Source organism: Myotis nattereri, assembly GCF_964212035.1.
Source record: "Myotis nattereri genome assembly, chromosome: 1".
NCBI classification, from domain to species: domain Eukaryota; kingdom Metazoa; phylum Chordata; class Mammalia; order Chiroptera; family Vespertilionidae; genus Myotis; species Myotis nattereri.
Window position 1 is genome coordinate 26,951,955 of NC_138075.1, and position 122,067 is coordinate 27,074,021.

At 46.1% G+C, this 122,067-nt stretch overlaps 1 protein-coding gene across 4 annotated transcripts; it reads left to right on the plus strand.

Annotated features, from left to right (window-relative positions):
* The first annotated feature begins 19,028 nt into the window (after window positions 1-19,028).
* SLC8A3 (solute carrier family 8 member A3) lies at window positions 19,029-121,007 on the plus strand. 4 transcript variants are annotated; one of them, XM_081098993.1, is made up of 7 exons: window positions 19,029-20,938; window positions 102,309-102,415; window positions 109,466-109,483; window positions 113,889-114,013; window positions 114,516-114,615; window positions 116,367-116,642; window positions 118,931-120,997. In XM_081098993.1, exons 1-7 carry the CDS (start codon window positions 19,152-19,154, stop codon window positions 119,305-119,307), a joined length of 2,790 nt encoding a protein of 929 aa, XP_080955119.1. In that variant the 5' UTR covers window positions 19,029-19,151; the 3' UTR covers window positions 119,308-120,997. The 4 variants fall into 4 exon arrangements, with proteins under 4 accessions (XP_080955119.1, XP_080955116.1, XP_080955117.1 ...); XM_081098990.1 differs by lacking the exons at window positions 102,309-102,415; window positions 109,466-109,483 and adding an exon at window positions 104,863-104,966 and having other exon boundaries at window positions 118,931-121,007; XM_081098991.1 differs by lacking the exons at window positions 102,309-102,415; window positions 109,466-109,483 and adding an exon at window positions 104,863-104,966 and having other exon boundaries at window positions 116,370-116,642; window positions 118,931-121,007.
* Window positions 121,008-122,067: the final 1,060 nt, after the last annotated feature.

Genomic DNA, 122,067 nt, shown 5'->3' on the forward strand with positions numbered 1-122,067 from the left:
AAGTATTGCTAATGTCTGTTAAGTCCATTCCCCGCCCCCCCCCCCCACTCTATCCATCCTACTATAACCTGAGTACAGATTTGATGACTTCCTACATAATAATGACGATAATAACAATTATTATTATTAAAGCAGCCAGCATCTGTGTGTGTGTACCACCTGGCAGCTACTCTGTTGCAAAATGCTTCACAGTGATTTTCCCCATTCAATCCTCACCACACCTGTGTTAAGTAGTTGCTATTATACTATGAAAATAGTTTTCTGACATCTTCCCAACTTCAACCTCCCCCTCCAATTCATTTTCACGCCTGTTCCAGGATTCCTCTCCTAAAACGCCCTTCTAGGCTTGTCATTTTCCAGCAAAAAACAAACAAAAAAACCCCCCAAAACCCTTGAAGGGCCTCCCAATATTTGCAGCAGTGCCAACTGCTCGTATTCAAGGCCCTCCGTGGCGTGGTTCACCACTCCATGTCTGGTCTCATATTTCACATTTTCCGTGTGGGCACCTCGATAAACTTGGCCTTTTTCCTTCTGTGCTTTGTTCATGGTGTACCTTTCCCTGAGAACCTACCTGCTCGGTACTGCCCAATTCAAATGGTTCTTCCTGATGGGGAGGCTTCGTGCAAAAGCAGTTCCTCCCTCTGAATTTTGATAACACAGCATCTGTTTTCCACGTGGTCCTTATACCTATTGAGATGTGGGGGGGGGGGGAGGTTATTTGTTGTTGTTTTGTTGCTTGTGGCTCACCCCACCTCCTGGACCAAGTGCTTTTTCTTTCTCCTACTCCCTGTTGCAGTCATACCTGAAACACAGTGGGTATTCACTGGAAAATAAGGGAGTAAATAAATGAGTAGTAACCTGCCTCACTTTTAAAAAAAATCTTTATTGCTGAGATTACAAATGTTTTTCTTTTTCCCCCACATAGATCCCCTCCACCTGGTTCCCGCCCCACCCCAGGCCTTCGCCACCCTATTGTCTGTGTCCCTAGGTAATGCATACATGCATATCAGATCTTTATTTAATTTCTTCCTGCTCCACCATCCCCCTTCCCCCTGAGAATCGTCAGTCTGTTCATTTCCATGCCTCTGATTCTATTCCATTCACCACTTTATTCTGTTCATTAGATTTCTTATTCATTTGATTTTTAGATTCAATTGTTGATAGGTATGTATTTGTTGTCATTTTGTTGTTCATATTTTTTATCTTTTTTTCTTTTTCTTCCTCTTCTTAAAGAATACCCTTTAGCATTTCACATAATACTGGTTTGGTGTCGATGAACTCCTTTAGCTTTTTCTTGTCTGTGAAGCTCTTTATCTGACCTTCAGTTCTAAATGATATCTTTGCTGAGTAGTGTAATCTTGGTTATAGGTCCTTGCTATTCATCATTTTGAATATTTCTTGCCACTCCTTTCTGGCCTGCAAAGTTTCTGTTGAGAAATCAGCTAACAGTCATATGGACACTCCCTTGTAGGTACTAACTGCTTTTCTCTTGCTGCTTTTAAGATTCTCTCTTTGTCTTTAGCCCTTGGCATTTTAATTATAATGTGTCTTGGTGTGGTCCTCTTTGGGTTCCTCTTGTTTGGGATTCTCTGTGCTTCCTGAACTTGTACATCTATTTCTTTCACCAGGTAGGGGGAATTCTCTGTCATTATTTCTTCAAATAGGTTTTCAATATCTTGCTTTTTCTCTTCTTCTGGCACCCTTATAATTCAGATGTTGGTACGCTTGAAGTTGTCCCAGAGGCTCCTTATGCTATCTTCATATTTTTGGATTAGTTTTTCTTTTTGCTCTTCTGGTTGGGTATTTTTTGCTTCCTCATATTTCAAATCGTTGATTTGATTCTTGGGATCCTTTAGTCCAGTGGTTGCCAACCTTTCGGACCTCACAGACCAGCAGTGGTCTGTGGACCACCAGTTGGCAACTGCTGCTTGAATCTCTGTGTATTATTCTTTATTTCAGTCAGTGTATGCTTAATTTATGACTGGTCCTTTTCAATTTTTTTAGCATTCTCACTAAAACCCTTGAACGTCTCACTAAGTCCCTTGGAGGTTTCTAGAAGATTCTTGAGTAACCTTATAACCGCAGTTTTGAACTCTATATCCAGTAGTTTGCTTTCTTCCATTTCTTTCATTTGTGATGTGTTTCTTTGTCTCCACATTTTGGCTGCTTCCCTGTGTTTGTTTCTATGCATTGGGTAGCTGCTATGTCTCCTTGAGTTATAGAGTGGCCTTGTATAGTAGGTGTCCTATAGGGCCCAGTGGTTCAGCCTCCCCAGTCACCTGAGGTGGACACTCTAGGTGCACCCCTTTGTGGTCTGTGTGCACAGTCTTGTTGTAGTTGAGACTTGATTGCTGTTGGTGTCATTGGGAAGAATTGACCTCCAGGCCAATTGGCTGTGAGGACCAGCTGTGACTACAGTGCGAGAGCTGCTGTGCAGGAGACACCCCTATGGAGCAGGACTTGCTTCCGTGGGGCTTTGGTGCTCACTGAGTCTGCCCTTTGAGTGTGTTGCTTATGGATGTGTAGAGTTGTAATCTGGTATGATCTGACACTGACCACTAGGTACACTGGCTCTTGGGTCACCAGAGAGGTGTAAAGTCAGCCACTGCCTGGGGCCACCCAGAAGGAGCTACAGAGAGATCTGAATATTCCTCCTCTTTGTATTGGGTTTGGAAGTGCCCAGACGAGGCCCAGCTGTGAAGCAAGGCAGGCTGGTGCTGGTGCTGGGTCTTGGGCCTTTTATTGATAGGTTTGGGCTCTCTGTCCCAGCTGCAGCTTGTTTGACAGGTTTTAGCCTGAGCAGCCACTATAAGCAGCTTGGGTGGGGTTGTAAATTGGATGGGGTGGGGTCTCAGGGAATCACCAGGGTGAAGCAAACAGAAATGGCTGCCAGTCAGCCCTGAAACCAGGGAGGTCCCAGCATAGGACCAATGACCGCTGTGAGCACCTCTGGGAGAAAGCCGCCCCTGAGTTCCTGTCCCCCTACCAGACAGTCCAGTTTCTCCTCATATGTGTCTGGGTCTCCCATTGCCTCACCCTGCACTGGAGCTCAGCGGAAGCAGGACTTTGTAAGTTCAGTTTGTGGTGCCGGCCTTTTAAGAGAAGCAGCTGGGTCTCCAGCAGCCTCTATGTCACTGAGCCCTAATCCACACTGGTTTTTACAGCCCGTAGTTCTCACTGCCCATAGGGACTTCTCTTCCCAGCTCTGGGACCCTGGGCTGGGGGTCTGGTGTGCGTCTGGGACCCGTTGCTCCTCTGGGCGGCCTCTGCAGAGACGATCTCCCTCCCGATTATAAAAGCGGCACGCGTGGGTGCCCAGACCACCCTGTCCACACCTCTGAGCCTCCTACCAGTGTCAGTGTGCTTTCTTCTTTACTCCTCTAGTAGGCCTTCCACTCAGCCAGCTATCCAGCGGTTCTGGATGATGCTTGTTTTGTATTTTAGTTGTAATTTTGATGTGGTTGTGGGAGGCGGCGAGTACAGGTGTTTACCTACACCGCCATCTTGGTTCTCTTTCTCCTAACTCACTTTTGAAGCAGGTGAAACAAGGTTAAGAAAGGAGGGGATGTCTATGCCTTTTTTTTTTTTTTTTTAAAAAAAGGCTGGTGGTGGAGGTGGTAGAGTAAAAAAATCAAGCGAGGAACAGGCAACGAGGTGTCATGGAAACAGCGCTGAACTGGTGGTGAGAAGGTTATGTTTTAGTCCTTATCTCTCCTGACAATCATAGGCAAGACTCACTTATGCTCTCTGGGCCTTGCATGCCTTATCCATCAAAGAGGTTATGTTGGATGTGTTGACTTTTAAGCTACCTCCCTGGCTTGACAGTTCTGTATTGTGAGTCTTGTTCTACACCCTGTGGATTACCTCGGGCTAAGAATACTTTTAGCGCCAACAGTACCTTCTACCTGCAATTTGAAGCCCCCAGTTTATCTGTTGTCACATCGGATCTCTAGTGGTCAACATGGCCAGCCACCTTGACTGTCTGGATATCTGGCCAGTGAGGGACCCAGAGCTGGCTGAGTGCCCTGATGTCCCTAGGTTGGCACTTACATATGGAGTCACCTCCCACTGCAACACTCCAGGGCATTCCCAGAATGCCTAGTGGTGCTCTAGGCCCCCAAAGGCTCCAGCCAGTTCTGCCTCTACTCCTGAGCTTCTGCCATTCCTTTTCCATCCAGGAAGGATGCATTTAGAGCAGTGGTTCTCAACCTTCTGGCTCTTTAAATACAGTTCCTCATGTTGTGACCCAACCATAAAATTATTTTCGTTGCTTCTTCATAACTGTAATGTTGCTACTGTTATGAATCGTAATGTAAATATCTGATATGCAGGATGGTCTTAGGCAACCCCTGTGAAAGGGTCGTTCGACTGCCAAAGGGGTTGTGACCCACAGGTTGAGAACCGCTGATTTAGAGCCATATAGACTCTGTTGAGGGTCAGTGTGGAACCACTCTGCTCAATAGCTTTCCAGGGGCGCAGCCCACCGGCTGGAAGGGTCATCCTGAGCCAGTGCTTCCAGCCTCTCAGAAGGAATTAATCAGGGCGTCAACTTCCAGGAGAATCATTAGAAGAGTGGGGAGTGAGCACAGCAGCAAAGTCAGCGGTAGATCTGCTGAGAACCCCAGGCATCTGCTCCTACCCCCTCTTGTGAAAGGGGGGCCCAGAGAACCCTCATAGTTGATTGTACCAGAAAATGCCCTAGCCATGTCTCAGAGAGATGACTTTGACTGCTTGCCAGCATCCATTTGTTCTCCATTCAGGCAATGATATCAGTTAATTCTGTATTTCAACACCTAAAAATTAAGAGAAATTAAATGGCATTAAGATAAAGCAGGCTCCTGGAAAATGAGCTGAGGAAAAGGTATATAAAGGCAGCTAATTGCCAGCTTCCCCCTGATGGGTGGGTAACAGGGCAGAAGGATGTTGGCACTCTCTGTGTGGGTGACCCTAAGAGCTAGGGCCCAGGTGCTTCCCTCTGGGGAACAGGCAAGGGCAGGAGCAGTGCCCTCTCAGGCTGCTGTGGGTTCCTCACTCCCCTGACCCAACCTGATTTCCTTGTAGTGGCAGGAGGTGATTGCTCCTGGTCCTTGCTGACATGACCCTGCTTTAGGCCTGGTGGAAGGAGACCTCTAGCAGCCAGGGGACCAAAGTTTGACTCTGGCTCCATTATTTGTTGGCATGGAGACTTTGGCAATTAACTGAGCTACGGTTTCTTCATCTGTATGAATATCCTTACAAGAGGATTAAATGAGATCATGTGAGGGAGAAGGCCTTTGTAAACGGTTGGCACATAGTATTGCTTAATATTTATTGAATTAACGATGCACTATAAATGTGGGTTGTCATTATGCCACACATTGTGGAGAATAAGGGCCAATGAGAGGGCTATGGTGGTGGAAGGAATTGTGTTTAGAAACAGCCTCACAATTGCCACCCACAGACTATGTGGTCCTGTTGGTTTTCTGAATGAACAAAACTGCCTGCTGTCTGAGGTCTGGCTTTCACCATTGACCTCTCCCAGCAAGTTTGAAGCCTTTTCTCACAGGTGCATCTGTCCACACTTAATCCTGCAGACTTAACATTGATCCGTTCGACAAGTACCGACATTCACCCTGCCGGGCTCCACTCATATTGTGGTCAGCAAAAGGGACACGTTTCCTGCTATCATAGAGTTTATATTCTGTGATAAACCCGTGGACAGGTAAAAACAGTGATGATTTCAGCAAGTGATCTTTGCTCTAAAGAAAATGAAAAGTGGTGACAGTGTTGGGGAGCAGGGACAGGATCACCTTTAGATAAGGGGGGCGGAGCCTCTGAGAAAGGGGTGCCTGAGACCTGAATGAAACTTAAAAGGTGATGTACGGCGATCTTTCTGGTAAGGGTATTCCAAGCAGAGGGAACAGTAAATGCCAAGGTCCTAGGGCAGGTGCTTGCTTGGCGTGCTCTAGAAACTTAGAGAACTCCACCTCCATTGGAGTGACAGGAGTTAAGGGCCGTGGGTTAGGAGTCAGTAAAGGGGTGGGAGTTTCTGCAGGAGGAGAAGTTGCAAAGAATGGCGTGATCTATTTGATTTACATTTTAAAAAGACATTTTTGGCTGTTTTGTGGCAAGTAGACTGTATTGTAGTCTAGATGTGAGGTATAATATGAGTCTCCAGCAGCTAGAACAGAGTGGGTCACACATTTGGCACTCGTAAATCTGGGAGCACATCTAGGCAGAAATAATCCTCAAGGAACCTACAACTGTGACGGGCGCATAGCAAGTGCTCAACGAACAAATCTGTAGGCAGAATCAGGCTTTCTTGTAGTCACTCTAGGACTTGAGTTCATCTCAATATTTTGGAGCTTTTAAAAATACTTTCTAGTTCTGTCCAGGTGGCTTGGTTGGTTGGAACATCATCCTGTACACCAAAAGGGTGTGGGTGTGATTTTCCATGAGGGCACATAGCTAGGTTTCGGGTTCCATCCTCAGTTGGGGCGCCTATAGGAAGCAACTGATCGCTGTTTCTCTCTCACATCGATGTCTCTCTCACCAATAATAACATGTCCTAAGGTGAGGATTAAAAAATACTTTTTCTTTTTTTAGGTAGCAGTGTTTCATAGGGGCAGTACCTCCCATGAGTTCATTTTCTTCTCTGTGAAACTGCATTCTCCTTTGAAATAGACATGAGAAATCCACCTCCATGATGCTCTCAGCCAGTGTTCATGACTCCCAGAACCCACATTTAGATACTGATCTTGTGTACTTTTCTCTGCACTTCCCCACGGCAGAGACCAGACCTGCTTCATCACTGCATCTCCAGAGCTTATCATCGTCTGGACTATTGAATCAACAAATAGTTATGGTGATGAGACTGCAGAGCACTCTGGTGCCTTGCTTGAAGTCCAGGGCCTTCCTGCTGTCTCCCTGGAGCGCCCAGAATTCTTGCTGGCCTCATTGATCTCACAGTCACAGGACATTCCTGAAGCTAAACATGTATCTAAGCTCAATGGTTTTGTGTTGATTCCTTCAGCTTCCATTTCTTTGGGCCTGGAGATCCCTGAATCAGGAGGAACTTTACAAGCCCATTGCGATGATGAAGGTGCCTGATACAGTTTGGTCCTTGCTATGCCTCTTCATCCCTCTTTCACCATCATCTTCTGTTTTCAATTGGTCTCCAACATGTATTGATTCTACTTTTGAAAGAGCTCTTAAATCTACTCCTTCCTCAGCAGGCCTGCACTCCCTGCCTCTGCTTAGGTTCTGATCGCGTCTCTCTCAAAGGCCGTGAGAGACTCTGAACTAGTCTTCCTGCCTCCAAGTCTTGCCCTGCTTTCTTCACCTACCCAAGGTCCATGCTGTCATCACTCTACGTCTGCCATCCAAAGGAAAAACATTGATATTGTCCCTTCTCTGATTAAAAAACTTTCAGTGGTTCCTGATCATCTCCAAGATGATGCCCCAATTCCTTGGCTGGGCGTACAAGGCCTTTTTCTGACCTAACCTAGTCCTCACTTACCTTTGCAGCTTTTTTCAAATGCCTTGTCCTTCAGCCACCCTGCTCGTCCAGGCTGTCATTCTCTTTATCATGGGCTTTGTTACCGTTGTGTGAGATGCACTGGCTTCTACCCAGTTCACTCCTGTTCATTCTCCAGACCCAAGGTCTAAAGTTACCTGGTTCATGGACTGGCCCTGGCAATCTCAGGCAACCTCAGAGCTTTCTTCCTCTGAGCTTGTTGGCGCATTGCACATGCTTCCAAACCTAGTCCTTGTTTTGTTGTAATTGTTTGGTTTTCTGTCACTCTTCTCCAGTGAAGTGTGTTCCTAACCGGGAATTATTTTTTGTTCATCTTACTGAAATTTGAAAAACCTTGCTCATAGCATCCCTGACAGATGGGATGCTCCATTTGAACACTGCCAAGAGTGGGAAAAATTACTGGATGTTATGCCTTCTATTTTTGCATACTTTTATCAATGTATCTATTCATTCAATAAATAAATACGGAACACCTACTATATGCCAGGCACTGATATAGGCACTGGGGATACAGAAATACCAAACAGATACAAATTTCTCCCCTCTAGGAATTTTTATTGTAATTTTTTTGAGTGTGCAAAAAAATGAGTTGAGTGCAAATCAGAGTACATTTTTTCAGTGTAATTTAGTGAAAGTAAACCTGTGGCATATAGACTGGGTTTCATGCAAATGCATGCATGAATAAATAAATGAACAAAATGAATGAGCAAACAAAGAAGCCCTGAGGAAAAGTGTGGCCAAGTTAACCTAAGCCATCATCCCTGAAAGAAAAAAACAACTAGAAACATGTCTTGCTGAAAATGGATGAGTAGCATCATATTCCTGTGAAGATTAGGGAGCACTGGGTCTTTTACATTTCTTTGGTGAAAGTGTAAACCAAGCAGACATCAGGTTTAGGGAGAGACAAAGGGAAAATCCACTTATGTGAGTAGGGAGTTGATGCTGACTATCCTTGGCAAGGTATGAAAGTGAGAGTGCGGGAGGATGGGATGTTTGTTCAGTGCCTAGAAAGGCTTTGCGGGACCCATTTGTGAGTCAGCTCATGATACACCGAGAGTCCTTTTCCTGGTCCAAAGAAAGTCCCTAATGGTTGGAATCCCTGAGATGCAAATGTTGTATCATAGTCAGGCTATGTTCCTTGTCTTCTCTCCCAGGATTCTCCACTTTGGGTGTACTCAACTAGGAACTTTAAAAAAAAACCTAAATATCTAGGTTCTACTCCCAGAGAGTCTAAAACTTAGGTCTGGAGTTGGGTCCAGCTGTCTGTCTTTTTTAGAGCCCCAAAGTTATTCTAAAGCACAACCTCTCTAGCATGTGGCCCAACTGCTGGTAGTGCCTCCACCTTGGGGGATGACTTAAATGCAGATGTAGATCCAGCAGTGGGAGAAGTGGAACTTAAGTGGGCAAAGCCCTTCCTTTCCCATTTCTCTGGCCCACCCAGTCACTGTTTGTGACTCCCCAGATCTGTTAAGGACTTTGCAGAGGGCAAAATGCTCTGGCTTCCACAGGGCCTGGTAAAAGTAAACCTAAGAATCATAGAATCAACAAGGCTTTGAATCCTAGACTTTTAGAGGCAGAGGGGATATCAGAATTCAGGTCCAACCTCTGAGCCCTATCAGTAGATTTCCACTGAGTGTGAGCACTTTTTGTCTTCTACCTCCAAAATAAATATATAAATAAACAAAGCTTCCCTATATTGAGTTGAAATCCCCCCTGGGAATTTACATGAGTGTAGAAGATTTACATGTAAACAGGCAAGCTCAGGTCAGTGTGCCAAGTGCTTCAGTGATGAACAAAGTGCTGGAGGAACAGGGGTGTAAATGACTCATTTGGAAAGTGGAGGAGGAGGGCATTGTCAGGGAAGGCTTCCCAGGGCAGGTAGAAGGTTCTGGGACTCTAGGTTCTTGACCTCAGGGCTCCAGATTCGTATCCTTCTCTCCCACCAGACCCTTTGCCACCTGGGGTTGAAAAGCAGACTTTGGTAATAGACATACCAAGTTTCACAGCCCAGCGGTGTCCCTCACTCAGCTAGTGGACCTTTGGTGAATTATTTGTCTTTGAGTCCAAGACTCCTCATTTCTAAAATGTACAACATTCCCTGTCTTATTGTGGGGTCCTTAGGGATTAAATAACAGCTATAAAAGTGCCTAACGCAGTGCCGGCCATAGAGTAGGTACCCAATGAATAGATGTGATTTTTGCTGTCATTTTTAAAGTCCTTGGTTCATGTAGAACACAAGGAGAAGGAGGCCTTCTGGTGCCTGGACCATTCAGGGGGCTTCCACTGGGGTGGTAGTGCCTGGGAAAATGTCAGCAGGATTCCATGAACTTGTCATATGGTTTGGATGCCACAAGGGTTTGAGGGGTTTCAGGGAAGGCAAAATATGACAGTTGCATGAGATTGGAGAAGCAAGAACAGTCAAATACTGTACTGTGTACCGTGGCAAGATTCTGTGTCCTAAAGCAATGCTGCATTGCAGCCACTGACCACATGGTTGAAGGAGCTGTGTAGCAACCAACCTGAAAGCTCAGAGCAGCACGAGAAAAAGATATCACTTCCCATGACATCATTGTAATCCATTACTCCCGTAATTACTTGCTTGTCTCCGTCCCTTAGAAGACAAACTCTCTAAGGTTGGGGATATGGTATAGCTCATCCATGGCTGTACTCCCAATCACCAGCACAGTGCTTGGCCCCAAATAGGCATTCAAAGAGTAGTTGTTCAAAAAATGGACTCGATCCAAGGAGCTTTTGGTAAATCCCGAATGTAGGCTCTGCTTGACTTTCTTTTGGGCTCCCCTTTCCTACCACCCTCCCTTAACTCACTCTCCTATGCACTGAGGTCTCTTGGGGAGTCTCAGGTCTGTGCCTGGCCCTCACATTACTCAGGCCCAACTCCACTGTGTCCCATCCCTTCTTTGCCTTTTGGGAGACAGGCTGCCTGCAATCAAAGCATCTTTGTCTTTTTTTTAAAATTTTATTTTATTAAATCTTTATTGTTCAGATTATTACATTTGTTCCTCTTTTTTCCCCCCCATAGCTCCCCACCACCCAGTTCCCACCCCATCCTCTGCCCTTACCCCCCCCCCCCCACTGTCCTCATCCATAGGTGCACGAGTTTTGTCCAGTCTCTTCCCGCATCTCCCACACCCCTTTCCCCCCCAAGAATAGTGAGTCCATTCCCTTTCTATGTCCCTGATTCTATTATAATCACCAGTTCATTCTGTTCATCAGATTATTTATTCACTTGATTCTTAGATTCACTTGTTGATAGATGCATATTTGTTGTTCATAATTAGTATCTTTACCTTTTTCTTCTTCCTCTTCTTAAAGAATACCTTTCAGCATTTCATATAATGCTGGTTTGGTGGTGATGAACTCCTTTAGCTTTTCCTTATCTGTGAAGCTCTTTATCTGACCTTCAATTCTGAATGATAGCTTTGCTGGATAAAGTAATCTTGGTTGTAGGTTCTTGCTATTCATCACTTTGAATATTTCTTGCCACTCCCTTCTGGCCTGCAAAGTTTCTGTTGAGAAATCAGCTGACAGTCGTATGGGTATTCCCTTGTAGGTAACTGAGTTTCTTTCTCTTGCTGCTTTTAAGATTCTCTCTTTGTCTTTTGCTCTTGGCATTTTAATGATGATGTGTCTTGGTGTGGTCCTCTTTGGATTCCTTTTGTTTGGGGTTCTCTGTGCATCCTGGACTTGTACATCTATTTCTTTCACCAGGTAGGGGAAGTTTTCTGTCAGTATTTCTTCAAATAGGTTTTCAATATCTTGCTTTTTCTCTTCTTCTGGCACCCCTATAATTCGGATGTTGGTATGCTTGAAGTTGTCCCAGAGGCTCCTTACACTATCTTCATATTTTTGGATTCTTTTTTCTTTTTGCTTTTCTGGTTGGGTGTTTTTTGCTTCTTCGTATTTCAAATCTTTGACTTGATTCTTGGGACCCTCTTGTCTGCTGTTGGATTTCTGTATATTATTCTTTATTTCAATCACAATCAGTGTATGCTTATTTCTAGTTGGTCTTTTTTCATATCCTCCAGGGTCTCACTAAATTAATCAGCGGTTTCTAGAAAATTCTTGAAAAACCTTATAAGTTTGGTTTAAAACTCTATATCCAGTAGTTTGCTTTTCTCCATTTCTGTCATTTGTGACCTGTTTCTTTGTCTCCGCATTTTTTATGCTTTCCTGTGTTGGTAGAGTGGCTTTGTGTGCTAGGTGTCCTATAGGGCCCAGTGGCTCAGCCTCCCCAGTTACCTGAGGTGGACACACTTGGTGTACCCCTTTGTGGGCTTTGTGCACAGTCTTGTTATAGTTAAGCCTTGATTGTTGTAGGTATCACTGGGAGGAATTGACCTCCAGGCCAATTGGCAGTGAGAATCAGCTGTGTCTGCAGTGGGAGAACTTCTGTGCTGAAGACACCCTTCTGGGGCAAGACTTGCTTCAGTGGGGCTTTGGTGCTCACTGAGTCTGCCCCTTGAGTGTGTTCCTTATGGATCTGAGGAGTTGTAATCTGGATGGTCCCACTCTGACCACTGGGTACACTGGCTCTTGGATCTAAGGAGGTGCTAATTTAGCATCTGCCTGAGGCTCCCCAGCAGGAGCTATGAAGAGATCTGCAGATTTCCCTTCCTTGTTTGGGGTTTGGAGGTGCCCAGATGAGGCCCAGCTGTGAAGCAATGCAAGCTGCTGTGGGGCCTTGGGCCTTCTCTTGGAAGTTCTGGGTCTGTCTGGCCCAGCTGCAGTTTGTTAGGTAATTTTCAGATTGCAAAGGGCCAGGGCATTCATATGCAAAAGCCTCTGCCGCAGCTTTGGTGGGGTGGGGTCTCAGGGAATCAACAGGACGGAGCAAACAGCTATGGCTGATCCTCAGCCCTGCCCTAAGGGGCCCCATGTCTCAGTGTCCTGGTAATCACTGCAAGCACCTCTGAGAGAAAGCTGCCCTCGAGTTCCGAGTTCTGCCCGCTGCCGGACAGTCCAGTTTCTCCCTGTATGAGTCTGGGTCCCCAGAGACTTCCCGGAACTGGAGTTCAGAGTAGTTGGGGGCTTGTGACTCCCTCCCGATTCAAAAAGAAAGCAGAGTCCTCAGTTGCCAGCCCTTGCAGCGTGTGCCTCCGTACCTCTGCACTTTACTTCCGCAGCTCCTCTGAGTCTCAGTGTGCTTTTCTCTTTTCTTCTAGTTGTAGAATTTCCACTCAGCCAGGCTTCCTGTAGTTCTGGCTGATGTCCGTTTTGTCTTTTTGTTGTATTTTTGAAGTTGTTGTCGGAGGCAGCAATTTCCAGTGTTTACCTATGCTGCCATCTTGGTTTCTCCAAAGCATCTTTGTCTTAATGGAACTGTGGAGATCATCCAACCCAACATGAATTTTCTGGATGGGGAAGCTCATGCCCCGAGAGGTTCACAGACTCTTCAAAGTCTCACAGCTTGCTGAGGCATGGCTGGGAAGAAAGTCCCCCTGCCACCCCCCACTTTCAGATTTGGGGCTCTACCACTGCTCTAGGCCATCCTGGAGTATGTGGAGCCTCCACGCTTGTGGTGAGGCCTCCACATCCAGAAACACTCCCCCTGCCCTCTCCAGGGCCTTGCTCAAAGGGGGTCCCCAAACCCAAAGTACATACCCAGCACAGTGGTTAACACTGCGTGTTCTGGAGTCAGGCTTCCAGAATCAAATGCTTATTTTTCTACTTAATAACTGTGATCTTGGGCAAATTAATCTTTACGAGCTCATATTTGCTTGTCTGTAAAATAGGTATGATGATAATAGTACTTCCTTTACTATAAAGATTCAAAGAGATAATGCACAAAAATCAGCATCGTTATGTTTTCCTCCTTGGATGCAAGTTCCAGTGGTGACAGTCAGACCGCCTAAGCAGACTCTTGGAAGTGCAGGGGACTTAGTTCCTGTGTTTCTGGTGGGGGTGGAGGAGCATGCCACAGAGAGAGAGGGCTCTGCACTGACCCCCATGTCCTGCAGGCAGAGGAAGTGCCAAAGATGCAGTGCTCTTGGACTCCAGTGACACATTGGATCCAGTGCAGCCTGGCTGCACCTAAAATTTTAATGTAAATTGGCTGTGATGCCTGTGCAGGGGCCCAGATTTAGAAGCAGAGCAGGACGACTCTACACAGGCTGGTGACAGGCCCGGAGCAGTGTTGCCATTGGAGAAAGTGGAGGGCGTAGCAGAGGGAGAATTTTCTCAGTCTGGCCTGGTGGCACTGTTTTATTAATGATGTGGAAGAGCAGAGGAACAGTGACTTTAATTAAATTTGCCAGTGATATTAAAAGATGTCAAGAGCCACTGCTGAGGACACAGACACCTTGCAGATGGCCCCAGGGGGTGTTAGGAAAATAATCCAGGAAAGAGATGAGAGGCTGTGGGCTGAGCTGGGGCCTCCATGCAGCTGAGGAAGAGGAGTGTGACGTGGGGACAGAGGGTCATCATCTGCAGACCGTACATACACTAGGCCCGCCCTCTTCATCTGTATCTGTTCTATTTCCAAAGGATTTCTAACTGATCTTCCTGCTCTGGTCTTGTCCCTCTTACAGCCATGCCTAAACCCTTTAGCTGAATTGGTTTTTTCTGAACTACAAATCAGACCATGTCATTCTCCTGTTTAAAATCCTATCATTGGCTTTTCCCTGCCCTTAGGATACAATCCCATCTTCTCAGCCTGACATATACAACGCCACAAATTGAACCCTCCCCGCGTGTCCAGTCTTCTGAACACTCATCTTCTGCCCCTCCCGCTTCCCACAGGACTCCTTGCAATCCCACGCACACAGCAGGCTTCCCCATGTCTTTGTGCCTTTGCTTAGGCTGTTCTCTTTGACTCGAATACCCTTCCCACTTTTTTGTTGTTGTTGTTGTTGTTTGACTGAAGCTCACGTATGCTTGAAGACTCATTTCAGGGATCACCTCCTTCAGCATGCCTCCCTGACTCCCCAGGCTGGCTCCGTGCCCTCCTCATGTTCTCACAGCATTGCCTTCACTTATTATAGTAAAAGTGCCGGTTTGTGCAGCTCTCCATCCCTGCTGGATAGTACCCTGGAGGGCAAACCCAGTATCTTATTTTTCATTTTTCCCACCAGCCTCTAGTATCAGGCCTGCTTTTGTTCATTTTTGTCAACATGAACTGATGGGAGAATATTTGGGTGGGAGACTGCATTGGACAACTAGTGCCTTGGACAGCCGCAGCAAGCCTGGGGACTAGGCCAGTGTACCAAATGGCTAGTCTCTCCTGTTAGGGTGTGTGGGGCAGTCATATTTCTCCTAAGTCCACAGGGGACCGGAAGCTGATTGGGGGTCATGGACATTTTCTAACAAAGTGAGACATCTTAGTAAAATGGAGTGGTGAAAACCAGACCATTTCATGCCATCTCTGTGGGAGTTCTGACTCTCCCTTCCTTGCTTTATACTTGGAGGAAATGACTTAACTAAACCTCAGTTTCCTGAAACTAAAGTGGGATAGAAATAGTACTAACATCACGGGATTGTTATGAAGATGAACCGAGGAAGTACTTAGCATTATCCCACAATAGACAGTTTTAAGTGTTATTTGCTATTATTAATATCTTCATCATTTGGGGTGGTTCTCAGGGATCTCTAGCTGAGTCCTATTCCTGAGTATGCCTTAGGGCTGATGAAGAGCCTTCTAGAAACATTTGGGTTTCTAAGGATTGGGGTGGACCCCCAGCATGTTGGGATCTGTCTCAATTGGTGTCTGAAGCACAAAAAACATTACCATTGGCTTGGTCATCAGATGTGCCCTCTCCCTCCAAAACCTCAGGCAAAAACCATTTCCTGGCAGGGCTGGAAAGAACAACTGGGAATTTACAGGTGATTTTCTACCTTCAATTTCAAAAACTTGGTGCAGGCATTTACTAGCCTCCTCCTTGCCTTGTATTCTTTCATCCTTCCCTTCAACTCATCTGTTTTCATAGGGAAAAGTCTTTCTAAACTGGCCTCTGATTCTGACCACGTGATAGCTCATTTCCCATAGAAACCTGTTGCCACAGGTGTCCGTAAGACTGAGGAGAACAAAGACCGTGATCCTCCTTGATTCTCCTGGTGGATAAGAGAAGCAGGAGTCCTTGTCCCTGTTAATCAGGATAACTCCACTACCTCAATGTTCCGTGTCCTTTGACTGCAGAAGGCCAGCTTTCTTCCCTAACCTGTGGATAGCTTGCCTTCTTGGGGTTGGCTGGTCTACACAGCTGCCACCTCCTGTCACCTCGTTGGCTCTTGATCAAAGAGCTGCTCCAGCTGTGCCCACCTTCTGTCTCCTCCTGCATGGGGCTCATCAGAGGTGTGGGGTTTTCAGAGGTCAAGGCAGGGTGCCAAGATCTGTCTCTATCCATATCTCTCCAGGGTGGGTGATTGTTAAACCTGTGAAGGGGTCTCTGTGTACATCACAGATTATGAGAGCTTTTTCAATCTTTTGAATATGGATGCTGAACACCTTCAACCACTCTGCTCTTCCACAGTCATTCTTTTTTTAAAAAAATATATTTTATTGATTTTTCACAGAGAGGAAGTGAGAGGGATAGAGAGTTAGAAACATTGATGAGAGAGAATCATCGACCAGCTGCCTCCTGCACACCCCCTCCTGGGGATGTGCCAGAAACCAAGGTACATGCCCTTGACTGGAATCGAACCCGGGACTCTTCAGTCCCCAGGTGGACGCTCTATCCAGTGAGCCAAACTGGCTAGGGCTCCACAGTCATTCTTGTAACCTTTTCTCTTCAGAGTGAGGTCAAAGCCCCAAACACCTGCTCTGATGACCCCCAGGACCTGGACTAATGGGGAATGTGGGCCTCAGCACTTGGCTGCCATTCTGGGGAACAGGAAACCAAGCTAATCCACAGAGCCCTTTGGGAGGAAGGCCTTCAAGATTACAGCATGCACCAAGGCGTACTGTGTCCGAAGAGAACTTCTCTTTGCGTACAAGCCTTGGGAGTTTAAAGAGGTCCTATATAACCTCTAAAATCGAGTGAGAATTTGTCTATGGTATTTGTATATTCTGTTTCTAAAACAAATGGCTGTATTCAGATCATGAAATGGTTTTTAAAAAGGCCAATGTTGGAGTGGTATTAGTCTGCTCAGGGTGCCATAACAAAATACCATAGACCGGGTGGCTTAAACAACCAAAGTTAATTTTCTCACCGTTTTGGAGGCTGGGAGTCTAAGATCAAGGTGTTGGCCAATTTCGTTTCTGGCAAGAGCCGTCTTCCTGGCTTGCAGATGGCCACTTGCTATGTCTTCACATGATAGATCTCTCTCTCTCTCTCTCTCTCTCTCTCTCTCTCTCTCTCTCTCCCTCCCTTTTTTTATAAGGTCACCAATCTTATCAGAGTAGGACCCCACCCTGTGACCTCATTATACCTTAATTACCTCTTAAAAGCCCTATCTCACTATACATTCACATTGGGGCTTAAGGCTTCAACACATGAATGTGTGGGGGGTGGAGGGGATAGACACAATTCAGTTATAGCCCTGAGTAAGCTTCCTTAGTGACTACATAGATTTATTCCAAAAACATACATTTACTGAACACCCAACTATCTCACTATTAGGATACCATGATAAACAGAATAGACATAGTCTTTGCCTTTGTGTCATTCATAGTTTAGTAGGTGAGTTAGACATTAATCATATAACCTCACACAAAATAAAGGTAACTTCAAAGCTTTATAAATGCTGTGAAAGAAAAGTAAAGAATGTGACGAGAGAACACAACAGAGGGAGTTGACCATTTTGGGGGCGAGGGAAAGTTTTCTTGAGAAGGCAACTTAAGCTATGATCTGGATTGTTAAGAATGGGGATGCAAAGAAGAAAGAGTCATGTCAGGAATGCATGGATGATGTCATGTGCAAAGGTCCTGAGGTGGAAAATAACCTGATAGGAAGTTCATTGTTGCTGAAGTACAGTAAGAGGAAGAGTGGCAGGAGATAAAGGGGGAAAAGAAGGAAGTGATAGTGTAAGTTTTTGTTTCGTTTTTGCTTTTTAAAAACAGATTACTGTGGCTATATAAGGAAATGGACTAGAGAATGGCAAGAGTTGGAGTGGTGAATTCAGTTTGGTAATTGCTGCATAGATTCATCAGGTGAGGAGTAATGGTGTCTTGGGCTGTGACTGCGGTAATAGAGGTCAAGGAAGAGTTGATAGGATTTAGTGCTGGATTGGATAAGGGACGGGTCAGAGAGGAAGGCTTGCAGACTAGCAGGAGTAACTGGGTGGATGGAGGTGCTATTTTCTGAGATGGGAAACAGCAGAGGAGGAGGAGCAGGTCTGGATGCAAATGAGCATTTCTCTATTACTAGAAGTTCCCCACACGGTTGTAGCAGAAGTGGAAAAATTGGCAATTTTTTTAAAGCTATTGCATGGTTATTTGCATTCTCATTCTACCTGAATGAGGCAATGAATGGAAAGAGGAGTCTTAGTTTCAGTGGAGTTCCTTTCCATTCTTCTGAATTCATCTTTTAATAGCTTGAGGCCAGCAGATGAGGCTGCATTTCACCCCAAAATCTTGTCTCCAGTTAATAACACTTATTTGAGAGCCACTTGCATGTTTTATTAATAGTGATTTCTACCACGTGGCTCTTTCAGGGTTTGGTTTGGAATTTGAGTGGCTGACTGATCTTCATCTTCCTGTAACTGGAAACCAAAACTGTTTCATAAGCATGTTTTGCTGGAGGGCTAAGGGCTGCTGTGGACTGGGTCTTGGGCACAACTTACAAGGCCTTGGCTTAGCTACATTGCAGGTAGCACTCACTACAGAATCAACTCTCTTGATTTCCCAAGCAATCTCAGAATTACAGCTTGCCCGCAGAAGTTTTGCATCGAGGGCTCAATTGCACATAGACAAGGTGTTCTATTTTGGAGGTTAGCTCATGATAAGCTCAAGTCAATATGTGTTCTTGCAAACCTATGTTATGCAAGATTCTTGAGTATGATGACATTGAGGTGAAGAAGACTGAAAACCCTAGAAATAGTATAAGAGGGGATGAAAATTTAGGTCATCTTTGGCCTATTTTAAGTTGATTCTTTTTAAAAAATATTTTTATTGATTTAAGGGAGGAAAGGAGAGGGAGAGAGAGATAGAAGCTTCAATGATGAGAGAGAATCATTAATCGGCTGCCTCCTGCATGCCTCCTACTGATGATCAAGCCTGAAACTTGGGCATGTGCCCTGGGAATCGAACTGTGAACTCCTGGTTCATAGGTTGATTCTCAACCACTGAGCAACACCAGCTGGGATTAAGTTGATTCTTGAGAACTCTCACAGATAACAGTAGGGTTGGGAGACAGGACATGATGGCATCACTTACGTTTCCATTACCAGTATTTCCAGCTATTTTAAGCCATTCTACAACTGAGTCTCCACCAGATGGTCCTGAGGACAAAGCAGCTATTTGTGTCTCCCACTGATATGTATTTTTCCAAGTGAGAGACTGCCCCATATGTTAGGGCAATATGTTATTCAAGATGAAATACCAGTTTCTATTGGTGGGAATCTGCCATTGCCGTCTCCCTTTTCCTCATGCCTTTTCCTACCTCTTTGGTCTTTTCTAGGTCTCTGGCCTGTCAGGAGGACCGTTGGTGCTGCAGTGGAAGCCAGTGGCTAAGTCTCATGTATGGCGTGGTTAAGGTTGCAGCCTCTCACCTCTGCCTTCCTCCATTTTGGGCTGATAACTTTTGTGCTCTTCCTGAATGGTCTTCGGGCAGAGACTGGAGGCTCAGGGTATGTGCCCAGCACAGAGCAGAACAATGAGTCCTGTTGGGAGTCATCAGACTGCAAGGAGGGTGTCATCTTACCAATCTGGTACCCGGAGAACCCTTCCCTTGGGGATAAGATTGCCAGGGTCATTGTCTATTTTGTGGCTCTGATATACATGTTCCTTGGGGTATCCATCATCGCTGACCGCTTCATGGCATCTATTGAAGTCATTACTTCTCAAGAGAAAGAAGTGACTATCAAAAAGCCCAACGGAGAGACCAGCACAACAATGATTCGGGTATGGAATGAAACTGTCTCCAACCTGACCCTTATGGCTCTGGGTTCCTCTGCTCCTGAGATCCTCCTCTCTTTAATTGAGGTGTGTGGTCACGGGTTCATTGCTGGTGATCTGGGACCTTCTACCATTGTGGGCAGTGCAGCCTTCAACATGTTCATCATCATTGCCATCTGTGTGTATGTGGTCCCTGATGGAGAGACTCGTAAGATCAAGCACCTGCGAGTGTTCTTTGTCACTGCTGCTTGGAGCATCTTTGCCTATATCTGGCTCTATATGATCCTGGCAGTCTTCTCTCCTGGTGTGGTCCAGGTTTGGGAAGGCCTCCTCACTCTCTTTTTTTTCCCAGTGTGTGTTGTTCTGGCCTGGATGGCAGATAAGAGACTACTCTTCTACAAATACATGCACAAAAAGTACCGCACAGATAAACACCGAGGAATTATCATAGAGACAGCGGGTGGCCACTCCAAGAGCATTGAGATGGATGGGAAAATGATGAATTCCCACTTTCTAGATGGGAATCTTGTGCCACCAGAAGGGAAGGAAGTGGATGAGTCCCGCAGGGAAATGATCCGGATTCTCAAGGATCTGAAGCAAAAACATCCAGAGAAGGAGTTAGATCAGCTGGTAGAGATGGCCAATTACTATGCTCTTTCCCATCAACAGAAGAGCCGCGCCTTCTACCGGATTCAAGCCATCCGTATGATGATTGGTGCAGGCAATATCCTGAGGAAACATGCTGCAGAACAAGCCAAGAAATCCGCTGCTATGAGTGAGGTGCACGCCGATCAGCCTGAGGACTTTGTCACCAAGGTCTTCTTTGACCCATGCTCTTACCAGTGCCTGGAGAACTGTGGGGCTATACTCCTGACAGTGGTGAGGAAAGGGGGGGACACATCCAAGACCATGTATGTGGACTACAAAACAGAGGATGGTTCTGCCAATGCAGGGGCTGACTATGAGTTCACAGAGGGCACCCTGGTTCTGAAGCCAGGAGAGACCCAGAAGGAGTTCTCTGTGGGCATCATTGATGATGACATTTTTGAGGAGGACGAATACTTCTTTGTGAGGTTGAGCAATGTCCGCATAGAGAATGAGCAGCCAGAGGAAGGGATGGCTCCAACAATACAGAATAGTGTTCCCTTGCCTTCCAGGGCTGTCCTGGTGTCCCCTTGTGTGGCCAAAGTTACTATCTTGGATGATGACCATGCAGGCATCTTCACTTTTGAATGTGACACTATTCGTATCAGTGAGAGTATTGGTGTCATGGAGGTCAAGGTTCTGCGGACATCTGGTGCCAAGGGCACCGTCATCGTTCCCTTTAGGACAGTGGAAGGGACAGCCAGGGGTGGTGGTGAGGATTTTGAAGACATATATGGGGAGTTGGAGTTCAAGAATAATGAAACTGTGTAAGTAACTTTCAGTATTCTATCCCCTGCTATCCCTTGCCATATCCTTCTATCCTTCTGCACCACTTTTTAAAATTTTCCTTGGATTTGTGTTAATATCAAACTTTAGTTCCATCACAGGTGTGCAGGATCAGCAGACACTACTGGCAGTTTCTGCTTCCAAACTCTCCTTCAGCTTCCTCACTCTAAAATGTTTCTAGGCAAGGAATCCTGAGGCAGGATCTCAGGACACAGATTTTATCTACCGAAACACAACATGATGGCTGGTGGAGGTGTGGGGTGACAGAAGTTCTGATATCAGATTTTGGAGAATTCTTGTGATTAAGCGAGAGCTGGGAGACTACTCGGGTGTCTCCTTCCTCCTCTCCTTGTGCCAAGAGCTTCTATGAGCTTTGAAGCCAATCCTTTCCACTCTGAGACAGTGATAGCCCAATCAGGACATCCTCAAGAAAGCAAGTGGCACTGGGTGTTTTGTTTTTTTTTTTCCAGTGCCATATTGTAGTTGTATTGTATAACCAGATTTCAGGTACCTCTCCTTCAATTTGGAAATTGCAAAGTTGATTGAAACTTGGCAATCTGTTTAAATGCTTGTAGGCTCTTCAATGAGGCTTGCCTACTCTAGGTGAGATGAGGAGGTATGGCTTGGTACTGGATGTATGTTGGAGGAGCAGAGCTCCCAGGGCAGCAGCCACTGTCTTTAGTCACAGATATAAGCTCCAAATTCTGTCTAAGCAATGAAGGAGAAACCTTTTAAGACTTGTTGGAGAAAACACATCTTCTGTGTGGTCATCTCTTTTCACAACCTGGAATTCTCCTGAAATAGTTTCCAGGTTATGGCCCCATTTAGTCCTTCTCACACAGTGGGTATTACACTTCTACTGCCTCTTGTAACTCTCCCCATTGAACCTTCTTATGCTGGGTCCTCTGTCCTCTTTCAGATAGATGGCTGTGAAGAAGAACACAGAATGACTTTCCCCAGGATTTGCAGCTTATGGGAGGGTAGACTTTCCGGGGGGGGGGGGCAAGGAGGATGGGGATGAGAAAAGAGAACCTTGTCTCTGAATTCCTGTGGTGTCCACAAACGATAAGCAGTGGCAGGAGAAGGTGTGAAGAACAAAGGGGAAATATAGAAGCGGGGGTGGGGGGAGGGTGTGAGGGGTGTCAAACTGCTCCAAGAACCTGCTGAAAACATTTTCAGTGGGAGAGGAAAACATATACTTCCAGAGGAACTCATGGAAAAGGGGATCCATAGATCCGAAGGAGAGATGCCATAGATGAGCTTCTCCCCAGGTCCAGCCTTGGGACAGAGCTTAAAAGAGGTTGGGTTCTGCTGACAACAGAGCTGAGTGTCATTCAGGAGACTCTGCTCTTGTCCTTTCAAATTCTTCCTAATAATGTGACTTCGGGCAAGTCGTTTAGTTTTAGCTCTAGAACTAAATAGTTTCATCTGTAAAGTGGGAATAACAACACTTTTCTTGCAGGGAGGCAGGGTCAGATCTTTTTGCGGGGCCTCCCAGCTCTAGGATTTTCTGTACCATTGACATAGGCCACTCAATGTAGGTCATATCTGCACCAGCCAAGGATGGGACAGGGGAGATTGTTTCCTGAAGTGAAATAGCCACTGACAAATTGATTTATTAGCGCTCTATTTAGTCATTTTGCTGGGAAGGATAGTCATTTGTTAGCGTAAGTAAAAACATGTGCCATCCGGAGAATACGATCCATTTATATGTGCTCTGGGGAGAGTGTTTATACATACAAATGAAGGACAGGCCCTCTCTGGGAAGACAACTTCGTGAGATTTCATACACGTTTATGGCAATGTCAGTATATAAGAGGTTACTGTCAGGCATTAAATCACATCAAGACCACAGCATTGGCCATAATTTGACAGACTTGTGGTTCCTTTAGTTCAGTACCTATCCACCAGCGGCACTGAAGGGTAGTTTTTGAGAGAGCAGAGGCTTGGCTCCAAATTCCTTTGTCCCATTAATAATCAACTGTGCACCTAGGATCTCTGAATAGGCTAAACTTTGCTATCTGTGTTTTCAGCTTGAATGTAACTATGCTTCATGGATGATCACTTCTAGGTGACATTGGTGCTAAATGTATCTCAACCTCCACACATTTGAGATTCTGGTCCAGGTATTCTAGGATTTGGTGAACAAGTCTATGTTCCCATCTATTCCTGTGCATTATTTTTTAGACCTTCGTAGACTTAGACTACCCCTTTGGTCTTCTTCATTGCAGAAGACGGAGTCCACAACCTGCTAGTCTCTCCTCACATTGCACCCCTCTGCTTGATACTTTAAATTTTACTGGAGGCAGTTTAATGTAGCAGAAAAACCACGGACCCTAAATACTCTGGGTTAGGGTGTTGTCTCAACTATAGATTTAACCATCTAGTTTTGGGGAATTTTATTAACTTATGAGATTATTTTGTCATTGGTAATAAGGGGGTAGTAATGTTTCTTGCAGGACTGTTGTGATGATTCAAGATATTGTATGCACTGTTCCTTGTACATGGTACGTGCTCAGTGAATGAGGCCATTGGTAGTAATATCGATGAATTCACAGTATTCTTTGGGAGACACCGTGGAGGTGAGAGTTGCTTGGATCTCTATGCGACCCACATTAATAAGCATGCTAGTTTTGGGCTGTCATGAAGATTCCTAGTCTAAACTCTTAAAATATTAAAGTATTAGAGCCAGAAAGGACCATAGAATATCTTGAGAGTGGTGTTCCTTGGATTTTAATGTGCTGATGAACCACCCACAGATCTTGCTAAAATGCAGATTCAGTTTCAAAATGTCTAGAGTAGGGCTTAGATGCTGCATTTCTAACAACCTCCTGATGCCATTGGTCCCAACTTGAAACCCTCAGGGTACTTAGAAGCTCTGCGATGCCTGCAACAGTGGCACTTTCTCATCCTTCCCTCTTTATGTAGCTCTGTTAGCCCGGTAGCATTGTCAGTTTTGCCCCCACCACACTCCTCTAAATCTATTCAGGTAAAGCTGGGTTTGTGCTCTATCAATAACATTGGATCTGTGAATTCACTTATTTGGCTTTATGCTTTCCTTCTTCAAAGACGGTGAGATTGCCAAAACCGGTTTGGCTCAGTGGATGGAGCATCGGCCTGCGGACTGAGGGGTCCCGGGTTCGATTCCGGTCAAGGGCGTGTGCCTGGGTTGCGGGCACATCCCCAGTGGGAGGTGTGTGGGGGGCAGCTGATCGATGTTTCTCTCTCATCGATGTTTCTAGCTCTCTATCTCTCTCCCTTCCTCTCTGTAAAAAATCAATAAGATATATTTAAAAAAAAAAAAGATGGTGAGATGGAAAAACATGAACTTTGGAGCTTGACAGACAGTGGGAATCCATCAATCACCAGCTGTGTAACTTTGAACAAGTCTCTTCAACCTGTCTGAGTCCCAGATAGTTTGTTGGGATGATAGAAATCATGGTATCTAACCTGCAGGTGTGTGATAAGTACTACATTCACATATGAAGAAAATGCACAACGCTTGCTGGTAGAAGGTGCTCAGACATGCAATAGATGTTCATTAAATATCTGCTGTGTGCCAGGTACATTGCTAGGGACTCTGGAGATAATAACGACAAGCTGGCATCCCAGCTCGCAAGGATCTTCTTCTCAGGTGGAGAGGATACAGGTATTCAGACAGGTTGGGAGAGGCGTATGCTTGAGCTAAGTTCAATAAAAGAGGAATAAAATACCCTTGTTGTATGCATGACACCACTAAAGTTTTCAGAGTAACCATAGGGATAATAATGAAGTAGGTGACATGGGGGTGGGTACATGATTACTTTAAACCCACATTACAATAAACTCTTGACATTTGAGAGGGATACTATTGAGAAGAACCCCTACCTTTTTGACTACCACTGCTGTACACGATGAGAATCGTGGCCTTTGAGCTGACAATAGCAAAACCTCGCAGGGTTGTGGGTTCTGCCAGCACGTTAATCTCACTAAACACGTGACTAGCCCAGGCTCATGGCATGCCGCTGCAACATAACAGATTACTGAAGTTCATGGACATTTGGGGTCTCTGGGAGTAGTCAAAACCACAGATGTCAAATATGCAAATGCCAAGATCTGCTGTAATTAAACAGCTTAGGCCTCTTTTGAAGAAGAATGGTGTATTACCTGTGCCACATATTTTCCAACAAAATTAGACTGTTAAAGCTGGAAGGTGCCTGGCCGGAATGGCTCAGTGGTTGAGCATCAACCTATGAACCAGGAGGTCATGGTTTGATTCCCAGTCAGGGCACATGCTGGGGTTGCTGGCTTGATCTGCAGTGTGGGGCGTGCAGGAGGCAGTCAGACAATGATTCTCTCTCATCATTGATGTTTCTATCTCCCCCTCTCCCTTCCTCTCTGAAACCAATACAAATATATTTTAAAAAATAAAAATAAAACATCTTGTGGGGAAAAAAAAGTTAGAAGGTGTCTGACCTCCCATTTTCACGAATGATGAGGCTGGATTCAGAGAGGGAAAGTGACTTGTCCAACAGCTATCTATGAAAGAAAGTTAGAGTTGGAAAGGCGTTTTTAAAGGGCACAGACTTAATATCTTTGGACTTTTCCATTTTATTTTAACCCATCAGAAAAATACTAGCTTTGGAAAGGATATGGACATTCTTGGAGGGAAGATGCTCTGGAAGTACAAATCCAAGAATATTATGTGACTAACATCTTAACCAACACTAAGACTATATTATGCACTATAATCTCTCGCTTCACCTTGAGACTGTTCAGAAGGAAAATATTGAACCCATAGAAATTGAACACACACACACAACTTTCACTTAGTGATCTCTTACTGAGAAAAGGTGACATCTTTCAGGCCCGGCTGGTAAACTGCAGGCAAGACCTTGTTCCAGGAAATAATGACATGTTTTCACAATGATGCAGGCCATCCTCCACCCGGGGTGTTTGCTCCCTGCCGTTTCAGCCCTTAGGGATCTTTCCATCAAAACTTTAGGGAAGTCTGGAGTGCTCTGGACACTACATAAACATTCTCCAACTTGTCTGAAATGAAGGAGGCTCCCCCCCCCCTTTTTTTCTTTGATTCAGCAGAGTGTTAGGATCTTGTCTTTCCTGCCACCCAGGGAGGTCATTTGCCTTCAGAATGCCCTGTCTGTGCTTGAGAAAAGCCATGAGCTGCAAGCTGTGTGAGGGTGGGAGTCAGATGGAGGTGGCGATCATTCTCTAAGGGCCAGTATCCTCCCTTTCCCCTGGCCTCTGCCTCAGTGCCCGACTTCCAGTGACAAGCTCTGTCCCCAGCTTTAGGTAGCCAGTCGGTCAGCAGGACCCATGGCTCCATGGAACTCATGGTGGAACTATGTACTTGGCTTCAAGTTGTGCTGAAGAAGGGAATCCATGTCTATGCCAGTTGCTGAATGGGGAACTTAGCACAGTGGGACATTTCAAGTGGGTTGTTCAACGACAGTTCTTCTGGGCCTAAAGGACTGATCACAGGCTATGTGGCCTTTTTAGCAGAGCTGTGGATGTTATACCCAGAAAGGTCCCACACCCTGATAATTTTTCTTTCTTACTGAAACTGTAAAAAATTATAGCAAAGAAGGACATATTCCAACTCCAGGATCCATAAAGCACCCCAAATCTACTTAAATGTTATATGTCTGCAGAAATCACTACAAGCCCAGAGCCTTCCTAGTTCATTTGTTTTAGGCCTAAGGGTACAGGGTCCTCAGGCAACACTGGGTCAGGCAGCACCCCTCTCCCTGCCTTGGTCAGGAGCCATATGCATGCCCGCCCCAGTCTTCTCACATGAACTCATCCTCTGGAAAACTCAGTGTTGCAGGGTTGGAGATCCCACGAGGGAGAATGTCAGGTTGGTTTCAGGAGAAGGCACATTGTGATTGACCACAGGACTGGCCAGTGAGAAAATGAAACAGGCTGATGCCCAGCGTAGGCCCTCCTGTGCACTGCTTGGAAAGGTGCTAGTTGGGACTTCAGGCAGTAATAATAAAGGGTACCGATGGCGGTTCTGCCATGGCCTTGCTCATTTTGTCTCAAGTCCTGGCTTTAGGTCAGAGTTTCCTCATTCACTCCCAAGAGTGATGGAAAGGGACACTTGGGCAAAGTGATGTGAGTGAGTGGGGAGGACTCTTCCATGTTGTCCAACCTTTTACCATCTTCCCAGATGTATTTGGGTGGTGTATGAGCACTCGTTCCTTCTCTACCTTTTGGTTCTGCCCTGCCCGCAACAACTCCATAGGGAAGGTAGTAGAAATTCAGAACTATGGTCTTCAGCTTATTCACGGTGTTGTTTTCTTGTTGTTTTGAAAAAGAGAGACTAAATTGTGCTTCCAGAACCCAATAGGAAACCCTGGCCTAGAGCCACTAAGATATAATTGATAGTTGGAGAGAGAACGCCTTGATGTACAAATAGAGCAAACTCCCCATATTTAAATTCTGCACAGTCCAGAAGCATTTTGGAGGAATCAAATGCTTTGCTACGTGACCATGAAGGAAAACATAGGATAAACATTCTCAGGTGGCATGATAGTTATCATGCATAGGAATTATATTCTCACCCCTACCACCTATCAGGCACCCAGGTAGGAAATTACCTGGAGAAGTAGAGTAGAAGATCAAGTTGAAAGTGAAACTTACTTATTATGGAGGAATTTGCTTTTATGAAAACTATGTGTGTGTATTATATTTAAGTTTGGCCATTGATGTGGCACCATCCCGACCCATTCTACCTATGGATCCACATGCCTAGACACAGCCTGGTTCACCTGTCCCTGCCTGAGCCCAGTTCATTTACCACTTGGTTGTTAGGTTTCACAAACCCAGTTATTTGTGATACTGACAGCACTCTGTCATACGTTTGTTTGTTGGTTCTTTCAAAACGAGTGACATCGTGATGGTAACTTAATACTCAGAATATGGCAGTAGAACAAACTACAGATTATGGAGGGCTAATCGTGCCCTTTCTCCCCAGTAGTCCATCTTTCGCCAGAGCTCATGGTCTTGATTTGTCTCCCTGTTGGTTTTCTCCTTGTGTAACGCATGTGAGTTCTCCTTGTGAACCCCCCTACCACCAGACCCCTCTTTCTGAACTGTGGTGATGTGGGGTGTACTGTGCCACCATCACGAGGGCTAACCATGGCCTTGGCTGCAAGTCCTCATGTCCGCAAATCTGTATTTCCCTGCTCATACCTTACGTTCTGTTTGTGTACTCTTCTCTTTCTCTCACTCTCCCCCTCCCTCCCTCCCTCCCTCCCTCCCTCCCTCCCTCCCTCCCCCTCCCTCTCTCCTCCCCCCTAAATGCCTCCTGCTGCATCTTTTCTTTCTCTACTGTATATGCTGCAGGCACTGGTGCTGTGATGTCCAGTCCTGCTCACACTCAGTGCCTTCCTCCCCATTTCCGCTATTCCCGTCTCCTCTTTTATTCCTATTCTGGTCCCTATAGCTCCTTTCTTCATTATTGGCATCTGTAGTTGGGTTGCCTTCTGCCCACTGTCTGATCTACGATTTCCTTGAGTGATCAAGAGTGAGCTGTGTATCCCTTAAGAAAGCCCATCATTTCAACGGAAAGAACTATCATCACGATAATGCCAAGAAGACTGATATCTCCCAGGAAACAAACCACTCCCGGTGGTGCTCTTTTCTCCTTCACCACAGAGTGTTTGCCGATTGGATGTTAAGACAAGAAGGTTGAGTTGTGAGGATCCAGCATAGACTGGAACTGATACTAGAAAACCATCAGAGGCTGAGGGTGCCCTGGGACCACCTTCTCTTTCTGATGTGCTCTCCCCTGGGTCACATGGTCTCTGCCTCCTGGCATCTTTGCTTCTCTCTGGGGCCTTCTCCCTCATGGTTTCCACCTTGCAATACCTCTGTGACAGGCAGTCCTATCTCACGGCTTCTCCTCCATAATGCTTTCAACTCCTACCTGGAAAGATCTTTCTATTCTTCTAGCTCAGATTCTCAAGAGAGAGAATCTGATTCTCCTCCACACTCCCCCACTCCTCTCCCCTCCCCCCCCTCCGCCACCATTTCCCAACCTGGCCATGTGAAGGCCACTGGCCAGATACGTGTCGGTTGCCCTGTGTCAAGCCAACCTGAAATAATAAGCCTCAGTAATCCTCTCCAAGATACTGAGTGGTAGGGTGGAAAATGAAGCTGTCATGGGGATTCCATGGTAAGCTACCTAAGCGGTTGTATCTGTAAGTGGTGCACAATGTCACTTAGAAGGAAGTTCCTTCTAAGTAAGGTGGGATAGTCGTCTATCACCTCGACACAGACACATTATATGAGGTTTGCAGGGCCTCAGAGAGAGCATTGATTTTACAGGCATCTATGCTGAGGCAGTAGGCTGGAGAATGAGAAGAATAGCCACCTCTGGAGCCTCCAGCCCCATCAGATCCATCAAGCTGACCTCTGATTCAACAGCCAAGATTGAGCTAGCCTCTGCCTAGACCAACAGAAAACATGCCTAGGGCCTGATGCTCAGTGACACAAATCTCAAGGCTACCAGGGTCATTTCTCTCCCTCTCCTGCTCTGTCCTTTCCAGGACTCTAGCGTCAGAAGGTAATCTGCTGTCATTCTCAGGTACACTGTTTGGGGACGGAGTCACTTTCAGTGCCTCTTCCAGGGTTTGGGTTTCCAGAGCAGCCTATGTTCCAGGCAGAAACAGAAACTTCCCCTGTCACTCATCCTCGCCAAGGGTAGACGACAGCCTTCTCTGCCTTGCCCCCCCCCCGCCCCCCCGCTGGACAGCTGGTCAGCTGGACTTAGCTGGAGCCAGCAGGCACTTTATCTTTGGCGCTGTAACTTGATGCTTTCTCAGGAACTCCCCGGAAGCCAGAGCATTCTCACCTCCAGGTGGCACAGGTGTGACGTCAGGTGCCCATGTCCCAGGGCACAGGCTGGAATGTACAATAGAATGCCTTTTATGTCCGCTAAGTCAGATAGTAGTGGCTGTCCAAGGGCATCTTGAAAAGGATTGTTGAGGCTGTGTCTGGGCTCAACTGTGCATGCGAAAAGAAAAGGCCAAATACCTGTCAATGCCAGTCTAGGGACGAGAGATGGAGAGAACTTCATGAGATAAAGAAACGAGGAGTCTCCATTATTAGCATGAAGTGGCCACTATCCTGCCAATACTGGGATAATCCTAATGGGGAAAATGCATCGACTCACACTCTTCCTCATCCTACACAACACAGGGTGAATCCACAAGGACATACATTCCTATTGGACACATGAAGCAGACAAGTTCCTAATAGACCAGAATATTCCAGAGTCCCTACTGATCTAGTGTGTTTCATAAAGTTGACCAGCGGTTCCCAACCAGATCCATACCACAGACCATTTTATCTGCCCTCCTCATGGAACCTATATTTTAGAAGATTATGAGCTGAAAAGTAATTAGATTTCCATTGTTTTCATAACATATAGCAACAGATGACTAGTGTTACTCTAGTGAGTTAATATAGTTCTAGCCAAAGCAGAGAGAAATGACATTTTTAATTTTTATTTTAAATATATATATTTTTGAGAAATGACATTTTAATTAACCCATGTAGACTGCTGGAAGAATATATACTTCCTCTTTTGGGGGGGTTGGGGAGAGAGTAGAATGAACATAGCCAAGGGCCAACTTTCAAAGGAACTAACTGATGTACAATGCTTTGAAAATTCTGGAGTCTAGTTGTTTAAAGTGGTTTTGATGAGAGTGGCCCCAGGGGGAGAGCATAATATTCTAGAGAAATATCAGGATCAAGGGCACAGTGCTGGTTACTTGGGTTTTACCACTGTTCAGATCTGGGGGCGGGGGGGGGGGGGGGGGAGAGGAAGAGAGAAGATTATTGTGGTTATTTTTCTTAATAAAACGTCTAATATTTATATGAAAATATAAAAAAGTATAATGATATTGTTATACCTTTAGGGTTAATATTACCATTTTCTTCAGATTAGGTAATTGAGTCTATGAAAGATTAAATAATTTACCCTAGAACAAGGAACTTTTAAGAGTTAGGATCAAAACCTAGATCTTTGAAATCATGTGATTTTTCTATTGTGTTACATATTTTAGCATCAGAATAAGGTATGGAGGCTGAAAGCATCAGGCTTTCCTCCCCTCATGTGGAAGAAGCTAAGAGCGTACCTCATATCTCTTCCTTAACAGACTGGTCTTTCTTCTTAATCCAGGGGAAACTAAGCCCAGGGAACTTGGCAAGGGCCAGTGGATTCCTTGATGCCCAGCTCAGAAATCTGGGTTCACCACCCTGGATGGCTGACACAGACCCACCCTTGCCTCAGCCAGCGTACAGAGGGTCCTTGTTGGTGTCACTTCACCATCAGAAACTGCCAGCAGGCAATGCTTTGCCCTGCTGCCTGGGAAACAGGGCGAGGCTGGCTCAGGCCCATGGGTTGAGATTCAGGGGGTCTCCTTTGATGTGTCCGTGATATCTGAAGGCATCCAGGATCAAGGGTTTGAGGGGGTGATGATGGAAGAGAGCAGGGGGCGTCTCAGTGGCAGCCCCTGGAGAGCCCGCGAGTGCCCTCCAAATCAATGAGGCAGGAAGCAATGGGAGAGCAGGGTGGGGGTGGGGGGCGGGGTGCCCTGGAGGCGGGTGTCAGTTGCTGAGGATCCAATTAGCAGACTTTTGTTGAGCTCATACTGTGGGCTGAGCACAGTGAGAAAAGGCACAGCCCCTGTCCTCAGGGAGTCCCCAGTCTGGTGGAGAAGAGGAGTGTGAGAGTTGCTGTAGAAGAGGGGAACTCCAAGGGCTGTGGCCACACACAGGCACTGCCCCTGCCTTTGGTCGGGATTCCGTTTGAAGTCATTCAATTGAATTTAAACCGGAATCATTGCATACCCCCTCCAGTCAACCAGGAGCACGTGAGCGAATGGGCAGTTGGCTTTGGCTTGTGCAGCACACACAGCTGTAGGTAGAAGTTGGCCTCAGGAGGAAAGGGTCCCCAGGAAGACCATATCCTCAGACCACAGCCGCGCCTGGTTCTTCCCCGTGTCCCTCCAAGTGCCTCATTCTGTGTCCCGTTATAGCAGGGGTGAGGAACCTTTTTCTGCCAAGGGCCATTTTTATATTTATAACATCATTTAAGGCCATAAAAAATTATCAACTTAAAAATTAGCCTGCTATATTTAGTCAAACATTTAATTAATTCACCCCGAATGCCTTGGCAGGGCCAGACCTAATGATTTCTTGGGCCTTACACGTCCCTTGGTCTGGATGTTCCCCACCCCTGCATTATAGGGACACACAAAAAATGTCTTCTGAATGAATAAATGGATGAATGAATGAGTGAATGAATGTAGTGAATTCCTGGCATGCCCTCTGGCTCTGTACCTCCTCCAGGTTGCAGCAAGCTCAGGGGACATGGGACTAGAGAATATACCCCTCAAGCACGAGGACCAAAGGGCAGTCACCATCCTCCATTCTCTGTGCCTCCTCCTCTCCTCTCCCAGTTTCAGGAGTTCTGTCCCCCCCTTTCCCCAAGCACTGTGAGCTTGGGAGTCCCTGAGCAACTCCACAGCCTGAGCCCTGCCCCACACCAGCTCCTCAGAGGGTCTGTTCCTGGGCTGCTGGGCCACCTCTGAGCCCGGCTGCCTTTGATGCTCAGGGGACACCCTGTAATTCAATTAGGCGCTCTTTCCAGGGAGCATGTAATTATGTCCTATCTGGGCCTTGTAATGACAGCCCCCTGCCACTGTGCCCTGCTCAGCAGCCCAGAACCTTTTGCTGGGAGGGAACTAATCTGCTTAGCTCAGATTGGATGCAGTTCTGCACAGCCCTTCTCCAAAGGCCTCAGAAACGGGTCCCACTAGCAGAAATAGTCGCCTTGGGGGACCGTGAGGCTTTTTGCCCTGAGCCCTCCTGCCTGGGATTGTCTGGGAGGCCTCATGGCCTGAGCTCCTGGGTGTCCCCCATCCCTCCTAGGGTTAGAGGGGAGATGAAAGGAGAGATTGAAGGCACTTACCTATTTTTCATGTAGCTTGGAGGGGGAGGGGGGCAGGATGCAGAGTGAGATGATTTGAGTTACCTGGCATTTTACCTGGATAATTCAAATGGTGCACTTTGGAAGGAAGGCTGGCTGCTGTGTTTTGAGCTATGGGGGAAGTTGCCTTTGTTCTTTGCGCGACTTTCTTAGCTCCTTTGGGCTTGATTTCTGTGAAATGTTTTAGATGCAGGGGCAGTGCCTCAGTCCGCCATGGATACTGACTGCTCAGGGTGGTCCCCCCTCACCTCCCACCTGCATGGACCCCTCCTCGTGAGAAGCTCAAATCCTTTCCCTGCTGTCATGTGGGATCTGCCAAAATGCCACTGATGAGCTGTCCTGGGTTGAATAGAGTTCCCCCTCCAAAATTCACATCCACCCAGAACCTCAGAACGCTGCCTTATCTGGAAGTAGCCTTGCAGATGAGCTTAGTTGTAGGGGTGGCCCTTGATCCCATGTCTGGCATCCTTACGAGAAGGCCATGTGGCGACAGAGATGGAGACGCAGAGTGATGCAGCTACAAGCCAAGGGACACTGGGATTTGGGGCAAATGCCCAAAGCCAGGAGAGAAGCATAGAGTAGACTCTCCCAGAACCTCCCAGGGAGCCATCAACCCAGCTGACACCTTGATTTCAGACTTCAGCTTCCAGAATAAATTTCTGTTGTTTTAAGCCACCAAGTTTATGGTAATTTGTTAGAGGAGCTGTTGGAAATGAATACCCAAGCTCTGCATGATGCCTTGTGTTGACTTCAGTGCATGGAGGACCTCTCACCGATGGCCAAGGCTGAATTCTGAGCTGTTGGTAACAATGCCCAGTGTGTAGGTAAGAGTTTTCATGTTGTAACTGGGGAGGCAACTGAGGGTCCCATTCTCCATATCCTCTCTCCCTTTGGAGTTTACTGATGCTTTGCAACTGGTCCAGAGACGCAGGTTTGCTTGTTCCGAAATGCGGGTATGTTACCTGCTTCCCTCTGCAAAGTGAGGCAAGCTTGGCGGGGACACGACTGAAAATGCCGTGGGCAACTTAAGGGCAAGCAAGCCATGGCTGGCAGCACTGACAGCTGAGTAGGGGACACTGAGTGAATAATGGGGAGCTGGAAATATTGCTTTATCATTTGCACAATGCAGTTGCCAATAACCAAAGTGTGAGAGCAGCAATGTGGGTAGAAACCCACCTACACATAGGGTAACAGCGCAGGGCAATTACATGCTCGGACCAGGTGTCACACAGACCATATTGGCAACTGATTGGTGATGTGATCTGGGGAAAGTTACCTAGCTTTTCCCTTTACTCATCTACATAATGTGGATAATAGCATAAGGTTGTTGCAAGCACTGAACACGACTATAAAGCGTTCAACATGGTGTCGAGCCTAAATTACTCATCAGGTGTGTCATGTGCTAGTCATTCGTTAAGTAGTTAATGGAATCTTGGCCACGTCACAGCCGGTCTGATTTACGTGGGCCAGCATTTTGCGCAGTTTCCTTCAGCGATAATCCTGGTCCCTCCCTGAGCCCAAGGTGAGCTTTTAGGAAGAGACAGTTGATCTAAAGATAGAAAGTCAAAAAGTCTGGTCTGCAGGAAGGTGGAGGGGAATGCCATCTTTCTTTGACAGTGTCAGGGAACATGACAGGCTGCTCTCCAAGGAGAGAATAGCCCCAGGCCAGGGTAGAAGGTGACCTTGAGGTTGATTCCTCTACATCCTGATGTGGATTTGTTTGGGAGTTGAAGGGGAAGAAAGAAGGGATGTAGAGAGAGGAGGAAGAAGGGCAGGGAGGAGAATGGGAAAAGTCTTTATTGTCGTGAGGATAATTACATGTGAAATCTCTTGCCAGTGGGACACTGGGGCTGGGATGACTGTAATAATTACAGTACAGGCTCCTGAGGGCTCTTGGGCAGGTCTCTGAGCAGCATATAGGTAGTGTTGAGGCCTCTCTCACTCAAGTTGCCTTCCAGGCACCAGGGTACACCATCTACCCCAGAGCCTGTTGCTGATCAGGAAACGTAAATAGAACATTTACCATTTCAGAATGGAGTCCCACCCGTGGGCTCCCGTGATGCAAACCATAAGCCGATAGGGCCTGGGCGCCTGCAGATGGAGCAGCCTGCTCTTGGTGGCTGTGATCTGGATCAAGACAAGCAATACTCCGCCTAGTGCTGTCCAAGGTGCTGCGCCTTCCCCGCCGCCGCCCAAATTAGGAAGTCCATTGACCAAAGGATGACATATTTTTCATCCTCGTTCTGGATTTCCTAGTCAGGGCCTCATACCTTTCTTTTTCATTCTTGTATTCGGAGATGACTCACCCTTGCCTTCATCTTACGTAAGCAAGACAGTCACCTACTGGGAACGTGGCAATGGTCATATGCCGTGATTATGTTATAAGGCAAAGGAGAAGGGATCTTGCAGATGTAATTAGGGTTCCTCACTGGTTGACTTTTAAGCCTTGACTTGAGGGGAAATCATTTTAGGGGGACCTGACCTGATTGGATGAGCCCTTTAAAAGAGATGAGAGTCTCTCTCCTGCTAGCCTTGTAGAAGCAAGGCACAAATTCTGCAATGGCAAGGAAATTAATTCTGCCAGCAACCACTAGAATTTGGAAAAGGACCCCGAGCCTCAGGCGAGACAGCAGCCCCGACTGACATCTTGACTATGGCTAAGTTGTGCCTACACTCTTGATCCATGGGAACCGAGAGGTAATGGTCAGTGTTGTTTGTGGTAGTTAGTTACTTAGCAAGAAAAAACTCATACAGTGAAGGAGTGGCAGAGTCAGGATTCAAAGCTGATGCTCTTCTCCTTCATGACGTGTAATACGACAGTTTCCTACCTACCCTTCCTTTTGTTGTTCATTTATCCTGCAGTCTCTGTGATTTGAAATACCATAGACAGCCATTCTAAGTCATCAAAATTATGCCAAAAAGTAGAGTCAGTTCTTGTAATTTGCAATAGTTATGTTCCATAGTCATTGAAAACAACGGAATTAGTGAATACTGAAGCATTGCTCATGAGGAAATACAGAGTTAGGTTTCTGTGAGCCTCTGGTTGCAACGTTTTCACTAACTGGTGAAACCTTGTTTTAAATGTGTTTCTGTTTAGAGGCACTTTATTTAATATATACCATTGACTAGTTAACAGTAAACTCACAGCTACAGCACTATAGATCATGCCCGAACACAGCTCATCTAACACACATATTTTCTCCATAGGCACATCAGACACTAGACAGCACTTCAGCATTATGCTTGGGGGCCACTTTAAACAGCAAAATCACCACCAACAACAAAAGGCCTATCAAAATATGAAAAACACGGTACTAAATAGACTGCAAAAGGCACTGGTTTACAGTATGAGATGGAACAAGAAGGCAGAGCATCACAGTGGTCGAGCTCCCCTGGGAGCAGGGAGTCAGGTGACCCAAATTTTAGAAACAGTGTATATACAACAGATAGGTTATTTGTTCCCTCAAATCTTTTTCTAATGTTTTTTTTTTTTTAATAATCATATTGAGGAACTAGATAAGGGTCAGAAGTAAGGGCCCTTCTCCCTTTTCTGTTGCTGGGTCTCTTTGGAGAGCATTTATCCCCTCAATAATATTTCACAACTCTTCTAAGGCACCATTAAAAGAGGGAAACAGAGTCACTACTGATTTAAAAACAAACCTGTTTGCCCATCACTCTTCACTAAGAAAAAGAAGAGTTGAGGGAGCCGGCAGCCTTTTGAACACAGGGATTCAGTCCCCCTACCCTCCAACCTTGTTGCAGACCCAGATTCCTGCCAAAGGTAGTTCAGCTTCAACTCCTTGGCCATGGCATCATGGGTGTTACAGATCTCCTGAGCTGCCCATAGTCGGGAGGCATCCATAGCAGCCATTATATTTCAAAGATTGCCAAAGGGGTGATGCCCATGTGGCTAGAGCTGGGTGTGGGTTGGCCAAACAAGATGCCCTTTCTTCTGCCTGTGGTGAAGGATTGCAACCGGGTCCAGCTGGTGGTGACTTTGAGACACACTTGTGTTCCAGAGGGCACCTTACACGTAGCCTCCGATTCCGACACTGGGGCACGCTGTCATCTGGCTCTGCCCTCTTTCTACTCATCTGCTCTGCCAGCTTTGCTGAGCGCCTGTCTTCATGCCCCCTCGTCAGTGACATCCGAGCCCTTCCCTTCTTCCTACCCTGCTAACTGCAGCTCATTAGAAGTCAGTGGCAACAGCTGTGTGTGCCAGGCAGCGGCAGCTGTGAGGCCGAAAACAGGGCCTGGGATTTGGTGTTGGGCGACAGGGTGGTGCAACGATTTCCTAAAGCAGGTGAACTCATTTGTTTCTTTTGTCCCCCTCTCCCCACCGCACTTTCACGGCACCAAAGGAAAACAGAAAACAGTGATCTGTTTGGCAATGGGGCTGCCTTTGGGTACCAAGCCTGCCATCTGTGGGGGACCCTACTGAATCATCAGTCAGCAAAACAGGGCAGAAACCTGGGTTTCATAGCTGGCACAGCTGAGCAGCATCTCTACTGAGGGGGCTGGGGAATCTGTTTCCTTCATGAAGAAGTTAAGTAGCACTCCTGATTCCGTATTTAGAAGTGCTACCTAGGAGCGAGTGTGCGTGTGCAGGCGCCGACCAGCCCAGCTGCTCCACTGTCTTTTCCCCGAAGTGACTTGTTGAATTTAATCACAGAGATGTATGCATCCAGAGACTTGAACTGAATGAAGGTTTAGAGGCTTTGTGTCAAATTGACATGAAAGGAATTTGGGAGTGGATGAGGGATTCTTCCCTGATTCTTCTATTCCACAGCCAATAAGCATTTACAGAAAGCTAAAAAGAAAAGGAAATAAGGCTTAGTCTGAGAATTTCTGTGTGTCATATGAACCGCATCTTAGAATAAAAACTCTGCTTTTTCACTTCACAACCAGTCAGTAAATATGATTAGTGGGTACCTAGGAAGTTCAGGGCACTGGGCTAGAAGGGGTTACCAAATGTCTTCATTTAGCACAGCCCCGCTGAGTTCCTGACCCTCGCCAGCACCGTGCCTGGGGCTACCTCTGAAGGTCATGTCAGAGAGTGTCAGGCCTCACAGAGCTTACAGTTTGTCAGGAGATATCAAGCAAGCGAGCCAACAAAATGATCTACCATCTTAGAGACAGTCCCTAAATTCATGGAGTTCACCGTCTTATTAGGAAGGTAAGACATCCACCCATGAGCATGGAAGAAAAACAGCTATTGATGACAGTAACAGAAGAAGGTGATTGACAACTGAATTACACAGACAGTGATGACTATAAAAATTCACCAAAAGAGATCATTACAAGCTAGGGGCAATCCTAGAGACATCTTTTCTTTTCTTTCTTTCTTTTTTTGGAGATAAGTTTTGAGCCAAACCTTGAAGGGTGGGAATTACTTTTGTTTTTTGCTTCCTATAAAAAGTCTTTGTGTCAAATGGAGGTGAAGGGAAGGAGAGGTTGTGGCAACAGAAGGAGAAAGATTTTTCTGATATCAGAATCTAGCTCTCTATGCCTGAAGGTATTTTTTCAACCAGAAATGAGTCTGTCATCTCTGCTTAATGCTTTGTCACACAGTGGGGGTACAGGGACTGTTCTGACACAGCCCCGGTCCCTGTGTAGCTCACAGCCTGGGGGTTGGGCAGAGACACACTTATAAACAGTGAGATAAGTACAATGAGATAAGTGCTCTATGGGATGGATGATCATAGTGTTGTGGGACTTACAGGAAGGAATGACTAACTCTGGAGGAGGGACAGTGAGAGGGGCATGGGTGCAGGGGGAGAATTCACAAAGGATAAGCAGTTGGGTGCTGTGAACCGTGTCAGCAGCTAACAGCCATGTTACATTTAGAATCCAGATAAAAGGGGATAGAGCTACTGGTTCTCAGCGAAGAGAGAAGGGGCGGAGTAGCTGTGGGATTTTTAGAACACTCAGGTTTTGCAGGGGCAAAGGCAGCAAGCTATTGATGCTGTTAGAGCTCACATCAGCTATGGGATCTCAAATTTGAACACTCAGGTGGGCATGAGTTCAGCTCTTTCCTGTGGGCGAGTGGTTCTCAGCCTGACTCCTCTGTACAATCTCTACCTCTAGAGATTCTGATTTTACTGGGCTGAGTTGGGCCCAGGCTACAGTATATTTTAAAAGCAGCTCAAGTGACCCTAATACATGGCTAAGGTTGAGAACTGCTGCTCTAGAGTATGCTCTCCAGAGGTGCTCCCAGGCCACCTGGGTTTAAACCTTCAGACCACCATGTAGTGACCTTGACCAAGTTACTTAAACTTCCTAAACTTAATAAATCCTTAATTTTTAAAATGGGGACAATGGTAGGACCTCCTCATGGGATCATGGTGAAGTTTATGTACATGGAGTAATTCCAAGCTCATGAATACATGCTCTCTGGTGCCGTGGGCGGGGCCCTCAACACTTAATGTTTGAAACCAAGGGGAACAGTGAAACATTAGGAATTTTATGCCACCAAGTAAATAATCTGAGATGACTGTTTAGAAGTAAGAATCAATTCCCAACAGCTCTCATCTGAGGACCGTGGGAGCTGCGGAGGGACGAGTGTGCCCCACAGAGTTACCTGGAGGTAGGTGGGAACAGAATGAAGCTCAGGAAGACACTTCAGTGTCACTCATATTTGTGCTCAATGATTAGATCATTCAATGAGTGCAGCCCCCAGACCAAAACTTTGTTGGTGAGGCAAAGACAATGAGTTAATTTTGCATTCATTGGGAAAAACTTCTAGAACTGTGCTGCTTTTTTTTTTTTTTTTTTTTAAGGGAGCAAAAGAATCTAGATTATGTTTAATCTAAGTCAATGTGTAGGGCAGAATCTTGCCCTCTAAACTTGATGGCAAAAGTCACTTAAGAGAAAGAACAAGAGGACCCTCCAAAAAAAAACCTAATATCTAGAGAACTGCTTTTGAGTTAGGTCTTTGGGGGAATAGATTCCACTCATAAATGAGTAGATTTCTATCCAGGCCAATGACCAGAAGGCAATATGGGATTTCATTGTGTTTCCCAAAAGAAAATCCAATGTCATTCCTGTGTTGGTCTTTGGGAGAAATCAACCAGCCTATGCAAGGTTGGTTTGGGTCCAAGAATGCAGCCTCAAACTAACTCTAGCAAAGAATTACCTGAATGTCTTATACATAAACTCACACATACTTGTGTAGAAGTTAAGTCATATTTCAGGGAGCCCTGTGGTCAAATGAAGAATCTTTCAGAGATAAAGCAACATTCATCTGCCCTGCCACCCCCATCGACCCCACCCTACTTTCACATGAATCTTAGTTGTTGATGGATTCTAGCTTCTTTTCTGGTCTCTGTGAGAGTGGGGTATAGCATCTCCCAAAAAGCCCAGGGCTGACTGTTGGGGAGATATTGGAAGCCTGTCTGTTCATAGCAGTTATATGAGTCAGTCGAAAAGTTATCCTACACATCAGACCTGCTTCTCTCGTGGGGTCCCTGCAGTCAGTCCTACCCTGGAAGGGGCAGCAGCTGATTTCTCTCTTTGGACACACATGGGTCTGCGTTGGCCATTAGATGCTCGGCTGGACTCTGTGGAGCTGGGCTCTATGGCTGGGCTCTTGCCATTGGTGGTAGGGAAGCCATTGGGAAGGATCTACAAATCCTAGGAGTAGCAGCCAAGTGGGCACCTTTTTCAGAGAAAACAGATTACAAGATGAAAGAAAAGCCCACTATGAGGTCAGCCAGGTAGAGGAGAGAGCAGATATAAGAAAGGTACTGAGTTCCTGGGGGTGTAAGAGGAGGGTATCAGGGATGGCTCTATAGCAGTGGTTCTCAACCTGTGGGTCGCGACCCCTTTGGCGGTCAAATGACCCTTTCACAGGGGTCGCCTAAGACCATCCTGCATATCAGATATTTACATTATGATTCATAACAGTAGCAACATTACAGTTATGAAGTAGCAGCAAAAATAATTTTATGGTTGGGCCACAACATGAGGAGCTATATTTAAAGGGCCAGGAGGTTGAGAACCACTGCTCTATAGGATGGTACTATTCCTAAAATCATAGCATTTAACTTCTCGTGGTGAACATTGATTGCCGCGGGTGTCATATCTGAAGCCTCACCAATCTTCCCACTAAGTCTGAGGAGAGGTTGTCCTGTTGACAAGTGGTTAGGAGGGGCCTCACCAACTCTTTGGTCCTGTGACGAGCTCCACAGACTAAAACAAACAAGTGATGTATTTATGAACTTCTGCTTTGGAGTCTATTTTCCACCGACAGACAGTAGACCTGACTGAACTCGAGAGCTAGGGAGCGCAGACCTCCAAACTGTCCTTTATTAGCTACACATGTTTTGGCAAGTCGCCTAACCCCTAGCACTAGAACTCAGGAGTTAAGGCTGTGCTTTGGAGACAGATGTCAAGGATCTGAGTCTTGGAGCTTTCATTTCCTAAGTATATCACTTTGAGCAATCTATTTAACCTGTACACTTCTGTACTTTTCTACCTATAAAATGGGCATACTCGTATCTATCATATAGATTTGCAGTACGGTCTAAATAGGATAAAACACCTTGAATACACTTTGAACAGCGTCTGTGCATGTGGTAAGCTCTTGACAAATGTTAGTTAAGGCCAGTCAACTACCCCACCAGCAAAGAAAACCTGTTAGCCAGGATTGATGGGAGGATTCCATGAGAGAATACGTTTAAAGTACCTAGTACCACGCCTGACAGAGTATTTGCTCAATAAATTAGTTGTTGTTACGATCAGCATTGTTATCATCCTCTTTCTCCTCCATAGGCCCCAGTTTTCCCAGCTGTTTCACAGACAAACATCTCAGCAGAGGCATTGCGTGGGGCTAGGTCAGCCGTGGGCAAACTACGGCCCGCGGGCCGGATCTGGCCCGTTTGAAATGAATAAAATTAAAAAAAAAAAAAAGACCGTACCCTTTTATGTAATGATGTTTACTTTGAATTTATATTAGTTCACACAAACACTCCATCCATGCTTTTGTTCCGGCCCTCCGGTCCAGTTTAAGAACCCACTGTGGCCCTCAAGTCAAAAAGTTGCCCACCCCTGGGCTAGATGCTCCAGAGCATAGAGAGAAGTGGGAATATGGTTCCACCCTTAAGTAGCTTATGGTCTAATTAGCAGCGTATGATGTAATCAGATGGGAAGGAAACTAAACATATGCATAGCAGTTTGTGGTAAGTGCCCAGTGCTGCAGATAAAGGATTCAGTTTGAAGATCCTACAGGAGATAAAGGAGGAGGGTGTACCTTAAGTGAGGCTTTCAAGAAAAGGGCTGAAAGAATTAGTATTAATGTATTCCTGCATTACCTACCAGGCCCTATGCAAAAGTGTTGTCAAATCCTCACAATGCCTTGATGGTAGGTACTATGCCCATTTTATAGAGGAGGAAAAGGAGGAGGCTTAGACTCATTCAGTCATTGGCCCACAGTCCCAAGGTGAGATGTGGTGCAAGAAAAAATCCACTGCTGTCTTGCCCCTAATCCATGCTCTGAATCCTCCATAGTGTCTGCCTTTGAACACATCTGGAGATCAGTCCACAGGAAGGAATGGGATCAATGTTCTGCTAAAGTTGAGAGCACTGGTACCTATTCCTGTGTGGCTTTCGGCAAATTATTTTACTGCCATAAGCCTTGGTTTCTTTGTTCGGTGAGGATTGTATATCACACTTTACATGGCTGCTATAAGTACACAGTGATATAACCTATGTGTAAGTAGATCATTATGCAGTCTGAACTCAGGACGTATATGGGACAGTTTTATCTTCATTCACTGTCTCCAGAAGCCTTATGTTGAATTGCCCTCCATCTCTGGGGCACGTACTTTAATGACCTCTTGGACAGAATCCATCATTTCCTGGCAACTTCTGTTGTTAAAATTATCTTGTCCATCTAGTGTAAAGTGCCAGTCTTAGCTCTCATTTGAGGATCCCTCCCCCAGCGTAGTCAGGTTCATGACTCAAGGGGGGACTTCAGGAGTGATCCACTGCTTATCACTCCTCACACCCTGGTCCTTGGAGTAGCCATGGGGATGTGTGGTCGGCCCTGAGACACTGCCACCCTTGCTACTCTCTAGGCTCCAACTCCTCTGATGTTTTGGGTCAAGGTTGGGAAACAGGAAAAATGTCTTGGGTGGTCACTCTGGCTTCCAGTGTTGTGGATACAGCTCTACAGTCACTGCAGACCTGCTAGGAGAGGGGCAGTCACACCTCCCTTAGGCCAGGTCCCTTTCCCCAACCTCTAGTGGGGAGGACCATTACAGCTGCCTGACCAGCCTCATGGCTCCTCCCCACCCTCTACAGCAGCCATAGGAGCCTCTGGGTTCCTCTTTCATACCCTCTGAGACCCAGAGGTAGGAGGAAGGGGAGGGACATTAGGACATTACACAGCTATTCCTCCTCACCTGGCTGGCTCCCTGGGGCCACCTTCTGGGCAAGAAGCTGCAGGCATGCATCCAGTGTTCCCATATGGCCCCACCCCCAACTTTTAGGTCCCACCTTAGCTCTTTTAAGAGCTCTCTTAAATCTTTGCTCAACTTAGTGGCAGTACCAGACCAACATGCAAAATATCCACTGGGAGTGAAACACCAGTGTCCTCTTCTTAGCGGTACCCCGAATATTTCTGAATAATTTTCTTGGTGCCCCCTTCACTTGTATTGGCGGGGGTGAGAGAAGGCACTTCTTTCCTTATGAAAGGAGAGGGAGAAGCCAAATATCTCCACACTGGTCAACAGCTCAGAGCCTCTCCTGTCCTGTTCTATAGACCTGGAAGGGGGGTTCCTGGAGTGGTGGTGTTATGGGTTCACTCAGCGAGATAGACCACCAACTCAGAATTTAAATTTAAGAGCCTTTAATAAGCTGGCCAGCTGACTACAGTTACAGCACCCTGCTGAAGCAGAGGCTGAACTGCAGTGCTGACTGCAAGAGTTACATTTTATTATTAAATTCTGTGGAGGCCCAGAGAAAAATGTGTCTTTCAAATTCTGGGCCCCCAATATGGAGGAAACTCTCTTTATTTATACTTTTTCCAGTACTTTGTCTCCCAAATTTGGAATGAGACTTCCGGGCCTTCTGAGAAAGAAGGCCTGCGTGCTGGGAAGGGGCCATGAGACCATATCTCAAGGCCTGACCTGATGTCAGTACCTTCCTATCTATGTGTTTTAGGAACAGACAGCACAGCATGACCTGTCTGGCCAAAGTGCCAGATATGCAGCCCAGCAAGGTGGCTGGGAGAGGGCGTGGCCAGAGCCAGCTCAGCTGCCTTTTGCATAGTCCTGAGGGAGGTTTCTGGCATGGGTTGCTTTCTTTAAGTATGGGGAGACTTACGGTCTCTTTGCCTCAGCCCTGCACTCCAACTGCCAATGTTGGGATAGCAGGAGAAGTTCCATCTGACATCCTGGTAAATATGTAATGCATATTAGCATAGGGCCTGGCACTGGACAGGTTTTTTCCAGGTGGTAGCCAACAGGAGGCCTACTGTATGATTTTCCTCTTTGCTTAACCTTCGAGGTGGCTAAGACCCTTTGTGTGTCCCCACATAGCAAGACAAACAGAGCACTGAGACCTTGGCACTCTCTGCCCTGTGTCCTTATCCCACCCAGGAGTCTGGAAGACACAGCCTCGACTCTCTCACTCTCCAAGTGTTTCCTGGGGCCTGCTCTGTGCAGAGCACTGCGCTAGGCCATAGAGGCCACCTTTTCTGAACTCCAAGTCAGGACGCGTGGTTGGATTGCTTCAAGTATGGGGACCAAGGAAAGAGTTGTTGTAAGCAGAACTCATTCCAGGAGTTTGTAGTTGGTGCAGTTATGGGAGAGGCTGACCAGGATTCAGTCTGCTTGATCTAAGTAGGTGGCACAGTGGGCAGAGCTATGAGTTCAGAGCAGGAAGAAACCACTGGTTCAAAGAAGCGTCTGTCACATCTAAGCTATTGCATATGGCCGGTGGGAAGCCTGCAGGATCATTCACTCATTCTTTCCTTCAGTCAACAATGATGTCTAAGTTCCTGCTATTCTAGGTACTAAAGATGCAGTAGTGAGCAGAGCAGGTAAGACTCTTGCCTTGAGGAGTTTACATTCTAGGGATTGAAAGCCCCGTGCTCAGCAGCCACTCTGTTTATTGGAGAAGCCATAGGCTGTTCTCCTCTCCTCCTGGGACCCACTAGGCCATCAGGAAGCTCTTCTAGCACCTGCTCCCTCCACTCCCTCCAGGGCAGGGCCTTCAGCCCCTGGCAGTGTGAGCAGGGTCACCCCTACCCTGTTGCCTCCCTTGTCCTGAAAGCAAGATTCCAGAGAACACCTGCCATGCATTTCCCCTCCCCGCAGAGCACCAGGAGAGGTGTGTGAGGGGATTGAGAGGCATGATGGATGGGGGCACTGGGGAAATGAATCATGGCCCAGTGCAGAGAGGAGAGCGAGGAGACTGGCTTAGAGGACAGGCTGTACTAAGTCATCACTGTTCTCCCCCACAGAGGTGAATCGAAGATCCCATTTTTCCCAATTAACAAGGTGCTGGGCGATTTCCAAATTGGCAAAAAGTAAAAGATTGTCACCACCAGTTCTCAAATCAGACAGACTGGTGGGTGTTGTTGTTTTAACAGATCATTGCATTTGGCATCCAACCCTGAAAAAGGGGGTGACAGCAAGGAGTCTGTATTGAAAATGTATCCACCTCTGAGCAAGTGGTACAAATATGCATCATTGTGTTTTCAGAAGCAGGAATCACGGTTGGCCTGGATACCAACTACCTCAATAATCGCAAGGCTGAATTTTCACAGATTATGAGTTAGGAAATTGTTACTCATTTTATAAATTGGTTTACCTCAGGATTCCTTTTAAGTGGCCAGCCCCCTCACTAGTTCTAAAATATGACTTGATTTATAAAAACTTGATATATAAACAGATTTTTGTGATATTCTTAGCATATGCTGATAGAAAAAGCATGAATTTCAAGTCTTAGTGGCCTGGTTTCTAATTCTATTCTGATTCCAACAAAAATATTCTGTCACCTACATTGATTGGCCCTCTGTGTTTCATAGTGGGTGCTCCTTCCTTCAATACAGGGAGATATAACAGGAGGAGTCTTCAATGTAGTATCCGTCCATCCACCCATTCATTCATTAAAAGCATAGTCATTGAGTGTTTGAATGTGCCAAGCACTGTGTGAAAAGCCAAGAATGTATTGGTGAACAAACTCCTTCATGACAGTGACCGTGAGCTTGGCTTAGAGTAGCAAGCCCACTTTGATGGCCCATGCCCTTATGCCGCTAATATTCTAGTGGAAGAGTAAGATAAACAAATAGCTTTAAAAAAATTGAACTACTTTAGGTCAAGATTGGTGCTGTGAAGGAATAAAGCAAGAAGGTCTGGAAGGGCCTCTCTGAAGTAGTGACACTTTAAGCAAAACCAGATAAGAAAATGCTAATTACATGAACATCTGGAAGAATAATGTTCTGTGGGAAAGGACTAGCACATGCAAAGGCCTTAAAGGAGAAATGGGCCCTACTGTGTTCTAGAACTTGAAGAAAAACTCAGTGTGGCCAGAATAAGGATGAGAGGGCATAAAGGGGGTTCACTGGAGTAGGCAGGAACTTCATCACACATGTTCATCGGAGCCATGGGTATGCATTTCCCAGGGCTGCTGTGAACAAAGTACCACAAACAAGGCTTCAAACAACCAGGAATTGTTGTCTCCCTTTTGTGGAGGTCAACAGGCTGAAAGTCAGGTGTCACAGAGCCACGCTTCCACCACAGAGGACCCTTCTTTGCCTCTTCCCCAGCTTCTGGTGGGTCACCGGCAGACTTCCACATCCCTGGACTCACAGCTGTGTCACTACAACTTGCTTTGTCACCACATGGCATGCTCCTCTGTTTCATAAGGTCACCAGGCATACTGGATTAGGGGACCATCCTACTTCACTCAGCTCTTCTAAATCCCAGAATTTGGCTTCTACCAGAGCTGGGTTTTCATTAGAACATCCCTTAAGCTTGTGTCTCCATTGCCCTTTTGTCAGATCAGCTGAATGGGGCATTTGGGATGATCTCCATCAAGAGGGGCCTCCTGGCTTTGGTACCCAGCATAGCATGACCTCATTGGTCCTGCCATTAGATGTGCTGTTGCCCCATCCTGGGTTCTCCTTCCCATGCATGGACTTGACCAAGATATGCTGAGTATCAGCTCCTCTTCAGCCTCAGTGAACCTTTCTCTGAATAAGATATTGCCACCTGAGAAAATATTAAGGCATTTGCCTGCACCAGGAAGGGTCCCCAGCCCTCTTGTGGCTTTATCTGGGTGACAGTGAAGGAAGGAGTGGCTGTAGGGCCCACCATCTTTGGACAGACCGCCTCACAGCTGTAATCAGGACCACTTATCCAGCCTGCTGAGTGGAGGTTATTCTGCCTGAGCTGGGATCACAAAAGAGTTAAGCATCACTTACATCCCATTGTTTATTTTCTCTTTTCCTTCATGGCCTCTTTATTTTTATTTTGAGCAAATGGCAAAGGCCATTCCGAGTGAATGGTAGGTGCTATTGTTTGGTGAAGAAGGATTTCTTAACTCATGTTTTTGTGGCTTTTATTGAGTGTCAATCCTGGCAGCAAGTTAGACTCCAAAGACAGCAGTCAGTGATAAGCAGGGAGGCCGAAGGTGCTGTGAGGGGCAGGCAGCAGAGACAAGTGAATTGCTGGCTGGCCCCAAGAAAGGGATTTGAAGGTCTCATTCTGTCCTGTGGTGAATCGCCAGATGCCCGAGGATGGGCTGAGGTTACCTGTGCTCCTGCAAACACTGTCTCGTCTCTCCTCACTGACAAACAACACACACTTGCTTACAGGGCCAGGTATTCAGCAGCAAAGCAAAAAGCTGCATTTATCTGGTCAATTTGGACGCCCCTCTCTGAACACCCATTGCCAGGATCCTCACCTCATAAGGCTGCCCTGAGATGCAACTGGAGAATGGGACAAAAGGCTTCCTGTCTCCTCCCCATGTGCCTTCTGAGCTGCTCAGAGCAGCCAGTTGAAGCCGCCAGAGCTCCACTTGCTTGCCCACACCTCACACACACAATGGCGCTCCTGTGGCTGGGAGTCTGAACACCTCAATTCTAGTCTCAGCTTGGCCCTGGATTCCCTGTGTGCTTGGCAAACTGCTTTCTTCATTTGTAAAATGAGTTGCCTCTTCCCAAACCATTTTCTTTTTTTTTTTTTTTTTTGCACCAACATACTAGGATTCCTACTAATAAACTAAAATAGTATATAGTGCAAGGAGGTGGGCCTCTAAATATTACAGTGAAGCCTGCAGCATTCCCTGAATTTATATAGATGGAGAGCTTTCATTTCTTGTCTGGTTTCCTCTTTCCCATTCCAACCCAGCAAGGAGGGATCACCTGGAGGGGAATTCACCAAGACAAGACAAGCCAACTTTTTGTTTTTAATTCATTTCAACAAAACAGATGCCATGGAAAGAGGCAAAGGATTCAAGTTCTTGCTTTAGCGTCTGGAAATCAGCTTTGTGGACTCTAGCTCTTTGCATGATGACCAGGCAACCTGGAAGATCACTTACTACTCTTATCCCTCCCCCTCCTCCCCCAGATGAGAATCTGCTCACTTGGGAACTTTCCCATGAAGGATGTGCAGGGGATGTCCCTCCTCCTGATCAAAGACAGCCCTTGGCCCCACCCTCACCCCGCTTCCCCATGACCTTGTTTCTACTTCATTAATTGTTCCCCCACTGTCCTTGTCACTTCTAAACGATCACTAAGATCTTTACTTTCTGTTGTCCCTAACCTTCACCCCAGTTTCCACACAGACACAGTGCCTTTCTAAACAATTACAGACTCCGTCACATTCTGTGACCAGCACATCTCGGTTCAAGTGCCATGAGCTGGGAAACCCACAATTTCTCTCACTTTCAGCAAGAGAAATGAGTAGCACTTGAACTGCACAACTTGACTTCACTGGGGCCAGTCTCTGAATTTGTCCTACCAGTCCCTATCCCTTCTGTCCTTTAGAAAACTCCTCCTATGAGCTCGTGTCCTCCTCTAGCTCCATTTACTGAGCACCTACTGTATATCCTGTAGTCTAGCTTTTATTATGTTAATCTTGCTGATGAAGAAACAGACTTGGATCCCTGGCCAGTTGGGCTCAGTGGATAGAGTGTTGTCCTGTGGACTGAAGGGTTCCAGATTCGATTCTGGACAAAGGATCGGTTGTAGGCTCAATCCCTGAGGAGGCAAACAGTAGATGTGTCTCTGTGTCTCTTCCCCTCCTTTCAACTCTAAAAATCAATGGAAAAAAAATATCCTCGGGTGAGGATTAACAACAATAACAAAAAAAGAAATAGCTTGGAGGTAAAAGTCATCTATTACAAGCACACAACTGTATGGAAGCTGAGAGTCTAGGTTATATTTGACTCCAGAGCAATGCAGAAGCTCTACCCTCTGTCTCCTCTCCTACATCACTTCAGCTCCTTCCCTCTTCAACCTCTAACTCCCATCCAAGCTTCTCAAAAGTCTTAGTGTCACTGTGCCCCCATTTCCTTTCACTCCTTGGCCCTCTGCCATCTCTGAGATCGTCCGTGACTTCTCTGCTGGGTTTGACACTGTGGATCACTGGCCTTCCTGACGATCCTTACTCCCATGTGCTCCAGAACAGAGCATTCTCCTGGCTCTTCTCATTCTGCCTCTGCCTCTTTTGCTGATGGCTTGTTTTCCATCCCGCCTCATTCATATTGGTGCTCCTCAGGGTCTCACCTTTGCTTCCCTGCTATACAGTGTCCTTGATTTATTTTATCCACTCAGGTTTTGCCCACAGTTTCTGAATTGATAAGACCTGAATTTATCTCTTTAGCCATATATTTTGTAACTTGCTAGACATCTCTACCTGGATGTCTCACAGGCATTCCTCACAGTTATGTTCTTCATGGAACTGCCTCTTCCTCAGTTGGTAGCATCACCTTACACCTTGTCACTCGAGCTAGTAACCTGGGATGCTTTCAAGCCGCCCTTGCTTTGCTTCGCATCCAATCAAATCCCATGTCTGTTTCCCTGACAACTTTTTCTCATAGATGTGTTTCAGAATGGCCTCCAATAGTTCACCTCCTTCTTTCCATCTGCCCATCGTCAGGTGTTCTTCATCTCCATTTTCTTTTATTACAGTAGCTTCCTAAATGGCCTTGGTGTCTTTAGCCTGTCCCTCCTCCAAGTCCATTCCTTACATGGTCACCAAAGTAAACTATGCTCCTAGTACGTGGCAGAGCCAGACTGGAATGCAGTGCCATGTCTCCAGTGTCCAGGAGCCAGACAAGATAGACCTGGAGAGGGAGCAGGGAAGTGTTGTAAGGGGGTGGGTGTGAGGATGGGGGATTCCAGTCGCCCTCATTCCGCTGCTCAGTCCAGACTCCACAGCAGAGAACAATCCTTTTTTTAAAAATATTTTTTTATTACGGCATAGTGCCTCTTTCAAAATAATTTACAGCACATAACCAAGCCTGCTGTGCGGCATTACAATTTGTCATTAAAACTCCATTCCTCTTGCCAGAGTAAATGAGCCATTTACAGCCAGGGCGCCAAGATGGACTGTTGTTATTTTTTCTGCCTTTGTTATTATGACTGTTCATAGCTCTTCTCAGACAAGTCCCTGGGGATTCCCAGAGGGCTTGCCTTGCCATTCAGGCCAATTAGTCAGGCATGCGGTGGTTTCCTGGACATAGATGTCACCCTTACAGGGCAGCAGGAAACCAGACATGGTTCTTCCAGTGTGGATGGTGAGCCTGAGAAGTGTCACTTGGACCTACACGTGCTATTACACATACACATGTACACATACACACGAGCTCACATGTGCACACACATGCATTCACAGGGTAAAGGCAAACCTGGGAAAGCCAGCATCTTGTCCTTCCTAGTTTTCCTAGCATTGTTGCGCCTCCATCAAGGGTGGGAACACGTGGCTTAGCAGGTGAATTTCAGGCGAGTTGAGTATCATTAAGGAAGGTTATTAAATCTCCTCTGAAACATGGGCAGGGATAGGCTCAGTAAATGACTTCTAAATATTTCAGGGTGTGAAGCTCTTTTTCCTAGTCTTTTAAGTCTCAGAATTATAGCCTCAGATACTGCTCTGAATGTCTGACCCAGACCAGGCAGACGACAGTCAAATGAACAAGTAGGCCAAGTATTCGTGGAGGGAAGGAGGAGGAGGAGACTCCTTGGGTGGCTAGAGAAGGAAATAATGCTACTGACTAAGGAGGAAGTTTGCCCAGAGGGCTGAGGGCAAGGAGTTGATCTTATTTATCTTTATATCCCACCCTCTCTTCATTCACATACTGCCCTGGCAGGTACATAGAAGATGTTTGATTTTAAAAAATCTATTGAATTGAACTATGCATAAAGGATTTGATTCTGCCCTCAAGGAGTCCACAGTTTAGTTTCCCAGAAAGCACATGCCCTCCTGTATCTGCCTTTTGAAGTCTGTCTATCTTGCAAGGCCGCTGGACCAAATTCTCTTTTCTAGGTGAGACTTCTGAGTCAGTGCCAACCTGTCCATCTCCCTAACAAAATCTGGTTTACTTAAAGATTTAACTGTCTCCTTGACTGGCCTTTGAACTTCTCGGGTCAGGGAGCATATCTGATTCACCCTTGTATCTCCCACAATGTGTAGCACAGTAGTAAAAATACTCAATAAATACATTAAAACATGAATGAAGCTTACTAAATGCTCTGTTTTAGGAATTGAAAAATGCAGACTTCTGTAAACATTTTCTTCTCTGTAAAACAAGGATGATAACATGCATACCCACATGAGATTGCTGGGAGGATTAAGTGAGACGGTGTATGTAAAGCTCTTAGCACAGGCACCTGACTCACAGTGATAGTAGTTACTACGCAGTGGTGGCCCCTGGGGGAGGTTTTCTCAGTGTGATTTTCCCCTCCTTTACATCCAGGAGTCCAGATCAGAATGGTCAGATTCCAAGACACATGTTTTCTGTAGGTGCTTCCCTAGGAGGAGAAGTAAGGTTACTTGGGTTTCCCCATCCTCTGTTGAACTCTGTCCTCTACTCACAGGCATTGAGTGTGGCTTTCCAAGCCCAAGAAGGGCGTGATCTTGAGATTGGGTTGAGTGTAGAGGGGAATTATATTTAGGTCTACCCTATATAGGAAAATGCATCTCCCGAGGCCTGTGTGGCCTAGTGTAGAGGAGCTATACATGGGTATTTAGGCCCAGAGTCCAAGCCAGTAATGGGACCCACGTCATATATGCAGCCACCTCTTACTGTCCCCACCACACCACTGTGCCCATAACTACAACAGAGGTTAATAACCTGGTGATACCATTGACAAATGTCAAGGAACCCTAATGATCAGACTTCTCAGTGTTCTCTGCATGAATTTTTAAGCTGCTAGGGAAGGAAAACTGTTATACCGACACCTATCATGAAAGACAGATGGCAGGAGCTAAAATAGAAGTACAAAGGCAAAATTACAAGGTGGTAGGATTTTAACAGCCTGAGGCTGGGCCCATTGATTGGGAGAAAGAAAATGTGTTAAAGGAGGCCGCCCTATGACCACCTTCTCCAGGCTTTTTTATGGTTTTTCTTTTTTGCACTGCTGCTTCCAGCATCTTTTTTTTTTTTTAATATATTTTATTGATTTTTTACAGAGAGGAAGGGAGAGGGATAGAGAGTTAGACACATCGATGAGAGAGAAACATTGATCAGCTGCCTCTTGCACACCCCCTACTGGGGATGTGCCCACAACCATGGAACATGCCCCTGACGGGAATCAAACCTGGGACCCTTGAGTCCGCAGGCTGACGCTCTATCCACTGAGCCAAACCGGTTAGGGCTTTTTTTTTTTTTTTTTTTAAATCATAGTCTTAATAACCAGCATGCCATCAATCAAACTAAAATGTTAAAAGGCATCAGTCTGGGAGAATATGTGGGATGAGAGATGACTTCATTAAAGAAGTGAGGCTTAAAGAAGAAGTAGGGTTTTATCAAGGTGATATGGAAGGAAGGACATTTCTGGTCAAGAGGAGGAATTGTGGAGCCCATTGAGGGAGGAGTGAATAGTGTAGTGAGGCTGGAGCAGGGTATAGAGTTATGGAACTTCAGAGTATGACCGAATTGTAGATCTATGGACAACAGGCTGAAGGACTTGGTCATTTTAGGCCATAAGTAACAACAAAAGTTCATTTTGATTCTTGAAGGGTTAGTCTGGCAGCAACAAGAAGGATGAATAAGGGGCAGAAAGAGGATTAATGAATCAATTAAGGAACTATCAAAGTAATGAAGGTGAAGGATGATGGGGGCCTGGGTATGTTTATTGAAATAGATAGTAATAGATGGGTCGTAAGACATTCTATGATGAGAACCAATAGATTTAGAGATTAGATGGCACTATGGAGGGAAAACAAGAGTGCAGATTAAAAAAATGACTGCCCAGTTTTAATCCATCAGATAGAATGGGTAGAATTGTCCTTAGATAAGATGGACAATATAAAAGTGGAGAGCAAGTTTGTGAGGTATTTGGGGATTAACGATGAGTTCCATTTGGGGCATATTGTTCTTGAGACAGTAATGGGATATCCATGGGAAAATGTAGACAAATGGAAATATGGACCTGGCATTCAGAATAGGTTCAGAGCAAGGGTTATAAGAGTGGAGGTGAGACTGAAGACACAGGAGTAGAGAAAATCACAAAGGGTTTAATTTAGAGTTGAAAGAAGAGGCCAAAGGCTAACTCTGTGGTGTCCCTTCTCCTCTTGGTACCTTTCAGACCTGAGCACACACCATCAGTGTGCCATGATGCTAACCCCCCCCCCCGGCCCCCTAATGGATAAACACAGGCAAGTCCCTTCTCTAGAAGGGCCTGATTTCCTCAGCTGTAAAATCAGGGGTGGACTGGATTGTATACATTCTGAGAAGCCATGTTTGGAGAGCATGTAAAGAAGTGGCTGCTATCAGAGAAGGTCATTGAGGCAGAACTGAGCAAAAAATGTCTAGCACAGGGAAGAGCCTTCTGGTGCTGGTCCTAGACAGGACTCTGCTTAACCCAATTGCCATCACTATCAGCAGCCTTCAGCAACCACTGGTCACACTCGCAAAAAGAGAAACGGAGCTGAGAGTTAACCCCGGGGAGATGGCTAAAGAACACTGGTTTGCAAGGCCTGTCAATAAAGCGCTTTGCTCCCTGTTAGGTTCAGAAAGTCTGCCTGCTCAGCACACCGTGCCCAGATGTCTGACCTTTCCCACGTCCACATTCACCATGTCCTCTACAGGCCCAGTCTCAGCACCACCCAGACTGTTTTCAAAGAACAGAACATTTGGTTCTCAATTGTAGATGTCTTGGATTCTATTTAGTCCCCGCCCTCCCTCTCCTTCCTCCATCCCCAATCCTTTCTGTCTTCTTCTAGTCTAATTTGCATGTAAATTACTTGGGAATGAATTTGGGAGCCATTACTAGGGGAATAGAAGGCAGAGATGATGGGAAAATGATGGGAAAGGTGGAAGATGTTTCTTGCTGCTTCCTGTTGTGCTCAGCAACTAGGAGGCATCCTGGGAGCCCCTTGCTATGGCCAGGAATTGGTCATGGTGTGACCTAACTTGATAGTAGGGTTGAGATGATACCAGCACTCTTTTTAAAATTTTTTTTTAATTTTTAATTTTATTGTTTAAAGTATTACACATAGTAGTACATATATCTCCTTTCCCCCACCCCATTGACCTTCCCCCAGCCTCTCCCCCGTCATCACATTCTCTCATCCCAGCCCCCCAGTGTCTTGTGTCCATTGGTTGCAGCACTCTTTTTTAAAAAAAAAAAATTTTTTTTTTTATTGATTTCAGAGAGGCAGGGAGAGGGAGAGAGAGAGAGAAACATCAATGATGAGAGAGAATCATTGATCGGCTGCCTCCCGAACACCCCCTACTGTGGATTAAGTCCACACCCAGGCATGTGCCTTGACTGAGAATTGAATGGTGACCTCCTGGTTTAACCACTAAGCCACACAGGCTGGGTGATACCAGCACTCTTAAGGTCAAAGAGACCTAGCTGGGAATGGCAGGAGGAACATGGATCTTTCCCTTCCCTGGGTGCCACCTGAAAACTGTTACTGTCAAGACCCTGTATTTAGTTCTAAATTGTATGTGTTAATTTTCTTTCCTCAGTTATGGTCTAAGTTCCTCAGGACAAAACTTAGAGTTTCTTTGTGCAATAGTCTACCCTTAACCACAGTTTCACTTTCTATGGCAGTGATGGCGAACCTTTTGAGCTCGGCGTGTCAGCCTTTTGAAAAACCCTAACTTAACTCTGGTGCTGTGTCACATATAGAAATTTTTTGATATTTGCAACCATAGTAAAACAAAGACTTATATTTTTGATATTTATTTTATATATTTAAATGCCATTTAACAAAGAAAAATCAACCAAAAAAATGAGTTCGCGTGTCACCTCTGACACGTGTGTCATAGGTTTACCATCACTGTTCTATGGTTTCAATTACCTGTGGTCAACCCTGGCCCAAAAACATTAAATAGAAAGTCAGAAAGAATTCATAAGTTTTAAATTGTGCTCCATTCTGAGTAGCATGATGAAACCCCTCCCTTGAGGAGCCGCTCCATCCTGCCCGGGACATGAGTCATCCTCCTGTCCAGATGCTCCCTGCCCGTTAGTCACTTAGTGGGCATCTGGGTTATCAGATTGGTTCTCAGAGAGACACAGACAGGGAAACCACAGTCATGTAACTTTTCTTATAGTACATTGTTATAATTGTTCTATTTCATTATTAGTCATTGTTGTTAATCTCTCACTGTGCCTAATTTATAAATTACTTGACCATAAGTATGTATGTATAGGAAAATACACAGTATATGTAGGGTTCGGTACTACCCACAGTTTCAGGCATCCACTGGGCACTTGGAACGTATTCTCTGTGCACAAGGGGGTGGGGGAATGGTATTCTCTACACAGCCCCTTGAATAATTCTAAACAATAATAGAGATTCAAGTCCTTGATTTTGGACAGCTCCAAATTTCCTACATAGGAGGTGCCTTAAAGTCAACACTGTTATGAGAAAAATGTAGGAACTTTTCTTAAAGCACATTTCACAAATATGAGAAAATGTTCACTGTGCGTATCTAAGAATGGGTGGAGCTTAATAACCCCCAGGTTACCCGCACCCTCATTAATTGATTGATTGATTGATTGATTTGAGAAGCAATGTTTCCATTGGAGGTAGGGAAAAGAATATACTTTAGGTTTTCCATTTCTTCTAATTCTGGGAGCCTTTGATGAAGGTTTTTAGATTCCCAGTATAACAGCTGGACTCTGCTGGTGGAGAAACACTTTCTAAAATGGAAGAAAAAGCTGTTATAACTTGAATGCACCTTAAATACAATGCAGTGAAACCACCTTATCTTCTAACGGGTGAAATGGAGACCCACTGAAGTGCAGTGATTTGTTCATGATGACACAGCTATTCAGTAAAACCAGGAGTTCAGAATCCCACTTCCCTTTTTTTCAACCAATGGCTCTCAACCTTGGGGGAGCTCTATAAACTACTAGTGCTGAATCTTGCCCAGACTAAGTCAGAACCTGCGGGAACAAGACCCAGACATCAGCGTTTTTTTAAAAAGCTCCCCAGGGTTGAGAGCCACTGCTCTATCTTATGGGGCCTCTGCCTTATTGTAGCTCAAAATGAGTTTAGAAAAATTTATGGATCAACTTTAAAATATTTACTGGCTTTCTACTATATGCAAGGCACTGTGTTAAGTGGCTGCAGGGGGATTAGAGGAGGGAACAAAGGCAAGGTCATGGCCTAGATGAACTTCATACTAATAGGAAAAATAAGCAATAAGAATGGGATGCCACCTTCTTCTCCCGCTTCTCCCCATTGTTTTGACAAGGGCAGGTACTGATGATTGATTTAGCACCTTTTTCCCTGACCCAGATATGGTCTCATAAGCCTTTCAACCCAGAGTTCCAGGCAGACATCACCTTTTGATCTCTTGGCACCTGGGAATAAACCCACTCACTGTTCTCAGACAGGTCATAGGTACATGGATAGAGTTGAATACTAAGTCGGGAAATAAGAATTAAAGCAAGGATTATAGGTTTAGGTGATAGAGAAGGGTCTTGTCTGTCGGACAGTGATTTTAAACTTTATTTTGTTGGCAATCAAGAGTGACTGAAGTTTTTTGGATACGAGACTATACATAAGATTAACCCGGTTACTGTGAAGGACAGAGAGTTGCAGTTAGTGAGACCAATTGGCGATTGCAGAGTTGAGTCATCAGGATGGATAGGAGGCAACAAGGGCCTGAGCATCAGGAGTCACAGTGGGAATTGAGAAAAGGGACAATTTGAGAGACATGGAAAGAGAAGAGTTGATAGGGCTTCAGGATTAATGGAGTGACACTTTAGAGAAGGGCGAGAGGACTCAGATGACTATCAGGCTTGGGGACTGAGTGAGGGAGGAAATGGTAATGCTGTTGGTGAGAAGAGAGACGCCGGAGAAATCACTAGATTTAGTGGAGAGATCATGAACTTGGGATGTCCAGACATTATACCGGTGGGAAATACGACAATAAAGATTTATTAAAAAACAACAACAAGAGCAACCTGTTGTGAAGTGGCACCGGCATGCCTGGGTTGAAATTCCTGGTTCTGTCCTTTATCTCTGGATGACATAGAAGTGGAGTAGGTAAGCCTTTTAGTTTTTCCAGTTGTTTTTTCTGTAAAATGGGGGTGATGATACTAATAGTCATATCACAGGGTTATCTTGAGCATTAAAAACACAAGTGTGGCAGGGCTTTGTAGACAGTGAGAAACCACAAGCAATTGATTAATTATGGATTCTTCTGGCTCAGCCACGTGGACGTATCCTGGCCCCGAGTCTGGGAGGGAAATCAGGCCTGGAGATGGAGATTTGAAATTATTCTCTGGGGGAGAGATAATTAAAGTTAGGCAATGTTTAAGACCTCTTTAGTAGATATCCAAAAGAGAGCAGAGATCACACTTTTTAAAGGCAGTTTATTTCTAGCATAAAAGAAAAAAACCATTCCACATAGTGTCCAGCCACCAAACACACTGTTCACATTTTATTGTATTTCTTTCTTCATGTTCTTTGTTTTTTTAGCATAAACAATTATTTATAACGAAGAATAAGAAAAGGAGAGTGAATAAGACATTTAAAAAATAGTTGAAATAACATTAACTATGGAAGAGAGTCATAATACATCCCCCCCCCAGGAAACGGGGATAGGAGTCACAGATTCCTTCAGTTGGGAAAACTGTTGAGGTCATTTAGTCTAAACTATTTTTGTTATTGTTGCCAAGTCTACATTCATTAAGTTGGCATTATGCTCCAGATCCTTGGCTAAATGATATCCGTGCAGTATATCGTATAATACCCCTAGGGGTCTTATGAAGTACATAGTATTACTGTCCATCTTACAGATGAGGAAACTGAGACTCAGATGCTTAGTATCCTGACTCAGGTCACAGGGCCGGGCCTGTCTGACAGCAGAGCTCAGGCTTTGAACTGCTGTGCCCTCAGAGCCCTCCCCACCGTCCTTGACCCAGTCAGGATGGAGCGCTTCGTAGGACTGGGTGTGGGACTGTGGCCCCGGGGGTGTGTCTGAGTCAGAAGCAGCTGGGAGTGGGCTGAGAAATGAGTCTTCTGCGAAACAGAGCGAAAAGAAAAACGGGTCAGGAGACAATAATCGTTGCCAATCTTGGTGTGAATGTGTGGTGTGGGAGTGGGACTATAAAGGACTCCAGTCACACAGAGGAGACTTGTGGCTGCTCCCTGTCCCCATTCACACACCTGCCTCCCCCCACCCCTGCCCCAAATCTCCTCTGATGCGGCTCCCTTTCTGGTTAGCTTTGCTTTTTCAGACAAGGGGTGCCCAGTCATCCTGTCCTGGGGCAGAGGTACAGCTATACCCGTGGAGATGAGGAAACCACTCCTCCTGAGTGAGTTTGTCTTTAAACAGAGAACCTGACTCCATAATCATTTGGAGTGAGCCTTGGGCCATTACCCTTCTCTTGCCAGCTTGGGCCATTACCCTTCTCTTGCCAGCTGGGCAATGCCAAAAAAAAGATGCCCTAGGCCCAGAGGCTAGGGAACCACTCCCAGCCCCTGCAAGAATCAGAAGGGCTGACAGGATTCCTTTTTCAGAAACAGCCTTCCTCCTCCTTTGGAAAGAAAGCCCTCTCTCCAGCTCTGCTCCAAGGGAGCCTCCTGCAGAGCATCCAGAGCGCTGCTGAGCTGTTCCCATGACAACAGAGGAAGGGGCTTTTTGTTTTCCTCAGAGGGTTGAGTTCTTTCAACCAGAAGGTGCTGTTGGCTCTTCTTCATATTCCACACTCCAGCCCCTACCCTTGTTTGTATGACTAGTTTTGCATTTATGGAGTTTTCAACATCATTAGTATGGGTATGGGCATTGCAAATGCACACCTTTTTCACCTTCAAACCCAGAACTTGTAGCCAAGAGTCACACTCTATTTTTTCTCTTTCATTTTCTCAAAATATGTGCTGCTTTCATAATAATAGCAATAACATGTTAGTCAGGGTACTTCCTACTAGCTGCTGTAACAACCTTACATATTACATTTGTGTCTTACTCATGCACAGGCTAATAGCTTGTTTGTTCTCTGCGCCATTTCTCAGGGACACAGGCTACTTCCATTTGCTCCACCATGTTGGGCTGCAGAATTGCTCTGGCACAATCCAGCTGGTAGAGGAGGGTGGTCTTTGTACCTGTCACTTAACCCCCTGGCCCAGCAGTGTCACACATCACTCCTACCTCCACTCCTCTGGTGGTCGGTCAGTCTGTGCCCTGCCTAGTGCAAGAGAAGCTGGGAAAAGTAGTCTCTGGCTGGTCAGCTACATCCCAGCAGCAACGCCACACTGTGGAAGGGGAGCTGAATCTTTCATTCATACAACATGTATTATTTCTCAGGTAATGTGCTAAGTATTATTTCATTGCACTAATCCTGTAAGGTTATCATCCTCAATGTACAGATGAAAAAGCTGACTGTGGAGATGTAACATAACTCTGTATTATAACTTACAATATAACATTACATAAGTAGTTGGTGGCAAATCCAAAAGTCAAGCCTTAACTCCAGAGCAGTGGTCACCAACCTTTCAGACCTCACGGACCACCAGTGGTCCGCGGACCACCGGTTGGCGACCACTGCTCTAGAGCACAGGCTCCTACCTGGTATGTTCCACTGCTTTTAGCTTCTGGCCTGAGAAACTATATTGCCCACTAAGCAGCCTAGGCGGTCTTCAGCAATTTACTTTTACTCTCTGCATCTTGGTTTCATCTGTGAAGTGAGAATGTCAAACAGGATGAGATCCGAGGTTATGGGTAGCTGGGACATCATATGATTCTTGGGATGAACATATTAGTTGTGTGAGTGTCTTAGCTTGGGCTGCTATAACAAAAATATCATAGAATGGGTGCTTCTTAAACAACAGACATTATTTCTGGAGGCTGGGAAGTCCAAGATCAAGGTGCCAGCTGATTTAGGTCTGGAGAGGGCCCACTTTCTGAGTTGAAGGTGGCAGCCCTCTCAGTATATATCCTCACATAGTGGACAAAGAAAGCTCTGGTGTCTCTTCCTCTTCTTATAAGGGCACTAACAAGTGCTATCATGAATGCTCCACCCTCATGGCCTCATTTAAACCTAATTACCTCCCCTTTACATTTGTTAATATTATCACTTTAGAGCAGCGGTTCTCAACCTGTGGGTCGCGACCCCTTTGGGGGTCAAATGACCCTTTCACAGGGGTCGCCTAAGACCATCAGAAAACACATATATAATTACATATTGTTTTTGTGATTAATCACTATGCTTTAATTATGTTCAATTTGTAACAATGAAAATACATCCTTCATATCAGATATTTACATTACAATTCATAACAGTAGCAAAATTACAGTTATGAAATAGCAACGAAAATAATTTTATGGTTGGAGGTCACCACAACATGAGGAACTGTATTAAAGGTCGCGGCATTAGGAAGGTTGAGAACCACTGCTTTAGAGGGTAGGATATCACTGTAAAGTCCATTTCATATCAGCCCTGCCTAACTGTGCCTCCTAGGAGGTGGCTGAGATAAGGAAGTTCCACCTCTCCACTCTTGGGAGCATTCCCTCACCAACCAACATCCTCCCTCCCTCCCTTCCTTCCTCTTTCCCTCCCTCCTCCTTCCCTCCTTCAGGTGAGGAATCTGCAGAAGGTCTCCCCTAAGTGCATATGTATATCCCAGCAGGGATTCAGCTTCCCTCTCAGATTTTGCTTGCTGTGGTAATGACTTCAGTTGAGGGCTTGTGTAATTGCAGAGTAGATAATGATCTCCAGGCCAGCTTCAAGTCAAAGCTATGTTTAATGGAATTACCAAAGGTGGTAGGGATGGGGACAGGGAGTAGAGATGTTTAGAGAATGCTTTTTAAAGCCCATACATCTAAAATTTTAGCCCTTGCATTTCTGAACCTGAACTTTGAGGAGGGGGTTGGAGGATGCCAAGTAAATCGCCACAGACATATGTAAGACCTGGGTTCACTCTCCTGCACCCACCTGTCTCTTTCAGATGCAGTTGCATAGAGTGGAACAGTCAAGTGACTGTTGCATATGGGCCAACAGTCAAGTGACCTGAGTCTATTCCCAGCTCTGCTAAAAGTCCTTCATGTGTCCTTGAACTGGTTGCTTCCCCTATCAGTTTCCTCATCTGCAAAATGAGAAGGTTGAACTAAATGATCCTCATGTCCCTTTCAACTCTAAAATCCTAGATGATCCTCAGACATCAACAGCGCTAAAACCTTGAACTGTGAAATGTCATGTGCTCCACAAATGGCTGGGTTCTTCCTGTTTAAATCTTTTCCTTCAAGACTTCTCAGTTACCTTTGTTGATACAACCTGACCTGTCTTAAGTGTCTAAGCCACAATATAATATTGAATATCAACTCTAATTGAAAAGTTAAAACAAGCCAAGAAAAAAGAACCTAGGGCTTTATTTTATGAACTTTTTGGGGGAAGAAGGCAAAAGTTTTTCTGGGTTATGAATGTCATCTAGGAAGGGCATAGTGCATGAGACTTATTATCACATCTTCACAGAAGAAAATTTTACCACCACCTAGCAATGTAAAACAAACAAACAGGCAAACAATGTCCCCTCTGCCATAGTCAGGTTAGACTGCTGAATTCTCATTTGACCTTGAACTTGTTATAAGTGAATGAGATAGACCAGAGGTGGATTCTGAACTGATTTGAGGCAATACTGGTTCTATCTGTGAATGTTGACTTGGCCTGTGGTTATAGTGCTAACAGTTTAGTAATGTGCCTCATTTTTAATCTCCCTTTCTCTTTAGCAGGATCACTTTCTCTGTGTTAAGGGATTAACACTGAGGTAAGAATGGCTACATAAGAGCTCTTTCTGGAATACAAATGATTTTATAAATAAAGGAACACAAAAGGAAGGAGTAGGAAGAGTACTTACTCTATCAAAGCTGGCAAATTCCATATGCTTTCTCCCCTGATCATAGCATTATACATTCAGGTCTAGACAGTGTATTTCAAGACCCATGCTAGAGTCTCCCCTGGGCACTAAGACCAGTGTGCTTAGATGAATAGTGTTCCCCAAAAGTTTATGTCCACCTCACGACGTAACCTAATTTAGGAATAAGGTCTTTGCAGATGTAATATTTAAAATTATACCAGAGTAGGTTGGGCCCCAAGTCCAATATGACTGATGTTCTTGTAAGAAGAGGAGAAGAGACAGAGACACACAGACTGGCAGGGGAGGTCATGTGATGACAGAGGCAGAGATTGGAGTGATGAATCTATAGGGTGAGGCAAACACATAGTTCATTCTTATATTACTATTTATTAATTACTGTGTTATTTTCCATATGAATGACTGTACACCCAGTTTTGCCCCACCCTGTGTAAGCGAGGGAACAGCAAGGATTGCTGGCAACCATCAGAAGTTAGTGAGAGTCACAGAAGGAGCCACCTCCCTAGAGCCTTCAGAGGGAACATGGCCCCGCTGACACCTTGATTTCAAACTTCTAGCCTCTAGAACTGTGAGACCATAAATTTCTGTTGTTTCAGGCAAACCCGTATGTGGTCCTTTATTACAGCAGCCCTGGGGAACTCATACAACCAGGATGGAGAGGCGTCTGGGAGCCACATGAGAACAAATTGGAAGAGTCAAAAACCCCCAGCCTTGGGTTACTCACTGCCTATTTTCTTCATTCCCTCTTCCAGCTGTTGAGAAGCTGTTAAACCTGATGATGGTCTCACTGAAAATCCTGCTCCCTAGTCCCACCCTAACTGCCATGGCTGTGTAGCAGCCTTGTATTCCTCTCTTGTTGGCTGCTGTCCCATCCCCTCAATGGCTGTTTCAAACCTTTCTCAAGCCTCCAAACCCATCCACCAGCCCCACCCTCAATTGATGATTTACTCAAAGTAGACACTGATGAGAGCCCTCTTACCTTCTCTGCTCACCTGGAACCCCTCTGTGCATCCCGTGTCTTAACGAAGGTGTGCACCTCTTGCTTATCGAAGGGACTCTTCATCTGTGCTCTTGACCCCAGCCCTTTGGGCAACCCCAGGCACCTTACTCCATGAGCTCTTCTCTCCCTGGCTGTTGTCTTAATCTCTCCCTTCCTGTGCTTCCCTCCCTCCCCATTCTCAGTGTCTTTTTTATAAGCAGGCTTAGGTCTCTTTTAATAAAACTAAACCAAGCCAACAAGCAAACACATTCCTCAGACACTATTGATCTTTCCCTTGACCTTCAGATTTCTTTACCGAGTTGTTAATAGTCACTCCTTCCACCTCAGCAAACTCTGTGAAACCACTAGGGACTTTCCCAATCAACAAATCCCATTGTCTTTTCTCTATTGACATTAAAGACATCTCAAAAACGAATCTTAGCCTGGCCTGTGTGGCTCAGTGGTTGCACGTCTGCCTATGAACCAGGACGTCACAGTTCCATTCCCAGTCAGGGCACATGCCCAGGTTGTGGGCTTGATCCCCAGTAGGGGGCATGCAGGAGGCAGATAGATGATTCTCTGTCATCCTAATGTGTCTATCTTTCTCTCCCTCTCCCTTCCTCTCTGAAATTAATAAAAAAAAAATTTTTTTAAATAATTTTAAAGCATTACACATAGTCTCATATTTAAACAATTTAAGTTTTTGCATCTTGCCTTACACACACACACACACACACACACACACACACACACGGTTAACATGGTCACATGCTCTCTACAGCACTTATCACTGTTGACCACTCACTCACTCTTTTCTTGAAACTTTCAACCTGCTTGGACTCAACTTTTCTTCCTACCTCTCCAACTGTTCCTTCTCAATGTCTTTGGCTGGCTCCCCTTCCTTTTACCACTTTTGTTGGCCACTTTCTCTCCTCATTCTACAAGCTACAATTTCAGTGAACACCCGCATGCTGATGGCTCAAAAATTCTTATCCTCAGCCCAGACCGCTCCACTGATCTTCAGTCTCTCTTCTCCAACTACTCCCTAGGCAGCTCTGTCTTGATGTCCAACGGACGACTCATTTTCAACATACCTAAAGTTGAACTTGATCTTCCTCAAATACTCTTCCTTTTCTGTGCTCTTTAACTCTGCACAAGGCATCTGCATCCACCTGCCACCCTCCTGCGTGACCTGGGAGCCACCTTAGGGCTCTCCCTCCTGTATCTTCTACTTCACCTCTACTCCTTGTGTACCTTGGCTGCTGCCCCTTGCAGCGCTATTTTCTTGGTCACTCAGAAGTCATTTTTGAGCCTATCATCTCATCTCAGTGGTCAAATACTCTGGCTTCCAGCCCCATACTATTCCTCAAAAATTTTGTTTTTCATTTCTAATACCACTAATGAGGCTTTCATTATATTTCTTTGTACTGGACCACTGCAATGATTACTAGTACTACCTAGCCCTGCGACAGGTCCTTTTCTGAGCCAATACTAACTTAAATAGGGACAGAAAAAAATCCAAAGTACTGCTCAAGGTCTGAGTTCATGGGAGCATGACTCCATTCTAATTAAAAACAAAAGAGTTCTTTGGTGGCAGAAGACTCAGACTGGCCTCAACCTGGCCTCCCTGCATGTCCCACTGCTCCCTGTACTTGCTCAGGATGCCAACACTCCTGGTTCTTTCAGCCTGTGAGTGTTGGCTCAGGGTGCTACGCCCTTCAGCATAATGGCCCCACCCACCCCACTCCTGCATCATCTAGCACTGCCCATTAAAATTCAGGACATATTTTAAAATTTACCCCAAGTCATTATGGCCATCGTCACACTGTTACCTTATGTTTGAATAGTATTTCACAGTTTCCAAAAAGTTTCCACATGCATTTTCTCAAGCCTCACAGAAACCCAGTACTGGGAAGGGTAAATATTTATTATTCCCTGACAAATTTTGGAAACAGATCACAACAGGTCAATTTTTGGCCAATACCCCACTGTCTTTGGGCCCCTCTTTCTTTTTCTCTTGTCTCCCATCATATTCTGACTCCTGCTATGATTATTTGTGCACTGGTCATATCTTTCATTCTATATTGTGAATTATACCAGGTCCTCGAATAATGTCATTTCATCCAACATCGTCTCATTATAATGTTTATGAGATGCTGTAGGAACTTCGTTCTCATTTATATCAATTAGAATATGGTAAAATTGGTTTGGTAATACATCATTTTGCTTAAAGTAACAGAATCTATTGTGGACTAGTGATGAACATAAGACATAGGATGAACGCGGTATTTTGTATTGTCATGGTGGCGTGAAAGATTCTGGTATTTGAAAATCTGACCCAAGGAAGGGTAAGAGGTGACTTCATTTATGTGTCCCCATATTGCAAAGCTAAAGCTGGTCAGTGGGCTTTAGAGGAAAGGCATTGTGGACCTGAAGCTACTCGATTACACTCAGAGCAGCCTGACACCGCAACGGTCAGAGATGGCCTGTGTCAGGGATATTGCAGAAGCTACTTCTGCATTGAGAAGGAGGGGAGATTCTTTATTTATCCCTTTATTAAATAACATTTAACAAGAATCATTTATGCACCAGGAACTGTGCCAGGTGATGGGAATGCAGTGGTAATAAAAAGAAAGTCCCTCCTCTTGAGGAATTTTCAGCCCACTGGGAAAGATGGGCGTAAGTGATAAATAAATATATAATTACAATCTGTGAAAGGTGCTAGTGTTCTACAGATAATAAAGGGTGCTACCTTGAAAATCATGGGTGCACTTGAGTAATGAACTCAACTGGCAGATAGAGAGAAGCAATCCAAACAGAGAAACATCAAATGCAAAGACCCTGAGGTGGAGAAGAGCTTGGAGGAGAGATGAAAATGAAGGACGGCCAGTATGGCGGCACAATAGTTCAGGTGCAGAGCTAGACGGGGCTCCCTAGTCCACAGTAAGGAGTTAGATGTTCTTCTCAAGGCACTGGGAAGCCATGGAAATTCTAAGGTACTTTTATATTCTGAAAATAATGTAATTGCTGTGTAAAAGCTAATTTATCCAAGGGTGGCAGCTTCTTAAATTCTGGTATGCTTCGACTACATCACTGTGAGTAGCAGCTGTTCTAAGTCAGAGTGGGTGCTACTGCCATACCCGGTGAGACAGATCTCTGATTCATAAAGGGGGCATTCTGCTTTGGGAGGAACCCAGAGATCTGTCTGGTTGCAGAGGAAACGAGACAGCAAGCTGTTGTGATAGGGATATTGTAAGGATAAAAAGAGGGAAGGAGGTAGTGAGCCCTTTTTCCTAATCTACAACCTTCAGTTGAGCCATACACAGAAGAGAAAATCTGGAAATAACTTGGGCTGCTCATCCAGTGGTTCTGTGAATTGTTACTGAGCCTATGTGCCAGCTGTACCGGGCCTTGGGATCTGACCATGAATGAGACAAACAAAGCTCTTGCTATCAGAGAGCCTATCAATGGACGTGAGGGGGAAGAAAGCTACTCTTTAGGACAGTGACACGCGAACTCATTTTTTTGGTTGATTTTTCTTTGTTAAATGGCATTTAAATATATAAAATAAATATCAAAAATATAAGTCTTTGTTTTACTATGGTTGCAAATATCAAAAAATTTCTATATGTGACACGACACCAGAGTTAAGTTAGGGTTTTTCAAAATGCTGACACGCCGAGCTCAAAAGGTTCGCCATCACTGCTTTAGGAAGTCATTGTAAGCATGTCCAAGAGAAGTAGAGCTAAGGGCAAACACATGCATTGATGCCATACATGAATGAGAGAGAGAGAGAGAGAGAGAGAGAGAGAGAGAGAGAGAGAGAGAGAAGAGAGAGAGAGAGAGAGAGAGAGAGAGAGAGAGAGAGAGAATGAGAATGTAAGACCTGCCCTGAATGATGAAATGAGGTCTTTGGAAAGGAAAATAGAGAAGGACAAGGGAAATTATCTGGATGGCAAAATTTGTTTCCTGTGGTACCTCAATCTCTCTTTAATCCTTTTCTATCCCAACCCCAAATTTAAAAGGATTGAAGGAAGCTTTCGCTGGAGTCATTTCTGGGATTAAAAAAATATGCAGAAATGAAGATTTCTGTCCTGAGTTTGCAGATGCACCCATCTTTCACCCCCTATTGTGTAAATTAGCTTCCATCAGAAGTTAAGCTGTGGCCCTTTGAGCTGCTGTGATAATGTTAGGACCCTACCTAATGGGATTGGCATGAATAAACCTGCAGTATCTCTACAAATCAAGAGGTTGGCTTTTACTGGAAACGGCCCACGGCTTTGTGCGCAGGGCAAGCCAAATGTCTCCCCACACCTAGACTGAAAATGCCCCGAGTGCCCTTGCTGATAAGGTCTGATGTGTAGATGCTTGTCTACAAGCACTCAGCGGCTGCTGGCAACATTTATTACAGCCCGAGTGTGAAACGTGCTGGTCTATTTCCGAGAAAATGGATCAGCCACAGTAGATGTATAAGAAATCTGGCTTTGCTGTGACTGATTTCCCATTTCTGTACCACCTTTAGCCTGTGGACAACGTGAGAAGTTGCTTACCAAATGAAGAGATATAACCCCCCCCCCCCCCCCCCCCCCCGCCCAGATTACATCCTGTGCTGTTGAGGTCAGAACAACTACACCTAACCTACCTTTCCGGATTCAGCTTTTATCTATCCTCCGTTAGTTACTCTGTTACCCCTCCAAACTAGACTACTTGTGGGTTCCTGACTGGTCATCTTTGTTTTGCCTGGTACTTCAGCCAGGATCGGTCTTGGTCACCAGAGGAGTTTTCTTTCATCCTTTGTGACCCAGCTAAAATCTGAATATCTCTGAAAATTCTCCCTGCCCTACCAGAGAGCTTTTCTCTTTTGGGTTTCCATAGGTCAGGTCCTGTGCTTGGCATTGGGGATACAAAGTCAAGTAACACAGCGTCTGCATCCTCAGATCTTCACAGTCTGGCAGTGGGCCAGGCACCAGTCGATATAATCGAACGTGGGCCCCAACCTTGAGCTCTTCCATCATCGTGAAATTCTCGGGTGACTGGTGATATCACTGTCCCATCCTGGCTCTCTAGCTGGCACATTAGCCTCCTTCCTAGAAAGGTAATTACCATTTTCATTACCATCAGCAGCAACCTGACCTCCATCATAATTTTAAAATTACTAGGACAGAGTTAACAATATTCGAACTTTCTAAGTCAACCACGTATGGGATGGCTATTTGTAGTCTCAAGATGCAAATGCTAAGATTCCTGCTTCCGTAAAACTAGAGTTCCATTTACAGATATTGAATATAGTGCATTCGTTAGGAATGCTTCCCTATTTCATGAAACAAAATTAAAAATGCGCCGAAACCGGTTTGGCTCAGTGGATAGAGCGTCGGCCTGCAGACTGAAAGGTCCCAGGTTCGATTCCGGTCAAGGGCATGTACCTTGGTTGCGGGCATATCCCCAGTAGGAGATGTGCAGGAGGCAGCTGATCGATGTTTCTCTCTCATCGATGTTTCTAACTCTCTATCGCTCTCCCTTCCTCTCTGTAAAAAATCAATAAAATATATTTTAAAAAATGCATGTGAGACTATTACACAATGAAGTTGCAAAATAAATTTCATCGAGTCAGATCTGAAATAAGATGCGCACGCATTAACAAGGGGAATAGTGATGGTCACTGCCATGCCCACAGCATTGAAATATCTTTTTCGATGCGTCTGTTCTTTGTAATAGTGAGTTGCAGCTATTGCACAGAGTACCAGCTGTCCCCATGCATTAGGGGTTTGCTTCTTATACTCCAGGTAACTTGTTTTTCTTAGAAAAGTTTTAGTTGTGCTCTCCTATCTGTCAGTGTATCCTCAGTGGGAACTAGAAAGCCACTAGGCTGTCACACTGAGCTGTCTGTCCTTTCGGCAGTACCACACTGGCTTCGTTACTGTGGCATGTTAGTAGGCAGTGGGAGGTCCTCCACTTTGTGCTTCTTGTTCCAAGATTATTCTAGGTCCTTTGCATCTCCATATACATGTTAGAATCAGATTATTTATCAATTTTTACTTAGAAAACTGGTTGTGATTATAATTGGAAACATGGTGTTGAGTGTATAAGTCAATTTGGAGGGAATTGAAATCTTAACAGCGTTGAGGCTTTTAGCCTATGAACATAATGCATCTCTTCATTTGCTTACATTGTTAATTTCCCTCAGGAATGTTTTAGGGTTTTCAGTATAGTTGGATTACATATATTTTCTTAAACGTATTTCAAAGGATTTTTACATTTTTGACGCTATGTTACATAAACATGTTAAATATTACAACTTTTTTTATATTCCAATGGTTTGCTGCTAGTGTATAGAAATACAGTTGAGTTTTGTATATTGGCCTTATGTCCTTGCTAAATTTACGTATTAGCAACTAATAGTTGTTTTATATATTTTTTAGACTTTCTATATAAACAATGATGTTATCTGTGAGTAGTTTTACTTCTTTTCTACTTACAGGCCTTTTATATCTTTTTTCTTGTTTTATTGCACTGGTCTCCCATTCTCCTGGGTTTCTTCTAAGCTTATAGGGAAAAATGTGTACAAAGTAAAGTCATCTTTTTGAAACAGGTTCTTAGGTTTTCAGATTGGAACCATGTTGGCGCTCTGGGCCCTGAGAGAAAGCAGCGAGCGCAGAGGAAACGGTGTGGGCTCACCATCATTTGCCCTTATCAGCTCCCACACGGAGCCCTTTCCCATTTCCATCCTCGGCCTGCCATCCTGCTACAATTTAAAGTTGCTGGCTTTTTTGTTGCAAAAAAATATATCTCAAAATTTTCTAATGCCTGTTTTTTTATTTTAAGCCAATAAAGATGGTGCCAAAACCCAGCCGTCAATCTAGGAAGAATGGTGGTTATTTGTGTGCTGTTTTCCCTAGATAGAAGGTGCTGAGTCCACATTCTCCATCCAGCTACTTTCTGTGACCAGCATGGACCTTCACATGACAACTTGCTGGGAACGCCATCTGAGTTTTTGGCCACACCACGCCAAACGGCTGATCCGGCCGTAACCTTGACCTTATCAGCACTATCTTCTCAGCACCACTTTGGCTCAGTAGCTCAGTGGTTTATTCCAAGTGACGAATGGATGCAGTGCTAGTGTCTCTTTGGGACTTTTGAACTCATTTATCTATCAATCTTTTGCGAAAGGAAACGACGAGGAAAAGATAGGCTATCTTTTGCACCATTAGAGGCTGTCTGATTTCCCGCTGCACGTTCTTGGTCACTTTTCTGCTGTCTCTCAGTTCTGTGGACCGGAGGTAAGTCAGCACAGGGCTCTCAGCACGATGGCATTGGCTTTAGTCGGTCTTGTGCATAACGGGTCAGACTTGGAGCACAAGCTGTAAGGTAGTGATTTGGGTGAATTGCAAATTCTGGCTTTAGGTGTTCATCATCAGAGCTGTTGTCAGACTCATGGCCCAGAATGCCAGCACCAATGAGACAGCTCAAAAATCGCAGGACCCTAATTCCCGAACCAGTTTTATAGTCCAAACCGAGGGGAAGAATATTTGCAATTGGGGTAATCCCGGAGAAGAATCTAGATCATTTTTCTGCATATATATTCTCACCTTCCCAATGTAATGCTGATTACTATTTATCGAGCATTTATGCAACCAACACTGTGCTAAACTGGTATCTTCATTCTCTGTGAGACAGGTACGATGAGCCTAACTTTACAACTGGGAAAACTAAGACACGAAGAGATAAATTCCATAAATCAATTGAGCCTGTCTGTGGAGGAGCTGAGATTTGGACCTAAATCTGTCTGTCTCATTCCATAGCCTTCGCTCTTAATCAGGGCTTGGCAAAGGATTTCTGTAAAGAGAAGATCATATCTTGGTCTTCACAGGCAATATGTGGTCTCTGTCTCATATTCCTTCTTCCTTCCTTTACAACCCTTCCACAAAGTAAAGGCCATTCTGAAACCACAAGCCCCACAAAGAGTTCATGGGCCAAATTTGGTCCGGATTTGGCTTGTGGGTCATAGTTTGCTGACCCCTGTTTTTAATCAGTACTCACACACTGTTTCTCAGGATGCGAAAACTCAGTGTTTCCAGTGGGAATTAGCCAGAAAAACGGAAAGGGCCTGGGAGAGGTAGCCGATTACAGTAGGTGCTATCCTTGCTCTGGTGAGATGAATCTGGGGGGTGGGGGTGGGGGCATCACTTAATGCCCTGGCAGCTGTGCCTTGGAAGGATGGGTTCACCTTTCCCTTTGGGGTCCCTTTAGGAACCTCAGGCCTCCAGCAGCCCAGAGACCCACCGGCTGGAGGGGAGATGCCTTCTCACGGAGAAGGAAACGGCAGGACAGACATTGTCTTCACGTCTGCCTGACCCTTCTCTACCTGCCTCCTCTTCACCCTCTTGGTTATAGTCATTGCGCTATCAGGAACCCTAGAGTCAGCAGCTTCTCGTGTCCATGTTATAATTTGTTTCTTTTTTAGCAGCCAAGTGTTTGACTGTCTGAGGGACTCCATGGTAAATGTTTATCCCCAGCCTGGGCAAAGCTGGAGGTCCCTTTGCTGAGCTCACAGCGTGGCTCTGAGAATGCTCCCGACCAGGGCAGCTGACTGTCTCCAGCGGGCACAGTCCCCAGCTGTGGGCTGAGTCCCTTCCAGAAAGGCTGCAGGGCCAGCCAGCGTCCGTGACTCCCCACCGCCCGCATCTAACCAGCATCTCCACCTCCTCGCCACACGCTCCCCTGCCCACCCCCTTTCCCTGGCGCAGACACATTCTTCTGCCTGGAAAAGGAGCCTTGTTTCCATGGAAGCCTCATTAAATCTGCATCTTGCTCAGTTTGGGTCTGATCACGGCTGCCAGAAGTATTTTTAGCCCATGCAGTTGTGTAATGAGATAGGGGTTGGGAGAGGGGACAGTATGGACAGAGAGAAGATTAGGAAAAAAAAAGAGGTAGGAAGGGAAGGCAAACCTCAGCAAGGGAGGGTTTCACCAAAGGGGTGAAGGATGGAGCGCTCCCCTTGGGCTGCTGGAGCCACTGCTTCTGGCTGGCTCCATCCTACTGGATGCCCATGGACACTCGCCATGCCAACTGTCCTGGTCACATGTCAGGGAGCCTCTAATCTCCCTTTCCATGAGCTCCGTCGGCCCAGCCAGGGTGTCACTTAACCCAGGGAGCGTGACTGATGCTGCTGCCCAGGGATTTCCCCTCCCAGGGGCAGAGGGGCAGGGAAGGGAGAGCAGCAGGTAGAGGGCTGGTGCTCTGGAGTCTGTGGTGTGTGATGGCCGCAGAGTGACAGCAGGGGGGTGAGGGTGTCTTAACACATTGGAGGTTTACACCCAAATTCAGGACTGGGCGTCAGACAGGGCATATGGTGCTGGAACCTTATACCAAGCTCATCCCTGGGCTGCTGGGCTCCTCAGAACTTTTGCGTCTATTCTTCAGCCAGACTATGCCCTCACCAGCCCCTGCACTTGAGAGAGCGCTTGGTAATGGGTTGGTTGTTTGCATTGGAGTTGTTGAAATGTGTGTGTGTGTGCGCGCACATGCACGCACTCCATGCATAACACCACATACAGAAATAAAATCCATAGGCAGAGAGAATGGCTAATGCTCACTGAACCCTTACTGTGGTCACACGATATTCTAGGCATTGTTAACTCGTTTTTCTTTTCCCTAATTCTATGGACTAGACTGTCACTATCTCCATTCTACAGACAGGGAAACTGAGGCACAGAGAAGTTGAGAAATTTCTCAAGGTCACAGAGTGGCATGGGCGGCAGGGCCAGGTTTTGTAGTCAAGCCGCCTGCTTTGAGAATCTGCGGTTCTAAATCAGTAACGTCTCATTGGCCTGTCATACATTTTCAACCTCTTTCTGTGCACAGACCCATTTATAGTAACTTTGTATTGATGAGCTGAAAGCAGTCTGCAGATGTGCCGCAGGGATTTCATTCATCCTCAAAGACGTGGGTTTGGGTTTGTGTTTTTTTTTTTTTTTCCTTCTTTAAAGATTTTCTGAGGGCAGTATCCAAATTCATAAAAATCTTTACAGTCAAGGTCTGCACTAGCTTCATTCTGACTCTCCTGCTTTGCCATTCTTCTCACATGTCCAGCTGGTTTTTATTGCCTCATCTCTCTCGAGTGCCCCTTGGCCCCCAACATGGCTGGTAGGTCTGTGCCCCACCTTCACATTCTTGGGCAGCGGGGGTTCCTCTTCTGTCCAGCCCCACAGTTGGCTTCTCCTCTGGGGACAGCATTTCATTTCCCACTATTTTCTCCAGTCTCTCCCCTGAGGGGTAGCTCCGAGGGCCTTCCTTGAGCGCGGCAAGCTGCTTCCCTCTTTACCCGCCATTCTCTTGGATGATCTGTTTTTCAATCTGCCCCTTTTCGAAGGCTTGGTGTTCCCTGAAGTGACCCACTTCCCTCTGTCTCCCTCCCAAGACCTATGTGGAGATGATGAAATCAAACTCACTCACAGCCCTGCCTGCCATAGCCTCTGTTCTAAGTGCTTCCCCTGTTCTATTTAGGACATGAAAATCATAGACGTGTGTTGAGGAACCCACCAAATCTAGTTTTTTAAAAAAGCAGGTGCATAAGATATGGAGGCATCTTGCAGAACTCAAGTTAGGCAAACGGGCCTCCTGAGGCCCCACAGGAACTGGGATGTTGCCGTCTTTTCCTCTGGAACCCGATGGGTTCCTCCTTTACCTGCCTCATTTCTCACACCTCTGCCTCATGTCTCTCCATCTCTTTGGCCTGTCTTTCACTGATTCTTCATGTCCATGGAGAAGCTAGCATTGACACTCCCAAGTTACCTCTGGCTTCAGGCAGCCAGGGTGTCCTTAAAACTCCACATTCCCAGGAGGAAACATGGGTCAGGGGCCCAGCTGATGGGCAGGAACATGGAGAAAAAGACACAGTTGCCAAGACCATGTGCGGCAGGGAGCCTGGGCAGGAAGCTGTTGTCATGATATCCACATGACAACTTCCAAGGTCAAGGCAGAAGTGAGTCCCGTCCTTTTCACAGATGGAGAAACTGAGGCACAGCACGAGCGGGGCTGGGGATGCAGATCTCTGGCCTTTGTGTCAGTGGGAGGAACGGCAGATACGGTATTCAATCCCAAAGGAAGTGTGTGTTGTCTCTGTTCCACAGCCGTCCACACAGCACTGGCTGGCCAGGGTGGTTTGGGGTCCTCTTAGGATCGACTCAGTTCAAGAGCCCAGGAGAAAAGCACCCAAGGTGAAATTGGGAAGATCTCAGACTCTGGATAAGGACGCCTGGGCCCAGGACCAGCTCTCTGCAGATCTGCCCTTTTGGAATTAACATCTCCCGCTCTTGGCTTTAAATACAGGTCTGCAGAGCCTCCCTTCTTCCCACCATGTGACAAACTCATAAAGTTCCCAACAATCCCACGAGACGAGTGCTTTCGGGCCCATATCACAGACAAGCAAATTGGGGCCAGAGGGTCAGCAGCGAGTTCAAGGTCACACAGCTGAGCCAGGATGTGAACACAGCTCCGTCTGACTCCTAACAGCCACTCGCGACACTGCTCTCTGCTTCATTTCCTCGTCTGTCAGATGGAAACGATAATGCCCTTGTCACATGGCTATTGTAGTGGGGGAAGCAGATAAAAGAAGATAAAGTGCTCTGAAGACGTAAGCAGCCTCTGCAGACGGGGAATTATGTTTGTGGCTGTCACACACCGCCAGCGCCAGCCCCAGCCCGGGGCTTTGCTGAGCTGTACCCAGCGTGGAGCTCCTTCCCGCCAACAGCAGGGGGGACAGTCTGTCTTCATCCTGAGCCAGGCTGACAGAGTGAGCCCTGCTCCCCCTACCCTCGCTTCCCACTCCCAGGAAGGACCTGAGCTCATGTTGCATCCTCCATTGATGGGCGGGGGGCGGGGGGGGGGTGCAGACCCTAGAATTTGGGTTTCAGCAGGTCACGGAGATAAGGAGACGGATTCCCCCTACCCCCAAATTTATTGTTGAAAATAATTTCATTTGTGGATTTGGGTCTGCATGTGCTTTTCTGCCAGAGATGTATGGTATCCCAGGGATGGGGGGCTGTTGGTTTTATAACCGAGGGATGGGAAAGGAAACATCAGTTACTGAGCACAAGACTGAATGCTGGGTTTTATGATCCTCATTTTACAGGGTAGAAATGTGACACAGCAAGGTTGTGTTACTTGTGCTAGTTCTCCTGGTGGCAGCAGGGCTGTCTTTCCACCACTGCCTTCCCTGGGAGGGGAAGCCATGCAATGGGTGTCAGAGACGTCCCCTTTCAGGCAAGCAGGTTGGGAAGCTGCTGGAAGCTATTTATGCAAAGGTCAGCAAGGAAGGAAGCAGAGTGGGAGCTGGACAGTACCCCCAGGCACCTTGCCCATGCTGGCCCACACTGTCTGGCCAGTTGTCATCACCGGGTCTTAGACAGGGCTGGCCGTGGGACAGAAACATCCTGGATATTGCCCAGGCTGTGGGCACCTGTGAAGGAGCAGCCTGTCATGTTTCTCTGAGGTTCGGCCCAACTCGTTAGCTAGGGCAGGTACCTGGACGCGTGTTCCAAGAGATGGACATTGGAGACTCAGGATCTGTCTTCCTGGCCAAAGGCTGAGCTGAGAGGGTTTCTGAGCAGTGGCAGACAGAGAAGTGTCCAGAAGCTTGGTTTGGCACTGGAGCCAGGAGGAGAAGAAAGCAAGTGGAAAGGCTCACCTGAGTTCCTTGACAAAGGTGCCCTGGGCCAGCTCCTGAAGCAGTTGTCCGCCTTAGACCGTATGTTTATCAGAGCAGCCTGCAGCCCTGCAGTGGCCGCTGTGTTTAGAGAAGGGCCTGACAGGATTCTCCTAGAAAGGATTTGACAACAACAGCAAGGTGCCACCATGTGTGCTTTCGCGTTGCATCCTTTCAGTGGTCCTGTGAGTGCCATGAGGCAAGTCTCTCCACTTGGCAAATGGGGAAAGCACAGCTCAGAGCAGTTAAGTTGCTTCTCCAGAGCTACACAGCTGCTAAACAACGTCCATCTCAGCTGTCTTCTCTCCCACGCCCAGTGGTCTGTGCACCATGCAAATAGAAAGCCAACGGGGCAGTCAGTGAGTGCGCATGCTGCACTCTCCCTCACTTGGTCTTTCGGGGCTGTGTCCTGCAAGAGCTTATTACTCTTGGTTAGATAAGAATAATTAGCCAACATTTCTGCAGGATGGTTGATCAAATACCAAGAGAACAAACTCGGTCCCACATAGATGCTCAGAATGTGTGTGGAGTCACTTTACACTCTGAGGTGTGATTCTCATACTGCTATGTATGACGTACAGTATGACGTGTTCACTGTCATATGACAGACTTGGTCACTGTCACCTCTGTTACTGAGTCCACATTACAACAAACACGATTTCAGGCTTTGAACTGACCATGGCTAGGTGGATGGAGCCCCCTTTTCAATTCCAGACCCTGAGTCAGCAACTAGAGGTAGAGACATGAAGAAGGTGGTCACTGTTACTTTGCCCCCGTCTTTTGCAAAGTTGGCTTCCCAACTTGCATTTGCTCTGGAGAAAGGGTTTCACTGGCTCAGATACTCAAAGCACGGGCAAAGCAGTACCAGGGATGACCACAGCCAGGAATGTCGCCAGGATGCTTCCTGTCTTCTCCTTTGATATTAGCTTTCTTCTGCCAGACTGGTCCCCTCCACTGGGCTGGGGTAAGGTTGCAGGCAGTCGTCAGGCTCACATCTTTAACTTAAAGATAGTCTGTCCCTCTGGTGTCAGAGGCCACATAGACCAGTCACTCTTCCAGGGAGGGAGGATGTGTAAGAAGATGGCAGCTCACTTGGTTAGAATTAGAGGAATGAGGGTTGGAGGAAGGGGGTGCATGCACTAGGTGACAAATAACATGCAGTCCTTGATCTGAAGGAGCTCCCAGTCTAGTAAGGTGTGTGAGTGTGTGTATGTGTGTGTGGGGAGGGGGTGGGGAGGGGCACAGACAAGTAAGTCACATGACAGCATTGTGCCATGAGCTCTATGATGCAAGAGCCTTGAGAGCCAGAGGAGGGGCATCCATGTGGGTCTGGATTAGGGTGAGAGGGGCATCATTACAGGGGAGGAAGAGCTTTCCAGACAGAAACAATCACCTTGGCAAATACGCAGAAGACTGAGAACCTGGGAAAGGCAAGTAGCTGAGTATTGCTGAAGGCCCAGGTTCAAAAGACAGGGCAGGAAGGCCCTGATGTTAAGGACAGAACAATAAATTTCTTTAGAAACATTTGTGGAGTCAGGATCTCAAGAACACTGAAAGGATTTGTTTAGGAGCAGAATCAAAGGACAACCTGAACAAAGTATATGGGTTGGGAAGTATTGGATAACAAGCAACACGGTGAGAAATGTTGGCTTGAAAACTGTATCTGTAGCATGATGGTGTTTTAGAGGATTTTCCTTTGCAAAGAGACAAAAATCTCAAACTGTCTCTGTAACTAAAGAGCTTTCCTGTTTCCTATACTTACAGAATCGTAGTGAATGCATTTAGGAGGAGGATGGTGAGATGGGCACAGTTGATCACAGCATAGTTTGTAATTAGTGGTTGCTTAAGTTGGCATATTTTTTAGGTCACACTTTCAAACATGATTATGAAAAATTAAAGGTCAGTGAAGTTTGAAAAAAAATATTGATGGCGGGAGACGATGTTGCCTCAAGTTAAAAGAGATGGACATAGGAGATGCTGACTCAGATGATCCAGAGCACGAAGCTGCCCTTTAGGATTCTCCAGAATGGCGTGGGACCCAGACATCAGACGTGTGCAAAGCAATATGGAATGAGAGAAACACCAGATATTTGAAAGGTTGGAACTGATAGAGGATTTTCAGGTGCCAGCTTCAATAAAATGAAATGAGACCTGATAAAGGCGAGTAGAGGTCAAGGGACAGGAAGACATTAGAGAAGGCGAGGAGCCGGGGTTCGGTGGGAAAGAAGCAGGGCGAGGCAGAAAGAGCACTCCTCCATGCCTCCCCTCCCTCTTGCTAAAAAGGGGGTTTGTTTTTAGCTGAAATGACCATAAGGCAAATTTTTGTTTGGGAAAAGCTATTTTGTGCTGACTTCCATCATAAAACCAGAGCTGTGCTGACATAAAATAAAATCTCATAATAGAATGAGTAGGAAAGTTGGTATCCTGCAGAAGGAAAGAGGGCAGCCCACTCGGTGCCATGCTGGGCGTGATTGCACACAGCCAGGCATCCCCTTCCGGGAGCTGTAGCGACTGCCCAACAGTTCACGTTTTCATTGCAGCTGTTTTCTGCACATTCTGAGGTTCCTGAAATCCCTCCCCCATCCACAATGGATCATTATCTTGGAGCCTTAGGACCCTTAGGGAGGTCAACGGCTGGGTTTTCAGAAGGTCTGTGAACCCTCTGAAGTTACATACAAAATATGGTTTGTGAGCATGCACGATTTTCTGGTAAAAAGGTACCTGAATTATCAAAGCAATTCATGACCCCTCAAAAGGCTTTATCCCTAGAAGGGAGTTTTTGCTACACTTCCAGATTTCACCAGGGCAGCTCACACCACAGGGAGGCACTTTTACACTCAACATAGGTCTATACCCAGCGGTACACAGTCATCAAGGACATTTGTAGTCATTCTGTGGGATTCAGAAATGTGGCATATTGAATTTATTTAGAATAAGGAGCACTGTGCACAGTTCTTCCAAAAGATCAAAGATTCTTCCCTTGCCAGGAAAGAACGTTATCAGATTCGTGCAGCTCCCTTGTATTTTATATTTCAACCCTGAAAAATAATTGTGATTTTGCTAAATAAAACCTTAATACTTACAAATTGGAAAATGTTGGCTGATTTTGGCTTCCAGTGGTAAAATGTAGCCCTTGTGAAGAGCCAGTGTGCTGTACTCTCACCCACTGAGAGGACCGAGCTTTTGAGAATGATAAGTAGGCACAATAAGGATGTGCCCATGTTATGTGATATGTTTAAGGGCTCACACATATTCACTTGAAATGGACGAGATGAAAATTCAGAATGTAGACTTTCTTATGAAAAATCAACAGGAGGGAGAGTGAGCAAGAATATTTTTTATAAAACATGGGTGGATCAATAGCCAGCCAATGTTGATTAAAGAAATCATCTTTTAAGGGGAAATAGTAAACGTCAATTGAAAAATAGTCACCACTCTGCATAAAAACAAGCAACAGCCTGGCCTGCGTGGCTCAGTGGTTGAGCATCGACCTATGAACCAGGAGCTCTCGGTTCTATTCCTGGTCAGGGCACATGCCCAGGTTGCAGGTTTGATCCCCAGTAGGGGATGTGCAGGAGGCAGTCAATCAATGATTCTCTCTCATTATTCCGTCTCTCCCTCCCTCTTCCTCTCCCTTCCTCTCTAAAATCAATAAAAATATAATTTAAAAAACACACACGCACACACAATAAAAACAGCCATCAGAAGTCATGATGGCCTGACTGTGTGATGAGGTTATTAACAGCTGGAGTTAGCAAAATATGCTCAACAAAATAGAAAGAGTCATTAGGAGGAAACACACACAGTGCAGATCTTCAAAAAATTTTCAAATAGAGACCATTATTCAGAAAAAAAGAGACCTGAATCATCTGGATAACTGGGAAAACTTCCTTCATGAAGAAGCCTCTGTCCAGTGCTCTTTTCTCTATGGATCCTATAGTGAAGACATCTTCTATGTGGATTACTTCAAAGATATCTTTTTTGTGGATAAATCCCACATCTGTGTCTCCTGAGCTCTGTTCCCTTATGTTTACCCACAACCTCCCAGTCAGCATGTCCAATTTGAAAGCATCATTTTCATTCACCAAAACCAATTCCTCTTCTTCTAGATGTCCCTCTCCCTGTCCATTGCTCCATCACCCCCACCTTCCTCACCCAGTATGAAACCTTAAATTTACCTTTGACTTTGTCTTACCTCCAAATTCTGCATTCAAAATGTTTTCCTCATTCATTCATTCATTCATTTGTTCATTTCACAAGCAATTATGAACTCCTGCTATATTCTGCAAACTGTGCTTGGTGTTGAAGACGGCCTTATAACAAACACTTGCAATTAAGTGTGATGAGTGTCATCACAGAGGCAAGCACAGAATACTGGGGAAGGACATGAGAGACTCCCCAAACCAGTGCAGGGAAATGGGGAGAAGCTTCTCAGAGAAGGGGATGTCTGAGATCCTGAGGATGTACAGGGACTGGGCAAGGAGGAGGGCAAGCAACGGCGTTCCAGAAAAGTGCCTTTTCAGCATGCTTAAGAAGTTCGGAGGACAGTGAAGAACCATTAAAAGGGGGAGGAGGGTCCTAATGAGATTTGCAACTTGAACAGATGGCTACAGCTGTGTTGGGAGAATGAAATTGAGTGATTGGGCATGAATTAGGTCAGGGTGATGAGTTAGGAGACTGTTATTGGAATCCAGGCCAAAGGTGATGGCGTGAGTTTTACGGGGGAATGGAAAGGAGAAATTGTGTTCATAGTCTGTAAGTAGTAGAAACAACAGGATCTGGTGCCTGATTGGATGTGGGGGTAGTCAGCAGAGGGATCCAGGATGCAGGAGTGAGTGGACAGTGATGATCCTCTGACATAGGGATCAAAGGAGGAGAAACAGTCTTGGTAAAGCATGTGAGTCCAGTTTTGGTCTGTGTGAATTTTTATTTCAGAGGTGGAGCCGCTCTAGGTGATGACAGAGCTCAGGGTGTAGACTTGAGAGTGATGGCTGAAGCAGTGGCGAAGTCATTAAAGATGAGAAGGTCAAGGGACTAAGGGCCAAGGATTTTGGATTAGTCATCTTGGAGCCACTAACATCACCAGGGATGCTGGTGGGAAGACTGTGAGCCAAGTACCAAAGTTTTCAATGTTGAGGCAACTGACTCAGATGTCAGCAGACAGTGGCAGGAAGCAGCAGGGAAGGGTTTTATTGCCTGCGGGGGAAGGAACCATTACCTGAGGATAACAGGGAGGACAGACTCATTCCTGGCTGATGCAGCTTTGAGGATTGTGCTGGTCAGCCAACCCTTAGGAAAGAAACAGCAGCATCCCTAGAAGATGGTGGCACCAACTTCCCCAGAAAACCTGCTGAGATGGATTCTATTCCCAAGGCCCTCCTATCTAGTTAAGAGGTTTTGTTATTTCTTAGAGCATCACTAACCAGATATATATACTAGTATATGTCATTTCTTATATGCTTCCACTATCCTCCTGCTCTGGCCATATGGTCTACCCATGGTCTGCTGAATGTACTTTGTATTTTCTTCTTTCAAAGCTGTATTGTTTGAAACCTTCTCTTCTCTTCACCTCACCTCCTGAACCTTATGTATTCTTTTTTAAAATATATTTTTAAATTGATTTAAGAGAAGAAGGGAGAGGGAGAAGGAGATAGAAACATCAATGATGAGAGAGAATCATTGATCTGCTGCACTTCCCCTACCGGGGATCAAGCCTGCAACCTGGGCATGTGCCCTGACCAGGAATCAAACCATGACCTCCTGGTTCATAGGTCGACACTCAACCACCAAGCCACACCAGCTGGGCTGTATTCTTAATAAATACTTACGAAGTGATCATTCTTTCCACTGACTGCACACTTCCCGTAGCTCCTGTTCTATAGCTATCAAATACTGTCTATTAGGCACATATAGTGCATTCTTGGCAGACAGACAATCAGACCTATAATTTGTCAGTTTCTAGCACATTTCCATGCATACATAGATGCACCATAAATATCCAGAATGCCGGTTAGATAATTTTCTACTTGGCAATTAGAGGGACTGCAAAGTTCTGGCTTGTGCATTTCTCTTATAAAATAGAAATGACTGACAGTACACAGAGCTCAAATTCCATGAAGCAAATACATATAAGTGATTGTGCTGAATTTTCCCCCCTTTTTGGCTCTTGTAGCAACTGTTTTGAATTTGTTTGATTTACCTAAGAGCTAAAATTGTGAATGGAAACTCAAGGGATTTTTCTGTACATCGAGAAAATGGAATTGAGTATTTGATAGAGAGTAATTGCTTAAGACAGGAAAAAGAGGAGATTGTAGCGCTCAAGATTTTTTTTTTTTTATAGCAGAGCAATAAAAAATGTGAAGATAAATGAGGTCGAGTGGCAAGTGTCTGAACCTGTTGGACATAAGCCCCTGTGGCCATTGATGGACAGTGTTTATATGACTGCTGGGCTGTTGATAGATAGGTAATGTGCATGAGCGTCCAATGTTCCAGGAAGTTTAAGGAGATGAATGGAAGTTGCATGGCAACCCAAGAGCCTTCCTAGGAAGGCAGTTACTCCTACAGAGTGCCATCTGTCTGTCTGCCTGTTCTCTATTTTTCACTCCAAACTGTCTTCTTTCTCTCATCTTTATGATGGCTATCTGAATAATATGCTAGCCTGAACTTTGGCCAGGACATCTAGAGAGAGGACAATCCTGAATTATTTCCCCTTGGGGTCATGATTTTAAAAATTGGGTAGATGGCTAGAGATCCTTGAAGAGTTTTCTTGGATTATCATCCAACACAGTGAGACCTGTGCTTTGGATAGTGATACCTGTGGAAGCTGACATCAGCAGCAGCCCCAGGCTTCAGTGATTCAGGGCCTTTGGATCGTCGGCTGATACTCCCATCGTCTTCCCTCCAGCGCTGCTAACTCGGCACTGGCTCCATGGAGTAGCGGGTCTGGTTTACGGAATCTGATCCAGACTTAGCAAGAGGTGGGTACAGATTCATTCCCAGAGCAGAAGGCTTGGCATGGCTGGTCTTAGGCTGAGGGAACTGGAAAAACTTGTCCGGTTGTTCTTGAAACTCCAGAATTTCAGGGGCAAACAACCATTCAGTCCACAACAGGAGCACTGCTAGGGCCCGTCTCATCTAGCTGTAATGAAGGTTATGAGATGTATTGAAAGCACTTAGCACAATGCCTGATATATAGGAATACTTGATAAATGCTGGGGGTAAAGAAGCCAGAGAAAACCAAAGGTGACAGTGGATGACAGAGGCCAAACTCTCCTTCTGTCTCACTTGAAAGCAGTTTTAATGATTTCACTTGAAAGGCAGTATAATATGGTGGTTAAGGCATGGACTATGGAGCTAGACCACCTCAGTTCAAGTTCTCTGTAATTTTTTTAGCTGTGTGACCTTGGGCAGGTGCCTCAATTTTATCATCCCTAAAAGAAGATAAAAAATAATATTTCCTACCCTGTTGGGTTGTGGGGATTTGATGAGTTAATACATGTAAAGCTCTTAGAACAGAGCCTGGAACATATTAAATGAGATGTAAGTATTAGCTGTCATTATTCTTTTAAAACGATAAATGGTATAGGACATACAGGAACTTCAAAGGCCCAAGGCCCAGTTTCAGAAGTCACCCTGAGTTTTCAGTATAAACATCTGCTCGCATGTTAGCCTTCCCCATTGGGCTGTGAATTCTTGAAGAGGAGGGAAACTCTTTTACTTATCTGTGTAGCATAGCATCCTATTATGCTATAGCATCTATGCCACTTAATTGCCTGGCATTTACTAGGTGCCACGCACATTGCTGGGCATATTGTAGAGGTTCAGTCACTGTGGGTCAATGCAGGTGGGGAGGTGAGCAGGTTAAAGGTGAGAGAAGGGCCCTAGGGCCATCACACTAAATAATCCTCAATACAAACTATCTGGGAGGAATCCAGGAGGAATCAGATCAGCATGTCAACAGTACACAGGCCCAGGGAGGACGTGTGGAAGGAAAGGAAAAATGATGTGCTTGCATGTGTCTCAATATAATTATTAGTAGTAGTACTGTATTTTTGTGTGTGTATGTGTTGTGTGTTCATTTTGATGTGGATGGAAAAATGGGGTGCCAGTCTGCTCCCCTTCCCAAGACGAGAGCTCAAGAGAAATCACCACAGACAAAGACCTGTAAGCTACGAGTTTGGCAATGAGGGCTTCTAGGTCACTCTTCCCCAACATCTGTCATCTGTGTCATGCCAGGCTTTTGGGGGTAAAAAACAATGTCTTATTCACGGTAGTGACTCCTTCAGCCCCTAACACTTAGCACATGCTTTGTCCATAGAGGCTCAATAATGATTTGTAAATGTAATTGAACCGAAGTCCAGGAGGCACTCATTACCCATCTCTCCCCTACTACACGGTTTGTCCAGCCAGGACTCCCCTTCCGCCATCCACTTTATAAACAACATGTAAACATTTCCCAGGCATCTTCTTCCTCCACTGCTTTTTGTCTCTCAAAAACTTCAAGTGCCACCTGGGAAACAGAATTATGGAAATCCGGAGACCTAGGACTCTTCAGACCTGCAATCCAGTTTTTTGACCTCAGGAAGGTCCCTAATTTCTCTCCCAAATTCCATTTCTCCTCTTCCTCAGTGACTATTTTCTGAGGCCCCATCAGGCAATTCTGGAAAGTGTTCCACGTTCCCTTCTCTTAAATGCCATCCTCCCAGACACCACATCCCCTCTGGAGACTGAACGCGGGAGAGAGGTGGAAAAGTGCTTTGAAAGTGCGTGTGTGTGAGGAACATGCTAAGTGTTCTGTCTGATGGCTTTAGTGACAAGTTCCCTTCTTTAGAAACTTGACTAGACAGAGTGTGAGGAAAAATTGAAAAGGCAGAAATGTGTGCAGCTTGGCTGAATAATGACCGGCAGGGTAAAAAGATAAGATAATCACTCACCCCCGGGGTTTCTATCCTCAAGCCCCAGAAGATGGACAACAACAAGCACTGAAGCTGCTCTAAGTAGAGGCGATGCTGCAAAAGCCGAGTCCCAGCCCCTCTGAGGCCACAGGACAGGGACGTTCGTGAGACAGAAAAGATGCCCAAGCATGTGGGACACCACGTCTGCCTTGGAAAATAGCCAAGGTGATACGGTCTTATTCAGGATCATTTAATTAAAACAGATTCGGTGATTAATGTCCGTGTTGTTGTCAACAATCAAAACAGCAGTGAGTGCTCTGGCCAGTGTTGCCCAGTTGGTTGGGCTTGGTCACACTTCTCTATAGGTTGCCTTCTTCACACACATTTTCTGTGGCTCTAAAAAGTTGTGTTTGATAGTCATCGGAATACTGCAAAGAGCATTGGATTTCGAATCCAGGTAGCTTGGTTTCAAACCCCTGCTCTGCTATTTACCAGCTGTGTGACCTTGGGCAAGTCCCCAGCCTCTCTTGGGCCATTTCCTCATGTAAAGATAATTCTACTTCATCAGGATGTTTTGAGAATCCCGTGAATGATGTTTGAGTAACCACTTTAGGAACACTGGGTTTCACAGTGCAAGTTTTCGTTATCAGCTCTGAGTCTGCCATGCCCACATGCAAGTCTAGTGAGTATATGGAGCATTGCACATGAATTAAGGAGCCTTCTTTTCCTGTCTGCCCTTATGCAACTTTGGTTCCTCCATGGACTGAATCCATGATGACACTGGGCCGTGATGTGGCTCCACTGGACCCTGTTGTTTTGCCCCCCCAAGCACTCAGAGCTGAATGAAACAGTGTTTCCCCACTTTCTTCCTGGGAACAAGTCTGGTTTGAGCATCTTCCAAACTCCAGCATTGCGATATCATTCCTCCACCCAGCCCCATTGGCTGTCTCCTGACTATTGATAGAGAAACCACTTGCAGAAGGCTCCAGAGCCAAGGATGTGGCTGGGCCAGAGGCGCGAGCAGCTTTCAGCAGTCAGGCCTCCTTAGCTCCTTTTTTCTTGAGAGCTTTTACTAGGCAGCGCCTCCTCCTTTCTCTTGGCGGCATCTCCTGATGGAATGCACAGACAAGGATCCTCAGAGAGCACCAGCTCACTAGGAACAGTCCCCGGCCAGACCCACTGATCTTCATGGCTGAGCTCCATTCTTCCTTTCAGGCTGTCCTCCCCCGTTCCCTCCCTGCCATCACCATAGCGACACAGCGGTATAAAAAAGAAAAGAGCGAAAGCATCTAAATATAGTCTGAGTCTCAACACTTTCAGCATGTAGTCTAAAACGTAGGGGTGACAGCTAGAAGCATCCAAAGGATGAGTGACAGCCAAGAGGAGGGTGAGTCAAGGAAGGGTCAAGGACAGAGGGGTAGGATGGGGAGCAGTCATTTACTGAGCCTGCTGCCCCTGTCTTCTCATTTAGCCCACACCACCCAATGGATTCTACCTTCTCCATGTTGCTGCTGAAGACATCGAAGCTCAAAGAGGCTAGGAACTTGGTCAGGGTCATACGGCTGTATATAAGGAACAGGCTGAGATTTTTAACCCATATCTCTAGGACCCCAGAGTTTGTGTTTTTCCACCACATACACAGGTGCAGGCGAGAGGGTTTGCTGGGGATGCTGGGTTTTTGAGAAGGTCAAATGAATAAGCTGAGGCCAGACCTCCATTAAATTATTGGATGAGCCTAGGCCTAATGGGATTGCAGATGGGGAGGGGAAGGCAAATATATGACTTCTACTTAAGAAACCTCTGTGTGCTCCCCCAAGCTGGGAGAACGAAGGGGGCTGCTGGTGAGACCATGTGATGATGTGCAGTGGGAGTGGAGGCCCTTATGATGCCTTCAAATGGGACTTCAGCCAATGCAAAAAGGGCACGATTAGCAACTCTAAACCAGAGAATGCTCACTGTGATTCATACTGTCCCTCATTCCCTCATTTATTCACTCAACACGTCTTTTTATTAAGCATCGGACATGTGCTTCAGTCTGGAGATATGGAGACAATGAGAGCAAATACAGCTCTGGTCCTTGTAGAGTCTAGGACAGTGGGGAAGACAAATAAGGCAATAATTACACACTTGATTGATTCTTTACAACTGTGAGATGTACTGTAAGTACAAAACAGAAGAACATCAGCTCCCCGACGGTGTCCGCAGAAGGGAAATACAGAAGCTCTTACACACAAAAAAACCCGCTTGATCAGGCTTAAGGGTAATGTGCACTTTCAAGGTGAATGGAGAGATTGTGTTAGAAGCTCAGTGTGGGCCATGGGCCTGTGTGGTCAGCGCACCCTGCAAACCCAAAGCCTGCCTTGTGTCTTCATAATAATCAGGAAGGCCATCTGAGAGCCACACAGATGGAGCTTTCACAACCCAACCAACTACAGTCCAGGGGTGGGCAAACTTTTTGACTCGAGGGCCACAATGGGTTCTTAAACTGGACCGGAGGGCCGGAACAAAAGCATGGATGGAGTGTTTGTGTGAACTAATATAAATTCAAAGTAAACATCATTACATAAAAGGGTACGGTCTTTTTTTTCTTTTTTTCTTTTTAGTTTTATTCATTTCAAACGGGCCGGATCCGGCCTGCGGGCCGTAGTTTGCCCACGGCTGAACTACACCCAAGTGCAGTCTGATAGGAAATGTATTATGGCTTTTTCCTGTAGCCCTTGGTGTCACTGGCATAAAACCGAATGTGTGCTATGTAGACGAGGTGAGTCGTTCTGTGGTATTGGCTCCTTGAGGTCAGCAGGGGCGGCACTGGGAAGTGTCTGAATTAAGCAGGAGCGGGAGGAGAATAGGCATTACAGCTGTGAGCTTGTGTGGATCCAAGGCTTTTCCAAACTACCTGCAAGGCAGCAAATATGGGGGATGCTGTATGAATGAGCTAGAATTAGATAATATAATGTGTGTGGAGCCCTTTAGCTCTTTAGAGAAATGCTGTCTAAATACATAGTGTTTGCATCAAAGATAATGATACAGTGCTCTATTTGTAGTGCGCTGCTGCCTCCCTGCCTGCCAGCTCTTTCCCAGGGATGTGGTGCAGATGAATGGGCAAGATCTGGGGGATGTGCTTTGAAATCCTTGATTAAAGGCCCTCCAGGCAGGTGTAGAATTTTAAAGGTATTATATTACTGTCACTGTCGTTATGTTTTCTGTTATCACCCTGGGATGCCACCACCTTCCATTTCAGGTGGAATGCTATGCCTAACCACTGCATGCCTTGAATGCCATTGGAAAGGCAGCAGCCCGCAGATGTGCAGTGTAAGCAAACATGTTTCTACCGAGGGTCCAGAGGCATTGGGGGCAGGCTCCTGTCAGCGGCCATTGCCTCTCTGTGAACCCAGACTTTCCGAAACTCGTTTTATTTCCACCGTGAGAACAAGAATATGCCAAAGTCTCTCTTGCAATGAATATTGACTGCAAACATTTTGGCCCTGAATGTGGTTGAGAGGTGGCAATTGGAGGAAGGGCGGATGTGTTCTGTAAGAGAAACAGACTCTTTTCACCGCCTCATCTAGTAAGGGAGCATAGTCAGGAGAAGTGGTGAGGTGAGGGCCGGGTGGGGAAGGAGCTTGAGAAATTGCCACTGATTGGGCCTACAGAACTAGAGTCTTACATCTCTGGCGGGGAGAGGAGGAAGGGTGTGAACGGGGGCTTGTCTGTCAACAGGGGCAGCCAGGATCAGGCTAGAAGGAAGTGAATTCAAATGCTGTGCCCACTCACTTGGCCTCTAGTGAGAACTCCTCCTCCAAAGTTGAGGAGCCTTTTGTAGGAGAAATCCATACTGTTGATTCCTCCACACATACTCCCCTGGAGATCAGACAGGACCCTTGAAGGTCCCTCTCTAACCAATGGGATGAAAATATGCAAATAAACTGCCTCTGCACTTACCCCCTGGGCTCCCACCCCAGGCGAGAACAAAGAGCAGTGTACGGTGGTAGGGAAGGTTACCCTCTGAAAGGCATGCAGCTCACATTGGGGCAGCAGGTGCAGGAGAAAGATAATCCTCATTTCCAAACAGACTTCCTACAGGCAAGCCAAGGTCTGTATGCAGGGATAGGGACCTGGGGAAATGACGTTGAGGAAAGGCACACCCTCCTCTCCAGGCCCATCCCTTTGTCTGTAATTCTTCCTCAGTCCAGAACACAGGGTTCAGGAATTTCCCTGCCTGGTTCCAAACCAGCACTTGTCAACCCCCTAATGATCTCACCTTCTTTTGACCCTATCCTGGAAACCAGGGAGAGAATAACCCTTTTATTGGTTGCTTCAGTTATAATTTAAACAACAGACTATTGTCAAGTTAAGTGACATTTATGACTGCTTATTTTTATTTTTGCTTGTACCAGCAATTACTGCTATTTTTTTAAAAAAAAATCTTTATTGTTGGAAGTATTACATATGTCCCCCTCCCTCCTTCCCCCTCCCCCATTGACCTCTTCTAGCCCACCCCCACCCCACTACTCCAGGCCTTCATTACCCTATTGTCTGTGTCCATGGGTTATGCATATATGCATTTAAGTTCTTTGGTTGATCTCTTCCCACCCACATACTCTCCCCCACCTTCCCTCTGAGGTTCAACAGTATGATTGCTTATATTTTTAATGTTCACATATTTTATTGAGATATAATTGACTTATAACATTATTGTAGCTTTAGGTATATATCAACGATTTGATATGTGTATATATTGTGAAGTGATCAGCACAATAAGTCTAGTTAAGGTTCATCACTATATATAGCTGCAATTTTTTTCTTGTGATGAGAACTTTTAAGATTTACTCTCTTAGCAAACTTCCAAGTATGCAATACAGCATGACTAACTGTAGTCACCATGCTGCATCCCGGGATTTATTTGGAAGTTTGTAACTTTTGACCTCTTTCAGTCATTTTGCCCCTACCCTACTCCTTGCCTTTGACAACCATCCATCTGTTCTCTGTATCTATGATGGTTTTTTTTCCACATATAAATGAGAGCATATGGTATTTGTCTTTTGGTGTATGACTGCTCATTATATTACATTTACTATGCTATGAGCTTTACTTGCATTGTCTCATTTAATCCATTCAAAACCCTATGAGATAGGTTTAATTTTTGCAGGAAATTGAGGCTCACAGATGTGAGAAAATGCTCACCTGTCCAAATACACAGAGGCAGAATACACTCTTGAGAGCGGGTGTCGGTCCGATTGTACAGGTACACCTGGACCAGGGAGCATAGCCTATTTATTTAGTCCCTCCTCTGGTTCCTCATTAGCTGAGTACTATGTGGTCACCTGTTTCCTCATACGTTGCCTGGGTCTTGCGGTCTCCCATTGGGTCATTTAAAAAAAATTGGGCTGAGGCCTTTCCAGCTGCCTCTACTTCCCTGTCTGAGGCAGACGCCTGGGGGTTTCCACCATGATGCTGGCCCACGTGCATAGTTCTTTGTTCCTCTTCCCTCCTCCCTACATTCTGTGTGCCCTGGGAGGATTCAGCAAATTCCGTCAAAAGCCAACCATGCTGGAGATGGATCACAGAGGTCCATTTCCTACAATAGAGATTAAGGAATTTGCCAAATGTCCTAAAACTCTTTAAGTCCTGAATCCAGATAGCACCGACCCTACGGCCATGCTCCTAACCACTGTTAATGTAAAGACATTCAAACCTGTAAAGAATTTTTGTGAGTTTATTTGAGCAAGACTGTCGACAATTGCCGGGAAGCAGAATCTCAATGGATTGGGATAATGCTCCAGAGAATGGCAGTTTTTCACTTTGTTTTATACATTACAGTTAAAGAAAAAGACGTAGGTGGGTTACATGAAATCCATTCGTGATAGATTAGGGTGGCAAGAGAAAGCAAAGCCAGGAAACCTCTGGGATTGGATAAAAAGTAAAATGATAGGCACATACTTCTTTTACTTAGGTGGGTGCAAGATAGTTAACAGTCAACACTTAACATGATAACAATAATAATGAAGGAATTTATGGTCTCTGTCCCGGGGCCCACATGAATTTGGTTGTGTGCTGAGGGGTCTGGAAAAAGGGAAATTACAAGTTACCCTGACATTTCGGAGGTATGTTATCTTAGATGCAGAAAGACAATATGCTCAATTAAGGTACAGATTGACCTTTGTCAGGGAAGATACTGGCCTAGGACATGACTACCCACTATAAACTGCTTTTAGTTGAAGTTTTAATTTCAGACCATGCTTTGTGGTTATTTGAGGTCTCTGAGTTTGCAAGGCTGCCATGCAGGCCTTCCCCTAAGCTTGGCAGGTTAGCATGTGGCCCCTTTTTTCGTCCACAGCACTAATTGTTATGAATAATTATTTGGATAATTATTTTTATGGCATCAGTCACCACTTTACTGATGTCATGACTGAATAACCGAGGTGACAGTAACCAGGTTCTAGCCAAGGTGATTCCCTTTATGCATGTTTTGAAGGCCAAAGGAGCTTAGATTTGTCTGGGAACACAGAAGGGGGCGATTTTGTGGCCTTTGTGTAAGAGTAGCCCAATGACAGTATTCTGAAGAATATGGGTAAGAACGGAATCAGGGGACTAGCTGGGTCTGACACAGTATGCCTATCAGTATAATCACATGTTAAGTGTTAAGTCAGGTTCTGCAGTCAGTGGGGGAGTGATATGTTTTGATTTTCTTTAAGAATATTAAAAGCACTCTGGCTGTTGAGGGGGGAATGGACTGTAACAGGGCTAAAGAAATGGACACAGGGAGCCATTCCAGTGGGGTGGCTATTGCACACATACCTACACACAGACACACACAGACACATACACACACTCACATATACACATACACTCAGACACGCACACAGCTGAGTAAGATCTGTGGTTTCCAAAAACAAGGGTTGTGTTTTTTTTGCTTATATTGTTACTCACAAAAATCCTAAGAAAGAAATAAGGTCTCTTGTCCCTGTCTGGACTCAGAGAGGGGAAGGGCCTGGAGAAGGCAGCAGGGTAGAAGCAGCAGCAGAACTCAACCTCCGGGCCTTTGCCTTTTAGTCCCATGTCCTCTCCTTATACCACAGGCATGGTGGCACGAGAGTGGATGGGGATTAGGGTGAGATGAGTCATGTGAGTGCAGGCTCGGGTCCTGTCTTTATGTAAAATTTTGAAATCTTGTTCATCCTGGACTTCTTGCAGTTTTTAAAAAAATAATTACATTTAAAAATATTGCATTAAATTAGGATATGTCTTGATCACATGTATACTCATCCATTCAGGAATATAGAACACTCCCCACCATAGGGCAGCAAAGAGGAAGAGTGATCTTTATTGTGGCTTAACCAGATGAGAGGACTCTTGTACTAGCAAAAAAAAAAAAAAAAAAAGTGTACTTAGACAGCGGATGAGCACGTTAACTTTCCATTGTGTGCATGTGTGCGCGCGCACACACACACGCACACACACACACACATTTATCTTCGCATGGAGGCCATAAGCAATAGTCAAGCTTAGGAGCCTCCTTGAGGTTTGTGGTATTCTCGAAACGAGACCGATTTGCGCTGCCCGGGCAGTGCTAGTAAGTTGATTTCCTCCATGGAGGTACTAACTTTCCTAGAGTTTAGTAATACTCACTACCCCGGGGAAATTCCACATAAGCAAACTAAGGGGAGATGCAAAAGGGATGTTTTCTATACATGTTCACGCCACTAGATTATACATCCCATGATAGCAGGAGCATGCTTCAGATCAATAAATGGGTGGGTGGGTGGGTGGGTGGATGGACATTCCCGAGAGCTTCCAATTCCTGGGATGAAGAGTTTAGTCTTTCTCCTCTATGAAAGGGTGGAGAGGATAAGAATTTGTGATTTAAACTCTTGTCTACCCTGTAGAGCTGCCCTGCAAGTAGCCTGCAAAAAGGAAGGTGCCTACGTGAGAAGACTCCCTTTTAAAAAAATTGAAAATCCCCTCACTTTGTCCTGACCTTTGAGAAACAAAGTGAGTGGCCCCTTTAGGGTTGTTGACAGCACTTTGCCTCAACTGGCATCAGACGCCCTCTCCCTATAGCCAAAGGTAAGATGCTCTGCAGGCATTGGGGAAGGGGCCTTTAGGAAAGCCACGGGTTGATCACCAGCTACACTGCCCAGTGATGAGCCCAGACATTTCAGGATGGATAGCGTCAGCGTCGTCTTCAAACACCTGGGTGTATGCGTCCATGGACATGCCCATCAGTCAGATCTTAATTGTCAGTGGAGACAAAAAGTTCTTACGTTTTGCTTAGGGGAAGCCACATCCTTGTGGGGTTTCTTTGATCAGCCTGACTAGTCATAGGAATGGAGAAGTTGCAAGCAGCATGGTCCATACACATTCATACACCCTTCCCTCCTACTTGGTACCTCTCTGCCTGCTCATCCTCCCACCCACCTGTTGCAGGAAGTTCTTCAATGAAATCCATCTCTCTCCTTAGCCTGTCCCATATTCCTGTGGGTTCAGGCATGTAGGTGAACAGTGAATCAGGCGCGTCTGCCAAGCAGGTCTGCTGCCTGCAGTTGTGCCAGTTGTGCATAAAGGCCCCTGAGTGGAGGCTGACATGGAGCCAGCGCTCTCCGTGCCAAGCCCTGCACCCTACCATGTTGCTATGCAAGCCAGAGGAAGGCACCTGGCATATATACCGAGCGGTATATATCCAGGCTGTATCTTTTCTCAACCTTGCATGAAGGTGCTGTATAGCCTAGCAGTGGCCCTGCCATCAGGGCAAAGTATTCTGATGACCAAATAGATACTGCAAGACAGTTCCAAGAGATCGTCTGGCTCCGTTCATCAAGTACACAAGCCTCCCCTGTTAGTTGGCTATTGCTGTGTAACAAATTGCCATAAACTTAGAGGCGGAACACAATACCCACTTGCTATCTCACAGTTCTGTAGCTCACAAGTCCAGGTATGGCGTGTCTGGGTTTCTGCTCAAGGCTGGAATCAAGGTGTTGGCTGGCCGGGCTCTTATCTGGAAGCTCTGGGGAAGTGTCTGCTTCTGAGCTAATTAAGGTTATTGGCAGAATCCTGTCTCCTGTGGCGTGAGGACTGAAGGGCCCTGTTCCTTGCTGTCTGTCATCCAAGGACCACTCTGTTCCTAGAGGCTGCCTACACTCCTGGCCACGTGACACCGTCCATCTTCCAATCAGAAATAGCGTATTGTGTCCTTCCCATGCTTGGAAGAGTTTGATGCAGGAATCCCTCTGGCTTCCCCTTCCTCTGCAACCTGAGAAAGATCTCTGCTTTTCAGGGTCCATGTGACTAAATCAGGCCCACCTGAATGACCTCCCTTTTTCAGTGATGGCGAACCTTTAGAGCTCGGCGTGTCAGCATTTTGAAAAACCCTAACTTAACTCTGGTGCCGTGTCACATATAGAAACTTTTTGATATTTGCAACCATAGTAAAACAAAGACTTATATTTTTGATATTTATTTTATATATTTAAATGCCATCTAACAAAGAAAAATCAACCAAAAAAATGAGTTCGCGTGTCACCTCTGTCACGCGTGTCATAGGTTCGCCATCACTGCCCTATTTGAAGGTCGGCTGTGGCATATAACAACTGTATCATATAACATTATGGGAGTGACGTCTCACCATAATGACAGGTCCCAGGGATTCGGGCAGAGCATCGTTAGTGAGGCATTTTAGAAAGTCAACCTAGCACAGCTTCCTCACCCGCCCACGTTCCTTTTAAAAGCCAAACCTTTGAACCTTTTTCTCCCCAAAGGCTTGCTTGAATAAGCACATTAATACCTTACTTTATCAGATAGTGACCCATTTTGAGCACACGCTAGCATGCGATCAAATAATGTGTAAGTCAGTCAGAACTACCTTTTCCCACCCTAACCTCTCTCACACGTTCTGGTAGATTCTGACTTTTGTCGGTCGTATGTTGCCAGTAGCTCCCACCAGTTCACAAGAGTTGATTGTTACATGTTTAGGAATTTCGCAAGCTGGTTGTTAAACCTATTTGGAGCTTAAAATTGACAACAGTGGGAGTAATTTATACCGTGGGAGGCACATTCCCCAAATCAGGGTTCCTCCTCCCACCCCTTAGACGGCTGGTTTACCAGTGGCCCACTGGGTGCAGACCTTCATAGTTCATCTACTTGATCTCAGGTAGCATGCAGGATCCTGTCTATGGCCATTGGATGCATGGTCATCGTTTTACTTTTTAATGCCACCAGGAATGGGGCGATCACTCCCTTCTAAGCAGGCTCACCTCACTGATGTGATGCTGGGTGGTAGAGGTGACGCCTGCCTTCCTGCCAGTGGCCCCAGTCCTTCGGAAGCAGCACTGGTGACAGCCCCAGAACCATTTGGAGGGGCTGTCATCTCTCCCTGGAGAATCTCTCCTCTGGAGCCACATATCAGGTCCCGGTTAGAAGTACAGTCCTCAGAGCCACACTGTCTGAAATTCGAATCCCAGCTCTGCCACTTACTTAGCTACGACCTTGGACAAGTCTCTTAACTTTTCTGGGCCTCTGGCTCCTCATCTATAAGATGGAGGTAAAAAATAGTACCTACCTCACTGTTATGGTGAAGATTAAATGAGATAATATGGTGCTAACTGGTTTGGCTCAGTGGATAAAGCATCGGCCTGCAGACTGAAGGGTCCCAGGTTCAATTCCGGTCAAGGGCATGTACCTTGGTTGCGGGCACATCCCCAGTAAGGGGTGTGCAGGAGGCAGCTGATCAATGTTTCTCTCTCATCGATGTTTCTAACTCTCTGTCCCTCTCCCTTCCTCTCTGTGAAAAATCAATGACATATATATATTTTTTAAAAAAGAGATAATATGTACAGAGAGAATAGCATCTTGCCTGGCATGTTCCTATCTCACAGGTTTGTTGTGAGGATTAAATGAATAGAACAGTGCCTGGCACAAAGCAAGCACTATATACATTTTAATAAATTATTTTAGAATGTGGTTTTTAGGCCCTTCATCATCCTGGTCACCCTACTCTGGGTATATTTCAGTGTCCCCCTCAAAATGTAGTGTCAGAATGGACCTAATGACTCCAGCCTCTGGTTGACGTGCTACGTGTTGATTCTAGCCCCCCACCTTTTCCCAACCAGCAACAGCATTTGATCAGCTGCCTCCTTTCACCTAAATTTTGAAGAGTTAGACTTCTCCAAGGAGTCCTGGGCCCTGGACCAGCAGCCGGTGCAAACTCTGGAGCTTGTTAGAAATGCAGAATCTCAGACCCCACCCCAGACCTTCTGAACCAGAATCTTCCTTTTACAAGATCCCCAGGGGTGATGCATAAGCGCATCAGGGTCTGAGAAGCGCTGTTGTGGGGGACCCTATCTACAAGAGAAAATAGGTGGAAGCATCCTAAACCTCCTCATGGGACAAGGAGCCTTTCCCCCAGACCTTGGTAGGGTGAGGAGGGTGGCCATGTTGGGCTGTCAGAAGGTGGTTGGAAGTGGGAGGGGCTTTTTGTCCTGGTTCAGAGCCAAAAACCTGCCAGGGAAGAGATGGGAGCTGCTGCTGCCCAACCGGGAAGATAAAGACTAAAAAAGAACCTAACACAGAAATGTGAGGCTTCTGAAGGCTCCCGTGGCAAGGCTAAAAGCTCCGCCATCAGCTCTCTGCTATAGCCCTGGGTCAAGGAGCAGCCAGTGTAAATTTAGAAATGATGAAAAGGAGCCCTTCTTGATCTGGTGAAGAGTCACTTCAGAGGAACCAGGAGGGACGAGGTCACCGAGTCAGAGATTATTTAGAGATTATTTCTAGCGAGGGAGGGCCAAAGGTTTAGGGAGCCACCTGCTCACTCCACAGTGCAGAGGCACACGCACTCATTATCTGCCTGTGCTGCCTGAATTTAAGTGGGGGATTTCTGTGGTCTCTCACTGCGGCCACAGCTTGGGGACGGTACCCAGAGTTTACCCGTCTGCTTGTATGAAGTTAGCTATAGGAGTAACAGGAGACAAGCGCTGAAATCCCAGCTCTGTTGCTTCCCAGCTGTGTGACTCTGGGCAACTTACCTAACTTGCCTGAGCATCATTGTCTTGTCTTTTGATTTTTTTAAAAAATACATTTTTATTAATTTCAGAGAGGAAGGGAGCGGGAGAAAGAGATAGAAACATCGATAATGAGAGAGAATCATCGATCAGCTGCCTCCTGCATGCCCCACACTGGGGATTGAGCTCAACACTTGGGCTGGGAATCAAACCATGACCTCCTGGTTCATAGGTCGACAACGCAACCGCTGAGCCATGCCGGCCAGGCTGTCTCATCTTTTTAAAGGGGAAGTAATAATGGATATGTTTCACAGTTTAAATAGGCATGAAATAAGGAAGTTCTCGTGGTGCTGAATATAATGTAAATGCATGTATTAGCTTACATCCCTGTAGTAGTCATTCATCCATTCAACAAGTACATACAGCTCCCTCCCCCTTTCACCCGAGAGGAACTCAGTGGTTGAAGAGCAGCCTTTTCTCTTTGTAGTACCCTGAGCACCAGAGAGGCCTGATTTGGAATTGGGTGTCTTCAGTGCAAAGGGATCTTCTGAGGGGCCAGCCAGGCAGCTCAGCAATGTGTTTTCTAATCCCTTCTGGGCTGTTGGTGGGAGATCTCCTAGGAGCGTCTCCCTAGCAGCACAGCCAGGTCTTAGCTGGGAATGCTGCATGCTTTCACACCCCCTGCAGCAGAAGGCTCAGAGCAGAGGCAGGGGCAGTCCCTGGAGCCTTGGAAAGCATGCCTGCCTCAAGGAGCAGCTGCTCTGGATAAGCTGACCCCATGACCATTTAATAAGTGCCACTGGGACAAAACGAGGCATTGGGAATAGGAGAGGCTTAGGATCCAAAACCCCTAGCCTAAACCCATGAGTTAGATCCTGGCTTGCTGTTGGAGACCTCTCCCATACACGGAACCAATTAGCAGGCTAATAAACTAAGAGTATAGTTCAGTGGCATTGGGATTCTGGCCTCTTTGTTTCACTGAGAATCCTTAGGCATTCTATCAAAATAGCTTTCGTTTTTTTTCGTCCCTAATGAGTTATATTTTTACTACAAAAAGGCAATGTAGATTGATTTCATGAAGCCTCAAGTGTGTTAGAAATTCACGATTAGTCACTCAGCAATTCATTGTTGAGGGAGAGCCTCCTCTATGCCAGGTACTAGGACTACAGAGGCAAATTAGAGACAAGTTTCCCTTCCTCATGGCACTCACAGTCTAGTGTGGACAGATAGACTATAAACAAGTAAGTTTATAAACTAACCAGCTAACTTCAGGCTGTGATTAGTGCACTGGAGGGAATGAGCAGAGGTGGAAAGTGACCCATGGTGGAGAGGTGGAGATGGTGGGGAGGAAAAAAATCCAAGGAGAGAATGTGGCCATGGAAGGCCTCTCCAAGGAGGTGATGTATACGTGGAGACTCAAAGGTTGAAGATAAGCATAGACCCAGACACAGAGAACAGCAATGGTGCTGCCCTAAGTGGGAAAGGTCTTGATTTAAGGAACAGAAAGACCAAGGGGAGAAGGTTATGAATGAACTCAGAGAGGTCAACAGCACCTGTATCGTACAAGATCCTATAGGTCACAAAGGATTTTGTATCTATCCAATTGTGGGCCTGGATTGCATTTTTAATAGTTAATCTTGGTTGTTATGCAGGGAAGGATTTATAAGTAGAGGGCAAAGGCAGAAGCAGAAAAATCTCTTAGGAGGCTATTGCAAAGTCCAAGGGAGAAATAATGTTATTTTGATCCAGGTCTTGATAGTGGAGGGAAAGATGGTGGCAAATTAATAAATTAGGGTTGGAGGAAGGAGTTCAGGGGGGTGGGGGTGGGGAAGAGGGAAAGGAAGGAATTAAGGGTGATTCCAGGTTTAGGGCTTAAGAAATTTGATAGGTGATGGTGCTATTGACGGAAATGGGGAAGAATAAGTTTGGAAAGAGAATTCAAGACCTGGCTGGTGACTCCGATGGAATTTAAATGTTCTTGGGCCTCATTTGTGGCTTGAGAAGAACTCAGAACTTTCTCAGTTTTCAAGAGCTGCAAGGGATTTCTCTGGGTTTCAGGCAAGGTGACACCTTATGTTCAAACAGATGTGGTGCCTTCCCCAAGGATGATCTCAGTGACGTTATCTCACACCTGCCTCCTCCATGCATGACACCCTCCAACGAGTGGTTCCAGCTAGCTAACCCAAATTCCTCTTGCCACTACCTGATGTCTGTCCTCATTTCCCTATCTTCAACTAAGTTGTGGGTGGCTTCTCGTATTCTGTTTATCTGCTCACTAAAAGTCACAGGAAGCACAAGTCAGGCTATGTTTTATGACATGTGATCTGTCTAGCCCAGAGCTTGTTGCAGACAAGGGCATGGGACCAGATTTTGGGAGATTATGAGAGTTGCTCCCCATCCTACCACCCTTCACGTTCCAAGTCCCTCAACCCATTTTGGGATCTAGCATCCTGCTTCAGCCACTTCTTTCTTAACCTGACTTCTATTTCCAGCCTGTACCATATCTTGGGTCACCAGTTCTATTTATTGATTTCCCCTTATTTTTTTACTTAATGTGCTGGGGTCCAACCCCAGCAGGTCCAGGGGTCCCCAAAGGTGTGGATGGAGTCGGCGAAGAAGGAATGACACGGAGACAGTGTTCAGTTGATAAGCAGCCTAGCCAGGATCTCTAGCCAAGTTCTGGTTAGGATCTCCAGCCAAGTTCTGTGTCCATGTTCTCTTGCTAGGTTCTCCAGCCAGGTTCTGTAGCCATGTTCCCTCACTAGGTTCTCCAGCCAGGTTCTATCCAGGTTCTCCTGCCAAGTTCTGTTGCCAGGTTCTGTCCAGGTTCTGTTGCCATGTTCTCTCACTAGGTTTTCCAGCCAGGTTCTGTCACCAGGTTCTGTCCAGGTTCTCCTACCAGGTTCTCTCACTAGGTTCTGTCTCTAGGTTCTGTGGCCAGTTTCCGTCCAGGATCTTTTGCCATGTTCTCTCCAGCGAAGTTCTTCTGTCTCTAGGTTCTGTGTAGGTTCTGTGTCTAGGTTCTGTGTCTAGGTTCTGTGTGTAGGTTCTGTCTCTAGGTTCCTGTGTGTAGGTTATGTCTCTAGGTTCCTGTGTGTAGGTTCTGTCTCTAGGTTCCTGTGTCTAGGTTCTGTGTCTAGGTTCTGTGTCCTGTTGTCTTGTTACATCTGTATTTATACCAGTTGATTCCAGTCCTATCAATCTCTATTCCAAAGGTTAGGGCGTTTCTTATCTCCATTCCAGGGAGTAAAGATTATGTAGCTTAAGCATGATTGTTCATAGTTAAAGTGATTAATTACCCGCCTGGCACTTAGTTAAGGGGTTTCATTCCCTCCCTAACTTCAGGGAAAAAGCCCTACCTGGGGAAACAACCTTTCTCAGAGAGGTGACCTTGGTTAAAACACATAGTGCCAAGAAGGTGAGCAAACATATTAAGAACAGTATGCCATATATGCCAGGTCCCTTGAAACAGCAAGGATGGACCAGCTCCCGGCATTAATGGCTGGAAATGATAAGATCCCCATATTTATTACTCTCAAACCACCAACAAGGTCATGCTGTTCTTAGTAACCATGGTCGCTATTTATTAAATACTTACTAAGGAAACATGCACCCTGTAAAGCACTTCCCATGCATGATCTCATTTAAGAACACTATGAGGTAGGTACTAGTATTCCACTTTACAAATGAGACTTGGAAAGCTTTGGCGAGTTGCCTGATGTCACCAGCTAATGAGAGGTGGGGGCTGGATGAGACCCCAGGCGTCAGTCTCCACTACCAATGCCATGCTCTGGAGGAAGGAAGGGCAAAGTGTTGTGGCCTTTTGGAGGTTGAACATTCACCTTCCTATGGTGGCTAGCCAGGTGTGTCTGTGACTAGGGTGGGTGCGGCAAGTAAGGAGGGGATAGAGTCTTTGTTTTTGAAGCACTGGGCACTGGGGCCAGGGTGAATTAGTAACTGCTGCTACATCCACTCCAGGAGCAATGAACCCACATCTGCTTCTGTGGGATTGACAGTGTGGACAAAGGAAGCTCTGTAGACACCCAGCTCTAAGGGTGATTTGAAAAAGCTCGGTAGAGTAGAGAGGTTGTCCCAAGTCAGAGTGTGAGAATATCCCTACTTTATAACAACAAATAACAGGAGGATCTGAAGGCCTCAGTCTCCTCAACAAAGGCCAGGTCTCTGAGTCTGAAAGGGGGCACGCCCACAGGCAGCTGACAGGGTTTCTGCGTGATCCCATCCTTCCTACGGCTGAGGGAGACTCAGCTCCACACCTGCCCCATCCAGCAATATCTCACACCCCCTGGGCCAGGCCTAAACATCTTGACTCAGGTCCAGTCCTGAAATATCCCCATCATTAAGCAAAGGTTGGAAGAGGCCTGGCCTACGTCCATTTTTTAAAGCTCCTAGTAATATAGAAAAAGAAAAGAAAAGAAAGAAATACAAAACAGGGTGACTAAAATTGGTTTATATTTTTCAATGTTTAAATTAGCAAAGTAACACCTTTTAATATAAAAACCAATATAATTGTGCTAGTCACAATATCACCGTAGGGTTTATAAACTCATCACAATTCAGAGGATGCTGGAGTTAATGTGACCTGGTCCATGTTTCCCTGGGGCTGCAAAGCTCATTTGGAGAGAGAGAGCCTTCCTAGCTTCTGAGGCCCATTGTGGAGTCCCAGAATGTGCAACTCAAGCCGAATGGAGCCTCCTGGGCTCCCTGTGACAGTCACTGCCCAGAGAAAGGGAGAAGTCCTGCTATTTTCAGTCAAGACTCCCACCGGCCAACTCCCCCCACCCCCTTTATTATAAAATAAAGCTTTCAGATCAACATCAGCTGGATAAGGCAGCATGCATTATGCGAGGACCTGAATGCCTGAGCCATTATATGTGTAGTATTTCATGGCTCTTGAACTGCCCTGGGATGGTGTAAGCATTATTCAACCTGCTGTATCCCAGTTAAAGTATTTGTCCAAGGTCACATAGCAAATCCAGGACCAGAACCCAGAACCTTTGACTGTAAAGCCTGTGCTCTTTCCAGTCTTCACATCTGGTCATGTCATGAAGCCACATGAAGCCCAGGAGGGGCCTGGTGAGGCAGGGAGGGGACTGGGGCAGCCCCTGTCCTTCATGCCCCTGTGGTGTTGGGGCAAACTTTGACCTTTCTGGACTTTTTCACTGTTTCCTTCTCTTCCTGTTTTTTCTCCTGGCTGGCTTACCCCCCTTCCCCTCTACTCCTTGCTTATGATACTTATTTTTCCATCCACAGCAAAACAATTCCCATCAAGTTAATTGATGGTGAGGCGTATGAGAAAAACAAGAATTACTTCATTGAGATGATGGGCCCCCGCATGGTGGATATGAGTTTTCAGAAAGGTGTAGTACCCTGTCCTCCACATTAACATTAACATTCTCTCCTCTTTCCTTCCTTTCTTTCTTTCTTTCTCTCTTTCTTTCTTTCTTTCTTTCTTTCTTTCTTTCTTTCTCCAATCTGTTTGTCTCCTCTTCCCCTTTCTTCTACCTCTCTGGTTCCCTTTCCCTTGTTTCCTTTCTTGTTCTCTCTTTTCCTTTCTTCCTCTTCTCTCTTTGCTTCCAGCTGTGTCCTAACATCTGCCAGCCTGTCACATGGTATCTGTAAGAGGGATGCTCAAGAGCCAGTGGTAATTTTTGTAAGATGGGTAAATGGATATTGGGAAAAAGAGAGAGAGAGAGAGAGAGAGAGAGAGAGAGAGAGAGAGAGAGAGAGAGCCCTGAGAGTATGTATATGAGGCTCCCTAATTCTCCTAAATGGCATAATATGCAGGAAAGAAAAAGACCAGATAGCACAGTGACAGGCAGGACAGCAGCCCTTGGAAATTCGCTAAGGTTCTCAGCACGAATTTTCATGGGGCCGCTATTCTCAGGGCTGAGCTTATAGTCCCTGGGCATTGAGAATCACTGTATTTAGATTTAGATTCTGTTTGTGGTTCTTCCCATCCCCCAGTGCAGGCCTTGGGAGCTATCTTATCTGTTATATTCCCTGCTCTCAAGATGTGTTTCTCTCCCTGACCTTGACAGAGCTGAAAGCACAGGTTTGAGTTCCAGGTCTAGGTCAAAGACCTATTTGCAGTTCTCTGCTCTTCCTATGAGGAGCATCTAGATAAGGAGGCAGAGAGTTACAAGAGTGGGAAAGAGGAGTCTGACCTGAGTGGAAGCTTCACCAAGAAGTCAAAGGACTTCTCAGAGTGGATGGAGCTTTTGTCTCCAACTTAAATGACCCATACACTCCAGGCCTCTAAGAGGGAAGCTGGAAAATCCTCTTCTGGATAGATAACACTGTGGTGGGGGAGCTGCCGGTATTTTCAGCAATACACCTTCCCTGGCAGAACTATTAGTCATATTCCTTCAGGCCATGCCCATGGTCACACAGCAGCCGGCTCCCATCACACAGCCGAGTCCCTGCAGTGGGACAACAGGCTGGGCTCACATCTCGTAGACAGCCCAGGGTCTGGGGCCTAGGGAGAAGTTCCCAGAAAATGCTTCTTGACGATCAGTGAGTTTTGTCTTTTCCACTATAAGCAAGGTGTCCAAAAAAGTGCTAGAAAGGTGACCAAAAAGTGTACTCACAAAATACACACACACACACACACCAGCAAGTCCTGTGCCTAACAAACCAACTCAGATCAGCCTACCTTTTCATACAAAGCAAAGACGAGCCTGCCTTTAAAATGGAGGAGGAACCTCAGAGGCTCTGATTAGACATTTTAGGCTATTGTTTATTAGCACTTCTTTGCCCTTTAGAAAGCATTTAAGTCCAGAGAGAGGGAGAAAAAAAATCATGGCTCACTGTTGAGATCTACCCGGTTCCATGGAGGAGCCACACAGGGAGATCCAAGCCCACACAGCAACTCCATGATGATGGGCCTGTGCCAGTCTCATGCCAGTCTTCATGGGGGGGCTATTTTCAAGAAAACTTTGATTCTCTGATGATTTGTTTTTAAAAGACACAGTGTGTTGTTGAGATGCCCAGAAATGAACAGAAACCCCCATCACCTTGTCCCTTGGATCCTTGGGATTTAAAATGTGATGATTTACATCATGTTCTTCACGCTTTCCCAAGAGTGCATCAGGTGTAATAGTAAAGGAGTCCTATATCAGATAGTATTAAAACATCTTATGTTAGTTTCCACCATGGAAGCCCTGTGAGATAAAGAATGAGATCATAGGATTTCACCCTCCATGCTTTCTCTCTCTCTCTCTCTCTCATTTCCCTTCCTTATACTTTCCTAATAAAATTTTCTTTATGAAGCTCACATAAGAAGTGGGTATATACACAAGGAATGGAAATAAATTCCTAGCTAGTTCTGTTGACATATTTCCTGTAGTCGAAGGCTACTGGGTCATACCCAGTCATTTACCTGCTGCCTAAAGAAACACCACTGTTACCATGTGACACCCAGTGGAATGTGCTGCCCAACTCACTTCCTACTAACCATCAGCAGGATCTGAAATGACTCCTCCCCACCATCAGCCCCTTCTCCCTTCCCACTCCCTTGCTGTCCTTCTGGATCCCTTTCATCCCTTTGCCCTCTTTTCTTTGCCTCCTGGCTCCCTTTCCCTCTCATCCATAAGGACAGTTATGACCAAGAAGACAAAAAAAGCTAAGGCCATTTTTTAAACTATCAGAACAATACAATCCACCTTAGTCTTGTCAAAGCCACCATGGCGGGACTGGGCTGCATGTGCCAAGAATGATGGGGGATGATTTTAAAGGCTGTGCTCCAAATGACCAACCAATTTGCCGACCCATTCGACACACACTCTCTCTCTTGTTGTCCCTACAGGAAAACCGTAAGGGTTAAAATAGTAGATGAGGAGGAATACGAAAGGCAAGAGAATTTCTTCATTGCCCTTGGTGAACCGAAAAGGATGGAACGTGGAATATCAGGTGTGAGATTCTTTAAAAAAATAAATAAGACAACAAAAAGAAAAAATTTTTAAACAAACTGAAAAGCAACAACAAAAAAAGCAACTATATTTTTTCTCCCTGTTTTTTGTCCCTTTTCCTCCTTCCTCCTTTTGACCAACATACTTTTTTTTTATTCTTTTCCCTCCTGTATTCTCGCTCTCACCCTGTTTCGGTATCATCTCTGCCTTCTCAGCCTTAGCTTATTTCCAAGTCCTCCTTTCCCACCTTTTGGGCAGCACTGCAGCCTCGGCTCCTCATTACCTTCATGAGTTACTTCCGCCTTGTGCTCCAATGATCTGATTATCACTGTCCTCTGCACTCTCCCCTGCAGCACCCCCCCCCACACACACACACACAATAACTTGTAAATGTGGGGATTCCTTGGTGGGTGGGGAGGAGAAGAAAAAGAAAGGAATGTTATGCAATGCATGCTGGTGCCCCTTCCCTGCCTTCTTCCCCTCCCACCCCTCACTCTCTAGCCTGGATTGAATGGGGGAGGGGCTGATGGGGGGCTGGGGCCCATGTTGCAATGATGCTTTGACCGTTTTCTGCTGCTTCCCCAACCTCCGTTGAATGCTTGGCAGGTTATTCACTTGCAGAGTGTCCCATAGGCCCCTCTGCCCTTCATAGAGGTAAGTGTTTTATCTGGCTATTTCACAGTTGGGTAGACAGTGGCATGAAAAGGTATGCCATTTGTCAGAGGTCACAGCTTCTGAGAAATCTTTGAGATAGAGCTGGCTTCTGAGGTTGTCATGTAATCTGCAATCCTGAGCTATTCTCCCCCTCTTGGCATCCCACCCCATCCCATTCTACCTCTGTTCCTAGTCCAAGGTGGGGTACTTGATTCAGGCTACTTTAGGATAAGGCAATCCTTAAAGCAGACAATTGAGAGTCTGCAAAGGGAAGAAAGTCTCCTTAGCCCTGGAGAAGGACTGATAATGGGCAGGCCTAGAGTATTAACTTTTCCAATTGGAGAAGGGACTCTAAATGGTGTAGCTGATGCTGATCCTTAAGAAACGGGTGTTGAATGGTTCACAGAAGGCTGACTTTGCTTCATATCTGCAAATGAGCATATTACGCAGCTCCCAAGATAACCCGGATCCCACACCAGAGAAGTGGCCTCATCTCCTTTCTTCTGGACACGCTGCCTCTTAGAATACCTGCCAGGGTTCCATTTCTAAGGGATTGGTTATGTTGCAGCCAAGGTAGAGGTAAGGAAAGATTTCTTCCCTTGAAGAAAATGATTGGAAGCCAGTACTTTGAAAGTGTTGGAGGACTATGTATGGGAATGGGTAAGGGTGCCCTTGGGAAATACCAAGAGGAGGACATTCTCACTCCCCTCCAAGAGACATATGCTGCTGGGAGTCTTGTGGAAGATTAAACAGACCCACCTGTTTGTCAGAAGGTGTGATGATTCTGCAATTACTTCATATTTGCAAGGACAGATCTAAGTGATTTGGCAACTATACTTCCAAAGAACTGTATTTCACTGACAGGTCTTCTTCTCAGACCCATAGGCTTGATCAGTTCTCATTATCTCCTATGGACTCACTCTGCAGACGGGACCACTTCTATGCCCACACTGGTTTGGACACACCTGGTGTTCTAGAAGCAGAAGCCCTCTCCATCGTCTATTACTCATTCTCTCCTTGGCCACTCAATAAGATGCTGCCATGAGCCTGACTGCCAAAGAGCGCTGGAAGAAAGAACGAAAAAAATCTCTGGCTCCATTACTTCCCACATTGTATTCCTGCCAATCCTCCAATTTCTGCCACTGAGAATATTCTCAGAAATTGCCTCAACACCTGCCCTACCTCATTCCCACCTCCCTTGTGCATTTACTCCACATTCTCATGATTGGCTGGATGCAGCAGTCACTAGCTTCATCAGTTTTCAAGTCCCAAGAACTTAGGTGTAAATGAAAGCAACAAAAGGACCATATCTTTCCAGGATAGCTGGAAAGAAGGCAGGGGCTCCAGACAAGATGAATAGGTTAGAAGTCTGTCCATGACTTTATTCCACCAGTAAAGAGGCTCTTCTTTTCTGCCTCCCCAATAAATTCCTACCGGCAGCAGGACAGACAGTGACCTAAAATAAACCTTGGTCAAACACAGACACCCGTGGATTCTCTACATTTGAGGACCCCTTTGTGCTGCACTAGATTCTCTGTCCAAGGAGATGTCAGTAAATCCCTGGTGGGGCCTAGTCCTGGAGGAGGGCATAGGTAAGAAGACAAAGATTTCATCAAGTCATCTGTGTGATATGCCCCAGTTCTTCCCAGTGACCAAGATGCCAAGATGAAAGGTGCCAATAGGAAAGATGTCCCTTTCCTAGCCTCCTGTTGTCTACTAATATGGGGTTAATTTTTGGTTTCTTCAGTTCTTTCCATATTTTGGCATCAGACCATAAGGTGAAAGGTCATAAAGCTTGAATATCTAGACTCAGAATCAAATGAAAATCTATCCTGATTTCTAGAATTCCCTGCTGTTGTTGGAGTGAGAAATAGTACAGTGGAGATTGCTCTTAATTATCACTGTTGCATGGGAGAGCCTTAGGCATTCAGAATAGCATAGTCTCTGCGTGGTCAAAATGACAATTGCATTCTCAAAAAAGAAAAGTAAAGGACTGGATTTGAAATAGGAGATTGTATTCTTGGCAAACAAACCAGAGGTGAGATTAAAAGTTTTGGACAAGCTGGGGGAGGAGAAAATGGAGGATGACTAGGAAACACCGTTGCCCTGGAGTAGAGTAAGTATTGGGGTCTAGAGTGGACTTCTGAGAGCAATGCTGAGTAGCACAGTCAAGTATGTTGGGCCTGGGCCTAGACATGGGAAGTCTCAGTTGGGAAGGGAAAGCACTTTCCCCCTAAAAATGGGGCCTGTTTGTGCCTCCTCTTAATACACTCATGGGCTCCCTGTGACAAGCTGCCCAGATGCTTCCAGTTGCTCACAAAGCTGTATTGTTTCCTGCTTGCCCCTGGGGTAGCTGAGCAGGGGAATAGAGGACGCTCACCTCACCCCAGGAATCAATGTAGGTAAAGGCTTAGCTTCAGCATCTCTCAGCAGCAGCAGCAGGAAAAACGCCCGGAGGGTATTGTGTCACTCAAAGCTGGATGAGATGGAACTCACTGACCCATCTTTAACTGCTAGGTGGAAGGTCTCAGATTCATGTTGAGAATGAGCAGAGAATGATGGAATTGCAGCTGACTGCAAGCCATCTGGCTGTGCTAGGGATGATCCTGGTGTTGGGAGGCATGTCAGACTGAAAAAAGAGGGCAGCAGGGACCTTTAATAAGAGTTGCTCCTTGTCTGACCTACTGGGTTGCTTGGGTCTCTGGTCTCCACTGGAAATGGGGCCCAGGAGGGGCTCTTTCATGCAGATTTATAAAAAGAGCAGAATGAACTATCTATCTATCTATCTATCTATCTATCTATCTATCATCTATCATCTCATTGTAGTAAGGAGATCCATTGATCCATTACCCCTTGGAATTCCATATGGGAGAAACCAGAAAAAGTCAATTGATGTTCTCCCTGAATTTATACCATAAACATGTGTCTTCAGGGACTGTGACTATGGGATGATAGGTCACAGGTCTGAGTTGTATTTCTAGAGAACTTTGGAACACGAAGGCCACCATCCAGAGATGTAGCACCACAGGATTTATGAAAAATATAATTGCCAAAGCATTTAGCAAATAGCAAACCTTTATTGAACAACTACTAGTTGCAGTGACCACCAGGCACAGGCAATCCAAAAATGGTAGGAGTGCACAGCCCTGACTTCCAGGCTACATCTATTTTAAAATCACACACACTCAAGGAAAACGTTCTACAGGTCTTTCTTTCAGGGGAACTCAAAGTTCTGGTAAACACAGTAGCTATGAAGCCATATGTGGCCGTGGAAATGTTATGAGCACTGGGAGGCTAAGCATGATCTAATTATGAGGTTAGGGATAGAAGACAAAATGGGGCACGGTTCCACTGTAGTACAACATTACTCAATGCCCTGAGCTCCTATTCAAGCCCCAGGGTCATATTCTCCACAGATGAGCCAGCTACTCTGGCATGCTGGATTCTCACTCCTTTCCAGAATGGATGTGATAACCTGATTCCTTAGGAGATCACGAATGGCCAACCATGTCTCTACTTCACCCACTTGGTCCCCCATCCTCACTCCTCTATCCCTTGACCCTCAGAGCTGCAGAGAAGGTGTGGGTAAACCTGTCATAACTGCAGGGCCCTGGTGCTCAGCAGTCTCTCCAGCGGCTCCCACCTCTTGCTGCTGCTGCTGCTGCTGCTGCTGCTGCTGCGCATGCTCCAAGTGCTGCCTTTCGCATGTGGCTGCAGAGCTCTCACCTACTGAGCTCACTGCCTTTTCTGCTGCTGCAACCACAAAGCCTGGGGACACTTTCAAGATGGGACCTTAATGCTCTTTCCTTTTCTTTCTCCCCTTGTCTGGTATCCATTTGCAAACAGCGCTCCTGTTGTCTCCAGGTAAGAGGTGCCTTGCCTCCCTCTCCTTTCTACTTCTTGCCAATGCCGTTATTCAGGTTAAGACTAATGTCCTGTGGTTTACTTAACAGGAACTATAAGCTCAAGTTAACCTGACAAGTTCTCCTAAAAGCCACGAAATTTATTTCCTCACTTGAAGTAATTGAAAGGAAATAGACAATGTCTTGAGCACCGTTTCTGTTGGTGTTCGTGGGCAAAGGCATAGGCTGGTCCTTTCTGGGATCAGGAAGGGATGGTGGATCATCAGCTTCTCCCAAGTCTTCATTTATCTGTCATCTCAGACTGTGAGGCAAGTTAGAGCTGAATCTCCCAATAGGATCACGATGGCATTTGAAAGAAAATACTTTGATCTTGAGCAATCCAGGGAAAAAGAATCAGGAGCTGCTGTGAGACCATGAAAAGCAATTTTTTAAGAATCTGGAATTTTACTGATCCTGGAGATCTTTCATGTTAGCACAGCTGAGGTTTAAGTTGCTAGAACTTTGATTTATTTGTCACTGATACTTGAAGTCGAATGTGCTGTGAATAGCAAGGAGAATTAAGATATAATGGAGGGTGGGGATAATTGTCTGGCTGGAAATAGAAGTTTCAGAGATTGTCTTTTAGAAGGAGTCTAATGCAGGATCTCGAGCTTGTCGTAGGACATACACCTACTTGGAGAGTGTGCTTGGATCAGTGGGGTCCAATGGTAAACAGCTAGCTGTGAGCAGAGAGGAAAGCGTGTCCATCTCATCCAGCGACACCATAGCTCAGTGATGGCGAACCTTTTGAGCTCGGCGTGTCAGCCTTTTGAAAAACCCGAACTTAACTCTGGTGCCGTGTCACATAAAGAAATTTTTTGATATTTGCAATCATAGTAAAACAAAGACTTATATTTTTGATATTTATTTTATATATTTAAATGCCATTTAACACAGAAAAATCAACCAAAAAAATGAGTTCCCGTGTCACCTCTGACACGCGTGTCATAGGTTCGCCATCACTGCCATAGCTTGTGGTGCAGGTGAAGTGAGCACTATGAGATGGCTCAATATATTTTGAAAGAACATTTTACATATTTATTTTTAAAATACATTTTATTGATTTTTTACAGAGAGGAAGGGAGAGCGATAGAGAGTTAGAAACATCGATGAGAGAGAAACATTGATCAGCTGCCTCCTGCACATCTCCTACTGGGGATATGCCCGCAACCAAGGTACATGCCCTTGACTGGAATCGAACCTGGGACCTTTCAGTATGCAGGCCGACGCTCTATCCACTGAGCAAAACCGGTTTCGGCGACATTTTACATTTTATAAGTTCTTTGAACATACGAAAAATTCAGGTCATTTAAGAGGCAAAGCATCTTATAGAATTCATTGGTGTTCAAAGCCACCGATTCGCTACTCCCCGGGTTTCAGAAAGGGGAAGTGTACATAGTAAGGACATTTGCCTCTTTGGAACCATAAACAAAATATGTAGGCAAACCCCTGCATTTTCAGTTCCTGAAAAAACAACGACTCCAGCATCCTTGGCCTCTTGTTCCTTCTTCATACCAATAGGATAAGAACTATTTCCAACCCCATATTTTCCACTAGTCTCCCAGGGTATTGATGTCTAGCACTGGGTGTTCCTTTTCCACTTCACTCATCCTCTTGCCTGAGAAGGTATTTGGGCTTCTTTGTTCTAACTTTTGCCTCCACCTCCCACCAACCATACATAAAAGAGACTATGATTTAACTTAAGCTTCTTTATACTTTTAGCATATTTGCACAGACACGAATAGAAGCTTAAAAAGGAAAAGAAGGTGTTACAGTATTTCCTAGATCTTTCAATCCAAACCTGCTAAACCTGTAATTTAGGAGCCTTTGCTTAGACTTTATATTCACTGGAAATTTTAAATCTTTGTTTGAATTTTTCTGAAAGGACAGGCAAGCATGACTAACAATGCCTGGTGGTGAAAGATGGAGAGTAAATACGTTCATTCTGAGCTACTGCACCAAGTGCAGGGACCCGGGAGTGAGAGCACGGGTGGCATTGCCCCACTTCTTCCCGAGGATGTCTATAGAGCATCCCTGGCAATTTATTCCTGTCAGGCCTGGCAAGCTCTTTGTTCTTCCAATATTTGCTCAGTTTTTCATCCTATTCTCTCTACCTCCCTCCCTCTTCCTCTCTGCCTCACTTCCCCCTCCTCCTTTTTCTAGATTTGAGAGTTTATTTAGTCAGTCTGAATATCAACATCACTTGCCATTTATTCTCTTTACTTGAAATTCTGAAGAGTCACATAAACAAGTGATCAGAATCACTATGGTCTTTTAGGTTTGAGATTTATTACTCCAGAAATTAATTTGAACTTAAGGAATGATTATTACAAAAATATAAAAAGGGAGGAATTATTATAAAACCAAGACACTAAGTAAGAGTTGATTTAAATGGAATATCTATATCTATATCTATATCTATATCTATATCTATATCTATATCTATATATGTGGCTGAGGGAGATCCAAAGATAGAGGGTTGGTTATTTGTCAAAGACATTTCTGCAGAAAAGCTAGATGGAAAAACTGACTGTCACCACAGGGTGGACAGGTCAGTAGGTTGATCAATATCCTGCCAGGTGGATATAATGCTAGATTGATTGCTAGACATGGGGTTAGACAGGTACATTTAGATGTCACTGGGGAGCTCATTATATTGGTATATACTTCTTGTGGCACATGTAAAGTATGACATGGGGGAATTGGGGAGGGGGTGGTGGAATAATACTGTCACTGCTAGAATAGTCATTGTTATGTGGTGCCAAAACCCACAGGTAGAGGAAAAGAGTACCCATGCTTTTAAGGAATCTGTGTCTTTTTCCGAAGGCTTTTTCTCAGAATGGCTTGCAGTCTGGCTTCTAGGATTGCTAATTTTATAACCAGAACCCTGGATGTACCCAGAATTACCTTCAGAATTAACTAAGGAGAGACTCATAATTAAATAATTAAAAGAAGCCAGGCTGCTAGAAGGTGTCTGCTGACTTAGAAGTATACAGAGGAACACAGAGCCTGGAGAAATAATTGCTGAAAGCCATCACTAGCACTAACATTAGGACAGCACCACGGACAGCTCCCAAGCATTTTGGAATTGCCTTCTGTGTTTGGTGCCAGAGCCTTGGGTAAAACAGCCAGCTCAGGAATCCTCTGTGCACTCTCTTACCGTCTTCATTCAGGCCAACTGAGAAAATCCATACATAAAATGGGCTCTCTGCTCGGTAACTTAGACCCTTGGCTTAGAGTCCACTCAGTGAATTTCCTTGCAACCTCAAGAGCTTGAGTCTGACCCCTCCCCACCTCTCACCAGTTTCCAAGACAGAGAAGAAGATCTTCTTGGCCTCTGACCCATTTTATCCTTGAGATTATCCAAAGACCAGAGGATTTCCCTAGGATACTCACTGTGTGGAGCGAAAGCCATTAAGGAACGGAACCAAAGAAGTAATTACATGCAAGAATGTGGACGTGGATGGGAGAATGTTTAAATAAGCTCTGAAAGAAACAGGCTGCCAAGACCAGTTACCTAATTAAAGGGGAATAAAAAGATTCCATCTCTATTTCACTGCCATCCAGAACACAGGTCTTCACGGTGAAAGGGTCTTAAAATGGACTCCCCAGCTGAAGTGGAAAAAAATTCTAACTGTTCCACGTGAGGAGGGACCACTGGTAAATGAGTCAGGATGCTGCAGGACAAAGGAATGCCTTCAGAGAAAGTAAAGGAAGATCTCTCTTTTGTTGTGTTTTTATTTTTGAACAAATATTTGTGTTCCAAAAGAAACGTGCCTGCTTCCTGTTGGAAAATCATGAAGTTTTTTGGGAAAATCTTTCAAGTTTCTCATTGTGAGGATAATATCCATTTGTATGAAATGTAGATATTCCTGGAAACAGCCCCAATTTCTTTTTTATAAAGGGGGCAGTGCCAAGAGTGCCGGAAGCTGATGTTACTATGAACCAGTGGACATTACCCTTGGATTAAATGTGCCTCTGACCTCCAAGAACTCTTACATGGAGTAGCTGAACAGTCAGGCACAACAGTTCAAAATTGTTAAAGATCCAGAGATAAGTTCCCATCTCTTATCTCACCAAATAAGTTAGGGACTGACTTCCCTTGGAGGAATTTCTCAGAAGGTCAGGTTGCTCGCTGAGGTATGAAATGGAAAGAAGGGTACTTATGCCAGGCCTGCAAGGAAGCCTTGATGGTCTGATGGTCATAGAGTGTCCAGTGCTTTATAGAAAGAGGCACCCCAAAGTACACAGAATCCCCATTCCCAAGAGCTACATGTTTTCTGCTCCCTGCCCAGTCCTACTACTCTTGAGTGTTAGATGTTTAGGGGAATAGACCCTAAAGCTGGTCTGGTTTTGTTTTGTTGCAGAGGTGACAGACAGGAAGCTGACTGTGGAGGAAGAGGAAGCCAAGAGGATAGCAGAAATGGGAAAGCCAGTATTGGGTAAACACCCCAAACTAGAGGTCATCATTGAAGAGTCCTATGAGTTCAAGGTCAGGCCATAAGTGAAGTCGAATTGAGTAATGGACCAGTGGGAGGGAGACGACCCAGAGTTTTGATCCCGTTTTACCACTGAATTTGTGAACTTGTAGTGCTAACCATTTTGTATCCAAGGAATATTGTGAGGACACGCAACATAGCATATGGAATAAATGGGCTCTAAAGCTTCTAGATGTGTCATTGCTATGGCTTAACTGTATTTTTAAAACAAAGATACTAAAATTTACTACTCCAGAGCAAGGTTTATTGATATTATCACTGTTGTTCTCTGTTGTATTACTCTAAATATCCAATGTCAGCAGTCACAACCAAAGGAAAGGGAAATGGAAGGACTGCCCCAGCAGCTACCCCGCAAGGCCATTCCATGTGTAACTTGCAGAATGCACGCGGAGCGCCCTGGGATGGAGGGTGTCTTTCATTCCCTTGAAACACTAGACTCCTCAATGGTTCTGAGCATTCTAACCTCATGGTTCCAAGTTTGTATCTCCCTGACAGAAAACGGTGGACAAACTGATTAAGAAGACAAATATGGCCTTGGTTGTGGGGACCCATTCCTGGAGGGACCAATTCATGGAGGCCATCACCGTCAGTGCAGGTGAGAGGGTCTCAGGATGGGCACAGGCCTTGCTTGGAGAAGCAGGTAACAGCAGAAGAATAAAATAGCCACATCGACAGCCTGCCAGTTTCTGGGAAGACCTCTGTGTCCGGTCTCTCCAGCTCTAGCCCAGATGCTTGTCTGTTTCACTAGGTCAGATTGACCAGTGGGACACCCCAGCTCATTTCCATTGGGGAGGAATCATGGGGCAACTAAAAGAGCAGGGCTATCTCTGGCTCAAGACCTGGTTCTGCCATCCGAACTGGGACAAGTTATCCTATCTGGGCCTCAATTTCTTTGTCCCAAAAGGGAACTTTTGCTACCTTTCTCAGAAAAGTCAGTAGAAAGGTATCTCACTGTGAGGATAAGATCCACTTGTATGAAATATAGATATTTAGTCTAGTACTAACCACAAGCTCCATCAATTCTGGTTCCAACATTCCTTCCTCTCATTAATTTGGTCCTCGTTTTTGTAAAATGGACCCAGAGTTTTGTTCCAATTTTACCACTGAATTTTTGAACTTGAGACGGGGGATTTGGAGTTTATGACACTTTGCTTTCACTCTCTGACACATCTTCAACCTGGGTGATCCCTTTCCTTTGGCACTTACTGACGGGTCCCCTCAGGGGGACCACAGTGCAGCCAGCGTCCCAAAGGCCCACCAGCCTGTTGGAATGGGATGCCAAGGCTCTCATCACCACCACCAATACAGCCTCTCAGCACCACTAAGGCCTCCTTGTACCGCCTGTACTCTTTCATGAGACTTTGTTGTCAAAGCAACCCATGGGGTCCTACCCCAAGGCCCCAGAGCCATTGCAAAGCACAGCCAGAAAGAGAGGGCTGCTGCTGCGGTGGCCGCTGGCCCACTTTCACCTGGCCTGCTTCTGAAGCTCCCAGTTCCCCCTCGGGTGACCTTACTTTGCCCCTAAAGAGATAGTACATGGAATCTAGGCCACACCATCTAACGCCTTCCCTTTTCAAAGGGAATGGAGGTTCAGAAACAAGAGCTGACTTACTCCAGGTTACAGATTCTCTCGTGGCAGAGTTGCAATTGGGACACCGGTGTCCTGCCTCCTGCTCTTGGGAAGCCCGGCTTCCATGGGCTGTGCCGAAGCATTACAGAGGTTGCCCTTGCCGAGGCGCCAGCGTGCCTCAGCATATCCTCTGCTCCCGGGCTGCTGAATGGGCAAGTCTGCCCACGTTTCCTGGCAAGGTCACGCGGAGCCCAGGCCCGCTCTGTCCCGTGGGGTGTTCGGAGGATGGCGCTGGCTCTCTGGTACGCCCACATGATCTGGAACGACAGCTGTCCCTCTGGGGATGGTTAACAACCAGAACCACGAGGTTATTGCAGCAGCCGTGTCAGGAAAATCCGAGAGGAGCCCCACTGGTGTCCAGTGAAGAGTGGGCGCATGGCTGATGTCACTTTTCCTCACCTAGGCAACCAGTGTAGCCCGCTTCACCCGCCTCTCTCCTCCACTGCCTTGCCCCCCTCGTGTCCTCCCCTGCTAGCTCTCAATCCCTTTCCTCTCTTGCTTATTCCTCTGCGCCCTGAATTCAGATTGACTAGTGGGACACCCCAGCTCATTTCCCATTTCTCAGCTGTTTTCCGGTGCCCACGCCCTGGCCCGTGCAGGCTGCCCAGGAGCCTCCCCTTGGCTGACGGTGCTCGGGATGGGGGTGAGACTCAACTTTCTCAGGAATGGGACCTGACCTCGCTGCCCTCTCCTGGGTCTGTTTGTCTTGCCTCCAGCAGGGGACGAGGACGAGGATGAGTCCGGCGAGGAGAAGCTGCCGTCCTGCTTTGACTACGTCATGCACTTCCTGACGGTCTTCTGGAAGGTGCTGTTTGCCTGTGTGCCCCCCACGGAGTACTGCAGTGGCTGGGCCTGCTTCTTCGTCTCCATCCTCATCATCGGTGTGCTCACGGCCATCATCGGGGACCTGGCCTCCCACTTTGGCTGCACCATCGGCCTCAAGGACTCGGTCACAGCTGTTGTGTTCGTGGCGTTTGGCACCTCTGTGCCAGGTGAGAGTGCAGGATGCTTGGGTCTGCAAAGAGGATATCACTGGGCTCAAGTGACCCTTTGCCTCATTATCTTCCTTACCGGCTCAGATCTGAGCTTAACAGCCCCTCTGCCGCTCAGGTGCACAGAAGTCAACCAGAGGTTAATGATGACATCGCTAATGATAACTAACATTTCTTGAGCACCTTGATGTGTCAGGCACTAAGCACTTTCCATGTTTTGTCCCTGTAATGCTCACCACGATCCTACTCAATAGGGACAGCTATTATGCCCCTTTGACAGATGAGGAAACGGTGGCCCACAGGGGTTAAGTTACCTGCATAAGTGACCCAGTTTAGTAACCTCCGCATTATATGAACAGACCGCAAACAATGTAATTAAAAGGATATGGAGATTGTTCTCCTTCCATCTCCCTCTGGCAGTCCCCGAGAGGCTAAAGGCTAGCCTGCTTGAAGGTGTCACAGTAGAAATTCCCACAGGTATTCTTGGCCTCCTCTGCTTAGAAGGACATCTGTGAGTAAGAAGTGTCTTCCACTGGATCAGGCGAAGGAAGCTTAGAACCTCTTTGCTTTCTCACAAACACCTAAAGGTAGACAGGAACAGACATGCACTTATTCATTCATTAGACAGATATTTGCATATTTGCTGAGACTGATAGAGCCTTGTGCTAGCTGCTGGGACTATAGTGGGAGGCAAGACACACACGCTTCTCCTCTCCACATGGACTTACAATCTAGTGACAGAGAGTACACTCAGCTCCTGTAATTAAAGTCATCTCGATAAAGTCTGTGAAGAGGAAGTACAGGTGCTGTACAAGCATAAACGGGGAGTGGGGGGCTGGGCAGGTGAGGCTGGGTCAGGAATGGCTTCTAAGAAGGGGATATATGTAAGCTGGGCTGGGGTGACGAGTGGCATGAGCAGGGAGAGAGGGGCTGCATTCGCTCAGGCTCCTTACTTGAACCCTGAACTCCTGCTGGCCTGGCAGTTGCTACAGGAAGAGAGAGCATCCTCTGTAAGAGGGTTAGGCTGAGTCTCCGCAGACAGGACTCTGCTGGCGGGACCAGGGGAACCGTTGGGACCAGGGGAACAAATCCTCTGGAGAGTAAGTGAATCTGCGTCACACTCTGGCAGAACCTCTTCCCCACACCACAGCACAGACCAGTGGGATTATGTACACATCGGTGATGCCAGAGGTCTGGCTATGATGGAAAGGCATCCGGTGGTAGACAGACGGATGATCCAGGGAAGGCTTTGTGGAGGATGCGCCTGGTGATCTCTGTTCACCAGGTCTCGAGGGACCAGAACTATTGGAGAGGAAGGAGCAGAAATGGGGGAAAAGGAACAGATGTGGGAAGAAATTGCCAAGGATCAGAGGCAAAAAGCAAGGTCATAGGTGCGCAAAGGCAAGAAGTCTTATCTGGGAGCTCTGAGAAAAGTGGCAGCAAGGAGGCCAGCCAGGACAGCAGCCGGGGAATGGGGGGCACTTCCAAGTTCTTGCAGTTGGTCCAGGGAACAGCTGGCAGTGTTAGGGGCTTGAAGAAGGTTGTGCCATGGTCTCCTCAGCTAATTCTGTGGCGTTGGCTGAAACTCTTTGGATGTAAGGTGATGGTATGGGAGGCTTTTAGGATCAAATCTCTTGCTGATTTCCCATTTGACCTTGGGTAGATTCCTTGACCCTTATTTTCCTTCCTTGTAAAATAAAACAGTGGCTATAGTCCCTGGCAGTCCCTCCAGGGCCTACCCTCCATGCCCACATCCAGGGCCCTGTGCTAGACACCAGCTGCGAAGGCTCACCTGCACGTCCCCATCGCGCCTCCCCAGCGTGTCCTCTGTCCCCGTGAACCCAGCACCTGCAGTGCTGTAGCCCACGGGCACTGAGCAATAAGCTGTCTGTGTTACGTGAGTAAAACGCCCCAGGTGACACTCACAGTCAGGCCTCTACTCTGAGCACCTTCCCAGGATGTCAAGGTTCCCCAGGGAGGTATTATGGGATAACAAACTTCTCTTACTGAAAAAAAAAAAAAATAGTCAAAAGGGAACAGCAAACCTACTTGGTAAACCTCAGGACCAGAAAGGCCCTTAGAAATCTCTCAGACTCCAACAGGTGAGGAATGGGAAGCTCAGAGAAGGGACGTGACTTGGCCAAGGCCACACGGCTTGTTAGTCGCAGAGCTGCCTCTGCTTCCCGGGCTCAGCCCGCCGGCCCGAGCTGCCCTTGGGACACATGCAAAGGCAGGCCTGCCTCGTCTCAGCCTGCCTCCAGCTCCCATCCGTCTCTGCCCTTTTCCAGATACCTTTGCCAGCAAAGCCTCCGCCTTGCATGACATGTACGCAGACGCCTCCATCGGCAACGTCACCGGCAGCAACGCCGTCAACGTCTTCCTGGGCCTTGGCCTGGCCTGGTCCGTGGCCGCCATCTACTGGGCCATGCAGGGAGAGGAGTTCCGCGTGTCTGCGGGCACGCTGGCCTTCTTCGTCACCCTCTTCACCATCTTCGCGTTCGTCTGCATCAGCGTGCTCCTGTACCGCAGGCGGCCCCACCTGGGCGGGGAGCTGGGCGGCCCCCGGGGCTGCAAGCTGGCCACGACGGGGCTCTTTGTGAGCCTGTGGCTCCTCTACATACTCTTTGCCACGCTGGAGGCCTACTGTTACATCAAGGGGTTCTGAGCCACAGACATGGCCTCCAGCAGGGCAGGCCTAGGACTTCTCCTGAGAGAAGGGCACTTCCCCCGCCCAGGGACCTCCCTGGGATGAGCAGCCCTGGAGAGGCAGCTTCAGGACCCGAGCCCCAGGGACTTCACCCGACCTCCACCTGGCGGTGATCTGAAAGGGCAGAGTCTTCATCAATCAGACAGAACGGGGGAAACACCGACACTACCAAGTATTTAATTCAGTACAAACCAACAGCAGCAACACATCCACCTCCACCCATCTCCCCCGACCCCCCTGTCCCTGACCGGTAGCCAAGGTCAGATCCTTTCACCACCTTCTCTTTCACCTTCTGATTACTCCTGTGCTTCTACTGTCATCAGGGCAGGGTTCCTCCTGTCTGTCCAATCCCATGCACCATTGTCCTCACTCACCTGGCGGGCATGGAAATAAGTCTCAGCTGTGTGGGGCTGGTTTGGGGCTCTCTCTTCATTGGAATCATTATGGTGGCTGCTTTCCTTTTCCCGTCAGGTTTTGCTCGTCGTTAGTTCATTTTGTCTTTTCTTTCTGACGTTAGTGACAAAGGTGCTGTGGAGGGACCCAAGGGTTGAGCCGATGGCAGAGGCATGAATTGTCAGACACCGGCTCTCCCACTCTCAGCAGGTGACAGCTGTGTCTCAGCCCCACCGAGGTCCTGTCCCCCATCTCCTGTTCGTCTCTGGGTGGAAGTGATCTTGCACACCCACACGGGGCGCCAAAGATCCGGGTGGTGGCAGGAGCAGGAGGCGTTTCCTCTGCTGATGTCAAAGTTTAAAAGAAACAGTCATCATTCTCTTCCTTGCCCAGGCCTTTCAAATTCTGTCTCGTGCTGTCCATGTCTGTATGTCCTTTCTTCTGCAGGAGGGCCCACCCAACGGGAGAAAAGGGACAAAAATAGGAATGGTGTGGGATGACAGAGGGCAGCTGGGGACACAAAGTGGGTGTTCACCTTCTTGAGTATCTTTGGCTTTGTATCTGGGCCAGGAGACTCGGCATGTCCCACTAGGGAGATGCTTAAGGGGAAAGATATTTAAAATGCCAGGGCTTCTGAGAAAGGTCAGCTTCACCACCACCCCTCACTGTCCGAGGCACCGTACTAAGAGGTCTGACTGTATTTCTTGAGGGAATGCGAAAACATAGAGGTTTATAAGAAGACAAGGGGCCCCTTTCACCTCTCCTGGACCCCGAGGCACCTTTGAAAGCGTTTCACAAGATAGGAACTGGAATTCCTCGCCGTCTCCCACAGTCCTGCTTGGTTTAAAACCTCCCGAAGCTCTCCTTCCAGCCTGTGGGCTACTTCTCGTCCCAGTAGGAGGAATCTTAGTTGCCATAATCCCACGGAGCCCGAGTTTATAGAAAAAGAGATTGCCCTGCCCTCTAGAGCTTCTCCCAGCAAACTTTGAAAGGACCTGGCTTTAAACACACACACACACACACACACACACACACACACGAGATCACAAAACTGCCCACAGATCTTCAAGCTTTCTGCATTGACATAAATACATTTTTAAGGGGAAAAAATATTTAAAAACCTGTTTAATTTTAAAGACATTTTTTAAGAAAAAGAAATAACTAAAAAGAAACAGTGCTCATGTCATAAGCTATGTTGCCAGTTGCCAGTGGAAATGTTGGGTTGGTTTAAAAAAAAATAAAAGCTATACTTATATCTCTCTGCATACAGCTTGCTTCTCCCATGTTTCTTCCGGAGCAGGCGTGGCTGAGGCGAAGGTACCGTCTCCTCTTGGTATATCCAGTGTGTATCTGTCGTCTCCTCAGGTGACAATGTGCCAGACCTGATGTTTTTAAAGCGAAAAGGACTTCGGGGATATTCCACTTGTCAGAGTCTGGACTCCAGGTGCTGGAGGACATAAGCAGTGGAGTTGCGATGATGAAAGGGGAAGGAGCTTTTTGTATTAGAAAGGTGTGGAGGGGCAGGATCCCAGCGAGGCAAGTGGTGCCCTGTGCTCGTTACCAGTAGGCCTACTCATTCATTTGATTGCTCAGCATTCATTCAACAAATGTATTTCTGTGCATTGAACTCCATTCTGTTGATGCAGGAAGAGTAAGATAAAGTTCCTGACCTCAAGAATCTCACCGTCCCGAGCGGGAGGTAAAACTTCTTTTAACCAAAGCTCTCTTGGTTACAAGGAACCGAAACCCACTAAACTAGTTCAGGAAATGGAGGGAGGCAATATTGAGAAGACCTAGGGGGCGGGGCTCTGGCACCCAAGGCAGGAGGCGTGGCAGGCCACAGGAGCCTGAAATCCTGCAGGGCCACTCTCTCCCTCCCCCAAAGCACATCGTCTCCCCATCTTTGCTACCTTCTCCCTGTGGGCCTGGCCCCTCCCCTCCCAAGCTGCTTTTCTGCTTTGCTTGTCTTGCCCATGGTCCAGCAGAGCCACCAGCCCCAGCGCTCTATCATGACCTCACAGCCCCTCATCTGTGTCATGACCTCACAGTCCCCATCGCCAAAGGCCATTCCCAGAAAGCAGAACCCTTTGTAGAAGCTGTGTCACAGTGGCTGGGGTGCCTGTGCACTGGTCCCTTTGGGTCAGGCGTCTGCTCCTGGTCTGAACAGCTCAGGTAAGGGAGGCTGGTGGGTGCTCTATATGCTCTAGTGCCCTTTCCCAAAGCAAAGCTAAGCGATGGGAAGGAGTGACGGAGCATATGAGCCACCAAGGTGCAAAGGAAAGAGTTCTGTGTCAGGCGTGCTCTGAGGGGCACAAATAGAGTGCT

Bases quoted from the DNA above. Each gene is read 5' to 3' on its own strand.
- SLC8A3 (XM_081098993.1), top strand. From the start codon at position 19,152: ATGGCGTGGTTAAGGTTGCAGCCTCTCACCTCTGCCTTCCTCCATTTT. The intron at 114,014-114,515 runs GTCAGGCCATAA...TCTCCCTGACAG, and splicing joins AAGAGTCCTATGAGTTCAAG to AAAACGGTGGACAAACTGAT. The intron at 114,616-116,366 runs GTGAGAGGGTCT...TCTTGCCTCCAG, and splicing joins GGCCATCACCGTCAGTGCAG to CAGGGGACGAGGACGAGGAT.